Source organism: Harpia harpyja, chromosome 21 (assembly GCF_026419915.1).
Source record: "Harpia harpyja isolate bHarHar1 chromosome 21, bHarHar1 primary haplotype, whole genome shotgun sequence".
Classification (NCBI taxonomy): Eukaryota; Metazoa; Chordata; class Aves; order Accipitriformes; family Accipitridae; genus Harpia; species Harpia harpyja.
The window spans coordinates 8,868,258-9,009,110 of record NC_068960.1 but is presented as its reverse complement, the minus strand read 5'-3'; the positions used below and the strand labels follow the sequence as shown (position 1 = coordinate 9,009,110).

The 140,853-nt window shown below is 40.9% G+C and overlaps 7 protein-coding genes and 2 non-coding genes across 17 annotated transcripts in view; 6 read left to right on the top strand and 3 right to left on the bottom strand.

Moving 5' to 3' along the window:
• Nucleotides 1-3,680, top strand: part of LOC128134796 (putative short-chain dehydrogenase/reductase family 42E member 2) — a 13,319-nt gene extending 9,639 nt beyond the window's left edge. The window contains exons 9-12 of the mRNA XM_052772938.1: nucleotides 420-485; nucleotides 1,159-1,222; nucleotides 1,933-2,006; nucleotides 2,632-3,680. Coding sequence (XP_052628898.1) covers nucleotides 420-485; nucleotides 1,159-1,222; nucleotides 1,933-2,006; nucleotides 2,632-2,880 — 453 coding nt within the window. The 3' untranslated portion in view covers nucleotides 2,881-3,680. The remainder of the gene's footprint in view (nucleotides 1-419; nucleotides 486-1,158; nucleotides 1,223-1,932; nucleotides 2,007-2,631) is intronic.
• A 758-nt stretch (nucleotides 3,681-4,438) lies between these two features.
• On the bottom strand, nucleotides 4,439-4,520 carry TRNAL-UAG (transfer RNA leucine (anticodon UAG)). Its single transcript has one exon. It is a non-coding gene; the product is annotated as a tRNA-Leu (tRNA).
• Nucleotides 4,521-5,576: 1,056 nt separating this feature from the next.
• EEF2K (eukaryotic elongation factor 2 kinase) lies at nucleotides 5,577-42,164 on the top strand. Of its 5 annotated transcripts, XM_052772777.1 has the most exons (20): nucleotides 8,503-8,571; nucleotides 13,343-13,415; nucleotides 16,357-16,681; nucleotides 18,527-18,577; nucleotides 20,391-20,491; nucleotides 22,089-22,149; nucleotides 23,021-23,058; nucleotides 25,798-25,969; nucleotides 27,822-27,971; nucleotides 29,496-29,628; nucleotides 30,335-30,462; nucleotides 31,070-31,271; nucleotides 31,551-31,618; nucleotides 32,380-32,457; nucleotides 33,270-33,332; nucleotides 34,648-34,782; nucleotides 36,012-36,200; nucleotides 36,604-36,728; nucleotides 38,207-38,385; nucleotides 39,048-42,164. In XM_052772777.1, the coding sequence occupies exons 3-20, from the start codon at nucleotides 16,436-16,438 to the stop codon at nucleotides 39,155-39,157; spliced, it is 2,229 nt and encodes a 742-aa protein (XP_052628737.1). In that variant the 5' UTR covers nucleotides 8,503-8,571; nucleotides 13,343-13,415; nucleotides 16,357-16,435; the 3' UTR covers nucleotides 39,158-42,164. The 5 variants fall into 5 exon arrangements, with proteins under 5 accessions (XP_052628740.1, XP_052628738.1, XP_052628742.1 ...); XM_052772780.1 differs by lacking the exons at nucleotides 8,503-8,571; nucleotides 13,343-13,415 and adding an exon at nucleotides 5,577-5,687; XM_052772778.1 differs by lacking the exon at nucleotides 13,343-13,415 and having other exon boundaries at nucleotides 8,465-8,571.
• A 3,027-nt stretch (nucleotides 42,165-45,191) lies between these two features.
• TRNAL-AAG (transfer RNA leucine (anticodon AAG)) lies at nucleotides 45,192-45,273 on the top strand. Its single transcript has one exon. It is a non-coding gene; the product is annotated as a tRNA-Leu (tRNA).
• A 102-nt stretch (nucleotides 45,274-45,375) lies between these two features.
• Nucleotides 45,376-77,752, top strand: POLR3E (RNA polymerase III subunit E). Of its 2 annotated transcripts, none has more exons than XM_052772381.1 (21): nucleotides 45,376-45,485; nucleotides 50,012-50,092; nucleotides 51,254-51,304; nucleotides 52,623-52,700; nucleotides 54,837-54,952; nucleotides 55,275-55,357; nucleotides 56,078-56,185; nucleotides 56,668-56,717; nucleotides 57,014-57,133; nucleotides 57,706-57,791; nucleotides 58,840-58,884; nucleotides 58,969-59,060; nucleotides 59,839-59,959; nucleotides 61,532-61,613; nucleotides 64,075-64,134; nucleotides 65,160-65,317; nucleotides 65,605-65,669; nucleotides 67,265-67,761; nucleotides 73,587-73,664; nucleotides 74,594-74,719; nucleotides 76,877-77,752. In XM_052772381.1, exons 2-21 carry the CDS (start codon nucleotides 50,057-50,059, stop codon nucleotides 76,931-76,933), a joined length of 2,109 nt encoding a protein of 702 aa, XP_052628341.1. In that variant the 5' UTR covers nucleotides 45,376-45,485; nucleotides 50,012-50,056; the 3' UTR covers nucleotides 76,934-77,752. The 2 variants fall into 2 exon arrangements, with proteins under 2 accessions (XP_052628341.1, XP_052628342.1); XM_052772382.1 differs by having other exon boundaries at nucleotides 45,376-45,582.
• Nucleotides 77,261-93,991, bottom strand: CDR2 (cerebellar degeneration related protein 2). 2 transcript variants are annotated; one of them, XM_052772385.1, is made up of 6 exons: nucleotides 93,721-93,824; nucleotides 91,104-91,135; nucleotides 88,114-88,226; nucleotides 83,274-83,422; nucleotides 82,837-83,001; nucleotides 77,261-81,611 (listed from the first exon to the last, which is right to left on the bottom strand). In XM_052772385.1, the coding sequence occupies exons 3-6, from the start codon at nucleotides 88,150-88,152 to the stop codon at nucleotides 80,744-80,746; spliced, it is 1,221 nt and encodes a 406-aa protein (XP_052628345.1). In that variant the 5' UTR covers nucleotides 88,153-88,226; nucleotides 91,104-91,135; nucleotides 93,721-93,824; the 3' UTR covers nucleotides 77,261-80,743. The 2 variants fall into 2 exon arrangements, with proteins under 2 accessions (XP_052628345.1, XP_052628344.1); XM_052772384.1 differs by lacking the exon at nucleotides 91,104-91,135 and having other exon boundaries at nucleotides 93,721-93,991.
• A 117-nt stretch (nucleotides 93,992-94,108) lies between these two features.
• LOC128134556 (transmembrane protein 180-like) lies at nucleotides 94,109-114,161 on the top strand. The gene is made up of 7 exons (XM_052772383.1): nucleotides 94,109-94,239; nucleotides 97,858-98,036; nucleotides 98,799-99,533; nucleotides 102,474-102,628; nucleotides 104,142-104,225; nucleotides 105,229-105,372; nucleotides 112,993-114,161. The coding sequence occupies exons 1-7, from the start codon at nucleotides 94,161-94,163 to the stop codon at nucleotides 113,120-113,122; spliced, it is 1,506 nt and encodes a 501-aa protein (XP_052628343.1). The 5' UTR covers nucleotides 94,109-94,160; the 3' UTR covers nucleotides 113,123-114,161.
• A 5,445-nt stretch (nucleotides 114,162-119,606) lies between these two features.
• On the top strand, nucleotides 119,607-139,976 carry METTL9 (methyltransferase like 9). Of its 2 annotated transcripts, none has more exons than XM_052773008.1 (5): nucleotides 119,607-119,933; nucleotides 124,518-124,708; nucleotides 126,980-127,189; nucleotides 128,279-128,463; nucleotides 139,247-139,976. In XM_052773008.1, the coding sequence occupies exons 1-5, from the start codon at nucleotides 119,760-119,762 to the stop codon at nucleotides 139,450-139,452; spliced, it is 966 nt and encodes a 321-aa protein (XP_052628968.1). In that variant the 5' UTR covers nucleotides 119,607-119,759; the 3' UTR covers nucleotides 139,453-139,976. The 2 variants fall into 2 exon arrangements, with proteins under 2 accessions (XP_052628968.1, XP_052628969.1); XM_052773009.1 differs by lacking the exon at nucleotides 119,607-119,933 and adding an exon at nucleotides 123,106-124,011.
• On the bottom strand, nucleotides 132,184-138,468 carry IGSF6 (immunoglobulin superfamily member 6). Of its 2 annotated transcripts, XM_052773011.1 has the most exons (6): nucleotides 138,340-138,468; nucleotides 136,358-136,705; nucleotides 135,366-135,472; nucleotides 134,210-134,266; nucleotides 133,476-133,559; nucleotides 132,184-132,315 (listed from the first exon to the last, which is right to left on the bottom strand). In XM_052773011.1, exons 1-6 carry the CDS (start codon nucleotides 138,404-138,406, stop codon nucleotides 132,277-132,279), a joined length of 702 nt encoding a protein of 233 aa, XP_052628971.1. In that variant the 5' UTR covers nucleotides 138,407-138,468; the 3' UTR covers nucleotides 132,184-132,276. The 2 variants fall into 2 exon arrangements, with proteins under 2 accessions (XP_052628971.1, XP_052628972.1); XM_052773012.1 differs by lacking the exon at nucleotides 134,210-134,266.
• Nucleotides 139,977-140,853: the final 877 nt, after the last annotated feature.

The window sequence follows — 140,853 nt, the reverse complement described above, 5'->3', positions numbered from 1 at the left end:
GGAGTCTTATGGATTTCAATGAGTCTTCACTAGACCGAGAGCAAAACATGTCCCACCATTTGGTGAATATGTGTTAACAGCACAAGTTAGAAATGGCACCACTTTCAGTGCATTTGGTATGCATTTGGTAATCTCTGTATAGTCAGTGTAGCCATCCTGTATAGACACATCTATTAGAAATAATTTATACCAAGGCATGTTAATCACATAAACCACTTGTCCACCAATTTCATTGCACATGTTAGTGCAAATGATTGAAACACATGTAGACAGTTCGTTGACTTGTATGTACATCCATGCATATTTTATATTGCTGTATTATTTTTAAGCTATTCATAAGGAGTGAGATAAAGAAAATGAAGTCAATATATATGCAGTATTATTTTTACTAACTTGCCTCTTCTCTACCTCTTTAACAGAGTGGCCAGGTGTATTTCATTAACGATGGCGAAAAATTCAACCTTTTTGAATGGTTAACTCCACTTGTACGTGCAATATATACTTTATCTCCAGATACATTCATTTCTTTGACTGTATACAACTCCAGCTTTTGTGTGCATGTTACATTTAGTATGTTTGCTTTGGGTGCAAGAGTTCCGTTCTGAATGTGGGTTTAATTCCTGCTTGAAGTTCAGCGTGATTAGCGCTGTAACAAAGCCTACCTAAAATACTACATTAAAGCAACTGTCTTCACCAAGCCAAAGGACCATCTAAACCAGTATCCTCTTTCAAGTTGCCATTACCTTAATTTCTTGGGCGCGCATCTGTTAACGGTGGCTATTTTGGGTGGACAAAAAATATAAATCCTAATTATTAATCTGTAATATACTTTCTTTTCAAAAGATCATTTTATTGTTAATGCTGGGCTCAAAACCGTAAATATGTCACAATGTTAAATTAGGTATCAGCACACCATGACATTTTGATCAATTGTTATAAACTTTTTTTTCCCTTTTTTTAAGACTGCCACTTGAAAATTACATAGTGTCTGCATGTGACATTTAACTGGAATCCCCTGGAAAATGAAAACTTGAATAGTAACAGCAATGATGAATTTTTCTGTTTTATCAGTAAATATTTCCACAAATATCTTCTGTATTGAAACTTTAAAACTTGTTTGAGGTTTCTGTTTTTTTCACTGTTTCTTAAATCTTTCAGTTTGAAAGATTAGGTTGCAGTAAACCACGGATACGTATTCCTACTTCCTTAGTTTATGCTTCAGGTAAAAATATTTTATCAACACTTCTCTTTCCTGTCCACATTACCCTCATTCCTGATTGTAATATAATATTGGTTGTTTTTAATTTGCCCACAATTTTCATTTTCATGTATAAAAATAATACACTATGGGCTCATCTAGTGAGCAGCAGTTAGGGGTGAGGTTCAGCTCTATGCAGTGTGTTGAAACCAGAATTATCTCTTATTTAATTCCCACAAAAACAGGTTTTATGTAGGACTTAACAGATGTATAACTTTGTGGAGTTAATGGTATAAATATAAAAAGATAAATGTAAAAATCCATGACTTCATGAAATACGCTGAAGAGTATCTGCTTTGCTGCATGGGTAAATTTCTTGTTCCCCTGTATCCCATGCTTTCTCCAGAATGAACCCCGATGTGCAGCTAAGACAGAATCCAACTTGGAGTATTTTGTTACCTTTTTTTTTATGAAGCCTCACGATCTTTTCACTAGACCTGTCACCAACCCCCCAAACCCTTTTCACACAAGCACCCTAATTCAGGCTGCCTGAAGTATTAACATTAAATCCAACCCCTTGTGAGCAAGTAGTCCTGTTGATGTTAGTAATAGTGCCCTGAGCTCTTAGGTACGTGATTATCTTTCATTATCATACATAGTGTGAGATACACCAAAATCATAATAGCATAGCAATTTACTATTCTTACCTCAAGTAGAAATCTTTTGTTATGCAGCCATGATAATGGAATATCTTCATCTGATGCTGAAGCCATTTGTTGAACTGTCCCCACTGCTGACCAGAAATGAGGTAAAAAGTCTTTGTTTGTAAACTCCCCTTAATTCTCACAGGATGCATGCATACATGTTAATACTGAGGTACAATTTAAAATTAAGTCAGTAGAAAGTAAAATCCACCCAGTACTACCTCAGCCTCCAGTTTCCAGGGCAAATGTATGCATCATGTACATTTTAGGCAATATATTATGCTCGTTACCATGATCTTTGAAAAGATAAGAGCTTATGCTTGTAATCTGGGAGAGGCTGATTCAGCTCCTTCCCTCCAAGGCTCAGTATCCTGTATGGCTTTGGCTGGTCAGTTGTGCCCTAATTTCTGAAGATACTTAGGCACCCAAGAGATGGCTTTTATCTGCCTTCTTAGGTACATAAACGAGAGTGCAGAACATTTTTTGTGGATGTTTTCAAGACTAGAAGATTCTGCTTTGCAGCTTTTACTGCCTCTTTGGGCTTTCGAGGTTCTCCTTTTGAGTGAACAATTTTAAAAATAATTTGACTGTGAATAGGACACTGATGTAATGTTGTGTTGGGTTTTTTTTATTTTACATTTCCTTTAACTGTGTCTTTGCTACCATTTACAGACTTTGTTCCGATTTCCTATGTATTCATATCTTTATATGTTAACTCTTGCCCTATAGGTACAGAACATTTCTATAACTCATACATTTCGAATAGACAAGGCACGGAGTCAGCTGGGGTACAGCCCAGAGAAGTTTGCATTTGCTGATTCCGTGGACCATTACATTAAAACAAGACCAGAAGCCCAGAATCATCACATCTTCCTGAAAGTGTTGCTTTCTTTAATTGTTAGTTTAAGTTTGATCTTTCTTTCTTTGAGTTTTGATGGCCTCTCAGTTTTGCATTTTTTTAAAGAAGCACAACATTGACTTATATAAACTGCACGTATTCAGTCACAGTACTGCTACCTGGATCATTCTAATCTCCACAATAGTTACTGGCCCCAATGCAATAAACAGGCAGTTATTTTTAGATTTAAAAAACAATATCGTAACATATCAGCAGCTGTACTTGAGAAATACAGTAAACAAGTACAGCCAAATCACTGAAACACATTGGAGTCGAGATTGTTGCATCTGTTTATTTCACACCGAAAAAACAACTTTCCAAACTGATTGCTGAAGTAAAAGAGAACCTGCAGAAGAACAAGAGCTACAATCAGCCTGCAGTGCTTCACTGGTGAAGAAAAAAGGCTAAAATAAGAAGGATTGACCACAGCTGCTGCCATGGCTCACTACCTTGGGGAACTGAGGAACAAGCAAAGGGAGGGACAGAACCAATTACTGTAAATAACATATACCAGCCCTACAGAGAGAGTTCACACCATGTGAACTTCTTTTGTGAATTAGCTGTATCACTGCATATGGGGGAAAATAAAAGCATCCTTGAAACTTCGCTGCAGTCAGTCCTGTGTCTCTGTGCACACTGTTCCAGAACCGCTCCCTGCTCTACCCCTGGGGTGCAGAGCCATCTGTATCAGCAAGCACCTAGCACCAGTTTGGAGGCCTACGGGGTACATGCAGGTATGGTTTTTCATGAGTCAAACCTGTGTATTTTAGTTAAATTGGAAGATACTAAGTTACATTAAAGTGCATTTATGTCACAGTAGAGGAATCTGCCACTATGGGTTGCACTGATCTTTGTACTGCTTCGTTTACCTCCTGTAGTCATTAAGGACAAAAACTAACAATAAAGTTTAGTTGCCTATCAGCTGAACTTTAGGTACAACTATGTTTTTGCACATCATTTCTTAAGTATAGCAGCTGTACTGAGCAAATTCCTGCAGTAGCTAAAGTGAACAATGTGCTTTTGAATTACTGTTCAGCTAAAACGGGCTGGCCTGGAAGGCCCCACTCCCTCCCATCCACCACTCACACTGGCGATTTATCACAGAAATCTCCTCTCTGCACCTTTTCCAGCCTGTAACATGGGGAGGGAACAACCAAGAGCACTATGCGAGCATAAAGAGAGAGGTTGGGAAAGGAGACAGGAGATCTAGAGGAATCAAGGTGGTGGTGTGGGGGGGTGTAATCATGGATGGATTTGAGAACTCTTGAGAAGGTGAGGGCTCTTAGACCTCACCTCAGTTGCCTCAGTCTGGGGCAAGCAGCAAAGGCCAGGTGCAGGGCCTGCGGGTTGAGGGTGCAGTAACCCAGATACAGTACGGGAAGGCACAACTACCAAAATTTCTTTCTGATTTTTTTTTACGCCAAAAGACAGGCCACTTTCCTCAGTACATACCACAACTTTCTCTACTTCAATTTTAAGGAGCGTGACTGGCAACCCGCCCCGCCATCCCGAGCGGCGCCGTGCCCGGCCCGGCCGATGAAGGCCGTATCGTCTCCGGGCGACCCCGCTCGCCGCCAACGCGGCCTCGCCGATCGGGCGGCGAAAAGGAGCCGCCGCGGCGGCGGGGACAAAACAACTTGGCAGCGGTGGGATTCGAACCCACGCCATCGAAATGACTGGAGCCTAAATCCAGCGCCTTAGACCACTCGGCCACGCTACCGCCTGGCTGCTCAGCCGCCCGCCAGGCCTCTTTCAGCGGGGCAGCGCCGTCGCTCTCCCCACCCGCCCCCACATGTTGCCCACCTGCGTCTGCGCTACCACAACGCCCTCCGGCGCGGCCGGCCGGCGCCCTCCCTCCCCGGGAAACGCGACTACTGCAGCGGGCGGGCCCCCCCTCGCTCTCCGGCGGAGGGGCTCCACGGCCGGGGCCGCCGGGGGCGCCGCCGGGGCCCGTCCCCCGCCCCAGGCCCCGCGGGCTCCCGCGGCCGGCGCGCGCCCGACAGGTGGCGCCGCTACCGCGCGCCCGGCGCCGGCTGCACACGTGGCCTGGGCGCCGCCCGCGCTGACCCCTGACCCGCCGCCGCCCGGGAGGCCGAAGTGCGGCCCTCTCTCCCTCCCCCGGGGCCCGGCCAAACCACTGGTCTCACACACGCTCCCCCTCCCCGGGGCACCGGCCGTCGGGCCGCGCCTCGGGGCACTTTGCCCTCGGCAGGTACGGGCCGGCGCCTCGGCGAGGCGCTGCCCGGGCGCCTGTTCTCCACTGCGGCAGCGGTGGAACGTCAGCCTGCCATCAGGAGCGCTTTGCCCGGCGGCGCGGATCCGCCGCCCCAGGGGTGTCCTTGCCGTGGCCGGGCGGGGACCAGGGCAGCCCTTCGCTGGTGCCTTTGCAGCCGCCGGAGCAGGTCTGCTCACACCTCCCTGCCGGGAAGAGGGTTTGCTCTGCCCCCTGCCCCACAAGAGGGAACCCCCCTGCCTTCTCTTCCGGCTTCTCTCGGGGGGGACTGCAGCCTCCCGGCCCACCGCAGGGCGAGCGCTGCCCGCAGAGCTGCGCAGCCCAGAGCGCCAGCACGCTGCCGGGCTAGCGACCTTCCCAGCCAGCTGCTGACTTGGCATCGCAGCGTGTCTTCAGCTGAACCATTCCCACCCGAAATGGGAGGCCCCGGGCTGCCTTTATCTCTGTGCTGCTCAACATGGAGCTGCAGAGGCTGGCACAAAGTGCAGCTGGTGGCCAGGGCTGTCCGTACACGGCTCGCTGTCCTGCCCCGTTGGTGCCTCGCTTACCTGCTGCCGCTGCTGAGCTCGGGCATGGTGTAAGCAGGTGCTTCTCCTGTCCACCTCAATGAGGGAGCTGGGTTTGGCAACCAGAGCCAGATTCAAGCTGTCACTGGTGAGTAGAAAGACGAAGTCTCTCACTCTGGGAGGCCTGCAGGAATTTGTATACTTACTTTGTGGACAGAGCTAAAAACATGAGCACTTAATGCTGTGCAATTAAAACAATACAGAGAAATGATGTCTACCATTGCTCTTCCCATAGGAAGTCATGCGCTAGTGCTCCAGGAAGTTTTATGCATGGATGTGATATGCACCTACCATATGGCTGAAGTGAGGTTTATGACCAACTGGATTTACCTAATAAGAAGGGACTGTCATAGGAGTATGTAGGCACAAATTGTTCATAGGATTAATTGATTTACGGGCAATTTTTCATCTGGATTTTCAAATGAATGCAGAACAAAGTTGCTCTGAAAGTTAGTATCGTCTGGGGTATGCTTTCCTTTTTCCTTTCAAAAACTGCAGTTCCCTAGAACAGCAATTTCTAAATAGAATCTCATTTAACACAAGCATACTGGAACTTTGCAAGCTTCGGTGCTCTTGTATAAAATATATATGCATTGCTGAGCATACTAAATGAAAGAATAACATACTAGACTTGCAGGTCACCAATTTCCTAGCTTGCCATTTTAAATTTAAATTTTAATATTTTCAAACAAAAAAGTGAATCAAACTCCTCATGTGTTAAGGATATAATAGGTGACATCTAAATGGAAAACTAAAACTAGCAGATGCAGCATGTTTGGGCTAATATCTAATTTCAATATACATCTTTAGTATTTCATCAAACACTTTTTCATCATCACTGATTGTTCTTTTAAGAAAATGTTATAGAGAAGAGAAGCCCCAGACTTAAACCTGAAAATAAGTACACCCTTGCACCAGGGTACCAGAGCTGGCTTATTTAAAAGCATGAGAAATGTGTAGCTTGAGATGGTATAACCTAACTATGTTCCTAATATAGCAGAACACTCTCCATGAGGATATATAGCATAATACAGCCATATGCCACTGGGTCCCCTTTAGTCCAAAATGATGCTGTGTATTTACGAGAGTTTAAAGCCAGTTACTCCTGTGACTTGTTCAGTTGTGCTCATGTATCACACCGGTAACAGTATTCCACTGTTATCTGTACCCTACGATAGCAGGTGGTGATTTTTTTTAACCATTATCAACACATTTTCATGCAGTGGGAACCACACATCTGGCTTTCACCAGGCCTTCAGAATTAATTTGATGAGTCTGCCCTCTTCCCAGGCCCTGCTGTGAGGCATCCCGATGGCGGCCCTGCTGGGTGCTGCTCTCCCCATGGTGCTCAGCTGGGCTGCCCGCAGAATGAGAAATGGGGAGACACACATTCCGGTGCTGATGCGGCAAAAGCGGTCAGTTTTTGATAGCTGTTAATATTTACAGCAGTGATTTGCAGCTGGACCTCAGGTTTTCTGCACAATCCACAAACGTAAATGTGTTTAATTTGAGCTTAAACTCTGCAGGAATTTGAGGCTATCCAGAAATGTGCCTGTAGGAAGCAGCAGTAAACAGGGGCTCAGTCAAGTCTCCGCTTTACATTATCAAACAAGGGCTGCACCTTCAGCATAGTGCTGGAAGTTGCTGCCAAAATTACAGGTACCCTCAAATTGCAGGCAGTGCTCCTGCATGCACGTGCTGCTCCCTCCAATCCCCAAGCTAAAGCTACAGTTTAATTTATGTAAGTAATGGTGGTGGTAGGCTGGTGTTCCTGGCAGGGAGTCAGAACATCTGCTCTCTGTGTTTTTAATTAAATATTAGTAATCTTCCTCCTGAAGATTATCTCAGCACTAGTGTTGCAGCAGTGTTTCTCTGTGTTGCCTCCCTCTTTGGAGAGAGCAGGGATTAGGCATTCTTCTGTGATGCCCCAGCAAACCATCTGTCTGTCACAAAGGACGTACTCGCATCCGTCTTGGTTTTGTAACCCCTACTTACAGTAAAAAGCACTAATGAGGATTATTTACATGAATACAAGATTCAATGACAGTAAAAGGGACAGACTCTTTGCAGGCTGCCAAGTAATACAATTAAGCCAGAACCCATTTACATTAATTTTCATGTAACCCATGAAAGGATAAGGAGTTTTGTTTAAATTTGCCACAAATTCTAGCTTGAGGAAAAGCTTAAACATGGGTGTTTTCAACCCAGAAAGCCAGTGTTTTAGGAAGAAAGCAAATGTGGGTGATTTGAGGGAATGTGAAGCCTTTGGAACTTGACATCTGGTGCATACTTCTGCCATTTCTCATGGGGAAACGGAGCGCTGTGCAATTTAATTTGGCTGAAAAGGCCAACCTGAAGTGCACGGAGTCCCCACAGGCCCCACAGTCACTGCCTATGTCTGCTCCCTGTCTTCCCCCAGGGCTGGGGTCCTTGGGGGGCTGCCATGCCGTGGGCCCTTCCCATGGGAGCACCTGCCCCGGGAAACCCACCTTTCGGCTCCAAACCCAAAGGAAGCAGAAATGAAAGGAAACTGGGATGCCGCTCCTATGAGCGCCGCTCAGGAGACATGGCTTCATGCGGGTTTCCAGCACAGCCGCTTCTGCTCTCTCTCGCCGGGGATTCCCGCGTCTCCAACACCTAACGGTGCTAATCGGGGGTTTCCTCCTCAAATTTTCAACGTTTTTCTCACAGGAATAAAGTGTCGGGGAGGCTCCCCCCCGTCAGCTTGGTGTGAGGCTACTAGCGGGCGCGCCGCCGCTGAGGCGAGCGTCAGGCGCCGACCGCCCGCGCCGTGGGCGGGAAGGCGGCGCCCGGCGGCAGCGCGGGAGGTGGGGGGCGGCTCCGCTGCCCGCCTCCCCTCAGCAGGGCGGCTGCGCGCCCGCCCGCCCATTTGCCGTGGTCCGGGCGGCGGCGGTGGCAGCGGGATCGGTCTGCACCGGCCGTGGGCGAGGGGACTGGGCTGCAGTAACCCGGTAGGTGCAATTCGTGGTGCGGGGACCGACACCGGCGGGGGGTCGGGCCCGCGAGAGCTGTGGCCACGTTGCTCGCGGGGTGAAGCGTGAAGGGCGGAACGGGCGTTTTTGATTACAGAAAATGGTGAACGGCTTGGCGGTTAGAGCCTGTGGAACGCCGGTGGCCAAGCCGTGAGCTTCTGCGGTGACCTAAAAATAACCTGATGTTTTTGTACTGGGCAGCACTCCTGCGCTTACACCATAGTTTCATCCATATATGTTTCCAGGACAGTGCAGTTAATTTTAGGGCACACCCAGTTTATAAGTCCTGAAATCCTGTTTCTAACTGGACAGCCCAGGCAGAGAGCGGTTCTGGTGTGTGTGGAGCGGATGGCGGGGTAGAAGCCGCCCACCTGTGGGAGACAGGAGAAGGGCTAGCTGAGTACTCGGCGACAGCCTGTAATGGCCTTTAGGGCTCTTCATACTTGGATAATTTTTCAAATGCCTCAATAAGCATGAAGCATGGGGTTGGTTAACAATGTAGAGTACTTAGCAAACGCTTACAAAAAGTCAGCGATAATTAATTGTTTGATGTATTTAAAGCCAGTTGAAATTACAGAGCTATTAATGGCAATGGAAGGACATTTTAAAGTTATCTTGAAAGTTCCTTTTCTGTCCTTTTATACCCTCGTGTTTTGGCTACCGCTGACTTAGTGTTTGTTTGCGTGTTTGGCAGAACAGTGGACTTCTTGGCAGAAGGGTTTGACTCAGAAGGGTCGTTTCTGTGCTTTACTGCTTGCTACTCTAAAAGCCATTTGTGTGTTTGAAGCCCCAATGTGTTTCCTTGCACAAGGTTTCGAGTCTCAAATGCTTCATGCTCCGAGCTGGTGCACATGAACTCTCCCATCCGCTTCATGAATTTTGCATCATTGCTGTCTAACACTCTCTGGCTAATGCAATGTATTATCCCAGCTGTGCTTGCAGACAAACTGGATGTGATTTGTGCTATGGTGTTTGCAGTAGTGATGCACTGGAAGAGACCTGAAGTAAAGGCTTCCTATTAGAAAATCTGTACTTGTTAAGACCAGGTTTGTCAAAGGTAGCCAGGTTGTTGAGACACTTCTGTTTGTTTTAATCTTGTTTTTTATCAGAGCTGTTACCTTGACTCACTGGACCTGTTTACTTGCCAGTGCATGGTGCAGATGAGAATAGACATTTGCTTCAGAAGGGTTGGTTGGGCATTCGGAAAACGCAATAGTTCTGTAACGTGCTACAGGACATTAACATAGCAGTGGGGTTGTTCTGGACTGTGGTATATAGCTTTGTGTCTGCAGTTCATGAAGACAATGACAGTACATTGTAAGGTGCACAGCCTGCATAGTTGCTTAGATTAAATTTCAAATCTGTATTTTAAAAGAATATTAACCTGAAAAAAGTGATTTCTCTCTTAAAAGAAAAAATTGCTTGTTACTGTTACAGGTATCCTGCTAGATGGCTTTAGCTGACATAGTATTAAACCAAAAGGGATTTAGTATTACACCAGGGAGAGGGGGGGCATTCTTGCTTTAATGCTTCTCTACAAGAGAAGGTGGGACTTCCTCTGTTCTAGGGCAGTTCCCGTTCCCCTGTCCTGTGCTAAAGTGATGCAGGGGGCTGTGTCTGAGCTAAAACAGCCACTAAGAAGTAGCTGGAGATGCTCCAGCTGTCCCTTCTTTTGCTGACTAGACAAGGGCGTATTCCTATCGCTCAGCTCTTTGGGATGAATTAAGGCAGGTTTTAGTGCTGAGGCATCTGTGGGGTCATGCTCAAGGGTCCTGCCAAACCAGGAGTGTTTCATAACAACAGACACCCTACAAGAAACAAGCCATGTGATGTGAATTTTCCCCTCTGTTTATCTGTGTTTACGTATGCATTGTGTTCTGCAATACAGTGGATTGTCCTTGCAACTCCCCTGCCCCTCCTGGTGGTGTGGATCTTGGATATAAAGGCAAGAGAAAGAAAAATACTTCAGACAGGCATTGGAAAAGCCCAGAAAATAATAGAGACTTGAGCAGATTTAATAACTGACTGTATTTTAGATTATCTTCATTATGAGTCAAATATTACAAAGTTGATTAAAAAAATTGAATAAATTTTCAAAGTAGATTTGAGTGGGTAGTTTAAATTACAGGTTGTGTGTGATAATGCAGGCTTGCAGGCTAGGTTCCGTGCACTCTGACTTTCTTTGCTGCTTAGCCCTGGGAAGGCTTCTGTGATGGGTATTAAAGACTAAATGATGAGTACGTAGCAGCAATAGAAATGAGGGTTCCTAGATAGTACAGCTTTATGCTATGATGCAAAAGCACAGAATATAAGCATTGGGATGAAGCTCAGGCTTTTTTATAGGGGTTTTGGTCAAATAAACTGTGAGGTTTAGAGCAGTGTTTGTGGAGTTTAAAGTTTGGTTATTGAATTCTGTTGTAAAGAGCATGTTATGTGAGGACGGTTTTTAGTAAATACACTTCCAAAGTAAACACCGCAAGTCCTTTACAAGAAATACGGTTTCAAGAAAAACTGACAGTTTTATAAACACCATTAGCTTTAAATACAAACTGATTTGTGTGATGATGTTCCATTTACACAGCAAGTCACAGAAATCATGAATGTTTGCAATCACTGCTGCATAAACCTGCATTCCTGTTCCTGCTGCGTCTTGGACTGTTTCAGACCTGATGGATCTGCTGATGTGTATTTGACTGCAGTAGTAGGAATGAGTGCAGGACAGCAGTTGTGGGTAATGAGGCTAGTCCAGTGCTACAGTATATCCTGGAGTTAGTCCTGTACTTGAAGCATCATTTTACATCTGTTTGTGTGTGCTGACAAGCAGTAGAGGTTAATGTTCTTAAATACTTGTTAGATTCTAGTAGGACAATTGCAGTAAAAATGGTAGTGGCAACTGAGGATACCTTCCCCTTCCAGTTATGCGCTACTTCTTCTTTCCAGAAATGACAGCTCTCGCTTGGTCTTTGCTAGAAGAGCAGATTCTGTGAATGCTCCAAAGCTGCTTCAGTGCAAAGTCACATGCGTTGGCTAAGACCTTCTTCAGCAGTGTTTTACTGTAGCTGATGCTGCCTCATGCAGGTGGGAGTTCTGGTGTTACCTGTGTTGTTACTTGAGCTGTGGGACTGCTACCTCCATCAGAAGGCAGTAACCAACAAGATAATGTTGCTGGTGAAAGCTGCCATACGTTAATGCACTGTTTCTGTGGTGACCATCTTCTCAGTAGCTGTGGTCTAAGGTCTGCAGCTATGAATACTGCTGTAGGAGTGTATTTATCTGGTACTATTTCATGGAGAAAGAAGGTTGAATATGCACAGAGCTGAAGAATAACAGTGAAGCAAAGCTGAAAACCTTGTTTTATAGTTGTCTTTTTAGGCTAGCTGTGTGAAAATCCCTGATTTAGCTGGGTGGATGAGGTTGCTCTAGAACTAAGCAATTGATGGGACACTTAGAAGTGTCTGCTTTAAGTTGCATGCTGTTGCATAGGCAGTGCAAGGGCCAAATCTTGAAAATTCTAACTAATCCTCTATTTTGTAGGTGCGGGTATTTTCAAAGTATTTGTCTAGACTTCCACCTCTTCCACGGGCTTTGATCATTCCTACATTTCTTTTTTCTTCTTTGTAAAACAGATGATACTTCCGTTAGATGGATGTTGGAAGGAATGGTGATACTGTCCTTGTTTCGGCTGTGATAGAGTTAATTGTCTTCCTGGTAGCTGGTATAGTGCTATGTTTTGGGTTCAGTATGAGAATAAAGTTGATAACACGCTAATGTTCTCAGTTGTTGCCAAGTAGTGTTTATACTAAGTCAAGGATTTTTCAGCTTCTGATGCCCAGCCAGCCAGAAGGCTGAAGGGGGCACAAGAAGTTGGGAGGGGACATAGCCAGGACAGCTGACCCAAACTGGCCAAAGGGATATTCCATGCCATGTGACGTCACATCTAGTATATAAACTGGGGGGAGTGGGGGTGGGGGGATCACCACTCGGGGACTAACTGGGCATCAGTTGGCGGGTGGTGAGCAATTGCATTGTGCATAACTTGTATGTTCCAATCCTTTTATTATTACTATTGTTATTTTATTATAATTATTAGTTTCTTCTGTTCTATTAAACTGTTCTTATGTCAACCCACGAGTTTTAATTATTTTTTTTTTTTGATTCTCTTCCCCATCCCACTGGGTGTGTGGGGAGTGAGTGAGTGGCTGCATGGTGCTTAGTTGCTAGCTGGGGTTAAACCATGACAGATACTTATATAATATCGAGAACAAATTAAGTGCAATGTTCTGTAAGCTCAAATCGTTGTTTTCAGGGCTCCAGGACCAAAAGGATTTTAAGCTATATGTTGTGTGAAACAAATCAAGATATGCTGCTTTGTGTAGTCTACTTCTGCCCTCTAATGAAGAATAAAACAGGCAGACCTGACTGTAAGACACTCACAGTACCCATCTGAATAGCCAGGAAAATTCACTGTGGCAGACTTGCCAGCAAATATTTGTTTAAACTCCGCTAAATCTGTGTGAAGATTTGGATGATTATTTTGCATTCATCTAACCCCTTCCCGTTTTTCATGCAGCACAGCAATGTGAATAATCAAAGCTAAAATGAGGAGGTGATATTGCCATTAATTTGAGCGTGCCTCAAAGTTTGTGCTTGTGCTACTGGTTTCCACTTGCTTCAAAGAAAATACCCTTAAGCACTGATAGTGGTTTAAAAGCCATGGTGTGGTTTGTAAATCTGGTTTATTATTTTTTAGGAGAAAAATGTGCAGTAAAATCAAGCAGTAGCGCAGTTCCTTGTGTGTCTGTCTTTTTCCAGCCTTCCCCTGGGTAAGCCTATGCTGACTTTTTGTTCTGATCAGAGAAGTGCTTCTAAAGCAACTCTCCTGATCATCTCAGCTCATTGCACTTTGATTTGTGTTGAAATGCAGTCTCAGAGCTTGCAAACTAAACTCCTTGTGCATGAAAAACTTAACTGGAGAACACAGCACAGGCACTGGGGCTATCTACTCCCGGAGACCAGACTAGAGTTAGTCTGAAGTAAATCCCTGAGAGGTGGACGGTGAGGATGTCAGATCCTCAACACAACCGTGCTGCTCTACAGACCTGCCCCCAGTTCACTGCAGTACCTGTGGTGTGGAAGAAGCTGTGCTGTGTTGATGTCTGCTGGGTTCTTGCCCAGGTGTATGATTGTCCTGGTGAGTTTTAATGAGTTAGGTTGTTCTTTGCTGTCATCTTGGTTGTGATCAGATTTGCTGATTGACCTCGGCATCAAATAAAAATGTAACAGGAAACAGTGGAGAGATCTGGAGAGCTCCAAGCAGGATACAGTCGTAAGGGAATCAGTTTCATGTTGTACTTGCAGTAGAAGAAACAATTATCAAAAGTGTATGGCAGAAAGGTGATTTCACTTCAGTCTATGTGTTTTCTTCAGTGCAGTCTGAGCGTTTGATGATAGCGGGTGTTAAAGTCATTACAGAAAGTCATTAAATTTGCCAAAGGCTGGTGTTATCCACAAGAGACTTCAGGACATTACTCTAAAACCTAGAGTTAGTGCAATTAATGACAACAGAGTTTCAGAGGATGTGAAGAACTTAAGGGTGTAAAATCTTCCCTATCAGCAATGAGAAAAGCATATGAATTGGGATGGATTATTGTTCTGTGAAGGTTTCTTTGCTCTTTGAAGCAGCTGATATTAGATGAATCATGGACCTGCTCCACTCTGGCTGTTCATATCGTCCTTGGTAGCTGGAAACCTCTATAGACATGTACTTTATCGTGTGAGTGGGCTCAGCAGGAAAAGGACAAGAGTTCAGCGCCAAAAAAAGGGCTTTAAGTGCAAGAGTATCCAGGAAATAGCCTGGCAGTGTGGAGAGGGAGCCTGAGCTCTGAGCAGACACCACACTGAATGGGAGGCAGGGGTGCTGACAGGTAGCACCAGTTTCCTACTCGGGCGTATATCCCTAGCCTTCTGATTGGCAGCATATGTTATATATGATGGACTAAAATGAGCCATTGCACAGAAGGAGCAATGTTACTCTACTCCAGGGGTGTCACGGCCATCTGCCCCCTTGTGTTTCAGAGGACTCCTTGCTGCAGCTGTGTTGAGGGGTGGAAGGGACAGACTTTATAGGTCTAGAAACTGGCAGACTCTTCTCTCTGAAAGTCAGCATTGGTGTCTTGCTGCCAGTGGCTCTGGACTGTGAAATGTGGAAGAATCGAAACTGTTTGCATCTGTATGGCTGGTAATGTGTGAAAGACACAATACTCACCTTCTGTAGCTTGGGCCTGTAGGAGTTTATTTATATTTGAGTTCTGCTGAATCATCACAAACTGTTTCTTGGGTGGAGGCTGCTGGGCACATCCGTGTCATAAGATCTCCAGGACGGGAACCCGAGCTTCAGGAAAAATACTTCCATGATTCACCTATCTTTTTTTTATAACACGTCTGTTGCAACAGTACAGTGTCTGTGCTCTGTCTCCCTGAAACTGGTGTCACTAATTTGGAAAAGCTACAGTAAGACAGGAGACTTTGCAGAGGTGCAGTTTTGATGCCCATATGGAACTCCCCATATTGTTTACACTAACATTGTTTAATGTGTCAGAAGGACTCAGTGAAATATTTGCCTGGAATGTCACCTTCTGGGCTTAGAAATGGTTGAGCAGATTTTAATAAAAACCCATGACCTGTCTGCCTCACACTGTTGCTTTTACTTTCAATTTGCTTTGTTTACTTTGGACCCAGGAGAAGCCAAACTCTACCTATTCTGTTCTTTTAGGATCCAGGAAGCTACTAAAAAGTTGAAATATCCAGTGACAAAATCAAACTTTCTAACCTCTTTGGAAAAGAACTATTAACCAGGGAGGAGATTTTTTCTTTTAAGCTCTATGCTTAAAAGAAAAAGCAAACACAGCTGAGAGGCTTGATGCTGTTGAGCAGACTGCCATATACGCTGTCTTTGGAGTTGGAGGAGGATTGTTTAGCTCACGCAAGACTAGTCCAAAGTGAAATCCCTCCACAGAGTATAAAAGACAGAAGGGTTGAGGTACCCCTTACACACACCTCCTCTTGTCTCTCTAGTCTACTAGTGAGTGCACTTGGGCAGCAGCAGTGGAATGGCAGGCCTCCTTTCTTGGCCTCTTTTGTACTTTGTCCTTCTGAGGACGTCCTGGGTAGCCCGGGCAACGTGCTTTGCACTTTCAGCAGCATGCTTTGCACTATGTACCATTGGCTGTGTGTGTGCTAAAAGCCAACTTAAATCTTGGCAGTGGTGGGACAATTTTCTATGTTGTCCCAGTAATACTCTCTAACTTATTTGGCTATTAATTTGTATGCAATATCCTTGAGAAGACTTGTCCTGAAAAAAATTGAAAACCTGACTGTAGTGTTCAAGGTGAAACTCCTTTGAGTTTCTAAGACCAGTGTTGTGAAACTCAGCATTTCAGATAAGGAAGAATAAAAATATTTGGGGGAGGTAGGAGCATTAACAAATGTCAGCCTTAGGCAGCAGGTGGTGTTTGCAGTCCCTCAGATTTTATAGTGTTATTCTATACTTGGTTACCTTCTTTTCTCAGTCTTGTAGCCATTTAAAAACTGAGTACCTTCTGAAAACCCAGATCTAGCACTGAGGTGTTCAAAACCACATGAGGTACTGGAGGATCATTTTTATAGAGCCATATGCAAATGATTTTTTTCTGCCAGTGTGCTGACATCAGTTACATGCACCATTTGTTCTTTTAATAACAACCCTTTTTTTTTTTTCTCCCACAGCTTCTTCCCTCCATTTGCATGTGCGTTGGAAGAGTGGCTGTTTTAATCATTGCAGGAGTTAGACTGATCTCCCACAAAAATGGCAGACGAGGACCTTATTTTTCGTATGGAAGGGATTGATAATGCTAGATTGACTACAGCGAACTCTGGAAATTATCTTGATGCTGATAGTGATGATGAAGACAATTATTTTATCTGTCCAATAACTGATGATCCAGTTTCCAGCAAGTCTGCCAGTATCAAAGTTGACAATTATTACAGCAACTTAGCAAAAACTGAACAGTACAGTTCAAGCTCCTCTCCTAGAAACTCTTTTAGCTTTAAGGTAAGTATTGGCTCCAGCCTTCAGTAAGGTTTTGGTTTTACTTAGTTGGCATGAGAGATTCTCTAACTGCTTCATTTCTTGTAACTAACACTTTTCAATAAAAAAACCACATCTGTTTTTTCCAGACCTGCAGTTAATTCCATTAAGCCAATAGTGTGACACTGCCATTGAATTGCTTACTGTCCCCTTTAGTTCAGTGGGAGATCTTCATCTACAAAGGCAGCACATTCCAGGCAAACAATTCGCTGCCATTATCGCCAAAGCATTAAGCAAGCAATACATTGGCTGGGAGATTTAAGAGATGATACTTGTTGTAAGCTAAACTGGGGCCTAGCAGAAGATATTTTATTATGGATTTTGCTAAGGAGAGTTAACAATCCATAATATTTTTATTTGGACAAATAAAATTGTAAATTATAAAATTGTAATGATAGGTTTTCAGGTTATAGTTCCTTCTTAGGGACCTTTTAAGATGTTGACTCTTGTGCTTGGGCATGAAGTGTCACACTGGCAGTAGTTCCTGACAGTGTACTTGAGCAGTGTCTGACCTTTTTAAAATGAACAGCAATCACAGCATTGCAGAGAGGTCAAAGGGGCCATAGTTGGTGCTTCCTTGGCAGTGTGTCCTGTTCCACTCGGCTCCCTTTGCACAGATCAGGCCAGGCAAAGGGAGATGAACCCACAGGCAGTGGAGCCTCGAGAACCCAAGTGACATTCACTCTATAGGTTAGATATTCCAAATGTGTGCAATTTGTGGTAAACTGGCATGTCTCTTAGATTTTGTCTGGTCTAGGATTTAATGTGTTTTATTAACACATTTCTTGTTATAAATATTAACATATTACTTCTTTAATAGATACTTTAAAATCTTGGTTATGCCTAATGCATGCTTTATTCCTGGAGAGATATCAGATGGTTTATTTCAGTCAGCTAACATATGAAGTAACACATTAAAAGTGAAACTGTCTTGTCTGCAGCAAGATTTTTACCAAGACTAGCTAATAGAAACATTAAAAGGTATACATTCCTAAGGAAGGTGAAGAGTAAAAGTTTAATATAGATAAGGGGACAGATTTTAGTGTATGCTGTGCTTAGCAAGTTGAGACCTAATAGGGAGCTTAGTCTTCATTTGTGTGTACATTTTAGAAGGTACTAAACACCTGCCTTGGAGTTTGCAGTGTGAGTTCTGAGTCATGTGGCCCAAGATAAAACTGATAAGGACTTAAGAAATTGCAGTTATTTCCTCCTTCCTAAGCTATCATGTTGCTTCTGCAGAATCTATGTGTCCATGCTTTGGGCTCCACAATGTCTAGATTGGCATTTTAGCTCCTGTCACAGATAAAATGCATTGGGTTGAGATGTGGAGCAATCAAGTCTCAATCTGCTGCTTAAACTGCAGAAATGGTGACTTCCAACACAGAGTGAAGCAGCCAGCCAGGACTGATAACATCTTAAACCACCACAGCCTGGTCTGATCAGTCTCCACCTCTGGGACCCCAAAGCTAATGGCAGCGTGGGCCATTGATAATGAAATGCAGAGGCAGATAGAAGTGTTACTACTAACTCTGCCTTTAAACAGGACTCAGCAATGTTTAATTAGCTAGTTAATTGGCAAGACCCTTTTAATGCATGTTTTCCAATAAAAAAATTGCCAACTTACCTTCATACGTTTGTTCACAGACATTCTGAGAATGATCTTAAATTAGGAATATAAATTGAAGAGTGGCTTTTAACTGGAAATTTTTTTTTTTTTTTTAAATTAACAAAGAGAACAGAGACTCTTTGTCAGTCATTTGTCTTATCACATGTATTTTCCTACTTTTATGTTTCTCATGCATCCTTTAGAATGACACACAGCATCGTTCTAAGCACGGCTCTGTGGTTGACCATAGTCGGGTAGGTTAAAAAGAAAATGTGAACACCATATCTAATAGATGTATTAAGATTTTTTTTTTTGTAATGGTTTTTTTCCTTTTATGGCCTCTTTTTGTTCATTATTTTATTATCTGGGAGAACTGCTTGCCTCAGCCCATAAAAGTCATCAAGTGAAAACTAAAAAAGATATCTGTTAAAGGAAATAATACCCATCATTTCTTCTCTACCCTGAAATATCACTTCTTTTAAAGCACATATCTGTAGTTGTTTCTTCACAGTATTTCCTACTGTGGACAAGAATAGAATGGATGCAAGACTTCTTCTTAGTCTGTGTGGCAGCCATATGCCTACAGCAGGAGAAAAATTGCACTGTTAGCACCATATCCATGAAGTCCAATTTCTGTTTGTTTGAAGATTAGAATACAGCTTTTGTACAAAGCACCTCACGAGATCAAGTACAAGTAATTAATTTATTTAAATCATTACCTAGCATGGACACAGATCACCTTTTGGAGAGGGACTCTGCTCAAGAATGATTTGACATAGATAATTGACCAAGCAATTCTACTTGTTTCTGTCTCTCCCTATTTCTTTCATATATATTTACGTATGGAAGTTTGCAGGTCCATATGAAATGTGTATCATCGCATGATCTGAGACAACTTCATTTTCTTATGAAACCTGTAGGAAATCTTTCTCAGCATGTCTTTTAAACTTGTTTTATTTGTTGTAGTATTGTGTTTATTTTGTGGTTTTATTGTCAGAAAGGGGAGCATTTAAATTGTTTGCAAGGTATGCAGATTTACAGGTGAAATAAAAATAAACATGAGCAATTTAAAAGCTGAGCTGCTTCAAAAACTTCCTTGATGGCATTGCTGACACCAATTTATACTGTATTTTTTTTTAAAGTTTTGAATGAGATTTAAATTCCAAAGGAAAAAAAAGAACCCCACAATATTTTAAAAGTTACTGTTTCTGCATACTTGAAATACAGTCAGAGAAGCAGCAATGAAATCTCAGACCTCAGTATTTCTTTACTGGTGGGGGTGCAGAGTGGCCTTTTCTCCTGCTCACTATGCAGAAGGCCTTTGGCACATCACAGGGTCATATCTCCAGTTCTCCTGGAACAGTACAGTGTAAAAAGAGGGAGGTCAAAATGTTAAAGAGAAAAGTATCCAAATTGGCTGGTAGAGAAAGACTGCTTATATTCCAGAAAACTCCTTTGATTTTTTTTTACTGTTGACTTGGTGGAGATTGGAATAGTTACTTGTCTGGAATTGTTATAATAATCCATTTTTACAACGTTCTGATTTCTTCTTTCTTATGCTGAGCACAATTTGGGGGCCTTGGGGTTTACAGAACTTCTTTTCTTTGTCCATATTGCTCTATTGCTAATGGATTTTTTTATGCTTACACTGCCAGCATGTGCTGTTAGTTACAAAAAGTTAAAAATCAAAACAGTAAAAGCGAATTAATATCATCTAGGTGCGCCATCACTATTTGCAGTGTATGTTAGAGATATTTGCAAATTACAACAGGTTTTGCAAATTATATTTGCTATATACTAGACCAGAGTCTGTTCTCAGTAACTTTATGGCAGTGCAAATTGAACTGAAACATGATGCTTTATTTTTCTGAACTGTTTCATTATACTTGAAGCTGTAAAATGTCAGAGTGGTCTTCTGTACTGCATGGTGCCTGCTCTGAATAGTGCTTTGAGGGGTTGTGTAGTTGCACATCTTCGTAGCACTGGGATCCTGATGTGCTCTGGAAAATGCCATTGTTGTGAGTTGCTGCTGATTATAAATAACCTGCCAGTTTGTAACTTCTTCAGGAAACCTGGAAACATGCTATTCAGAAAGCTAAGCACATGCCTGATCCATGGGCAGAATTTCATCTTGAGGACATTGAGACGGAACAAGCCACTCGTTACAGGTCTGTGGGTTTTTCTGCTTTTAATGCTGATGTTAAACAGAATGTGCTGGTTTATGCAAGGGCTGTGTTTGTATAGTGCAGAATGTGTGTAGTTATATGGCTGAAGAACTTTCAGTAATGCCCAAAGTGAGTGTGTCTTAACTGAACCTCCCAGGAATACTTAAATACTGCACATCATCAAAAAAGAAACCTTTCAGCAAACCAGTGTCACACTCTTTCTCTCTCTCACACCTAAGTAGTATCTATGAGTTTCACCATGTAAACAGGAAACAAGGCTGAAAAGCATTTTCTAGTTGATTTATTAATGCTGTAAACTTAATCTAATAAGGAAATGAATCCAAGTAAAGAGGCAGCATACTTAGTTTAAACAATTTAGGAAAAAAAAGCAACGTAACACTCTGTGCCTTTCCCAAAATAGCAGTTTCACTGTTGCCTGTCCATGCAGTATTGCTGCCTGTGGCTGGAATTTAAATCCTTATAAAGCCCAGAATAGCTCAGCATGGTGTACGTGCTGAAACTGAGTTTGGCCCTTAAACTATTCTCAGTGCTTTAGCACAGGCTTTGCCAAAACATTTACCCTACTGACAGAGGTTTCTGGGTGGAAGGGGTAGGAGTTAGAGGCCAGTTAATTACCACTTAGCATCAGTGTTTGGGGAGGCCTCCCTTCCAATCATATAACGCTGTCACGCAGTGCTCTTCTTCCCCATAGACTGCATCTGTCCCTGGTCAGCCACACAGTCCTGAAATAGTTTGCATATTTTAAAATACAAATAAGTGATAATATTGGTTTAGGGCTACTCGGATACCGTATTAAAAAGAGATGGCTCTGATATTCCTATTTCCACCTCTTTTGTCTGCTGCAAACTGGGGTGATGCAGAATATATAAGGGGGTATATAGGGTGTCTGCATGCATGAAGTACTTGGTGCATGTCGGGGGAATCAGGCTGGAAACAATCATGTGTTGGTGACTCAACCGCTGTGGTTCTCAATTTGGCTTTTACTTGTGTTGGGAGTTAAGGGGGTGGGGAGAAACCGCAGTCATACTATTTGTATTATGATAGGGTTGTGCAGAGACTTGCTCTTCCCTTGGTGCAGTGTTAGGCAGTTCTTGGCCCTGCTGCTTTTCACAGCCGCAGCTGGTGCTGTGTTCTGCTGACATCCTCCACAGCCCTGCGGTAGATCCCCAGCTAGAACCAGGTTTTTGCAAGCTCAGGGTTGCGGGAGACCACCTGTCCAGTGTGTAGGGCTTGGTAAGGCCCTTTCTGCCCCCACTGTACTGCCTAGGCATGACAGGGGAGATCTAACATCAAAGCAGATAAAGCCTAATTTGTACTGTTGCAAAAACTCAGCTTCTGTAGTGGAATCTGTTTGTTGTCAACAGGATTCAGTGTCTCTTCAAAGAGCTATACATGTTTATTCTTTCCCACCTCAAGTAAGGATGGCAGGAGTGTGGTGGGAAGGCTAGAAGTTTTTTTGTTGGAGTGGCAGCAGCGCTTTTTAGCAGTCACTTAGAGATACGGAAGGATAGGCGCTGGGGATGGGAGAATTTGGGTTGCTTCTGTGTTTTTCTGAGAGGCACATCTCCTGATTTTGCAGGTACAATGCAGTTACTGGGGACTGGGTTGAAGATGAAGTCCTCATCAAGATGGCTTCACAAGTAAGATCACACTGTCCTTCATGTTAGCAGCCAAATTTGTCATTTCCTTCCTGTTAACTGAACAGTAGCAGCAAGATGTTTTCCTCATGTAGAAGTTTTGAAGTCTCAATGTCATTCTTTTCTCCTGCCTTTATTTTTTCTCAGCTCATCCATTATGTCTTGGTGTCCGAACAGCCTTTTCTCCCCAGAGTAGAGTAGAACATGGAGTCAGCCCTTCCCCATTAGCCACATGAGGCATTTGTTCCTTTTCCAGTGATCTCCCTCCCATTTCCTGCTGGCCTCATCTTCCTGCCTGGCAATAGTTCTACTATTTTGTGTGTTTCCAAACAATTTTTGCTCTTAGGATGAAAATGGACTGAATTTTCGGTATGTGAGGGTACAAGCTACTGTTGCTTCCCAGTTAAATCACGGGATTTGTGGTGCATTGGAGTCACCTTGCTCTGTGCTGCTGATGTAGTATCTGGCATCTGGGGAGGTGATGCTCTGTTTGGCACATCCTGTATGGAAGCCTAAACGTGGAGAGCATGAGGTCTCCAAAGCCAGCTTCTCTAGGCAGTCACAACAGAGCTGACTCCAAACTGGAGAGATAATTTAAATAGCTTCTTTAAAAGACACATCATGTCTGCTCCATGGGATATTGGGGGGGGGGGGGGGTGGCCTTATTCCCTCTGTCTTTTCCCCAGATTCCAACTTACACTGCCAGTGGGTTTTCACTTTTCTTTGAGGAGATAGATATTGTATAGAGCCTGCTTGAGAACTGCTTTCTGCAGGATATAAAGGGGGAACACATGGTTGTGTCTCTTACTGGTTAGAAATTAACTTTGTGGAAATGGCAATGCTGGGTTTTTCTTTTTTCTTTTCTTTTCCCTAGCCTTTTGGCCGTGGAGCAATGCGAGAGTGTTTCAGAACGTAAGTATCTGCTGGCTTTATCTTTGTTGGCCTCCATGCAGTATTTTCTTCTGTGGTGACTGGAATTTCACTTAGGTGTGGTGGAAATTGTGTAAAGTGCGGCTCCCCGTTAGCTCCCTGCTGTACCTTTCTAAAAGGCATAGCTGAGGGATTTATTCCTGTTTGTGTGACTCTAGCTGTAGCACAGTGAGTGAGCTTCATTGAGAAAGCAGAACATTCGCTTAAGGGAAGGACAAGCAAACGTGATGCAGGTATCCAGGGAGCTTGCTTTGGAAAGTCAAGCCATTGCTTGTACTGGAACTGCAGTGGCATGGATAGCGTGCAATCATGTCCAGTTCCAGGAAGTGTAATCAGCCTGTCAATTAGCAATTCATAAATTTATGCTATTTCCACCATCTCTTGGAGGCAAAATACTCATAAAAGTACAGAAGCAGCTGCTTTGTTTCTGTGTTCCTGGTGTGCTAAAATATCTTTGAATTTGATATGAGGCTATAGGTGTGTGCAGCCTGAAGGCCAACTTGAGGCCTATAGTTAGGCAGAGAAGAGGAGAAAGAATAGTTATATGGTGCAGTCTTAACTCTGAAAGCCTCCCTCAGTGAAGAAGGTTGTAGTCCCAGAGTTTACTTTGGATCACGTGTACCAGAGTAATCCTGTTCAGAGTAAGGAGAGCTTGAACACTAACAGTTACTCTTTCCAGAGGGGTAAAATGTGGGGGAAGACAGAGGAGGAACTTGTCTTTCCTCGGAGAGTGTTAGCAAATATGGTTGCGGACATCAGCATCTAGCTATAAATCAGTTCATGCTAGGAAAGTACCCCACCCTTTCCAGGCTCTGGAAATGAATGTTTCCTGGAAAATGTACATGTGTGTGTTTAAGGTTGTTGCGCCTTCTTTCCAGCTGTGGAATCCAAAGAAATTGCATTTCATCTCTCGTTTCACTTCTGGCAAGAGAGAAACTCCTGATGATAGAAACGCGATGTTTTGAACTTCAGCAAAAAAGAGGAGAAGTAGCCCCTCAGTCCTCCAGTTTGGCATTGTTTCAGTATTAGTTGGTGCTGGTGGCTCTGTTCTTGCAAAGCCAGATAGATATAGCAGTGAATGAAGCCTAGGAAGTAACGAATCTTAGCCTGCTGACATTGCTTTTAGCTCTTGTTATTTACCAAATTCCCCTTTACACAATATCTTGAGTAGTGCCATAAACAGAAATTTATGTTTGCAGCTTTGTCTTAACCTCTTGTACAAAGAAAGCATAACTTGTATGTCAGCTTCCTGCTGCTGGATTTTCCATAACTCTCAGTGGTGCACTGGTATTTCCCATCTGGAGTACTCTCTTCTAGATTTTTTGCAACTCTGCAAGTCTTTAGTCATGACAGTGTGACAGCATTAGCTGCGCTTGGCTCGATGAACTTCAGAGAGTATTGGCTTTAGAAGAGCACATGAGCTGGCTTGTTTTATGCAGAGAGATGGGTTTCTTCAGAGAACTGGAAAGGTTTCAAATCCTGGCTGAAATTCTTACCTCACTTGCTTGTTCCTTCTTTCCAAGGCCTCTGTTGTAGCGACTGTCTGCCCATCCCTGCAGGACGGCAGACAATCTGAAGTTACTTTGCCTTTAGAGTGTCCCCTGTACCAAGACTCCTGCACCAAGGTCTTGGGAGGGAGAGAGGAAAGGAAGGAGGGGGAGGGGTTGAGAGTTTGAGTGCTGCTACTAGCTTCTCAAAATGTACAATTTGCCATGGCACCAAGAAAGGCTCAGAGAACCATTTTTTGTTACTGAGCAGAGTACAAGAAGTGGATGCCATGCCTTACTCTAGATACTCTTCTTCATACTCTTCATCCCCCTTCAGACTGGCTTGGCATTGCTGGGGTCTCCAGCAATACCACTGCTGCCACAGCAGAGGGGTTTTATACCTTGTTGCTATCTTCTCTGTTGAATTAAGTTCTCAGGAGGGGGAGGGAGGAGGGAAGAAGTGCTTTCCCCCTTGTGTCCCAATAAATGGATGAGGCTGCTCTAGGAAAGAAGACTGTGTCTGCTTTGGAATTCTTGATAACAATGTGGGTTTTTTTCCCATTTGACTTGAATGTTGGCATCTTCTGCAACCACTGGGTACCTGCTTAATCCATTTGTTGGCAGCCAGCAGATCCTCTGTTGTCAAGGTCCTTTTTTTCTTTTTTTCCCCACTTTTGAGAGGGATCTGTGGATTAAAGATTTGCACATCAACAAAAGCTAAAAGCTACATCATAAGAACTGTCAGGTGCAGTTTTCCTTCTGGGAACATGGAGGATACTGAGTAGTCACCCCTGTGTGTTGAGAAGGCATTCGTTTGCTCCTATCATAGGAGAGGGTTTCCTTCTCATGTCATGTTTGAAAAGCCACTCACTGTTAATTTCTGCAGAAAATAATTGTTGACATTAAAACAGGGCATTGAAGTGGCACCAACCCTTCATACTCTGGGTTTGAGGGGAGCAAGGAGGGAAAGGAAGTGAGAAAAGGAGGAAGTTCAGAGTAGAAGTAGCTGCAGTCAAACCAAACAGGCACTTCAGCACATCCCAGCGATTCATATGGGATGTTGCTTTTTCCCTTGCCCCCTACCTATGCTTCACTTTCCAGCTAGAATATCTGGTAAATGACTGAGGGTAATGCTGATCTCGGGGCCTGGCTCTGTCTATGCAGGCAAAGAAATGGGAAAGATTGAACTAAAATTCTTGGTTTTCCTTTCACCAGCAATTGATTTGTCTTTCAGGAAAAAGCTGTCCAACTTCTTACACACACAGAACTGGAAAGGTGCCTATAACTATGTTGCCAAGCAATACATAGAGAGTGTGGGCAGGGATGTGTATTTTGAGGATGTCCGACTTCAGATGGAAGCAAAACTCTGGGGAGAAGAGTACAACCGGCACAAGCCACCTAAACAGGTACATTCAAAGATCTTGTTAAGCAAAAAATGCGGTCTTGCTCTCCTGTTAGATTAGTTTTCAAATTAATTTAGAGGGAATTACTTGTTCACATTTCATTTAATTTAATTGCTTAGATAGGTTGTCCTGCCCTACTGTGTTTTCCATTAAATGATAGCTGATTTTTAATGAAGTAAATGCAGAAATTGCTTTATATTTCCAGAATTAGGGCCTGTGTGTTTGTGACTGTTCTCAGCTGTTGATTGAAGACCAAAATAAAATGGTGTTTGTATTGCTCTTGTTGATATTTGCCCAGCTGCTTTTGAGATAACCAGAGATGTAACAGAATTTATTGCCAGCAATAGTCTTAGCAAGCACTTAACTGTTAGTGTTCCAGGAAAGTAGATGCTTCAGTCTTGTAAACCTATCTAAACACCTAACTAGCACTCATTTTTAAGAAGAGCTGGAAACCTGAATAACTTTATGAAGCTATTCAAATACAGATTTCTGAGGAGGGGTTGAGAATTTTCCAAAACATGAAGGAACTGCGGCTTTGTTTCCTTTAGGTGTCTCAGTGATGATACTAGCATATTCTGTTAAGTGCAAAGTGTTAAGACGTATGAAACTCCCGGGTGGGTGGAATATCAGACTAGGCTCAGGGTATCAAGAGAAGTTCCCATCCTCTGCACTAGGGATGTGCATAAACAGGTAAGATTCAGGAAGAGGTGGTTCTACTGCTTTGCTGGCTGTATTTCTGGTTCTGGGGTCCATCCTAAACATTTTGTACAGCCAGCATAGCTTTGTGCTTTTCCATGCTGGTAAGTTGGATAGCTGCTGGTCAAAGCTGGCCATTGCATCCTGGACAAAAACACCTCCTGCAGCAGCTTGTTAAAAGACAAGAAACTGAAGTGCAGGGATGAAGGGCTGCAACTGTCATTCACTCCCAGCTACTGTCATTCAATCCCAGCTAGTAGCTCCTCTTTGTTGAGTGTTTCCACAGTATGTATCAATGAAACTGTCATGTCCCTTTAATCTGCAGCTGGTACTGAATGCCTGCGTGTTAACTATGACTTCAAATGAGTGGAAAAGGCGGCTTGTAGGAAGAGTGCTGTACATGCACTGTGGTATCTTGGTTCCTGCTCTTGGTTCTACCACAGACTGTGTGTGACGTGACAAGATGCTTGGGTCAAGTCGTATGCCTCAGTGTGGGGGCCTTAACAATTTAATAGCCAAAATGAGTGCTTTTGAATATGTGGACAATGTGCATTGCCTCCCATATGAGGATTAGTTAATAACTACCTGTCTCACAACAGCAAGGTGAAGTATAAAGTGAAGTGCACAGAGAGGAATCTAGAAATCTAGAAGTTTTAAATGCCATGTGAGGGAAAAGATGTAAGCAAAGTGAGAGTTGTGATGGTTTCTCCTTCAGGAATGTGTCTGGGACAGAGGGAGGAGGTGATGCAGGATGCAGAAGTACCTGAATGGTAGATGTCTTCAGTCCTTCTCTGAAAAGGCATTTCTTCAAGTTCTGCAGTTGTTAACTGTATGTTTTGCTCTCTGGGTATAGGTTCTTTGCAGTGTACTGTTAAGGTACCCACAAAAATAAAATAGAAAGCCAACACTTACTAAGAATTTTTCAGAGGGATTTGTTGCAGAAGTGAGCTGTTTTGAAGTGACTGTTTTTAATTTATGGAATTCCTCCAATAACCTAAGAAGCACGTGGTTCTTCCCACACCCCCTTGCTAAACAAACAGATCTTTGCAATTGTTCAGCTTCTTTCATTGAGGAAATTTTCACAGCTGGCAGATTCACACACACTTTGATCTGAAGACAGTATTCTGTTAGTCATTGTTTATCTTCTTTCACTCCCCAGGTGGATATAGTACAGACCTGTATTATTGAAATGAAGAACAGACCTGGAAAGCCTCTCTTTCATCTGGAACATTATATTGAGGGCAAATACATCAAATACAACTCAAATTCTGGATTTGTGCGAGATGATAACATTCGTCTTACTCCGCAGGTGAGGCTTTATTTAATGCTTTCCATAGAGTCTGCTGCAGGGAATTTCTTGGCTCTATCCAGAGGTCTTGCATTACTGCCAAGAAGGGAAACTGCAGGCCTTCCAGTACAATGCCAAATTAATTTCTCTTTTTGCAGTATGTCTGCCCCTTATTTGGGGCCTGCTCTTTCAAGCGCTGAGTGCTTCTTTATTGCATTTCAGTGTCTGTTGATTTTAGTTGAGTTGAACATGGTTAATACTCTTTGGAAACTTAAGCCCTTTGACTAATTAAAATTGCAGGCATTGACATATTTCAAACTCTCTTCAAATTAAGGCGGGGAGAGACACCTCTCGTACTATGTGCTAAATAGTCTTCTAGTGCCTCATGTAATATACAAAAGGAGGTGGCAGATATCCAATTCATGTAAATAAAAAATCTAGTCTGTTTGCATATAATAATCTGGGGTTTTTTTCAGCTACAACCTCTGAATAGGGGAATCTGAGATTGCATATAGAAATACAAGTAGAGATATCAAGTGATTCCTGGATCTCGTAAAAGAACTTTAAATACTGGCAAAAAATGCAAAGTGATCAGTGTAGCAAAGGAATGTTTTACTGGGGCTTGAGGGTTTTCTTCTTTTCATTCCCCCCCCCCCCCCCCCCTATTTTTAAGGTATTTGTCTTGATGCTTAATGTAAGCAGAGGGTTTATGTTCTAGGCTGTCTTTTGTACACTGAATCAGTGCTGTGCTTTCACAGGTTAGGAACAAAATGTTCTGAGATTTGCTGCAGTTAAAATGTTTGTCTATCACCACCAGTCACCTCCCCCAGGCCTGGCAGTGTTTTTTTGGAGACCTTCCCAGAAGATTCCTCATGTCTGAGCTGTATGCCAAAGAGAAGGGCTTTTTATACCCGATTCTTGAAATGTTGCATATAAAGAGCACAAATGTACATTTCATTATCTGATATATGAATGTAGAGCCAGATCAGCTGTTCAGGGGCACCTCCCAGAAGGCATAGTAGGGGAAGGAGAATTTTTGGGAATGCCTACTTCCCCTCCCCCACCCCCAAAATGTGGCAGAGCTTTGCCTGTTGGCAGAAGGAAGCAGTGTCCCAGGGCTGCAGAGCTTGGAGATCCACAGGCACAGCCAGGATGTTTATGCAGAAGTTATTCTGCACTGGCTTCAGAGCTGACTGTTGTTCCTTCTGCGGGGCATCTCCCCACTTCTTAAGGTGAAGACTGTAGTGGAAAGCAGAATCTCCACTACAGGAAGGAAGAATAAAGCAATCTCCTGTCTCCTGCATGTTCCCACTGCTGCTTTTCACCCTACCTCTTTTAGCCCATCTCTGAGTGGGGGCAGGTTGGAGGAGCAATCTGCTGCATGCTTTTAGTCTCTCATTGCTTTCATCATGATGTTTATACCAGTTATTTTTGACCGACAGGGTTATCAGGCTTCTTTGTGCATTTATAAGGGGTGAATATGTGTTGCTGTTTTCAGTAGATCAAGGAAGAGTCTTCTCAGATATCTTCTATGGTTCTTCCCAGGCCTTTAGTCACTTCACCTTTGAGCGCTCAGGACACCAACTCATTATTGTTGATATCCAGGGAGTTGGAGATCTTTACACGGACCCTCAGATCCACACAGAGAACGGCACAGATTTTGGAGATGGCAACCTGGGTAAAATCAATGATCCTGTTTCACATGCTAATGGATGCTTATTTTCTCTTCCCAGCTGATTGGCCACTACACTGAGTGAGCAGGCACATTTCTGAGGGTCTTGCAAACAGCTGGGGAAGTTGTGTTGTAAGGAGTCCCTGAACAGGGCAACTGTCAAGCAAGGGCAGATTTAAAATGAGAGCTGATCTTGGCTTGTGTCTTGTGGCCTACTCTTAAACCAAACAAGTCATGAAATTAAGTAGCTTCCTACAATGTGAGAGCAATAATCATGGCCTTTAATTTCCTTGCCACATTACAGGAATGGATACAGCTGAATGTGGAGAGATAAGCCTTGCATATTTTTAAAGCTCCAAGTGTCCAGACATGAAGTTGTTCATAGGACACATCAAGTTTTGTAAGCAGGATCAAATTTAGGCATGTTTCTCAATGATGCAAATTAATTTATTATTATTATCCTGTGCATACATAGCTTTTGAAGATTTTTGCAGACTTTCTTTCCCTCTCTCTGCAAGAGAGTGAAAAGCCCTTACAGGTGTTAAAATGAAATGGAAGTGGGTTGAGCTGTGTGTGCTACAAAGCACTTTCTCTCTTTCTTTCTCTTTTGACTTTTTAGAAAATGCTTTGGGACTTCTAGTTTTAATAAGTAAACCGTCATATAAACTTTGAGTAAACCCTTTCTTCACTTTTTTTTTTTTTATTGCTGTAGGTGTTCGAGGCATGGCCTTGTTCTTTCATTCTCATTTCTGCAATAAGATTTGCAAAAGCATGGGGCTTGCACCATTTGATCTTTCATCCAAAGAGAAGGATGCCTTGGACTGTAATAAAAAATTGCTTGTAAGTGCTTCATGAAAAAAGTGTAACTAAGCAGTATAGCTGGTTTATTCTAACTTTAAAAGCCCTGTAAATAAAACTGAAGTATGCTGTTTACATGGCAAATAGAACCACCTTAATCACTAATGTTGCAGTTTAAAATACAGCAGTTTAAAGCTGACTTATCCATACTTGTCTCTGAATTAATGCTGTAGCTTTAATTAATAGAGAACCTTGTAACACATGTATATTTAGGACCAAGTATATCTTTGAATGCTGAAATCATTAGTAAGTATCATATCTCACAAAGCTAATTTGGGGAGAAAAAAATAATAGAATCGCTCGTCTTTAACTGATCTCAGTTTCAACTGATATTAGTGGGAATGGGACTTGATGAAACACTTTGAATGAAATTCAGTCATAAACAGAACTCTCTCTGACTTTAATAATGCCAGGACTTGATATTTTGTTGGGGTGTAGAACTTTTCAAAGCAAATAGTTATGTATGCATGTGTGTATTTATACCCCCTGTTTTGTAGAGGAGTCCTAATAAACATTCATGTTGGCTTATGTAGCATGCTTAGAATACAGAGAAGCATTATTCATGGGACTTACTTGTTAATTTGCCAAGGAATCTGCTCAAACAATTCTCCGTGGCACAGAGGAAAAATGTGGCAGCAGCCGGGTGAGAACAGTCTCTGGTAGTCGGCCGCCTCTGCTCTTCCGCCTGTCTGAAAACTCTGGGGATGAAAGCATGAGCGATGTAGCATTTGACTCTCTACCCTGCTCCCCGTCCTCAGCAACTCCTCACAGCCAAAAGATGGACATGCTTAGTGAGTGAGCCTCATACATAACTTCCCTGGGGGTTCCTGAACATTTGACAGTGACTTGTTTTATTTTGTTGGTTTTAAACACAATAGCATGTTGTATTTAGTCCAGGATACTTGTCTCTAGCATTCCTCTTTGAGCAGAAATAAAACTAAAAGTACTTCTGTGTAGATAATTAATGCACAGATGCTTCTGTGAAAAAACTGCGGTAAAATGATGGTATGTTGAGCTTTTTCCTCAAGCATGTTATCCTTACAATAAGAAGCAAATATTTTTCTTCCTAGATTGGCCTGTGTTCAATGAAGTAGATAACTTCGTTCACAAAGACTATGATGAGCTTGATAACCAAAGGGTGAGTGTCTTTCCAACAGAAAATGAGATTGCAGTTCCTTAATGAATGTGTTTTTAAAGGACTGCCTGCCTGAAGGCAGTCAGTGAAAGCTCATAAAGGTGCTCTGCCTGCTTTCATTGCTGCAGGTCACATTACCTAATAAAGGAAGAACATTTTATTTTAAAATAGTATTCTCCCTGCCCCCCCCCCCCTTCAGAAATTTATTTGCATCTGGTGTATTTTAACAGATAGATAATTTAAGTGTGTGTCTGTTCCCCTGCCTGCATGTTCTGTCTTTGGCACTTGTGCCAACTGCTGTGGTATGAAAGCTAAACAGAATACCCATTGATTAGGTCTCTGCAAATACTGGTACTGTGGGATGTTAGAGAACCTCACTTGAGGAGACTGCAATAAGTTTGCAATGGGAATTTTCCAACACTAGGGCCTTAGTACCAGGGGCTGTCAGTTACTGTTCTATCTTTTAACTGGCTACCACTGAAAACTGTATTAAGTGGACTCTTGGTTTGATAAAGTATGTGAGTCCTTGATTTTTGGTTGTTTTTTTTTTTTTTTTTGTAATAGAGAACACAGACTTGGACAGTACCTTCTGGGTCATTAAGTCCTGTTCTGTTTGTCAGAGGTAGCACAACATACAATCATTCTCATGTATCCATCCAACATATCTCACTGAACCAGCAGAAGGTTTTCTCTGGGAAATGTCAAGCTGAGATCTTACAAAGGGTAGTGCCAATGCTGTGATGTTTTGTTCTTATCTTCTGTAGGATTTTGAAAATGGTGGAGACAGTGGATATCCCAGTGAAAAGAGAAGTGAGCTAGAAGATCTGGATCATAGAGAGAGGGTAAGAATCTGACTCTGTTTAGCAGAGTTGGGCCTGTTCATACTTGAACTGTTTCCATAGAAGAATCTTATTTTTTTATCCATCTTGATCTAGACTTTTCAAACAGAGGAAACAGTTGGAAAGAAATTCCCACATGTTGCAAAATTACTTACTCATCTTGGGAATGTTAGTGATACTTTTACAGGAAAAAGACTATTTGTAAGAGGAGCTTAATTTCAAACATTATATTTGATTGCATATTATTGTGGAGTTTTTTTAAGTATTCTGTATTGCATTTCAGAAATGCAGCCAGCTTCTTATCATATGGAATCTATGAATATGATCTACTTTCAGACTCTTTTACCCTCTGTACTTTCTATGACTATATGGCTTGAGATATCACAGAACTTAATGTTGTTGTCAGTTAATAATATGCAACTTTAGAATTCCTGTGGCTTAGTTGGTTACTCCTTTAAAATACAAACTTTTAAATAAATGCTTTTTGACCTGAAGATCTTAACTAGATATTTAATTAGAAGATAGGAAAGAGAATACTGCTTCTAAAGATACCACTCTTTTTGTCACCTTTGAAGCGGCAAGGTATTTATCATGGGATATCCAGTTTACAGGATTAAAGCCTGGGTGTGCCATATTCTTTACCCTTTCAGTATGTTTCTTTTTATATTGTGATATCACTGAGAGAAAAGGATCCAGTGGAAAACTATTTTGGTCATTGACACTATTAATTTTGCTGGAAAGGAATTGTCTAGAGGTATAACTGGCACACATCAGTTGCTGCAAATTAAATGATGCAAATCTTTACATTAACGTAGGGCCATTCAAACAACAACCGAAGACATGAATCTGATGAAGACAGTTTGGGAAGCTCTGCAAGGGTAAATAAAGCAGAAATGTTCATAGACGATGAGTTTGCAAATCTGCTTGTCCTTTGTTCTATTCATCTGCCATCTAACTTCACATCACTAAATCAGATGTCAGTTTTCCTTCCTTTTGAGCTACAGAATATGTTTATTAATATTAACTTACCACTCTCTGTTGTTTCCTTTTTTGGTTTGTCTTTATTTTCCAGTTAAAGAAGTACCGTTACAAACTAATTGTCACCTCTGTAACTGATGCCTGATATAAATTAGTAATTATGCATGGGTTTCTCACTTAAAAAAAAAAAAAAATGTAGTTCTATGGATTTTTTTTTTTTTTCCTGCCTAACTAGATTATATTTCCTTCCTGCACTTCATTTTTAGAACTGTGTCCCGTACATGGTTGGGTGATTTTTTTTTTTTTTTTTTTTAAACCATGCCATGTTTGAAATATGTGACAGTAGCTCGCTCCACTATGTATCTAACTGAGCTAGGGAAGACCAGACCTTCTATGCTTTTACAAAATATAGCTTCTGTGATAACTAGTTTTTGTGGCTATAAACTTAAACAAATAACTCTATTCTGCAAGGAAAGAAAAAACAGCTTTGACAACAATGAATAATTTAATTAGATACGCTTTTCAGAATTGTAATGATTATATATTGCCGTTTCAGGAAACTGAAACAGCTTTAACAGACTGAAGTTCTGTGCCAGTAACCTTCCCTGTTGTGTTTCCCCTGTGTACCTCAAAAGGCTTTCATTTTGATAGGATTGTTGTCAGCTACTGTTTCCCATCCACTCATTATGTTGAAAAGCTATTTGTTCTCATTTATGTTGCACATCCTGAGGAACACCAATGCATGTATCTGCCTATCATCTTCTGCATAGTTACTTTCCATTTTTCTACAGTCTTAGAATGCAAACAGCATTTAAAATGTTTTGAACTGAAATTCTGACCAGAAAAGTATGGGTTTAATTTTTTTGTGCGTGGATAACCTCAGTGCTTGCAGTGTGACTATTCATGTGCTTATTTTTATAAGTACTTTTTTTCTGATTCAGAACTTAAAGATAATGCTTTGCTTTGCTGCTGTCATTTATGGAAGATATCTGATGTTGGGATTAGAAATAGAAGGCTTTACTCTGTTTCTTTAATGAAGAATAATAACCATTTATTCAGCTACTAACATTACTTTTGAAAGCTGTGTCTTAATTTACAGTATTTACTAATAAGTAATAATATTAACGGACGTTTTGATTTCTGGATGGTAATCCATATGAATAATATGGAAATTTTAATTTTTGGATAGAAATAACAGTATATTCCATATTTCAGATCAGTGTGGAGAAATGGAATCTCTACAACTCTTCCAGAGTCCATATCCATAGACCGTCCTGTGTTGCCCAAGAAATTCAGAGGCTCAATGCACTAGAACTTGAAAAGAAAATTGGGAAGTCGGTCCTTGGGAAGGTAGGATGGGTCTAGTAATGCTGTTCTTTCCAACTGGAAAGAAACATCTTGTATTTATTACTTACTTAGAGGTGTTGCCCTGCATGAGTTATTTGTGCAGGTGAAAATACATAATGTCTATAGCTTTCTGTAACCTAATCATATTTTATAAGGGACATCTAAGCTCAGGAACCCATGAATTCCATCTGGTTTTGGACTTGCAATATCTGGTCTCCTTTGGGAAGGACCCTGCTGTTGGTTTGTCTGCCCTTCCAGAGGCATCACACAACAAAGATAGAGTGGGATAGATATGGTGTGCCTGACCCACATATACCTTGGAAATCAGCAAGGTTGGGGTCCTGAAAAATGGTAGGATGGACCAACTCTTTTTACTCTAGACTGTCCCACACAATATAAATGTGAATTAAATTTGGGTTTATGTATGTGCTTAAGCCTACACTCAAAACACATGGTGTAGATCTTCCTGAACATCCTGAGAGCCTCAGATGTTCTCAAACCTTTCGGTTTGAGAAGAAACCTGCCTTTCCCTTGGGGAGGGGAGGAAAAAACACCCTCAAAATCCCATGGCATGTTTGGAATGAAATCCTAGCCCCACTGACAATAAAGGCTTCAGTGGTATGAGGATTTTACCCTGGTTAACCTTGATTTTCTGTGCCTCAGGTTAACTCCTTTCCTGTGAGGGCCCTTGCTGTACATGAAAATCTGTGACCTGTGGTCACTGCCGTTTGCCCTGCTGGCTGCCATGTTAGGCAGTTGCAGGCTGGGTGCCTTTAACTACGACTCCCTCCTAAAGGTCTCCAAGGCCCCAGCAGATATGCTGGGACATGCCCTTAAGGACCTGGTGCTCTGGTGTGGCAACCTCCTGGGATACTGCTTAGGGCACATGGATGTGGGAAGATGTTGTGGCAGCTACTGTCTTGCTGAATTAGGTCTTTTATCTCTAGTAGTCAAGTTCATAAAGCTGTATGTGTCTAAGCTTACAGAACTGGAGAGGCAGCTGCACTGCGTATAATCATCACTTTTTGCCTGTTTAATCTGTTCAGGCACAAGTCAGGCTCCAGATCTGTGTGTTATCAAACTAGTCCTCTGCTTAGTCACAGAGGTACACAATTAGCTTTAAGTAGTCACCTCAGAGAGCTATTTTTGTGCCTAAGTATGGGCACAGAGCTTTTAGGGAATCAGATCTATACTTAATGCTTGTGTCTCTTTCCTGTACAACTGTGTTCTAGGTTCATTTGGCCATGGTTCGCTATCATGAAGCTGGGCGTTTCTGTGAGAAAGACAAGGAATGGGATCAGGAGTCAGCCCTGTTTCACCTGGAGCATGCTGCAGACTGTGGGGAGCTGGAAGCCATTGTTGGGTTAGGACTCATGTGCTCTCAGCTGCCACATCATATTCTTTCTGAGGTCACTCTGGAGGTAAACAGAAAGATGAAAGAAAATGCAAAAATGCAGAATTGTGGTCCACTGTAGAAATAACATAAGAATAGCAGGAAATGGAGACAAAACAGTAACCATGGTTAGGTGTTCTGTAGCCTCTTCAGAGAGAATAGATGATTTTGTAATTAAGGACTTGGACAAAGCAGAAAAAAATGCTGCTTGTTCCTGGTTTTGTGAGCAGATTACTGCATAGCTTTGGGAAGTTTTTGAAGTGATCTTTACTCTTCAGCTTCTTAGTTTCTTGTGGCTGGGCCTATTTCTCAGACATTACTAAACACTTGCAGCCATTACTGACTTGGAGAAACTGCATTTAGTGTTAGAGGAAGGAAGGGATGGTTTTACTTAGAAACATGCATTTTAAAGGTTTTGTTTGTTTTACTAGGACACCAAGGAGAACAGAAATAAAGGATTTGATTACTTGCTGAGAGCAGCAGAAGCTGGAGACCGGCCTTCCATGATTTTGGTAGCAAGAGCATATGATACAGGTGTAAATCTTGGTTCAGACAGGTACTGTGCATGACTGAGTAACTTAACTTGGTGGTACTCCACTGGGAGGGGGGGGAGCAGGGGGAGAAGCAATTGCTGCATGTCTTTCATTCACATAAAGAGCTGTTATGTCATAAGTAATGCTATGAAGTAATGGAGTTACTTCAAACTTATCCAGGTGTGAATGAAAGCAGGGTTTAGGCCATGATATATCAGCACAGAAAGAAAGTCAGAGATCACTTCTGCTGTTGGACACCTGCATGTGTGTTGAATCCACCTGCATGTTTGAGTTTAGCCATCATGCTGAGGTTGCCCTATGATAGCCAGGTTGTTTTTTGCTCTGAAGTTGGTGACAAAACTCCCCTTGACTTCACAGGGAGTTGCATACTTGAAAATCCTGGGATCAGTGGGGAAAAAATGAACACAAGAGTTCTTTCGGAGGCGTAGTACCCTAAAAATAAGTGAAAAGTATTTACAACTGCCATGTCTCCTCCTTAGTGATTTTTTGAAAGCACATTTTTTTTTAAAAGTGGTGGTGTTTTTCTAATAAAGCTGTGAAAGAAGCTGTAGAACAGGAGAAAGAGGTGAAGTCCCAAATCAATGTAGACAAGATGCAGTCAGATGAGTGAAGTATTTGTCACAGTTGTAGTCTTTCACTGCTCATAATAAAAATAGGAATGGACATTTCACAGGAACATAGTCTTAATGCTGAGGATGTTACTTGTAATTAAGGATGATTTTAAGTTTTAAGAAGTTTAAAAATGCTTTTACCTCAGTAAGTCTCTCTTAATTTGGCCAGCACTCCTATCTTGATAGGAGGGATAGGAGCAACATTGTGACTAAGAACTAGATTTTGATTTGCCAAAAGGCTACGCAGTATATTGGTTTGATTTTTTTTTTTTTTAGCATTTTAGATGAGTTTTTAAAAGTGGATAAATACTAATTTCCTTAAGTACCAAATATAACAGGTGGTGATAGTGATTTTTCTGCTTTTGTATTGTAGTATGTCTTTGTTATTTACATGAGTTTTCTGTTTTGCACAACAGTGAAACTCTTGGCAATGGTGAAATTTAAAATAACATTAAACTTCTCATTGAAGTGCACTGAGCATTCTCAATATGAAAATCAATGGTTTTAAAATATTTATGAAACAAGACTCTCGGCAACTTCAGATTGTTTCTATATCAGTTATCTTCACAAATAAAAATGCCAGACCAAACCCATACAACTGGTAATGAAGCTCAGACTCTGGAGTTCAGCAAGACACTTCAGTCTGATATTTTCTCCTCTGTCATTACTGCATAAAGTGACCCCAGCCTCCTTTTGATATAGTGACCTGATGCTGCAGTGCAGAGTTAGTGAGCCTTCATGAGAACATTTGCTTTCTTGGAGAGCATCAAGGCTCTGAAAACCTAGTGCAAAAGTGAATTCTGAATCCCTGATGCAAAGTACATTTGTTTCCTAAGGTAACCATCTTCAAAAATTATTTTTAACTTCAGAGTACAGGATTGGAAGGAGGCGCTGTACTGGTACAATGCTGCACTGAACATGACCGACTATGATGAGGGAGGTGAATATGATGGCACTCAGGACGAGCCCCGATACCTGCTCCTGGCCAGGGAAGCAGAGATGTTAATGATGGGAGGGTTCCGCCTGAAGAAGGATCCACAGAGATCAGGTGAGGCCTCATTTTATTTCTGTAATCAGTAATCCTGCTTTTCCTTCCCTTTTCCCCCAGCATGTAGCCCAAAAATACATTTCCTGCTTCAGCTGTTATAAAGCATACAGAGGGTCAATACCCTCAGATTTGTGGATGAAGCTGTAATGATGCTGGGTGATATAAGGCTGGAAACAGTGAAATAAGAGATCTTGCCAATGACAGGGGTAGTGGGTGGTGCCAGGTCCAGTCCTGTGACACACTTCAGTCACTAGCAAGCAACCTTCACTCCTCGTGAGGCCACTGAAGTGCAGGTTGCTGCTTGTATTTTGAGTTACACCCATGACTCCCAGGCCCTACACAACATTGTTTTAGTTGTTGTGTAATCTACATGTCACGCGTCTAAGTCTTAGAGTCGTCTTGGGGGATCCTACAGGCTGGTCATGCTTCCAATCCTTCTAAATACATTGAAGAGTCATCAGCAGCCTGTCATAACTTCCAACTTGAAGAGTAAAAGCCAGATTCCCAGCTGATGTAACTCTCCTGACACTATCAAAATACACCCATATATCTGGCCCTGTAGTTTGACCTCAATTTCTCTTTTTTGACCTTTAATTGCTTTAGGAAAAAGAGGTATTTTTTCTTCATGCTGTCAACGTAACTGATATTATTTCCTGCTCTAGGTGAGCTGTACACAGAAGCAGCAGAAGCAGCAATGGAAGCCATGAAAGGCAGACTGGCAAATCAGTACTACCAAAAAGCAGAAGAGGCTTGGGCGATGATGGAAGAATGACACCACAATTAAGCAGTTCTTGTATATAATTTTTTTTATAGACTTGCTGCATTTGCAGCTAAAAAGATATATTTTTATGTGGCGTTACCAGTTTCTTTTTTTGTATTTTAGTTTTCTAATTTTTTTTTGAGGGGAGAAATCCAGATGTAAGTGGTATGTAGGGTGCCATAGCGTATTTCTGCTAGTGTTTTAAAGCTGTAATACAGACACACTTGACCTTTTGTATTTTTTTTAACTGTTAGAACGGAGGGTCCTAGGGTTTTTTTGATGAAAAATGAAGCTGATGTTTGCTTAGGTTTCATATGTCCTGTTTTTACACAGAAAACGATCAGCATGTTTACATTTTTCTTCTCCTCCCCACATACAGAAAAACATTTTCCTAAATTCTCAGCATTTCTTCATTATTTTTGGTGTATCTCACCAAATTTGCATGTGAATGTAAATTTTCAATTTAAGCATGCAGCTACTCGTCTTAATAAGTAGTCCCATTCTATTATGCTGGTGTTGTTGGGCACTTCGGTTATTCTTCTCAAACAAATTCCAGATAGAATCCTTACAGTTTGGGGAGGTGCAGGGAAGATGCTTCACATTGGCATTGAGGATATTCGGGGTGGAAGATGTTTTATTCATTACCAACATTGCATATTTTATCATCAGAAAAATCACTGATGTCCCTGATGAGCTGAGGCATCCAGCTACCTCTCTCGTTTTCAGATTTTGCACCATATCATAACCTAGTTGTATAAAATTCTACTGATCTTATATGATATTTGTCCAATGATGTATAGTAGCAAGGTCTGTAATATATGGGTAACTTGAAGTTATTTTTACAGTGACATCTCAATTCTCAGTGAAGCTAGATCATATCACTTAAAATGAGAGTACGCTTTCCACCATTTCCAGAGGGATGTTTGAAAAGGTTAGAGGAGGTTGATTTACTTGTTTCTATGTACAGAAAATAATTTATCTGGTTTAAATAGCTTTTAAAATAGTGTTTTATCTGCGAATGGTTTCAAACGCCAGTTAGAGAAAACTGCTGGTTAAAAAGAAAAGACAATATTATCCCAAACACTTGAATGTCTGTGTCCCATTTGCATAATCCTGACCAGTAACGGGAGGACGAATACATAATGGTGGTTGAATTATCATTGCATAAAGTTTCTTCCAAATCCAGTATTTTATTCCAAAGCTGCTGTGACATCTATACAGATAGTACAGAAGCTGTTCCTATTTCTTGGTCATGGTTAACAGTCATTTTGCAGGAGATTAAGATGGAAGCTTTTGCCTTCTTGGCTTTACAGTCTCCTGAGGGTGTAAATTGATATGGGTAAGGGGCAGCCCCTGTGAAGTGCTGAATGACCTATAATGCTCACCAGCCTCACTTCAACCAAGCTTTTAAAAGCATGCTTAAAACTAAGCAGGCTGCTAGATTATGCAGTTGATTTCATTGGGACTTCTTGCATGTGTAGCCAAATAATGTTAATTTCTTGTAAAATGTAGAAACCACTCAAGGAACAGAAATCAGTTCTTCCTTTCTTGTGTGAGTGCCTGTCACTGGGCTCCAAAGCTGTGCTCCCCATTAACTCTCTTTCTGACAAGTGGATCTTGAATTACTGTTTAAACAGTATCCAAGCGTGATGTTAGTTAACAACTGCCACTGTCTGAAAGAGGCGATATCCTGGTAGTTAAGGAAGTGAGATGGGAAGATTTGAATCCTTTCTAGGAGAGAAGGAAGAGGTATCCTCGGATGTTGTACTTCTGAGTGGGTGCTGTAACCACCAGGCAGTTGTAGCTGTGAGTAACCTTGCAATACATAGCCACATCTTCTTCCTGTATAATGCAGAGGGTGTGGGAAAGTAGTGCTCATGGCCTTTTTGTTTTATTTTGAGAGTTAAGGTGAAGCTTTTCACCCATTAATGGAGGAATGTCTAATTTCTAGATCTCAGTTGGGCTTAGGCAGATACAAAGCTAGGTACTGAAATAACCAAATTTTTGGACCTAATATTTTTTGGACCTAATATGGTGAAATAGAACCGGAGTTTGTAGGATAGCAAGTTGGTTTTTTTAAGTGCCTATCCAAAGTTCTGTTTTACGTGCCTAAAGCCTCTTTTGGATGTGGCCTTTTTGCTCATTCAGTTCATAGCATTAAAATATCAGCTCTCAATGAAAGGGGAATGTGCCTTTCACCTCTGAAGACAGCTGAATAGTCAGAGAGGTTTGTGCAGAACCGATATAGTGTAGGCACTAAATCAAATTCAGGCAAAAGGATTTGTTTTCCTCAGAAGGTGTTGATGCCAAGTCTTTGAGATTTTCCTTGAGAAGGAAGCATGTGTAACACCACCAACAACCGTATAGAGAGGAGAGGAGATTGAATGTGCCTGTCCAAAATGTGTACGTAAAGGACGTAGAGTGTAATTATTGACACTTTTTGGTGTAGTTTGATTTGCTAAATTCAGGAGTTGCTGAAGTTGCTGACAGTTCTCGTAGATCTGGTATGTAAATGTGCACACAGCTGAGTGAAACAATTATGATTAATTCTTTGTTTGCAAATGCTACTTTTTTTAGTGGTGTAGACTACCTTCTGTCCTAAGGTGGTGGTATATTATTTTGCTATACAATAAATAGGAGTGTCAATAATTTGAAAATGGAAATTGTTTACAGAAATATGCACAACTTATTCTATGACATTCTTTTGAATAGAAAACTATATATTTGACAGACTTTTGGAATGATATTGCTATATGCTGTATTTTTAATCAGTTCACAATGAATAAATAAAAATCTGTATTTTTTAAAAATGTGAAAATAAATCTGAGGATCAGTCCGCCAGAACTTACCCAGGTTCAGTGTTTCCCACTGTCAGTGGGAATATTGCTTGGATAAGGACAGCGTGATGGAAGCCTTTGTTTGTATGTCAGACATGCAAATACTGATTGTCTGCATCACTTAGTCCTCTCATTCACTTTGGTTTCATTCTGGCTGGTCAATAAAGTTGTTCTTTTTGTCACTTTTCTCAGTAGAGTTTCGGTCATTGCATGTGGGGGTTTGCTTTTGGTTTTTTCTTTATAATTTGCCAAAGTTCAATCCTACTATTGCAAGCTTCCAGAAATCCTCTGTGGTGTTTTTATTATTCCATCCCTGATTTCATTCACTTTCAGTAACTAACTGGGAGGAAATAACTAGATATGTATCAATCAAATCTGTTTTCCTCAAGAAAACTAAATGTGCTATTTTATTTGCATTCAATTGCACACGCAGTGTCTGTAACTAATATGGGATAAGATGTAAGGACTGAAGTGCTCATTTGCAGGACTACTACAGAGGCATCTTTATGCCTTCAGTCCTTGCTTAGTCCAGAGAAAAGCATGGAAATACTTGGCCTCTATGATTTGAGGTGGGAGAGGTTTCTGTAATGGCTACAAGTATCTAATGATACACTGTCATCTTCAGTATGACTTATTCCCCTTCCTGTTAAAGAATAAACTGTCTGATACTAGCCCTTTTAAACTGTTAAAAATTGAGCTCTTACTGTTGCTTTTTCATTGCTTTATTTAGACAGGTATAATTTATTATACCTGTATAGTTTAAATGATATAAAATTGTTCTCTAGCAAAGGCACTGTGAAATAGCAGAATCTCATAACAAAAAAGCCCCAGCAGGGCCTCTTCGCTCTGCTGTAGCGTCACTAAGATGAAAAATGGTGAGATTTGGCACTGCAAGTCTTTAGCTGCTGTCACTGAGAGCTGGAGTGTTTGGCAAGTGTAACAAAGGAAGTGGGGATAGCATCCATCAGAAAGCATGGAGACAGCCAATACTTAGAGCTTATAAAGTATAAATAGTATTGCCTGTTTCTTAATTACTGGTCTGTGCGACTGATTTGAATCTCACTTTCTTCCCCACAGGTATAATTTAACTTCTGAGAGTAGAGTGGCTGCTGACAGACACAGGTGTAGTTTAGGTGGGCCAAATCAGGACTTCTCATCTGAATTTTGAAAGGGAGGATTTCTCTTGAACCTCAGGTTGGATTCAGGGCCAGTGCTTCTGGTGGTGAGTCAGGCTGTTTTCAGGTTTAAGTTCAGGGGCATCGCTCACATGCCTGACACTGCTGGGGACCTGAACACTTCATGGGGACAGCTCACACGTTTGTAACCATCAGGCCTGGTCCTTAGTCTAGACATAATCGATGCAAGTGTTGGGCGCTTGCTCTTCTCTGGCTAACTCCTGTGCCAGGAAAGCAATATGCGGAAGCTGGTAGCTTGTTTTATATTTTGAGTTCTCCTGTAAGTTCATTTTAATTTGGAAAAAGTCCCATAATCATCATCTTACCTTGCACTGGTAAAATGAGAAATCTGGTGACTCAACTGCTAGTCCCGAGGGGTGACCTATGCTCTTATCCCCTGTAAGTGTGACACACGGCTGATGCGAATAATCTTGGGCACACAGGCTTCCTTCAGCGTTCCGAAGTGTCCCTGTGGCCATTTCAGGGACAGAGGCTGAGCTCACCCACAGCAGGGCAGAAAAGCACTTCTCTGGGAGGGTGTTGGTACCTCTCACTGCCTGGCCAAAAGGACCTGTGGTGCCAGGCAGCCCTTGCAGTAAGAAAACCACTTTTAAGATGTGGTCGGTGCAGCCTTTTGCACACCGCATCTTCCCCCTGACACACCAAATATGCAGTGCTGTGGATGGTACCCTATGTCCACTGCTGCATGGACAAGTGCTTGGAGACTGCTAAATTGGACTCTTTCCCTAAACTTTTCTGCCTGAACAGATTACAGGTGATTTGCTGTGTGAAGCCAATTCAGGTCTGCCTACCTTCTCTCCCCCTTGAACCTCTCCCGCTTTTCTGCAAAGCCAGGGCTGTGGGATGAGTGTTAACTCCCTCTGTTCCCCAAAAAACCCACATCTTTCTGAAAAGGCACTGAACAGAGGGTGTGGAACTACAGCAGTGCTGAAGGAGGATCCCATTCACGCTTATATGTGTGTGCTGTTATTCCTCAGTACTTGTAGGCAGTGAATGAAATTTTTAGCAAGACACTGCAAACCTGCAGCCTTTTGGCAGAATCATGTCCAGCAGCACCCTGGGAAGAGAGCTGGTACCGCAGGGTGCTGCAGGGACAGGTGGGCTGTGGGAGGTGCCGGGAGAGATGGGTGAACTGAGGCTGTCAGTAGGGTTCCGGCAGGTTTATTTTCTCTATCCTGTTTAAATGGACTGCCACAACTACAGAATTAAATCAAGCTGCATTAAGACTTTGTGGCCTTACCCTTAAGAAGCCGGAATTTTTCTCCAGACGCAACCATCCAGCTCTAATTAAGGGGTGAGAATAACATTAACTCCCCAAGAAAACTTACCAGAATTTCAGGCAAAATGTGGACAGAGACTCCCAAGGGCACCTTCATGGGGCACCGGGCAGCTAAAGTGTGCTACTACCCCTTTTCACGAGAGTTGTGCTGACTACTACTGCTGCTGCTACTGCAGCCTGGCATGCTGATCCCTGTGCTGCAAGCAAAAAACCCAAATCCCCCAACCATCAAGTCTGCTGACTTTTCACTTTGCAAATTCAGTGAGTTGTAGCTTTGCAGCAGGAAATTAAAATGCATAATTTTTAGATTTTTTTTTTTTTGACTTTCAGAGGGGGTGCACAGGCGATGCCCCCACGTACCGCAAAGGCGGGTGTGTTCTGCCACGGCATCCACGTGGCAGCGGGGCGGCGCGGAGGGCTCGGCCCCAGCCCCCGCCCGGCCCTGCCCTCTGCCGCGCTGTCCCCCGCGGCGTGGGGACGCGCAGGGCGCTGCCCCCTCCCACTGTGTCCCTGATTGCATTGCACCTGCTTGGAGACAGGGATTAAAAAAACCCACAGTATTTTGAGGGTGGAAGGGGTGCATAGTGAGAGCGGTTGCTGGGACCCGGGCTTGGAGATGGGGGCATGGGGGCTGCTGAAGGAGAAAAAAAAAGGAAGGAAAAAAGGGAAGGGGTGGGGGGTGGGGGGTGTCTGGTCTGGGGTAAAAGTGGCGGCGAAGAAACTGTTTTCAGGGCGGTAGCGTGGCCGAGCGGTCTAAGGCGCTGGATTAAGGCTCCAGTCTCTTCGGGGGCGTGGGTTCGAATCCCACCGCTGCCAGCGGATCTTTTTCTGCTTCGGGCCGCCACCGCTGTAGCGCCCCCTGGCGGCCGCGGCGCCAGCCGCCCGCGAGAGCATTGTGGGTAGGAGGAGGGCCGCGTCCCCACGTGCCGGCCGGAGTGACACCAACATGGCCGCTGCCTGAGAGCCGCCCGCCGCGCACCGCCACCGGGGAGCCGGCGGCCCCGCTGCCCGCGCCGGCCCTCCGCCAGGTAGGCGGTTGCGGCGCCGCTTTTGCTCCTCCCGGGGCCGCGTGGGCGGCGGGGACCCTGCGGGCGGTGGAGGGGGAGGAGCGCGGCCTGGGCTGAGGTGGGTTTTGCCTGTGCGGGGAGGGCGGCGGAGGCGAGACCGTCTGAGGACTTGACACCGCGGGGCGCACCGGGGGCGCGGGGCCGCGGCCGTCCGGGCGGGGCACTGACAGGAGCCCACGCGGGTCGGGGTCGCCGTGGCGGGCCTTTGAAGGGAACGGGCGGGGGGTCCGGTGTCAGGCCGCGGCCCCTCGGCTCCCCTCACCGGCGGGCCGGCGGGTGCTGGCCGGTCCTCCCGGGGCTGTAAGGCGGCGGCGCCGGCCGGCCCGGGGCCCTTCCCCCCCCAGGGCTGGCAGCTCTGCGCCTCCCGCCTTGGAAGGGCGCAGCTCACAGGCCAAAGAACGTTGCCGGCTGCCCCTGCCTGAGCATCGGCTCCGCAGGGAGTGTAGCACAGCCCTACCGGCGCCGGGGGTCGAGGCGCCCGGTCCCTCCTGCTCCGGCGTGGATTTGCTTCATCCCCGGGTTACATGCGGGTTTGGGCGGCTGGCCGTGGCCTCCCTCCTCAGGTCCTCCTTCCCTGTGCTCCCCCTCTGCTGCCAGGCTGCTGTGTCAGGAGAAAGTAGGCTCGGAAGTTGCCAGAAATGAAGACGCCGTTGCCAGCTGGGAGCGTTGGGGTGAGCAGGGCCTGCGGCTGAGCCTCTGCGAGGTGGAGCGCTGCCTGTGTGGAAGATGGGGCTTGGCACCATGACCTGCCACGGTCCGGGGCTGCCCCTGTGAGAATTACCACACAGCAGCGAGCAGCTTGATCCCTGTGCCTGGCACAACAGGCCTAGCACTTGGCTATGTAAACGTTGAGGTGTTAAAGAAAGGTTCATGCTTAATGCATAATCTCTTAAATCCTGAAGATGTGCCTCAGCGACATCACCTCCAAAGAGGGGTCCTGGTGCAGAGGAGCCTTCTTTGGGTTCACTACCAGAAGATGACTGTGCAAAGCTGCTTGCAGATGAGCAAAGCAAGGAGAAAATTAAGCAAATAATTGGGTCAAAATTGTAATTATCATAAATGTTTGGAAGGTGCTTCAGCTTTTTTTGCGGCTTCCATTTTACTGTATGCCATGGGCCACCCTAAGCTAGAGGATTGCTGCTAGGGCTGGACTGAGAGACCCCCTACAGAAGCAAGTCCAGGTGCCAGAGGAAATTATGGTAGTGATTCAGGAGATGGCACTTTTCCCACTTCACTGGTTCATGATCTATACTTTAAGGCACTGGTGTGGCAGGAGTGCCTTTCCTGCACTGCATAATTATATGTGAAGAATATTTCAAGTTTCAGTGTTGGCAGTGTGGGGGTCCATTATTACTGACAAATTTAGGTATTGGTAAAATGCTGGAGCATTTCTTGCAGGCCTGGCTAAAAGTCTGCGTGTGTCAGATGACATGCAGATTTGCAGTTTTTCTTCTTACAGTTATATTAAAAGTCTTTGGTAACAAAAATTAAAAAAAGATAGCTCTGGTACCCAAATGCCCTTCTAAGCTCAAACTTAGAGGTAGGATTCAGTTGCTTCATCACTGATTTTTACAGTTCTTTAACCACAATATTTTTCTTCATTGGTTCTAAATTGATGATGTTATAGGCAGCTAATGAGCGCTTTCATTGGTCCTACTGTTGGTCACATTGCAGGAGAAATGAGAAGATTTATATCTTTTGCCCTCCTGCAAGGTGTTCTAATGTTCAATGATTCATACCAATAACTTGCATTATATTTTGATTTGCACCTTAAAGGAAAGTCGTTTTTAAAAGAAAACAATTTTGCCTAAAGGAAATTTGAAACTGTTGACCATGTTTGCTATCTCCTAGTGTTTAATTCCATTCTATAACTCTTGTGGTGTCATATGTATATGACGAATATAGAAATGTACACCACCATGTATATACTGTAAACGTAGAATTGCATCTGCATGCCTTCAGTGAAAGCTTCATTCTGATTCAGAAGATTCCTTCGAGTTGCATGAGTATTATAAATTGTGCTGGGACACACTGCTTCCTATTTATAGACCTGTCATTCTGGTACTCCAATAAAAGGAACTGTAGTCATTCTTTATCCTTAAATGAATAAGAAAAAAATGTAATCTCTGTAATACAACATTTTCCTTGAGTACTGACAGCTGGATTCACAAAGAGATTTCGTGTATCGTTGCGTAAGCAGTGTTAGATGAGGGATCAGAGGCCCGGTCCTTCAGGCTAAGTTTCTCTTTCTCTCCTTAGCCCAGGGAATCTTAATTTGTCTTCTGGAAAGTGGAATAACTTTTTCAGGAGAGAGAGAGCAAGCTAGCACATACTTGGCACTCAGGCTGTGAAGAAGGGAAGGGTGGTTCCCAGTCCTCTCAGGGGGGGTGAGGAAGGAGGGTATGGACCCAAGTCTTCTACCTGCTGGGTGTTATCACATGTTCTCACACATCTTGACCATCCTCCCGTCATCAGCTCTGTTCTGAATGAAAATTGCAGTTGTTTCATTTCGTGCAGAGCTACCAGGCTGGCTTTACATGAGCCTGCTGTGTCAGGCCACCCAGGGGACATGAGCGGAGAAAGCAATATTGGAACTGACAAATCTCTTTTCTTTAAAACAACATATTCATGCATGTATTTCTGTGAGGAACTGAGTGCCTGATTGTAGAAACGGCTCTGATGTCAATCAGATATCACATACTGACGGTTGTGCAGTAACAGCCCCAGCCTGTGGTTAAGATACTGGCTTTTTGCCATGAAGATTTTTGCCTTTCTACAAAATTGTTTCAAATATGAATCTGAAATATTATTAAGTGGTAAATTTTGAAATACAGAGGCATGGTGGGAAGAGCCAGGGATATGCTGCTGCATAAAGAAATGGAAAATTCCAGTTCAGTACTGGGAGGAGCACTTTTTTGGTAGTGGAGAACCTGTAAGTGAAAAATATGGAATCATACTTCTAGGTGGAATGGCAGAAACAGTGTAAATAAACCAGAGGTGTTGCCTGAATGGAAATTTGCCTGCGTAGTGATGTTAATAACACTCACATCCAGAATGCCTATCCAGCCTCTCTGAAAGGTTTCTTGGATAGCTGCATCTATATTAATGTGATGTTTTGAGAAGCCTGCACATCTGTTGAAATATACTGAGCTGCTTAAATTGTGTGGTGGCTTGTGTATTTAAAAAAAAAAAATGCCACCATCTTGGATGTAACATGGATGCTGGCTTCTTTCTTTTACAACCTCTCTATTGCCAGCTGATCCTGGATGCTGCCTCTTTCTCTTCCTCCATAAGAGGTCCAGCAAAGAAGCAAGCTGGCATTGAGGAGTAGAAGACAGTGAGGGAGAGTTCCTGAACGTAGATCTTATTTGTTTGCCTGATCATCTTTGTTGTTAAAACTTTCCTTGGTCAGTTTGGGAGAGGTCTTATTTTTTTATGCCTATTTTGACCAGTACTGGCTTATTAACAGTGTCTTAAAGGATCTGGACTAATTAACATTGTTGCAATGGCATCCCAAATAATTTGTAAATCCTTTTGTTTGATTTCAGCAGGGAAAAACTATTGTTGCTTTAGCTGAGGGATCATTTTTTATTCAAAGGTCTGAACCAGGCATGACACTGACTCCAGCACTGTATTGAACATGATGACACTTTGTTCTAGAGCACCCAGTCCCCAGTTAATATCAGAGTCTTACTTTCTTTGGAGTTGGTGTAGTTACAAAGTAAAATACGTTGTTCTGATGATTTTAAAGGACTCCAAGAAAGGTGAAGGAGCTCTCATATTTTGGAGCTCTCATTTAGCAATACAGTCTGAAGAGTGGTAGGTCAGCAGACAAGGCTGCAACATATTAGGTAGATGAAATCAAAGTCAGCACATTCACATATAGGAATACTGACTGGCCCCAAGCACAGCGTTTACACAGGCTTTTTTCTTCTCTGAGTTTGTTAGCTGGGAGCTTACTCCATTATCTGCTTTCAAGGAATTTTTCTGAGAAGGGAAGCTAGTGAACCATGTGGCCCTGTCACTGACAGTGACGACTGCAGTCGCAGTTTCAGAGATCACACATGCTGACTGACCAGCCAGTGCACTGTAGATGTGCTGGCTGGAAAACCAGCTGCTACCTGTGTGTTATAGTTATGCAGCATGTAAAAGATACACTTTATGCAAGTACAAAAGGCTTGTCTTTCCCTCTGTAAAGCACTGATTTAGTGCTCTCTTTCTTACATAACTGCTGGCTTTCAGAAAAGTTACAAGAACTTACCTATTTTTGAGACATTTGCTTGTCTCTTAAATTTGGTGGCAGTCAGTCAAGATTGTGGAGTACTGGGGACCTGATCATGCAAACACATACATTCCTTTGAAAAACAGACTAAACAGATTATCACTGAAAGGAACCAAGTTAACTTGGAACAAATACTCTAGGCTACATGTGGTATGCAGCGCAGATGTAATGACTCATGACGTTTCTGATTTCTGTTTTCTTTCAGGTTGTGCCAAGGAATAAGCCAAGAAAAAGCTTTTTGTATCCTAGCATGGCAAATGAAGAAGATGATCCAATTATACAAGAGGTAAGAGTGCATTGTGGCAGCAGTGATTGTACATAAGGCTTTTTTTATTATTATTATTATTATTATTATTATTGTAGTTCCTAGTGTTCTTACATTGCTGAAATAATGTGTCATCAGCATCAGTGGTCGTCTTACAATCAATGACTTGCTCTATGCAAGGAAACATGTTCTGTGGGCCAAGTATGTGGTTCATGGTATCTATTTTGCTAAAATAGTGGTGCCCATGTTGGCAGATTCAGCTCAGGTTTTTAACCCTTTGTAGTCTTCCATGTCAGAAGAGGAACAGAGGTGGGAAACTTGCTTCTACCACTGTGTGTTTCCAGTGATTCTATTGCACGTCTCTGAGAGCTGTAAAAAACTGGAATGACTTTGATGAGTTCAAATATCTGTTAAGCATGAAGCTAAAATGTTTCATGCTTTCTGCTAAAACAAGCAGTTGTGTTCTGATTCTGGGCTTCTTTAAAGGACTGCTACGTCCCAAAGAGCAGCCACAGTGTCCTGTTCACTTTATGTCTGAATTTACACACCAGAAGTACAAGGAAGGGCAAGTTCGTAAGAAGGAGAAAAGCCATGAGAAAAGGAGTGGGAATTGTTAGGAGTCTATCTAAAGGTATCTAAACCAGCAGCTTCTGTATCTGATATTCATGAAATATCTGTGGATTTTCCGTGCTGTTGGCAAAATGCTAATATTGAATAGGATTTAGGATGTCGGTGTCTCTTGTCTAATTTAGAAAGATTTTATGACAAAATACTAGTAATGAAGTTACCTTTCAGTCATACTGCCAAAGAAAGAACTTCCTCCTCTTTCTATAATTGCGATAACAGATTCACTTCAGCCCCTTGGAAAAAAATTTTCCTCTTGCATTTTGTATTTGTTTGCCAAGTTTCCTTAGAAGAAACACAGCTAGAGCCAGTGTCTGCTGCCTAGGCATAGTGGGGTTTTTTGTTTGTTTTTTTAAAAAGGCCGACTGCAGAATTTCATGTCAAAATCAGCAGAGAGGAGACCTACCTTTGACAAGAGAGTCGTGAAGGTGTTTTATGTTAGAATTTGTAATGAAAAGCTAAAATTGTCAGTATTTGAGCTCTAGGGATTGTACTTTTATCTGAAGCTCCTTCAATTACAGCTGGCATCTGATGAAAGTTGTTTGTTTTGCTTTTTAGATTGACGTGTTCCTGGCCAGAAGTCTACTGGAGAAGCTGTATCTGTTTCAGGTATTTCAGTTAACTTTTATGCAGTGATAGTTTGTTTAAAATAAATTCAAAGAGCAGTAACTTTCCTTACTGCTTCAGCCTGCCAAGATCTTGGATATAGGCAAGCCTGTTTGGGTCTGAGTCAGTTGAAATATTTAGTATTAAATCATTGCCAAGAGAGGAGTGGTCATTTATGACACAGACTTGTCATTAAATCACTCCCTTTAACCACCCTAAGGGAATGCTTTTAGTAGATTATGTCTTTTTATCATGGTTTGAATAAATCGGCACTCTCTTAGCCATTTTCTGTCATCACTGATTTCTGCCATCTTTACTAAACAAACATTTCTTTAGGACTGGCCCTATTTAAAATGTCATCAGTATTCATAATTTAGTGCAAGTGATCAGAAGAGCTCCCTTGTGTTGTGGAGATAAAACTAACTAGTGATTGAAGGTGGAAATACCTTAGGAAGGTAGAGGTCTATTTTCCATTCTACCACTGAATTTCTCTAATCATTTTATCCTTGTGATTCACTTTTCCCATCTGCAAAATGGGAAGTCTTGAGGCTGTTGGATGAAATGTTCATTATAAACCAGTGATGCCCACTGCCTCTTGTACAGATCCTCTGCATGGCACGTGCCAGCAGAGCACGGCTGGAGACAGCCAGACACGCTGGACCCGTCTATGCAGCCTTGCCTCTGGGATATCCACAGTTGCTCCATGTCAGGAGTGAGCATTGGTTAGTGCCAGGGCCTGTGGGTGTTCTGGAGAAATGGCAGCTCGGAGCAGGATACTGCTACGGCTGGAAGATTTCATTTGGATACCACACTGTCCTCTCAGCATTCCCAAATGGTTCAGAAGAGAGACCCATGTGGCTAAACCTGGGTCTGGTGTCCTGACTAGCTACGTGTGGCCCATGTCCTGTAAGCTAACGCTACTTGTGTAAACCAACAAATACTTTACTTTTAGGTAATAACTCTCCAGAGAGTTAATGCTGAGGGATGGGTTTTTAATTGCTTCTAACACTTCCTTTTTCTGCTGGACTAATATGTGGTACCATTTTCCTGCATTACAGTTTATTGTGGTGTGTAGGGGGCAGGAAGGGGTTTGTGTAGTGACAAAGGCAGAGGACTGGGGGGAAAGCAACAGACTTTCTAGGTCATACTCCCAAATCCCCTGATGACTCACAAATCAATCAAGTAATTTCTTTTCTTGATGTCTTGTATCCATCTGGCAAATGGATCTACATGTGAGGAGACAGGGAAGATTGAGTTAATTTCTGTGAAGTTCTTTGATCTTGAAATGAAGAGGGTTTTATGAAATGGATTTGTTTTCCAGTATCCTATTCGTCCAGCTTCCATGACGTATGATGATGTTACACATTTATCAGCGAAGATAAAACCAAAGCAGCAGAAGGTTGGTCATCATTTGAGTCCCGTCTGTAAAAGTTGTTTTACGTTGTGCAGAATGTACTTAAGAAAAGCACGTTGTGCTATTAAGCTGTTATAACTACGCAACTACTTGCAGGACCAGATCTCTGTGCTTGGAGGTATGGGGGAGTCTTTCACTCTGTCTGTAAAGTAGAGTTTAGAGTAAGAGTAGTTTATAAAGAGAGGAATTAAAGTCATGATGGAAAAGCCACTCTTTTAATGTAAAATAGAGTCACTCAGGGAAACATAGTTACTAATGCTCATTCAGTCTCTAGGTGCTTGTGCTAATACAGCTTGATTTAAAAGGTCTTTACAATGTTCAGAAAAGGGTTGAGCTTTGGAGGCATGCTCTGTCTTTCATTGTCAGTGCAGGTCTTGATTTCTCTCTTGGCTGGCTGTGAATCAGCAGCAGCCCTTTTGAAATCAGTGGGGTTGTATAGGTAGTGAAAATATAGCCAAAGCCAGAATGATTGCACTTGCTTGCAAATGTATCCCAAAACCGCGGCTGTGATTTTAAAATGCCTGTCCTGGTTTCGGCTGGGATAGAGTTGATTGTCTTCCTAGTAGCTGGTGCAGTGCTATGTTTTGAGTTCAGTATGAGAAGAATGCTGATAACACCGATGTTTTCAGTTGTTGCTAAGTAGCGTTTAGTCTCAAGTCAAGGATTTTTCAGCTTCTCATGTGCAGCCAGCGAGAAAGCTGGAGGGACACAAGAAGTTGGGAGGGGACAGAGCCAGGGCACCTGACCCAAACTGGCCAAAGGGGTATTCCATACCATGTGACGTCACATCTAGTATATAAACTGGTGGGGGGTGGGGGCGGGAGATTGCCGCTCGGGGATTAACTGGGCGTCGATCGGCAGGTGGTGAGCAATCGCACTGTGCATCATTTATATCTTCCAATCCTTTTATTATTACTGCTGTCATTTTATTAGTGTTATCATTATCATTATTACTTTCTTCTTTTCTGTTCTATTAAACCGTTCTTATCTCAACCTACAAGTTTTACTTCTTTTCCTGATTTTTTCCCCCATCCCACTGGGGGGGGGGGGGGGCGGGGAGTGAGTGAGCAGCTGTGTGGTGCTTAGTTGCTGGCTGGGGTTAAACAACAACAATGCCTTATCTAAAAAACGCAGAAATAGATGTCTGTGATACTAGGATTTTGTTCTGGGAAGTGGTTAAGGAGAGTGCTTGTGTGAACTTTGGAGTTAGGATGCATGTTGTGTTCAGGAAGTCTTCTATTAAAATTAGCAAACATTTGCATTTTAAGCCCTGTGCAGACTTGTAAATCTGCCGTCTCATCCAGGGACTTGTAACTAGTTCAGTTTATGAGTAATGTAAAGGGGAAGAAAAAATGAGGCAGTAGCTGTCATACACAAATTTATATCGAATAAATATATGTATATATGTGGCTCATCCTGAGGAAGAATATATACTGTATTATTATAGTATATAAAGGGAAATGCTATGCAGGAAAATTTTTATTTTTGAACACTTGTCTGAAGTTTAAAGTTTGAGGGGGGGAATAGTTCTCCTTGTGACTAAAAGCTTGGAGCTTGTTTCTGTGCTTTGACCACTGTAAATCAGGAATAACTATGAAGTCAGTGGTAAGTGCTGCAGTCTCCAACTTAGCAGAATCGAGCCCTTTGCCTCTGAAGAGGACATAGTTTATACTGCTTTGTACCCAAACTGGAAGGAAACATACCTTAAGTTTGAGAGATTCTGAGTTGGACCCTCAGTGATGGGGAGGCTTGAAGGATATTGCTTGTGCACTTGATCTGTACTGGTAAGTAAACTAGACTGATAATGTAGTGGAAGGTATCCAACAAAGTGAAGGTGTTTTTCAAGGCTGCCTGAAGAACTCTTGTTTCTCTGCTCTCATTCATTTACATGGGAGTTTATGTATCTCTAGCTTATTGTTAAAATGTCGCCATCCTACAAAAATCCATGTATATGCTCAGCTTTATGCATGAGAATTGCCCTGTGAATTTGAATGATGCTGCTTATGTATTTAAATTTGCTGTAAACCTATGGAAATGTTAGCAAATGTGGGATTGAATTTTAATTTATATGTTTAGGGTTCTGCCATGGTAATTAGCTGTCTTTCCTTTCATATTATTTAGGTTGAACTTGAAATGGCCATTGATACTTTGAATCCTAACTACTGTCGCAGCAAGGGAGAACAGATTGCTCTTAATGTAGATGGCACGTGTACAGATGAAACAAGTACCTATTCCTCGTAGGTGTCCTCTTTGCCTTCATTTCCTTTTTGTGGTGAGCACAGATATATGTATGTCCACCAGGGCTTCAGGGAAAGGTGAGAACAAGTGGCTGTACAGTCTCAGGGGTTCTTTGGACACTGTTATATAGCAAGTATTCTTGGAAGTAAGCTACGTTCTTTGGTGTGCTCCACGAATTCTGAATTGCAAACAGAAAGATGGGTATGTATATTTGCTGCAGTTGTTGATATTCTGTTTTTAGAATTGGTGATTTCAGACCTTTAACGTCTCTGTGCCACATTGCCTGTAGAATACAATCTCACAGCATTCATCTGTCTGCAGGAAGCTGATGGACAAGCAAACTTTCTGCTCATCGCAAGCTGCAAGTAATGTTTCCCGCTATGCAGCTGCTGTTTATAAAAAAGGTAAGTTTCTTCTGCTTACTGCTCACATCAGTGAAACATGCTCATTTCAGGGTTAAAATACGACCTATTTGTTCTTTTTTTCTCAGCCTAGGTTTTAATTGACTGACATGTCTTTAAAGCAAGGAAAATTTTTCCTTGTCAATGTCCCTGGAGTCCTTGAGAAGGTCTAGCAAAATTGTAAATATTATATAAGAACACTGTGGGTTTGTAGATGGCTCCAGGATCTTAACAGTGCATGGTAGCCTGAAATAATATACATTTGCAGCATAAATTTATCATCGTTATTTATATTACTATCTACATCTAATTGCGTCTGTCTCATTTTCCACTTCAACACTTTTTGCCCCTCTCTTGTCTCCTAATGCCATCACAGAGTTTTGATCTGATCATCATTTGAGATGAAAATATGTAGATTGTCTTCAGTGATGACTATCAGGAGTCTCCTGAACTATAGGTCAGGTCTGAGACAGAATGTAGCTCTCTACAAGATCTGGTTTCAGCACAGAAAGGAAAGTAACATAAATAGGTCTTCATCTTTCATACTCCTTTGAAATCCTGAGCACTGGATTTTTTCACTTCAATCCCTTTTTACATTTTACTGTACTAAATTTTTATGTTTAATTGAAGCTGTGCCTTTACAGAGATAGGGAGATAATGAAAAGTGCTGTCCTTGTGCAGTGGAAAAAAACAATTTAAATCAATGTTACTTCTTTTTTTCAGGTGAACTTCACCTGACTCCACTACATGGGATTCTTCAGCTGAGGCCAAGCTTCACCTACTTGGACAAGGCTGATGCAAAACACCGAGAAAGAGAAGCTGCGAATGAAGGTAAATGCTCCATGAGTTGTGTTTTCTTTTGGGAGGTGAGATAGAAGTTATCTCTATAATTTTACTGATACGAGTCATTATATTCTGAAGGTGTTTCTTATTATAAACATACTGATTATAAGTTCTCAGATTATTACACTGATCTTATTTTCAGTGTAGCTGCATAAATGCTTTTGTGGGCACAGCATGGGGGATTGGCAGAGGGATAGGAGATGGTGGGTCGTGTCACAGGGCAGCAGTAGGGAGTGTGTCACCACTGCCACTGAAAAGTTGCACACTACAAAGCTCATGGGAGCAGGATCTCCTATCATAGGAGCAGTGTGGTGCTGTCATACATTGCATAGCTTGGCAAGCTGGGATTGAACCCATGGTTATGTAGTTCCTAGTACCACTTTCTTCCTGCATGGGTCCCTGAACAGTAACAGATTGGCTTTGGCTCTTCTTTTGCAGTGGTGTGTTTATTCTGTTGTATTTTTTGGCAGGTGGTGATTCATCCCAGGATGAAGCTGAAGATGATGTTAAGCAAATTACTGTATGTTTAAATTTCCTTTTTATGATAGTTCAGGCAACAGTTCACAAGAAAGCATGACAATTCACACCCAAATAAAAGGACAGGAAACCTCAGCTAGTCCTGGTGACCCTGGGCTTTGGAGGGGGGGAAGCAAGATGGACTTGCCCTTGTTGCACAAGCATAAAGATGGCACTGACAGCAAGGCATGATTCATTTGAGCTAGGGCCCCTAGCTTCTGTTACTTATGTGCCAAATTAATGCAGGTGTTTTGTTTTGAGGGTTTCGGGGCTGTATTTAATGATGCCCAAATCTTCTAGGTACGATTCTCCCGCCCTGAGACCGAACAAGCTCGTCAACGACGTGTTCAGTCCTATGAGTTCCTGCAGAAGAGACAAGCAGAAGAGCACTGGGTTCATCTACATTATTATGGCTTGAAGGTAGGTGTGTGCTCCTCCTGAGGAGGCCACCTGAGGCTGAAGGCTCAGCCAAGTCTAGAACTGTTTTTAAATCTGGACCCATGGGAATTAGGGAATCATCAAAAGATAATGAAGAAAAGTAGGTCTGTAGGCTTTAACAGACCCTACAGTGCCTGCAGTACCTCCTCTGCTGGATAATGCTTTGGGATCTGCATGGTAGAAAAGGTTTAAAACTGAGAGTTGGACAAACATGAACGGGGGGTCTGAGTAGGAGAGTCACTCAGGTCTTGGATTATGAACTGGGTTTTGTGAAAGACTTGTGTAACCCAGTCAGTTGAGTGTCAGAAATCCTGTTTGTCTGACCTGCATGCATGTCTGTTGGCAGATTTCAAAGTCATAGCAACAGAAATGTTCCCACATCACGTGAGCATTGTTCAAGAAAGTGAAAGTAGAACATTAGTTAGTGAGGTGGAACGCTTGAGTGGTGCAGTAATGACAGGGTGGTCACAGTTTGGAGTGAGCAATCCAGCTCTCTGGCATTTTGTACATTTTCCATATGTGGTAGCAACTCTTGGTTTTTTCTATATCTCCAGGATAGCCGTTCTGAACACGAGCGCCAGTATTTATTTAGTCAAGGTCATGGCCTTGCTGAAAACACGGAATTAATTAAATCTCCCAGGTAATGGTTTTGATGGTTCCCTACAGAAATTGCAGTAATTTGTTGGGATTGTTTTCAGGGTAATAAGCAGGTATATTCTTTAAAAGTCTGCTGTTTGATAATTGTATCCGTGATAAAAATTGAATAGTTTAAAAAATACAGAAACAAACTTCAACTTATTCAGGTTGCTTTCTTTGTTTCCCTGTTTACTCTGAGAGTAAAACTAGTTGTATTCACTTGGGATTGTAGCCTCTTGTACGTTATCACAACCCTGCATTATTGGGACTGCAAATACTGTAAAGGAAAAGTAAAAGAAAAGCTCCTTCTGGTTAAAATAAATTAAAACACTGAAGCCAGTAACTTCCATTGTTAGCAAATCTTATAAAACTTGTTTTTGTGATTTGTGAGACACACTGGAAACTACTTGAAACTTGTTCAGTTTTGTTGCTTGGTGACTGCAGCTATACAGGAATCTTCCCATGATGCAGTCAATACTAATGCTTTGCTGTAATCTGATACAACCATGGCCAAGTAATAGGAAAGTGGCACTCTCTCTCTGTTTAGTGGTGTGGATGCGTTTTTCTTAACATTTAACGTCTTAGTGGAACAGTGCTAGGTGTTCTGAGAAGTCTTTTGGATCTGATTCTTTCCTCACAGACACTGGTAGTTACATGGGTGGAGAAGACTTCTTGCTTGTCGCTGGCCTGATTCTTTCTGTCTACAGGACTTCACATTACCCCTCTTACTGCCGTGTCAGAGCACCTGTGTTTAATGTATTTACTCTTGCAGTTCCTCTGTTTGGACACCTCTTCTGTACAGAAGAGCTGGGATTCTGACTCCCATTTATTTCGTACCTTCTCTTTGGGCAGATGAATGTCAGTAGCTTTTACTAGTACTGGATTTACAGAGGAAGATGGGAGAGGAAAGGGGAGAGCTCTCTTTTCAGGCTAATATTTGTTTTGTAGATACACACAATTAGGGTTGCTCTAAGCAAGAAATAACTTTAATGTACTTAAACCTGGGAAGTCCCATGACAAGCATTTTAAGGATGTGTTTTCTTTTCTTCTAGTGAATATTTAATGATGTTGATGCCTCCAAGCGTAGAGGAAGAGAAGTAAGTGTTTGTACAGAATGTTCAAAGTCCGTATTGGCTGGATGCTCTTTTTCATGGGCTGCAAATCTTCTTGTTTACCTGCAGTGACAAACCAATGGCTCCAAGCAATGTGCTTTCTATGGCCCAGCTGAGAACTTTACCCCTTGCTGATCAGATTAAGATCCTGATGAAGAATGGTTTGTAGTTTTTGTAATACATTTGCACTTTACTTTGTGACTTCTAATTGCCTTAGATGAGGTACCTTTCCTAGTAGTACCAGTTCTGTCACCCCACCAGACAGTCTGTCTGGCTCTCTCGTTCTGTGAAGAATCCAAATCCCGAGCCTTTCCTTAAGAAGACCTGCTGTGCAAGGATGAGCAGTTGGCAGCAGATCTGACTGTTGATTTGTATGTTTGCAGTCAAGTTACTCTTAGAATAATTTCTAATCTGATGATAGCTTTCTGGATACATCTATTTCAGCAGGTATCTCCTGGAATGTGGGGTCTGAACATGAATCATAAGTCGAAGGTTAATGCAACAAGCTGCACTTTGGCATTTTCTGGGAGGTTTTCAGTAATAAGCACTTCATGAGTGTCATCTAGGAATTGTATTTTGTTTCTTCAGAGTTACTATCTGATGAGAGCAAATCCTGAGGACTTTGCCTCAGGAGCTTCCTGTCTTGTCAGGTATCTTTGTTTCCAAATATTGTCAAAGGCATAGATTTATTTTATTGATGCATTAATTTGGGACCAGTTAAGCTAATCAACTGTGATGCAACACTAGCAGGTATTTTTAGAACAGAGGATGACTGTAGTGCAGGGGGGGACTTAGTAGAACTTAGGTTTTGGGTTTTTTCTAAGGTATAGATTTGACCATGAACTTCAACATAAATCATAGTATCCTAGATTTAGAAATCTATGTCTGTATCATGCACACTGAAGAAACCCTTAATCTGGTGTGTATTTTGCCTTTCAGTGAAGGTCATGCCATTTGCAAATCTGATGAGTTTGCTAGGCTCTGGGACTGACTCTACGGCAGTTCTCCGCTGTATACAGCAGGTGGCAATGCTGGTCCAGGGAAACTGGGTGGTGAAGAGGTATGGCTGGTCTTTGTTACTGGGACATGGTTTTTTGCTTTAAGGAGAGGATCAGAACAATGGATTTTATATACTCATCTTCCTTGTGTCCCAAAGTAGCCATGTTCTTAATTCACAGTACTGTAAAATCTTGATTTAGTGTTTGGTCCTTTTTAGTGCAGTCAGATAAAACTCAAAGGGTTGATGTTAAAGGTTAATACCGTAGTACCTACACCAGCTAAAATTATGGCTGAGCAGTGATGTAATCTGTATTTGCATTTGAGTTATGTTAGGTTTTTGATGTTGTCTTCACTCATGTTCTTTTGTGGGAGGACTGCCCTGAATTCTTCCAGAGATTAGTATCAAATATAAACACAGAAAATGAAACCAATGTCAGCTATAGTATTTCTTAGCTAAATTCAGTCAAAGAAAGATCTTTGTGCAGTCACCTTGCTGTTCATCAGTGGATGCTGCTCTTGTCAGCTGAAAGCTACCCTCTAGAAGGCATTACCCGCTTAATAAATCAAGCGTGGTGTGCTGAGTGTACCACATGAAATGGATTCTGTATCATCCTCCTGTTTATTAGGATAAAACATCCCACTGGGAATTGAAGTCTAAAGTGCAGTATGATTTTTTTTACCTGGGTGGAGCACTGCATGTGGAGAATTAATAGTCTCTGAAATAGCTCTCTGTGTTAAGATGAGTGGCACCAGCTACTAGTCCAAGTCTGTTAGCAGGATGTGTTTCAGCTATTGTGATACAGGCCTGTGTTAACAATGTGAACAGTTTTTACAGCAACCCTTGCTGTCCCTCCAGCCATTCCAGAAGGAAGCTGGAAGCAAGTTAAAAGACAGTATATTAGCATTCAGATTGTTTTTATGTTGTAGCTGATTCTTTGCTACTAGTCCGAGAAGGATGCGTGTATCTCTAGGAGATGTGGCGTATTTGGGATGGTTGGGCACAGAGCAGCGCATGCATGCATCAGAGCTTTAAATGTAGAAGGGACCCATTTCTTTGGCCTGGGTAGGATCAAGATCATGAACCTGGGCTGCCTTGAGGCCTTGGAGAGCACGCTAACAAATGTCATCCAGTTGGTCTTGCAAGCAGACGAGGACACAGGGTAGTGTTGGTCTCAGGGCTGTTTGGTTCGAGCATGACGTTTTGTAGTATTGTTCTCTAAGCCCTTGATTGCTGGGAACGAAATAAAAAAACCTTATGCCCATACATCAGCATTTTGGCTAAATGCTGCCTTCAAGGCTGCATACCAGGTTAGCCTAAGCATTTCTTAGGATCATTCTGGTCTTGTTTACACTGATCCAAGGGAGGATAGGCTTTGCAAGAACAAAGCAGAGCTTGTACCTGTGTTGCACACATCTGCTAGCCACAAGGCTATGCTTTGCTGGTGTAAGCCTTTTTGCACTAGTGTAATTGCAGTGGTGTAATTACACCAATATTAATTCCTTTAATGAAAACCATGCTTTGGATAAAGGTATAATTTAACTGCAGAACAGGGAGGACATGTTTGTTAATTTTCACCAATGCCATTTTTCTGGAGTACCTAGTAACTAATCTGTCTTCCTTTTTAATTAACAGTGATGTCCTCTACCCGAAAGATACTTCTAGTCCACATAGTGGAGTCCCTGCAGAAGTGCTCTGTAGAGGAAGAGACTTTGTTGTAAGTATAAAAATATTTGTTGTTTTTAAAGGAAAATGCAGGTGAAGTTTGCCTGGGAGGCCATGGCATTGCAAAACTCTGCTGCTCTGCTGCAATAAGATGTTTCCTCCAACAAAATTATTTGTACTTTAATCCTGAAGGTGTTGTTACTAGTCTGTCATGGGAGTGTTGGCGTAGATTGACATTGTGGCTGTCTGGCAGGTTCAAATCATCTGTCATTAACAGTATTCATCCCTTTCTAATACGTGCGGTAGAGCCACTATCACATAGCCCCCACAATGCAGGGCTTACAGAAAAGCCAGGACTGGATAATAAAGTGCTTGTTTCTCCAGATATATTTCCATGGGGTCAGGACTATGAGGTCTCAGGAGGGCAGTGTGGGTAAGCCTTATGCTCCCTGAGCATGTACTGTTGATCTTTAAAGAGGACTTTATTCCCCAGAGCTGCTAATCAGTGAAGGGACTCTGTTCCCAGGCACCTTTTGTGAGCAGTAGCTGCACATGGAAGTTGAAATGAATACAGGTCTTGTAAACACACACGTAACCACAGCAAAAGGGAACAACCTCTGCATTGTGTTTATTTTCACTAACCATGGAAAGAATTAAGTTCCTAAGTGGTTCCTAAGTTCATATTCAGTTTATGGCTTCCGCCCCATCAAAGAGAAGTTGACGAGTGCATTGCTCTCATTTTTTTCAGTTAGACCTGACTGTTCCCCTTGTTTGCAAAGTTTGTTTATGAGATTTAGCTCTGAATAGGAGCATGCGGTGCAAGAGACTTTAAGGGTATTACAGTACTAGTAGAAGATAAAACTGATGGTGATTGAAACTGACTTTTTATTGTGACTTGATGTCAGCCCAAGACACTGCCATATGGAGACCTGGATTCAGGTGTGACCCAGTGACATAAGTCTTTAGGACACAGCAGATTAGGTGACATGTCATGTGTAAAGTTCTAGGGACCAGAAATTATTATGTTCAGTTAAGTAAGCGGTAGTGTTTTAGCGATTAAGATGTAAAGATACATTACTTTCATTTGAATTATGTTAAATATACCTTGCATGAGAAATGGATTCGTGTCAATCTTAAAGACAAGTAATTTGCTGATTAGCTCTACAACAGGGAAAAAGTTAAAATGTTAGAAAATAGAAAGCATTGGTGTTTCTGGCGCTCAGACAAAGTGAAATGTCTGGTCATAAGGCTCAGAAATAGTATGTAATGCTGTATTGCATCTGTGGAGAAAATGTGTTCTAGCTTAAAAAGTGAACTTTATTTCCTTGTATATATTTGTGTAAAGTAATTAATAAGGATAAAAAATATTTATGGCCACCATATTTTAGAGTCCACCTGTTCCATGCCGTACTTTGGGGAGAAGGAAAAGTAGTTTTTGTCTTTTCTGAAAGCTTCTGGTTTTTCCCCAGATTCTCACATAATAAATTCAGAGGACGTGAGTACCATTGGCTCTAGCTGAGGGTAAAGGGCCTAATGAGAAATGGCTGCCTCAGAGTTGTGTGCAAGGAGAGCTGATAGATCTACTTCCTTAGGACAGCAGCTTCCTGTGCTTTAAAACAGAAATGCCTTGTGCCCTAAAGTGAGCGTGGTGGTTTTGTGTGTTTGTGGGCAGAGAGAAGCTGAATCAGAGAGAAGGATGCATAGATGACGTCATAGGGCAGGAAGAAATTGGCAGTAATGAGATTTTGAATTCTTCACGACATTATTAATACACACAGACTAAAAGAGGTTGTAGTCTATTTAAATGGAGACAGGAAGAAATCAAAGGGGTGTTCAGACATTTTTCTGCCCAAGTCCTCATGTATCCTGTTAGCCTGCTCTCAGCAGCCGCCTCTCAGGATGTTAAACCTTAGGAGCTGCTCTGCAGAGCACCTAGCTTTTCCATTAACTGGGGACAAGTATGTGAGTGACAGGCCATCTTGGCATAACTATAAGTGACCGTGATGTGCATTGAAGAAGGGCACGGGAGCTTTCTAGGGGGCTGTGTGCTACAGAAAAGCAACAGTCATCAGCCTTTACAGCCCCCTGCGTTAACAGAAGTGGATGAAGAGTTTATTTAGGTTGATGATTAGGTATGTGAGAAGCAGAGCCTCAAGTGTGACTTCTGGAGTACCAGCATCACTGCAGTGGATTTTTTTTTTTTTTTTTTTTTTTTGGAAGCTAAATGGAGTTTGAGTTCAAGAGATTCTTCATAGCTTTTGCAGTCACAGGTTCATCAAGGCAAACCATGGACTCTCGAAGCTTTTGATACTGTGTTCATGGCCATTTGAGGCCAGAAGACGCCAGAAAGTGTTTTCCCACTACCTGGCTGAGAATCACCTGCTTCCACATTCTTGAAAGGAATGGGGTTTCCATTTTTCTGGTAACATCATTGAACAGGGTCATTACTACAACTTCAGTAAAGCAACTGCTAAATACAGTTACTAGGTTTTTCTCTTTTGTTCCTTTCTTAGATGTGGAAGTTCACACAGGACCGCTGGGTTGTGAGAAAGGAAGTGGCAGCAGTTACAAAAGTGAGTGATTTTTTTTCTTTTTTCTTTTTTTTATAATTCCCAAATCAGAAGTTGGTGATACGTGTTGCACATTGTCCGTAGGTTGGTAGTGGGTGCTGCTGCAAGCCTTTTCTAAAGTTCACAGTGTCTGCATTACTGCTGACTTGCAGTGTTGCTCACCAGGCATCCCTTCACTTTGGAACAGGTAGGTATAGATACATAATCTTTTTACAAACATTTTGAGCAGCTCCCACAGTTACCATGACTCCAAAGGATATGACTGGCCTTGTCGCTGAGCCACTGGAATGCATCTTGTCCTCTCATCTGTTTCAGTGGAAAGCCAGACACAGTTTGAATTAAACTGACTGATTGTGCACCAAAGCAGATGAGTGCTTGTGCAGTCCACACTAGCTGCTCTGCTTTGGGTATGTTAGAAAAGAGCAACTCTTCATCTCAGCATTTGCCAGTTGTCAATATTGAATAAAAGCTTTAAAGCAACTCAGGCACCTGAATATTCTGTTAAAACTGGCAAATGAATGAGAAACATTAAGTAAAGAGGACAAAAAATAATTTCCTTAAAATGCTGTAAAACGATAAAACATGAGTCAATTTATGCACAGACCATCTATTTTTGTAATGTAAGATCCAGTGCCGCTTAAAAGCTGTGCATGTGTAGGTGCAGCATGTTTGACCTGCAGCTCTAAAATAAGATTGACATTGTAGAATATGCTTCTCTTCACAACAGAGTCTTTTCATCTCAGTTTGGAAACTCCCTTTTCTTCACAAAACATGCCATGAGCTATTTGACTCTCAGGTGATTAATTACCACTGCTCTCTGAAGTCCTGTGCTTTTAACATTGTGTGAAAGTGTTGGTGCTGCAGAGAAGGATGAGTATCTCTGACTTAGCTGGGTGTGTATTCATGGAGGTGTCCCATACGTACCAAATCAGTCCAACTCCTCTTGTCTCATGGAACAATGCCCATTGCTGCATATGTCCTATGTAAATTGACTTCCATATTATTTATGCTTTTGCTTTTTCTTTTAGCTTTGTCCAGAAGATGTGAAAGACTTCCTAGAGCACATGTCCGTGGCAAGAATAAACAAAGGTTGGGAGTTCATGCTGCCTTATGATGAAGACTTTGTTAAGAAGCATCCAGATATAGTTCAGAGGCAACATATGCTGTGGATGGGCATTCAGGCCAAGTAAATGACTTGTTTTATTTTGGGGAATAAGCTAAAAACAGGGAACTATCTAGTACAAAGTTTCTGTAGACATTGATAGATAATTTGATCTGTATTGCCTCGAAGGTTTCCCCCTCACAGTCACCAGGCAGTGGTGTGGTGGGGGGTGTCACTGCATCATTCAAGTCATTCCTGTTCCTTGGCTCCCTGGAGAAATTGAGTGTTCTAGTTAGTGGCCAAAGCTGGCATGGCTGCACGCAGGCATAACAACTGAAACTGTCTTGGTATATTTTATCTTTGTCTTTCAGATTAGAAAAGGTCTATAATCTCTTGAAGGAGCACTTGACGCCAAAGAAACAAGAGGCACAGTCAGGTAAATGGAATTGTGCTTGGATCATCTTGAAGCACATGCATCTCTCCATATTCCTGGGTGATGTTTTGGAGTTCCTCTTTGGTTTTGAACGTGGTGGGGACTGGCCTTGTTTTGTTTAATATTTTCCCATTCTTGCGATTTCCTTTGGATTATTTGAGACAGATCTTGGTCTGTTCTAACAACACTGATGTTGGGGTGACACAAGCTTGCTGTAGCATCCTCATAGCAGAGCACAGAGGATTCCTTGGCACTGGGGACTTGCTATTTGATTGTGTAAAATCAGCTGGTTCTCTTATCAACTTCTTCATTTAAGGCAGCTTGTCTGGTGTAAGGGTGTAAGCAGCTCCTGAAGAGAGGACAGGGCCAGTGCACAAGTAATTCTCACCTCTCAGTTTGCGAGTTAATGTGCAGGAGGTGATTTTTTTTTGTTTGTTTCACCTGATTTGCACTGGTGTCTCTGTCCTGTGGTTGAGGGGTGAGCAATTAATGAAGAACGTGTTTGGCAGGCGGCTGTAAGGAGGTGTGAAGCTGTCTGTTTTTGATGTCCTTCTCCACCATGGATGCCAGTGAGAATATTAAAGTAGCTGCTCCAGAGTTTTAAAAGATTGTGAAAACTTGAGATTCCAGAGTTTTAACTAGGTATTTGGCTCATTGCCAAACACTGGAGCCAATGAAGAGTATAAGCAGAACTGACAAATGAGCATATGAATCCATTTCAATACCCTGTGTCTGATCTGCTTGGAAGGATTATGTGTTGGGTTATTTGGAGAGGATTAGTAAGCCTAACAGCAGAGAAGATAACAGCATGTGTGCTGTGCATGATTTTGCCTTAAACACAGCACTCCTTCCTTTGGCATTGAGACTGGATTCCTCTGCTGCCAACACGCCCCTTCCTGTCACCTTTGGATAGCTGGCGTGTAGAGGACCCAGGGGAAAAGGCACAGGATTGCATGGGAAAAGAACTCCCTCCTGTCCCTTTCTCCCCATCACTGGGTAATAATACTAAGAAGAGGGTCTCAGACTTTCACACTGTGTGCCTCATGCTAGAAGGGTATTCAAGTTCACTGTTAACCCCTTCACTCTCCTCACTGTACCTATAGGACATCCTTGTGCTGGCTCTGGCATTTCCTGAAGCAGGCCCCACTGGCCACTAGATACTCTAAAAAAAAAAAAAAAAAAGTTGTTAGGCAAAGCAGCATTTGGGTCATGAGTAGAGATGTATAAGCAGTCTATATCCTGGTTTCCTGACTTACAGAAAAGGCCCTAGTGATTGAACAAGTGCACTTTGTCTTTGCTTCAGGTTCCTCAACTGGAACACCCTTCCCCAAGCATCTGGCTTACAATTTGTCAACATGTTTATCTTTAAAAAAACCAACCCCCCTCCCCCCACCCCCATCACCCCCACCCCAAAAAAACCCCACCAAAAAAACCCCAAACTAAAGTAAAATCTTATCAACAAACTGGGTTTATGCCTTAGATTTCACAAGCAGAGGACGTTTCCTGCTTTCATTTCACTATGACCCCTTCAAGAACCATTCTGTAAGACTGGAGCCCTGGTTATGGTGAGATTTATGGTATCTTTTGTTTCTTACTAGCTCATCCGTTGCTGGTTTCTGGGGAGCAAAGGGTCAACATGGCTAAAGCAAAAGTCAAGCAGAACTATGGGCAGCTGGAGAAGGAGTTCCAGAAGCAAAAGGCAGAGATGAAATCCAATGATGCCTCAGCGAAGATAGATGTTTCCAATATCCGCATTAAAGAGGAGCCTGTGAGTGACGAGGAGCCAATGGATACCTCGGCTTATGAGGGCATGAACAATGGCATTGTCAACGGCCTCCATGCAGAGGAGGACTCCACGGACTCTTTAAACGGCCACTTGCCTGGAGGCTGCATTGACCGGGTAGCCCAAGAACTGAAGGCATTTGTGTCGTCAACATTTAAGAAACAATTTGTACTCACCCTGAGTGAGCTTAAACGGTTATTTAACCTTCACTTAGCCAGTCTGCCTCCAGGACATACGTTGTTCAGTGGCATTTCAGACAAAATGTTACAGGACATGGTGTTGGACACTGGCTGCAAACAGATTTTGGTGCCTGTAAGTATGTTTTTCCCTGGGTGTACTTTGGGGAGGAGGGATTGGGGGGCAGTTAAACATCTGAGCTGTGAAATGTTTGTGTCCTGTGCTGGTAGACCAGAAGAACGGATGTGCGCTGAGTAACTGTCCAGTACTGGATGTGTTGAAGCTGCTGGAGGTTTGTCTGCCGTCCTGCTTCTGGCAGGCCCTGCACTCTGCTTTCTTTGCTCAGTGGTATGCTGCCTAGTTTAGTTGTCTTTGGGGCTCTGTTTCCACATCCAAGCTGTTGGGCTGCAGTGACTCGCTGTCCCAACTTGCTTCTGTTAACATGATCTAAGGCAGTACCCATCAGCTCTCCTGGAGTTGCACAAGCTCCTTCTCTCAGGGACAGGGATACAGTTGGGGGAGGAAAGGTGGCATTGACTGCCTGGGAGCGGCAAGGCACGCCCAGCAGAGCCCTCTGGGAAGTAGCAAACCATATCTGCAGCAGGTTTCTTTGGTCAGTCCTTTTCCTTCTAGACTGTGCAGAGGTGTCTTTGTTTCTTTGTCTTTATGGAAATGACATGTGTGATTGCGTGAGACAGAGCAGGTTTGTGTGACAGTAGATCGCTTAGGAAAGGAAAAGGAATTTGGCATCATGGGAAACAGCCTAAAAGGAAATTAATTTTATAAGACATCTGGCAGTGCTGATTGGGTTGCAACCAGAAAGAGCTTGGGAGTCAGCTGCCTTTGGGGAGAGGGGAAGAGAGACGTGTGAACTGCTTGAAAGAGCAGGCAAGGCGGAAAGAGCAGGAAGCAGGCAGGCTGATGAGAGAGAGCCTGGAGCATGGGAGTTGAAACTCAGCTAAGGAGTAAGGGTTGCTGCGGGGGGGACGGGACAAATAACATGTTCAGTCATGTGCAAAGTACATGTTGTGGCACCCGGGAACTGAGTAACAGACTCAAAACGCCACTAGGGAGACCACCGATTTTGGTACTTTCTGCTTTCTCTCCTGACAGCTTCCAAGTCCTGGAGTAATGTTTGCCTGGAACTGCCTCTTAGTGCTGGCTAGGCTCTCCTTTGTATGCAGTGTAATATGTGCATTTGCCATGCTGATGGTAAATAGCTGAGGTCATTGCTGCTCTGTTACTCAGGACTGGGACTTGTCTGCTTTGGAAATTTTGGGATTTTGGAAAGGATTCCATCCACTCTCTGCTTAAAAGCTGTGAGGAGTGAAAGTGGGATAGTTTCTTTTTTCAAAAAACAACCAAAATCCTCCTGAAGAGAGGTGGTTGGGAACTTCCTTCTGTCTGGAAAACCCTGTCACAGGAGACCTGCAGAGGTGCAGAAGTGGTCACTGGAAAGTCTCTTGCTGGAGGTCTGCTGTAAGTTTTAGTTCTGCTGACCCAGAGTTTACTGCAAAACTTGAGATCTTCTATAGGAGCCTGTATAAGCCTGTACTGTTATCAGCAATGTAAATCGTTACCCCCAAGCCTCCCCCTGATGCTGTGTGCAGATGGCAAATGTGCTGGGGCTGGTTTTACTCTTTGCATGGGCTCATACACTTTGGTATTTCTTGATTGTTCCCCTGGACAATTTTGTCAGAACCCAACGAGGGCGCCTGAGCTCAGGGAAAGCCTGGAGGGTTGTTTAGCGTGGGATTTCATAGTTGCTCATTAGTTTTCTGTAATTGAAAGTGCTTTGGTGATAAAAATCAATGATCTGAGGTAATTAAAATGATGTTCTGTGGGGGGTGAAGACACTCTTGGCTTGCATGCTGCCCTATTATGGAAAACATGTTGCTGAAAACGGCAATTGAAACCTTACCAAGGGAATGCAGGATTTATTATAAAGCTGACCGACTGCACCCAGGCTATGAGATAAATAGTATTTGTGGGGAGCCAGAAGAGGTGCCACTCCAGCTGCAAAGGAGGCTCTGGGGATGCCTGCAGAGTGGTGTGCTTGCCTGTGCTTTGTAGCATCCTCAAGTGGGAGGGAAAAGCACGCGTACAGAAATACCGGATCCTGGGCAGGTGCACCCAAGTGCAGTGGGCTGCTGCTGCCATCAGAGAGAGGGTGAGTAGAGGCATCATCAGCAGACGCTGGCACTGTGCGTGTGTCCGGGGCTTGTGCAGGCTGAGCTTGTGTCCAGCTCCACAGGAAACGTTTGCACAGGAATCTGGCTCCTGAGTATCTGCACCCATTTCCTGCAGACTGATGGGGGTGCTTGGGGGTGGCTGGCTCCTGACAGCTCCCTTCCCATGGTCCCTGCAGTGGCAAGGTTCTGCCCAAATCTTGAGGATATTTTCGAGGTATCAGGAAATGATGTAACCATTGCTGGCGTCCTGCCTGGCTAGGGTAACAGGAGAGGAATGCAGCCCTGTGCTTATGGTGAGCCTTTTGGGCTAGTGCTGATGCCAGGCTCCTGGAGAGGTAAGCTCAATAGTTTACCTCTAGGATTATTCCAGCTGATAAGTTTTTTCTGGCAGACTCAGCCCCTTTCAGTCTGGTTTAGCTATAATGAGAGGCTGCCTGGCAGTGGCTATTTTTAGGGTGTGCTCAGTTCTTGAGTGAGACACATCCCAAAGCCAAGGGCTCCTCCCTGAGAGCTTCCGTTTTAATGTGGCAGCCCTGGGGACCTGGGCCAGCGGTTCATCTCCTAAAAGCCCTGCACTAGCTCTGGGGGCTTAGAGCAGGAAGGGGCATAGGGCAAATACTGTAAATGATATTGTGGCAGTGGAGAGCTGTTTCAAGGTGAGGCTGGAGAGATTAAGATAAGGAACATGAAATGGCAAAGGGACAGCAATGGCAAGACAGTAAAGCTGTTTGGACAGAGCAGCATGCGTCTCAGTCACTGATGGCATTTCCCGCTCCTGTGGACAAGCTGTATGACAGCAGCAAGCAAGCAGGGTGCTGTTGGCAGCAGTGTTTGCAACAGTTTGCAGAGAAAATCTGGACGGGAGGAGGAGATCCTGTGGGTTTTTCTTCCCAAATAAGTATTGTGTTGGTTTGGAAGCCGTTTCCTCACAGAAGGGCCGGGTAAACACAGCTGCATTTCAGACCTGTGGCTGAGGCAGGAGGAGTTTGCACTCTGGGTCTGTGTTGAGTGACTTTCTCAGAGTGAGGCAGCTTGTGGCTGCATGCTCCTGGTGCCCTGCATTTTGCCTTTCCTGCTGCAGCTGTTTTCTGGAGGGAAGCTGAAGTGTTTGATTTTATCTGCGCTGAAAGCATACAAGAGATATTATTCCTCAAAAGCAAATGTCCTTAGGAGAAGAGAATTGTGTCAGGTGTTGCGAGCCTAATAAACCTGAATCCTGGCTCTAAATCAAGTGTAAAACCTTGTTATAGTCCAGCCAGTTGGACCAACGTGAGAGCCAAAGCTGCTAATCCCACCAGGCAGCTCCTGCTGCACAAAACTCTTCCTCTTTGCAACAAGATCAGAGGCAAAGGGTGAAAGGAAAGGCTGATCTTTCACTCTGCAGTGCACAAGTCTTTTGGCATGGTGTGAGGGAGGCTGGGAAGAAAGGTTTGGTTTGTACCAGCAGCTAGGATTGAGGGATGCTGAAACAATCAGGACTGGCTTGTTAGCTTTTCATAGATGATTGATTTAGGTTGTCTGGGCGGTTACAAGGAATAAGTTGTTAGTAACAGTCAGGAAGAGACATGTCAGGAGTGAAGGCATATGCCAGCATTGCTCGTTAGTCCCTGCTCCAAGGGGAAATGTTAAGGCAAATCTATGGTATTTTATTTTTTTAGGAGTTTGGGGCGTGGAGGGGAGGCAGTTGTGTTCCTTCCTGTGTGCAGGGGTGTGAGGCCTCTGCCTCAGAAAAAACAGATGTATTTCTCTAGCTTGGCACATGGAAAAAAAACCCAAACAAAACCCCTTCATTTTTGGAGCCTGAAATGAGCAAGTGTCTGGTTCAGTGTCCAGTCTTCTAGAGTCCTGTAGTCTGCCCGAAAACAGAGATGACAAATACACCAGAAGCACAGTGTTTGTCAGTAACGCTGACTTGGGATTAGTGAAGCAGATAAATACAGAATAAAGTCTGAAACTCTAAAACCTGCCACTGTAAATGTAAAAACCTCCAGAAAGACCCTACAATGTACTTGGTGCTCTCAGTTGAATACTGCTTTGGATGGTCTGGAAGCAAATGCTGCTGACAGGAAAAATCTAGACATCTTGCCATGAGATACTGGCTAAGGTCCAGGCCCTGGGATTGCTCTGGTGTGTGGTGATTGACCTTCCACCAGCAGGAAACTGTCCCCATGCAAAATTCACGGGATTCCAGTATGCCCAACAGTTCCCTTTTAAAGCTCTGAAATGGTTGGTGGTGTGCCAGACATGGGATCAGGGCCCATGGCACTGGTGTGGGTTACCCCACCGTCACCAGAAGCATCATTCTCTTCGCTGGGTGAAAAACTGGCTGGATGGACGAGCCCAGAGGGTCGTGGTGAATGGGGTGAAATCCAGTTGGCGGCGGGTCACAAGTGGTGTTCCCCAGCGTTCAGTATTGGGGCCAGTTCTCTTTAATGTCTTTATCAATGATTTGGACGAGGGGATCGAGTGCACCCTCAGCAAGTTTGCAGACAACACCAAGTTGGGAGGGAGGGTTGATCTGCTTGAGGGTAGGAAGGCTCTACAGAGAGATCTGGACAGGCTGGATCAATGGGCTGAGGCCAATTGTATGAAGTTTAACAAGGCCAAGTGCCGGGTCCTGCACTTCGGTCACAACAACCCCATGCAGCGCTACAGGCTTGGGGAAGAGTGGCTGGAAAGCTGCCCGGCAGAGAAAGACCTGGGGGTGCTGGTTGACAGCCGGCTGAATATGAGCCAGCAGTGTGCCCGGGTGGCCAAGAAGGCCAACGGCATCCTGGCCTGTATCAGAAATAGCGTGGCCAGCAGGAGCAGGGAGGTGATCGTCCCCCTGTACTGGGCACTGGTGAGGCCGCACCTCGAGTCCTGTGTTCAGTTTTGGGCCCCTCGCTGCAGGAAAGACATTGAGGTGCTGGAGCGTGTCCAGAGAAGGGCAACCGAGTTGGTGAGGGGCCTGGAGCACAAGTCTTATGAGGAGCGGCTGAGGGAGCTGGGGCTGTTCAGTCTAGAAAAGAGGAGGCTGAGGGGAGACCTTATCACTCTACAACTATGTGAAAGGGGGTTGTAGTGAGGTGGGTGCTGGTCTCTTCTGTCAGGTGGCTGGAGATAAGATGAGAGAAAATGGCCTCAAGTTGCGGCAAGGGAGATTTAGGTTAGATATTAGGAAAAATTTTTTTACTGAGAGGGTTGTCAGACATTGGAACAGGCTGCCAAGGGAAGTGGTTGAGTCACCATCCCTGGAGGTATTCAAAAAGCGAGTAGACGGGATACTTCAGGACATGGTTTAGTGGGCATGGTTGATGGTTGGACTCGATGATCTTGAAGGTCTTTTCCAACCTAAATGATTCTATGATTCTATGATCAGTCAAACATGGCTTGGGCATATCAAGGCACACATCGGGGTGCCATGGTGCTCATCCCATTCCCTAGGCCGTAGTTAGCCCCTTACTAATTTGGGGTCTGTGTGCTGCAGGATCACCCAGCAGGACAGGTTTGATACAGATCATGTTTCTGTTGAAGTCATCGGGCCTGCGAGAAGGTGTCTGCCCCATGGCTGCAGGATGGGCCATGCCTGAGCAGGCACGGGCTGCCAGAGCAAAGTTACCCCTTCGAGTGTGGAATGGGAGAGGAGCTTATGTTGTTTCAGCAGTTCTGATTACATAGCAATGACATTTTTGATTCAGTAATAGGTGTCCAGGGATACTGTGTCATAGAATCATTAAGCAGAACTCATTAAATAGATGGTTATTTTTACCAGCCTCTTGTTCTCAGTTTCCTCCACAGACTGCTGCTTCACCAGATGAACTAAAGGTCTATGCGCTTTGGGAAGCTGGTGACACTTATGATCAGGTAAAGATAAAAATAAGTGACATTCCCAAATATATGTTTATTGAGCATTTGGCATTGTTTGAATTTGTGTTTCTGGCACTGGTACAGCAGGCAGTTTTCCTCTTTCCCTGTTGAAGTGTACAGTTTTCAATACCAACCTATTTCCAGCTGAGAGGAAGCTCTTAGCTCACAGGGTGATCATTGCTGTGTCAAGAGAAAGCAGTGTGGGCAGAAAGAACGTAGTATGTTGGTAATACATGTCAGTAACTAGCTCAGTGGAATACAAATAATTTTGAACCTGCAAGGAGAAATGATTCTCCAGTGCAGGGCTCACATCCGAATCCAGTCCAATTTTTTTAATTTTTTTTTTCCTTTTGGTGGTAATGCAACGTTAACCAGAGATTAAATGATGTTGTTACCTGATGTATCTGTTTATACTTCGAATAGGAAGTGATTATAGCATATGTGAGCATCTCCTGAGTTTTAATTGCTATCAGAGTAAATTAAGTGAAAGGGAAGGTGCCTAACAAAATGTGGATGGAGAATGTAACTCCTGTGTCCATGATCTAAATAAATTTTTATAGGAAAGAGTCAAGCAGTATCCAGCCTCCTGGCTGGAGTGGACCATGTGAACTCCTGTGGAAGCATTTGAGAGGAATATCTTGCAGCCCCTTCTTCAGCACGTTCTTGTACCTTTGGAGGTGCCCCAGGTCACAGGACGGGTACAGGTCTGGCCACAGGGTAGAGAGAGATCCCTGTAAGGCGCTCAGAGGCTAGGGCACTGCTGGAGAGCAGATGTGTATGGGACGGTTTCAGGATTACAAAGCAAGAATCCTCTAATGTAGTTCAGTAAATATTTTGTACAGACTAAGACACATGCAGTTTTGATATATAGAAAGATAGGAATAATTGTTCTTCTCTTTGTATTTATGACACGTTTTCTTTTAAAGCATCGCCAAGTTTTGCTTGAAATCTTTTCGAAAAATTATCGAGTGCGCAGGAATGTCATCCAGAATCAGTTGAGTCAAGAATGTGGAGAAGATCTAAACAAGCAGGAGGTGGATAGAGTGCTAAAGGTATGTTTCTATTCCATTGTGGGTTTGATCCAATTAATCCATGAATTTTTAATGCTTGGTTTAGCAAAGGATCATATTTTACCTTGAATTGACAAATTATAAAGATGATAGAACAGTTGTTGTTGGAATGTGGACAAAGCCTGTTTTTCAGCTTGTTTTCTTAAAAATAACGCTTGTCTCATTCTGCCTTCTTTCCCTCCGATGAGTAGTGATTTTGACTCACGTTATTTTGTATTATTGCAACAAATCTTTATTTGTCATCTTGGACCAGCAGAGAATAAAGTGTAGTAAATGTGATACTTCAGAGTTATTTTTAAATAATGTGGAGTTAACATTAAGGAGGTGGGAGGGTTCTGCACAGTGTTCTGAGTTAACCAGCTGACTGCTGTTGGTTAATGCTGAAGAGCACAAGTGCCGCATATTCAGAAGGAAGTGCATTTCATTCTACAGTAGGACGTGCAGCAGTGTACGGAGCAAAACCCTAGCCAAAACAAGCAGGCAAAGTAGTAGTTAACACATTTCATTGTGAATGTTTATTTGAATCCTTTCATCTCTGTCTTTGAAGGTGCACCATTTACTTGCTAAAGAAGTTTAACATATAAAGTAGGGACCACACAGGCCATGATTGACAAGCTTTAAAAGTGATGCAGGATGGTTTAAGTAGAAAGTTGCCAACTAATGTAATACTTAAATCATTGTTGCTAGGCCTTTGCTCACTGTCACCCACTTCAATAAGACAAGTGCTTAAGTACTTTATTACATTGGGATCTGAAAACAGAATAATAGTATATTTGAAAAATTACAGATCTGTTGCTGTGATAATAAGCCAACTGGTCTTGCTTGAAAGAACCTGGTTGTCTTAGCATTAAAATAAGCTCAGACATTTCTGCCTGCTAGACAGTATTTCATGTGGCTTGCCTGTGCTGGGAGATTTGTCAAGCGACTAGATGAGCTCAAATATCAGCTCTCCTGGAACATCTAGACAATGTACTGGCATTAGTTTTTCATGATGCTGTTGCTATTTAACAGATAACCTATTTGTAGAAAAAATACCTTCCCCTAAAAAACTGGGTACTGTTTTTATGTAGGTCACTAAGTCATCGTGCGACCAGCCTTGTGTAGTGTCAGGCTTCTTTGCCTTCAATACATTGGTCACGGAAGTATGTGAAATTAGCTTTGTTTCTGAAATGAAATTTAGAAGTATGATTTAATGAAATAGGGCAATTCTCTGGCTTCTTTAAGCCACGAGAGAGAGGATTCCTCTTTGAATGAAATTGGATTCGTTGACTCCTGTTTCCCCATCTGCCTGTGCTCCTTTTTTATACACAGAGGAACAGACTGCCAGGGTTTGTATTTTTGCATCAGCAGATCAAGTCCGCAAACCCTCTTTCTAGCCCCCACACTTAATTTCTTATTTGGTTTTGTGCTGTGCAGGTCCCAAGACTTCAGAAAAAGAGATAGTTTTTTCCCTTTAAGCCACACAGGATCAGTTTTGTAGCAGTACTTAAGCCCGTGTTGAATTACCTAAATGGAAGGGTGGGAGCAAAAGAAAGAGAAGCCATTAGCTTAGAACTCGAGAGACTTGGTGCTCATCTAATAGGAATAAGAAAATGAGCCACAAGAAAACCCGCTTACTGAACTCCTTTGCTGTGGTGCTTACTCGCTGTAAGCTTAGCAGACGTGTGGTCGGAATACCAAAGCACGGTTCTGAGGTTTGACAGTTCATTATCATAGAATGTTGTTTCTTAAAAGGCTTCAGATCTGGCGACCGCTTTCACGCTCCAGCCTGTTCCTGCTGCTCCCTTCAGTCTCTCCACCTGAGCTTCAGCCTGTGTGTGCCCCAGTTCCCTTGTCCTCACCCCTCCCCACCACCTTTCCTGAGCTGGCTGCTGCATGATCCCCATCTTCTCCCCACAGAAGCCCCGTTTCTTGCTGCCATTGCATTGTTTGTCCTCCTTGTGGCCTCTCAACCTTCCCCCTCTTGTGTTTGTCATCTTCATTTAGGCTGTATGGTCTTCAGGGTGGAGATAACCTGCTGCTCTGGATTCGTGCTCTCTCTTGTGCTCTGGAGAGGGGACTTGGGTTATTGATCACATTTATTGCCCCAAAGCCAGACAATGGTTCCCAAGACCATACGGACTTTCCCTTTCTCCCCAGGACTGCTGTGTGAGCTACGGCGGAATGTGGTATCTTAAGGGGACGGTGCAGTCTTGACAGCGGTGGCAGCGGTTTCAAGTGATCTCCAGGACGAAAGAGGAAACCTGCAGTGGGCGGCACAGACAGAGTAATGCCGTGGCCTCGGGAGTGTGGGGCAGGATCTGACCCACTTTGGGGCACGTGGGCATTGCAGACAGACAGTCATGGATACCCCAACACACACACACACACACACACATCTGCATGGCCGCCTAGGCGTGTAAGCAACTAGGAAGACAACATGGGACCCTGTCTGCAGCTTGATTAATCTGGGATTTCTAATGTATTTCAACTCTCGTTCTGTTTTGTTATAAAAAAAATAAAACCACATACTGACAACAGACATGATGGAAAATCAGAGTCTAATACTTTATTTTGTAAGTAATGCCAATAAATTAAATTTGTTTACAAACATCCCAGTTTTTGTTAAATACCTAGATGCTCATACTTTAGTCTGAGCGTTGTAATAGCCCTTGCAGCCCTCTTTATAAAAAAGAAGATAGTCATGTTCATGGAAACGTCAGGCCTGGGAGGGGGGAACAAAATCATTGTCTTTGAACTCTGTACAACATAGCAATTGTTCTCACCTGTTGTCTGTGAAATGAGTTATTTGGGAAAGTACCTAGATTTGAAACAGATGTGGAACTACTACTGGATTTCTTTTATTGGTGTGGGTTTTGTTTGAGGGATTTTTTTGTCATTACTGTATGCAAATACAGTGAGGTAAGTAAGTGAGTGCACCCTCTGGAAGGCATCCAGCTGTAGCTATCACACAGCAACAATGTAAAACCTCTATTTTGTGTAATTTTTTTAATAAAATTTTATCTTGAAGGTCAATTCTACCCTGCCTTGTATTTGTCCAAAGAAAGGGAAGCTGCACCCACTCCTTTTATAGCCTGAAGGCTTATGGAGGAAGGAAAGGTCAGGAATGTTTAGTAGAGGCTGGAGGTAGATAGTAAACCACTTTACATCGTTCTGCTTGCATCATATTCTTCAGGGGGTAGCTGCCAAGCAAAGGGCCTGTTGCACAAGGCGCAGTAACCAATCTTTTTGTTACAGGTTTATCATTGAAGCCTAACTGCAGTAAGATAAGGAATATCATGCTGTAAGCACTGTAGAACATGGTTACTTTACTGGTCATGTTCTTTGCTATAATTTCCATCACATGAGAAGCTCAAGGAGATTCTATTAATTTCATCTACTTATGCTCAGAAAAGGCTGAGTTGTTGACTAAAATAAGCAGATTAAGGTAGTTAATCCAGATAAGATTGGCTAAGAATATTGTTACCACACTTATGGCTTTTCACATTTCTGTGGAAAATACCTACTGTTAAACTGCGAAAACTCTACCTTAATTAATACACTAGTGTGGTTCATTAACTGCATCAATATAACTGGGAGGTGGTTTAAGTTCAGGCAGCCTTTGCAGCCTTTGTCTTGGTCTGCTGCACGCACCCATGGCTGGCGCTGCCCTAGTGCAGCCCTGCTGCCATAGCATTACCTATGGCTGCACCTGTACGGCTTCTCTCAGGGAAGGCTAGAGCCTGAGAGAAGTTACAAAAGAAGAACCCAGCCTTGGAGTTTTTTATTGCACAATATGCACGGGTAAGTGTTAAAGTACAGTACAGCCAGAGCTTAGCAATGGCACAGGTAGCCAAGGGGAAGTCAGATTACAGAAGAATCAAGTAGTTCCATGGAAATCATTTTTAAAGCATAAAAACTGTATGTATGAAAGTGCTCTAAATTAGCCAGCAGTAATAAACCACTGATCATCTATTTAACCAAAAATTCTGTATTGCTTTTACATGTCTTCTGGTCCAGCAGGTGTGAATCCCCCTTCTCCAAAAGTGGTGAGGAATATTAGTAGTAAATCACTGGTGACTAACAGTGTCATGCCTTTCTCATTTAAGGTTACTGCTTTCCAGTATCTGAATTGGGCAGACCTCCAGGTGATAAGGATCCAAGTGTTAGAGAAACAGCGACAACAGAGTTAACCTGATGGCAGAACAGCAGCTTTTCTGCCTCCCCCCCCATTTTGAACAGCACTGCCAAACACAATGAGGAGAAACTACATACTTCCCTCTAGATTTCTATCCTAGATAGGCCTATCCTTTTCCATATAGCATAACCTTTTTAAAATACAAACTTAATGGGAACTCCATCCTAGCTATGTAGATGTAGGAAAGAGGGCAAGACTAGATAATGCAGGTGCCATCTGCACCTAGTTTACTGTTCCCTGATTGGCACAGATGGGCATAGTTACTAGTTACACATGTAGCTTGACTGGATTGTTTATTTGCTTAGAAAAATACAAGAGCCAGATTCTTATTTTTAAATAATTTTCAGAATGCAATACATGTTTTGGGGAAAATCCCACAATATGACATCTTAATACTGCAACTGAAGGAGAGCTATACACAAGCATAACAGGATACAACATAAGGCAGACAGAACTGCAGCAGCAGCAGCTGAACTAAAGCTGAGAAACTGTCAACGTTCTGTGTCAACTGTTTGGTATATCGCAGCAACTCAGGCAGTAAGTTGATTCCAAGAACAGCTGCCCAAATTATGCTATGAGACCCTTTATAAGGAAAAGGATGTCACTTTTCATTGGGCCCTTCCTCCTCCCCTTAATCTCTTAGCCTTTCTTTTCCTCACACTTTGAAGCAGTTTTAAAGAACGTACTTCTCCATGTTCTTTGTTTTTCACAGAATTTGAATATGTATGAATTACTATTAGGGAGTGGAGAAGGGGAGGAACAAGAGCATGGTCCCCTGTTTTCAGTAGGGTGTGTTCTGGCAGTGTTGTGTCCATCCTCCCACCCCCGAGACAGCATGGAATAAATAGGTCCACAGAAGCTGATGCTGGAAGCAATAGACAGAACAGCATGAGAAGGTTTTACCTGGCCCATCTCCTTCAAGCACTTGGAGTTTGTGATATGTAAGAAGAAAAGCTATTCCACTATGTCAGTGCTACTACTAAAGTTAAATAGCTAAATTGCAACTTTCTATCTTACCAAATACACATAAAGATGTGCAGACATTCCACCAAAGAACAGTAGGTCCCAAATAACATACATAATCAATTCACAGTATCTTGCCTTAAGACAAAGTGCCCTACATAAGAAACCATACCTAAAAAGCCACGCAAACTTCACATCAAATCCTGTCTTAGTAGGAAGACATTTACACCAAACTGTGGGAGAGCTTAGTGCATGTGGAAATATGGTATTAGCTTCAAGCAAGCACAGTGCAGGCTGCTGTGCCAGCTCTCTGCCTCCCTGCCAAAGCAAGTTCAGCTAGACTGCTAACTTCATTCTCGAGAACCAAGGAGAGGCTGCCCATGAACTGGTCAGGGGCTTTGTTTTTGTTCATTTTCTACACAGATGTAGTTACAGGGCTAGATCATCGCTGCAAACTAAAGGAAAGCTTTAGTCTGGTTCCTTGTGAGAAATACAGTACAGCTTTCTTAGCTCTGTTATTTTTGACGTGGACTAAGGAAATAGTGTCAGTTACTGCTCTGGCCAGAGATTAAGTGTAGGATGAAGTAGTAGTGTAGTATTAAGCTATGATGTTTGTTTGCTTTACAACCACTAGTTTGTGTGACAGTGCTAAACAACATTAAATCTATTGCTACATAGCTACAGGGAGACTAGCTGTTAACTAACTAGCTTGTTAACTACAGGTCTACAAGCTAATTTAAAACATTCATTTTGAGTGCTCAAGAAATACATCAGTATAAGGGGTCTTCTGACACTTGTATAAAGTTCTTCCCCTTCTTGACTAACATTAGTCATCAACAGAAAATGGGTCATCAGCACGTCCAATGTTATGGCTGAGAGGAGAGGGACTTGTACTTAGCTCTGTGTTCATCTATTTCTTCTTTTGTTTTTCTGATACAGCTAAAAATTTCCTTGAAGAGTGCTTTATATTCAGGAAGAGCATTTGCGGGAGAGTCACTTAGCTCCACATTTGTGAATTCTTGATTGCTAGCTGAAAGATCATACTGGGTGTTCCCCACATTTAGGTCTTTGGAGTACTGCTTCAGCGTTTGTACAGCCTTGTGTTTCAAAGAATCTTCATCCATTTGACACTTCTTCAAAAGTTCCTCATACTTCACTTTCAGAGCATTATACTGAGCATCAACTTCATTAAGAACAGAGATTCCTCGCTGCTTCACAGCTTCAGCTCTCCTAATACATGTTTCTTCGTGGCCCCTTAGAATGTCTCCCCCTGCAGCACTGCTTAGGAAAGTTTCACTGCTGCTCCGTTTCAGTGCCTTCTTCTCAAGCTCCGATACAGTCAGAAGTCCATCATCTGCCGGGCTCTGACCAAGCTCCCTTTCTAAAGATTCCTTGAATGAAATGAAAAAGGATTCTGGCACCAATTTCTCTGCATTATGGAATGTGTTTTCAGACTGAAGTATTTGTCGCATTTCAGCTACTTCCACTTCCAGCTCCTCTGCACGAGCCCGATATAAGTCTATATCGACAAGCCTCTGTTCAAGGTCACAGTTCTCTTTTACCATAAGACTATATTCCTCTTCCATTGTTACCCTCTTCTCTTTTTCTAGGTTAAGTTGGGCTTGCAAAACTGTAACTGCCTTTTTTAAGTTCTCATTTTCTTCTTCTAGAGGACTTAGCTGACTATCCATCGAAGTAATCTTTTCTGCAAACACATGATCATAAACAAAATACCTGCAAAAACAAAATAAGTGTTGTCAAATTTAGGAAATACAGCTGAGCACAACTCCTGAAGTTTTCCTGTCCTGGGTAACTAATGACAGATTTAACCCATGTGCTAACACACCTCAAAGTATACATAGCAGTCATTTTACTAACTTATTGGTCCATTTAATAATCTGAACAGAGTTTGTTACCTAATTCTGTCAAATCAAGCCTCCCCAGCTTAAGCAGAATGGCAGCTCGTTAACAGTTTCAAGTTACCAACAAGCTTATTGAATAACAAGACCTATAATTTAAGTTTAAATAAACATTGCCCCCGTATATCATGCAATACCTTCTGACACTTGGATTATTTTTCTGCAGCACTCCACTCTTGTAACTTTTGTCACTATTGATTGTGGGAACAAGCTTCAAAATTGACAAGGCAATTCTGTAGGCTGGTATCTCCACAAGCCTTTAGCAGTTTGAAAGAATCCACTTATCTTTTGAATTGTCAAGAAATAACTTTTTTGGATGTACGGATTTATTCTACAGTCCTACCTCCGTGTAGTGCTGAAGCCCAGACACAAAAGCCTGTTCTGCCTGTCTGTGGAGGTGCTTCACTTAAGAAATTACCTTCTAGGATTGAAGCTAGTCTGAGCTTTTACCCCAGGTGATTGTCCTGATGGGCATACTAATGTAGTTCAGCTGGGTAAAACTGCTCTAAATTAAAAAAGCCGCCCAGATCTCCTAGCACCATATTACCAGCTTAAGCATCATTTTAACCAGCTTAAGTTCAGGAAAGCTATAGCACAAATCCTGCCTTCCTTCAAAAAAAAAAAAAAAATATACGGACATCCAAGGAAAGGGTAAGTTACAGAAAATATTTTGCATTTAGGATATTTGTTTTTCAGAATATCTGTGTGTATGCTCTTATCTGACTGAAAATAGTGGGGTGCAAATTGCTGTAAGCTTTCTAGGCTACGTTTTGATATGGTTGGAGACTCTGGGAGAGAATCTTTCAGGACAGAAAGTGGAACCTGCAGTTCCTCTTACACAAAGACCAGTGCAGTCTAGAAGTATGCCAGAAGCAGTGGCAACACCACACAGTGCAGGACTCTACAGATATTTTGCTAGTTGTGAATGTCAGATGTTTTTCTGCTAGCTTGTTTGACATCTGTGCTTATGTCTTAGTTTTTAAAGCTTTGCTTAAAATAATTTCAGTATTCTCTTTGCTATGCAAGGTAAAAAGTCTTACTGGCGAAGGTCATACAGCTCCTTCAAACATGAGAAACTATGCACTGATCTTGGCTGGTCAGATCTCTCATGGTTCATCCGGCCTCGTCCAGTCTTTTTCAATTCTTCTACTTGTCGTTGCAGGTCATCTATGTGTGTTTGCAGATTTTCAATAGTCTCTGTCAAGCTAAAAGGTGAAGGACTGCTGTTAAAAACATTTGAATGCTTAGTCAAGGAGATGGGAATTTCCCATCCCCTCATATTGTAGGTTCTTCTCTGAATGCTGCTCTTTGGCCCCAAAAGACCTTTAAATAAAACCATCCTTTCAATTTAACAGTATTGTAGAACACCACTAGACAGAGACAGCCACCCAATAACTACACAAATACACTTGGACTGCTCTTTGTCATATTATCAACTGGGCCGGGGAGGGGGGGAACCCTAGTGTAAGTTTGTTACCTTAGTATCTTTTGTTGTGAAGCTCTACTCTCTGCAACTAGCTTTTGATTAGTGTCTTCCAGTTCTCTTGCTGTCACATCCAGCTGTTCATAGACTTTTGCATGCTGATCATTCATCTGACGCAAGAGCTCCACTTGCTTTGTGAGGTACTGCAAGACAGTATTGCTGTTACTAGTTTACACTTGAAACACAAAGACAGGACTATCATTCTGCATTTTTTCTTCACATTCACAGAGAAACTACTAAGTTTCAGAAATGTAGATTCCAGTGGTTGCTTTGGTAAGTGTTCAGTTGAAACGGCACCATCAGTAACTCAGCTAGGCAGCTTGCCTTTGTCATGGAGGTCAACCCAGGCTGATCAACCAGCCTTTTATCCAGAGGAGTTGGCTTTGGTCATGCAAGCTGTGTTTATCTAGCCTTGCTGCAGCTAGGCTTTTGCCAGAACCTGAGCATTCTGGATTGGGTTTGTCTGTACTGCAGTCGTCACTGATGCAGCCTTGAATCCAGACTTCAACATAGCCCTTAACTATCCACTGAGTCCTTCTAAAAGTTGCAGTGGGCTCCAACAGAAATTTTCCAACAGTGTTGACCCAACAATTTTCTTAGCATTAAAACTGAAATATTGGGTAGTACCATCCATAATTGAATTTCTTTTCTGCTGACCTAAGTTCTTCCAGTCTGAAGCAGCGCTAGGTTCAGCAGAACAGAATTTAGGATGTAGTCACACTTAAAGTATATGGGCTACTATGTGACAGGAAGCATACTCAAATTATTGAATTTAATCTTTAATTACTCACAGGGAACTATTCCAGTTACTATAATCCCAAACAAAGGTCTCCCGCCTTTTTTAAAAATAAAACTCCACATGAAGTATTCTAATTCTCTTTAGTTTTACAATTAACGACATAGGCTGTTGAGTTTCTTGAATAATGTCAGAAAGCTTAGAATTCTCAGTCTAAGAGCAGTTAACAATCACCTAAGGCTCTTAATACAAGTGTCTTATATTGTCCCACCCAGGATAGGGCTGATCCAATTCCAAAAATCTACAAGAGAATTTGCAGACTGACTTGAACAAAAAAACCCTAACCCTTTAAATCTGAAATACTTTGTTCTTGCATAGAATTTATTTCTTGCAATATATTCTGTATTACTACATGCTACTTACTGAAAAGTAAATTTCAAGTAGGAACATCCAGCAGAGTTCTAGGCAGAATTACTTCTCTTTACATAGGCCTGCTACATACTCGAAACTTCTAATATTCTACTTAACCTTTTACCTCATTAAAAGATTGGTGGATTTACATTTTAGGCAATTTAAGAACAGATAATAAGTTAATCTAGGACTAGTAACTGCTACATACAGACTTCTAGAAGATCAACATGATAGCAGTTGGCTAGATCCTTTCATAGCCTGTGCACACATGACTGAGGATTTATACAAAAATAGTACATGGATTAGCAGCAGAATGTCAATGTGACCCATTTCAGATTAACTTTCCCTATTGGTTATTCTCAGAAGGAGCTGGAAATCTTCAGACTTTCTTCAGCAATAGGAGCGTGGCTAAGCACAGAAGCCAAACCTTTGGTGCCAGAATTAGATGTTACTACTTATTACAATGGGCTTTTGCAGAAGTTTTAGATGAATGGAAGAGGTGAAGCACCATTTTCTTCACCTTGCATCTCCAGTATCTTCAGTGCTGGTGTCAAGTTGGCCTGCTATAACCAGGCCACCAAAACAAAGTACAGATGTGGTAATAAATAATTTAGAAGTTCACATTTATTCCACCTCCCCTGCAACTGAGCACCTAACATGAAGCAGCATTTGAGACTTCTTGCATTCTACCACATGATAAAAGGAAAGTGTCAGTATTTCTGAAGTCTGAGTGCTGAGAACAGATTCAGACAGGAATAAAGTTGCCCTTTCAATCCAGCGTTTATTACATCTACAGTGATTAGTTAGTGGCACACGTGTCAGCACAGAGGTCAGATATAATGAGCCAAGGCTGTAAAACGCTTAATATGTTAGCGTTTAATATATTAGATGTAATCTTAAGCATCCCAAAGCCTTTGACCCTTCCTTTTTAGTGCAGACAAGGTAGTACCATATTTCAGAATGATTTCTTGGCCAGTTCTAGACTTTGCTACCCATAAGATGTGAATTAATAGGGGAAAAAAAAAAAAGAGATTTACACTGATATACTGCACTGAAAAGGCTACACAGCAGAGTAGCTACAGGAACAGCTGAAAGATCACATTTAGGTTAGAGACAAGTACTTGAAAATTAGGAAAAATCAAGCATAGAGACTGGATACGCCACTTGCACATGTATCCTGCGCAGTGGGGTTTCCTGCGCAGTGGGGTTTCCTGCACTCCCAAAGACAGAAATATAGGTATGAAAATAACTGACTGAACTGCTTTTACCAGCTAAAAAGTACTGCACCTTGCATATGCTAACTTTTATTCCCATTTGTTTCAGTGAATTCCTGTAACAATCCCTTGTGCCAGTAAGCTAATATATTCAGTTCCTCCATCTTGAGGTTCTCTGGGTATTTGAAGAAGGGGAGCATTTGTTTTTCCCTTTTCTACCAGAAATCCAGATGCAAGAGAGACTTCTTTGGAGAAAGAAATGTTTTGAGTTGCTATTACACTTTTAAACTGCACTGGGAAAAGACAGAAGATTAAGACAGGTGGTGGAACAGAGAAGACAGCATGTTTTTATGGTAGATACAATTACAGTCTACAGGTTCTTTGACTCAACACAGTGAGTTGGGCAAATAAAGGTGCAGGCACTACTTAGATGTTGGAAGCATCACAAAAACTGTTCTCCCTTCTCTCTTCCCCCTCCTTTTGGGGGGAGACTAATAGGACAACCCAATATACACTCCTGCCCATGTTGGGGGAGAAGAGGAAAGAGAAGAAAGAGGTATCAGATAAAGCCTTCAAAAAGTAGCATTGCACAAGTCTTGATTTGGTTTTTTTGGTTGGCTAAACAAAGCAAGATATTGAGAGAATGAATTAGTCTGTCACTGTTTGAGGTTGTCTGAACATACAAGTACTTGACCCTACAACACACCAACAACTATAGGTCACTACTGGAAGGACACCTTAGACCACTTCCTGGTGCTGAAGCCCTCTTACATTGTCAATAAACACTAACCCACAAAAAAAGCTTAAGCAAATAAACTAGATTAAACCAACAGGATATTACATCCTTAATCACACTAGACTATTTCTATAAATGAATGCAGCTTAGCAATAATGTATTTTCCATATTTCAAGATAGTGTTAAAATACAGCTGCTTATTAGGTAGCTACACCCAATGAGCCAGGTTAGTTATCTATCGCAAAGTTATACTGTGTTATTTCGAAAGGTGTGTTGTAACTGTATTAAACGCTTCCTTAAACACAGTTGTTCATACAGGTGTTGAACCTCAAGTAGAATAGTATTTGTATAGCACCTTGAAGTGTGTGTCCTCTCTAGATCTTAAGAATTAATCTTTTTATAAAAACCATTCATGGCAATGAGTTATTTTAAGTTTCTACATAAGTAAATACATTTTTTGTAATGCTGTGGCACTAATATAAGCATCAGCCATTCCAACCATTGCATCACAGAATAAATAAGACAACAAAGATGATGTTTAGCATGTAATAAAGAGACAAAGTATGAGGTACAAAACAGAAGTATCTTATAAAAAAAAGAAAACAAAACACTAACAACCCTGCACTCAGAAATTGTGCAGCACCTAATAAAAACGCTGCGTTTGTGTTAACATGACTACTTTAAAGACACCTATATATTTTTAAGTATTAAGCTTAGGATTAAGTTACCTGTTACCACTACAATAAGTGTTTTAAGTTGCAGCTGTACAAAATCCACACACTGTCCATAACTGTGTAAGTACTGCCTGCACAAAGGAACTGAGATTCTGTAAAAATCTAGTGTATACCAGTCACAGCCTGTTCCCTGTGATTCGTACCAGAACCAAACTGAAATGCTGACTACATTTCCAATATGTTGTCAGTCAGCAAAGTACTGAATATTTAATAATTTCATTATTAGAGACCATGCATTGCCCTCTAATAGCTGAAAAAAATCCATTATGCTGACAAATGCTGGGTCTGCAAGAACACAGGCAATATGAAAAAAAAAAAATAAATTGCCAAAGTGGCCAGGTTTTTCCACCACATAACACAAAGATGAGTGGTTTTGAAAGGTGATGATTTTTTTTTTTCCCTGAAAAATACATAACAATATTATCTACTACATCCTGTATTTAGATACTATTTAAGTGTTTGGGTTTGCTGGGGTGGTTTGTTTGTTTGGTTTTTAATTAAAATAGACTTTAGCTCCCTTTACCACAGCTCAGTTTAGTGGAAGTACATATCCTCAGATTTTATTTCAATCTCTCCTACACTTATCAGCATTTAAATTTCAGTGCTGTAACCACTAACATTTTCATATAATGATTTAAATTATTAATTTATTATCATCATATAATTTAATGTCATTTTACCTGGAAAGATCAGCAAAATTTAGCAATAAAATAACTGAAGTAACTTTTCTGTACAAAAAGAAAAATACCAGTCATTTGTCACTAAACAAGCCAAATGCAACGTGAAGTTTATGGCACAAAGCTTCCAGTAATCAGACAAACAGTTCTAACTATGATCAAGCCTATACAGGTTCTCAAATTCTCAAAGTAGCACACGTGGTTAAAGGTTGTTCAGTATTTTTCTTTAAAGTGTCCATCAGATATCAAGAAATTCAGATCTCAACTTATGTGCTGTTATGTTGCGGCTGTAGATGCTATAACACTTGGATCCCTTAATTATTTACCTCTATCTCCTGCAGTTGCTCTTGATTTGTTGCATACATTTGCTGTAAAGATTCTTCTAGTTCAGTGTTACGGTCCAGTAGTGTTTTCCCAAGCTCAGCAGCAAGGTGAAGATCTAACCAAAGAAATCACGTTTGCATGTAAGTTGTAGAGCCAATAATACAATCTAATTTTAAAGCATTTTACTTGACATGGGTTTTTATTGCTGTTATAACTGCTCTAAGTTATTTCCAGTACCCAAAATGAAAGTTAGCTTATACTTAAGTATAACATTCATATACCATTTATAATGCAAGTCTAAGTCAATCCTGAAACCTAGAAGATACTCTTTATTTCATGAAGCTTCCTTAGTTCCTTCCTTTGGCCCCTCGGCCACAGGTCAGACACGTCCAGCCATCTTCTCTTCACTTGCTACAATCTGCCTAGTACTGCACCAGCATCTCCACCCCAGGTGTCCATTAGTGACACTTCACTATGTTTACAGCACTCATATTTTAGAAGAGTAAGCATAAAAGACCCTGTAAATGTTCATCAGGGTAGACCCAGGCCAAAGCTGACTGCACTGTTACTTACTTTGTTGTTCTTCCCCATTACCCCTTCACCAAGGAGCTCAGGTCATACAGGATCAGTGTGCTAAACAAAAGTTTCAGATGCTCTTTATGGTGAAACAATAATATAAAAAAACCATAAAACTGATAAAGAAGTGTAGCTATTCTGCTTTTCAAGCTCTTAAACCTAGGAGACAAGAATTGTTTTATGTGCTCCAAAACATAATTTTAAATGTCATTTGTTCTCAGGCACTTAATCTCAATTTCACTTCAGTCATCTTCAATCACCTGCAGGGTGCAGTGACTGTAGTTGCTTCAAATTAAGAAATAAGTCATCTGAACACTCAGTTCCTTTCTAGAGGAAAGCTTGATATTTGTTCAACAGCATGAGTAGTGCTAGATATTCTATATTATTATGTTTAAAGACGTGTAATTTAAAAGCTAACATAATGCAACAAAGAAATAAATCTTGGTGTTATTGCTAAAACTGTAATTACTCTGTGCAGGGTATTACACATTAAGAATCCAACAGATTTCTAAAAATCTCTAGTTTTCCAGCTCCTTCCCATCACCTGGACCATGACCAGCTTGTCTCCTGCATGCATGCAATACAATCTTGTTAGTTTTCACATAGAACTAGCATCACTATGGGAAAGAGACTGAAGAAAAAGTCAAGAAAAGCTTAGACTGACTTCAAGAAGACCTAAATTAAAATACAAGAGACATGTATTGCATCATCAGTAGTTGTAGCTAGACGAGAAAACACATTCCATTTTCATTTGATTAAGATGCCCTTGTTTTAACATGTTATCTTACCTCTTTCCTGCCCTTTCCCAATTATCTTATCAGCTAGTCGTTGTAATAGATACAACACTGTTCCAAGATTGCTTTGTGCTAACCTTCAGTTTGGCAGCCTGTCCAAAATGATTACTCCATCTACATACATAAGCCAAAGACCAAATTCAGACTTACAAGGACAAGTGAGTAGGAACATTTGTCTATTAAGTTGTTTTGCCAGAACTGGACGTCTACAACAACTCTGGTATTCTTTACACATTCTTTACAGCTACAGTGCATTGTTTCCTACCTTAAGATCAGATTCTTAGAATAAATGCCACAAAAATTATTTAAAACAAATCACACTGCATGGGAGTTCTTCACAGTTTCAAAAGATGTATGACTAGGAGCCACATGGCATGCTGATCTATACTTAGGAGTTTATCCTCACATAGCTTTTTCATTGTATCACCACTTGTTAAGAAACACAGCCTATTCTAGAGCTGGGGTTTAAAGTATTTGGATAAGGAAACCTTAAGGCATCCTGCTTAAGTTTTTCCCATTTTTAAACAGAGATTGTACATTGTTTACCCATGGACAGAGTAACTCCCAGTCAAACACCAAGCTGTTTGTTCCATCACATTACAGAATACTGTAGTCTTCAAATCCAGTGAATCTGTCATCCTACATAAAATGGAGTCCCGATTCACAAGTTCTCATACTACGCAAATCTTTACTAGGACCCACAGTCTTTAAAGCTAGTCAACAATATTGGCATCATTCAAGGCAAAGACTAAATAGTTCATTCTTTTATTTTAATAGAGTAGAATAAGAACTTTAGAGAGGATTTAGGATTATGTTAAAGACGTAATGCATAATGGAATTACTTGCTGCCATTTCCCTTCCCAAAGTGAAAGTTTGTTCTGATGTTTAAGTACATTTAGGAGTTGATAGTTTCATTCTTAAATGCCCTCTCATCTACTAAATCAAGTAGCATATACCACACAGTACTTTGAATACAATGTGAATAATAGAATTCATGTCATTATACTTACACACTCATTCTGTTCATTAGAATGGCAGAAGCACAGATGAGTTACTATGTGAGAAGCATGCTATTTTGTAATTAAGGCAATTTGTTTCTGAGGGGGAGAAGACAAGTGCAAGAGCTCAGGAACATGCAATAAAACCCTAACTCCTACCCCTGGAGAAAGCAAGGGCTGAAACAATTTCACCTCTCCTAAAATTAAGAATTTGTTTTGAGTCCATTTTTCTACATTGTTAAGTACCTATAAGCCCTATAAAGAGCAAATTTTAAGAGCGAGATGTGCAATATATATGTTCCCAGATACAGAAGGAAAACAGTTAATTTACATTTCTCTTAGAGAGTTACTGTACAATACTAGAAGCACACTGCATTTTCTGTTGTAAATTTATGTAAAGTAACAGCTAAGTTCTGCCACAGACATGCATTTTTTCCTTTTCACCCTGAAGATGTAAGCAGAGAGGTTTTTAATAATGCAAACTGCATACGTGCAGATCTTAAGATCTTCATTTTAGTAAATCTGATCAGTTGTACTGGTGTTTAACATCTCCATCAGAAATCTCTAAACCAAAACAAGACTTCAAGGATAAGTCTTCTGTGATGTTAAACAGCCCTCACTTACCAGCACTTCTCCAACCTCTTCTGACAGCGTTACTACAATTGAGAAAAAGATAAAAACAGTACAAAATCCTTCTCTTCTACTTTTCCATAACCCACCTAACAAAAATGATTCAGAGAATTTTCAATCTAAAAATAAGCCTGTTCTTTTCAACAGTAAAAGGCATTAGTAGTGCAAGGTAAGTAAGCAAGCCTGGTTGAAGTTTACTTAACTGTAAAATAAAACCCTTAACTTTTTTTACTTAGCTTCATATTTCCTACTCCATGTTCAGATTACCCTCTGTTCTGTTAAAGCAAGTAACAGCAAGATGTAAAAAGAGCAGTCATGTAAAAATTCTTTTTCAAAGGTCAGCATACTGCAGCAAAACATGGATGTTGCAGAAGGAAGGATAGCTGTTCCCATCCTTAAAAGAATTCCATGAGCATTCTCTTTTCATGAGCAGCATGCCCGAAAAGCCCACCTCCATTGTCAAGGCAAAAGCTTTTGGTGCATACAAAGACCGTCAAAGCTTTTCCAAAACCCTACCCTAGTTTTAAGTTTCAAAGCCTGGCTGACAAGGACTACAAGCTTGTTTCAGGGTGCTTCCTGGTGTTTTACAACCTAGGTTCTCTCATAAACTTACTCCTCAGTTTTTAAATGTGCACTGATTGTTTGGGTTGTAAAAAGTTTCAAGAGACCTTGATAAGCAATCTTACTACTCTGTTTACATACATTGGTATTGCTTAGTCTTTGGAGGAGTATCTTGATTCCAGAAATAAAGTACAACAGAACACTTAAAAAAACATCCCTGTAAGGAATTTCTTCTTTGCATTTCAACTTGCCCATCAGTTTATTTTCCTCCTTTCCCTTTTGGCAAGGCTACTAGTCACTTGTATTTAGGCTTGTAAAGAGATAATCCCCAGAAAAAGATTGTGCAAATGTTGAGAGAGCACTAACCAACCCTCAGAATGCACTAACCTCTAGAATGGAATACTGTTTCTTAAAAGCTCACAGTAGAGAGCCAAATGGTGATTATTTCACTCATTTGAATTAAAAGATTAAATTAAAGAAACATCAATAAGGCCAGAAGTCAGTTGCTATACATTTTGAAGTCTCTTTGTAGGTCTTCTACCCCATAAATGCTGACATAGTAAAAACATTGCTAAATCATGTCTTCAAATTTTCAATTCTCTTCCCTTTGACAGCAAACTATGGTTTTGGGATCTTATTTAAATTTATTGGTTTGTATCCTAGAGCCATGAAAACATCTATTTTGAGCAAAGAGTACCTAAATACAGCTCTCAAATAGTTAGCTATTTTATAGTCAAAGCATACAATTAGAGACACCTATGCCCGTCTCAAAAAAAGTTTCTGCTGTCGGATGCCCTATCTCAGCGTGAAAACTGCTTAGCTAGGAAAGGCTTTCAAAAGTATCTTTCTTTATGGTTTATAGTACAGTAGCACCTACCAATCCCAAGAATTAATGTACTTCAATGTAAAAGCCAAAAGCATAAGGCTGGAGCAGGTTTGCTGGAAGCCAATTCACAGCTTTGAGCTGGCCTTTTAAAACAAACTCAGGATTAATAACAAAAAGTAGAACTAAGTAAATACCAGTCATAAACACCACTAAGCTCGTAAGAAAATTGCACATGCTTTCTGTATCATGTCTGTAGAAGATTTTTAGTGCAATTATACTTGGTATATTCCTGTGACTCCTTCCTCCTGTGTGAAATCAAGGATAGCATTTAACTCCTGCAGGTAGTGTTTTAAGACCTATTGACACAATGACATGCAAGAGCTAGATACGTGTAATTCTGATGGATAGTGGAGTTATTCATATATTTTAAGAAGAAAACTTTGGAAGTTTTTAATAATGAACCTGCAACTAATCGAGCACAGCGACATTCACAACTCCATCGACTGGAAGCCCTTACGAAAAGGCTCAACAGGGTGCAACACAGCAACCCGCCCCCACGCTTCCAGCGCCCGCTATTTCCAGCGCCTACCCTGCATAGCTGCTTTACGTCCTGTCAAGGTGCAACTTTTCGGAGAGCCGCTTCCCCCTCTCCCTCCCTCCTGGGCGGAGAGGAACCCGGGCACAATTCAACTCGGCTGCAGCAACCCCTTCCGTCAAACAAAGACGGCTGCAATCTTTTATCGGTAACAGCGATCCTCTCTCTGCCTACGCGCCCAAGGCGGCGGGAAGCACGGCCGTGAGGGGAGCCCGGGCTCCCGGCTGCGACACTCGCGGGGCGGCACCAGTCCCGCTCCCACCGCCGCCCCGCGACCCTCGCCGGCGCCTTCGGCCCCCTCACGCCCTTCCCGCCGCCCCTCCCGAGCGCCCGGCGTCCCTCCGGTCTCCGCACCGCCGCTGTGGCGGTGCCCTGCGCCCGCCCGCCGCTCCCTTCCCTCCCACGCCCTCCTCGCCGCCCCCCGCGGCGGCGGCTCACTGCAGCCCCTTCCCTCCTCACACGCCCTCCTCGCCGCAGCCCCTGCCCTCCCACGCCCCCCGCGGCGACGGCTCCCCGAGACCCCTTCCCTCCCAACGCCCTCCTCGCCACAGCCCCTTCCCTCACACGCCCCCCGCGGCGACGGCTCCCCCGCCGCCCGCCGCCGCTCCCTCTCCCCCGCCCCGGCTCACCTTGCTGCAGGTCCTGCTGGTCGTACCAGGGCTCATCCTCGCGGATCTCGAACTCCTCCACCAGGCTGTCGGCCAGCATCGCGCCCCTTCCCCTCACGGCGCGGCGGGAGGACAGGCGGCAGCGCTCAGGCGAACGAGTCCCCTCGCGCCGAGCGACGGCGGGGCAGGGCAGGGCAAGCCGGCAGCCGCTCCTCTCCTTAAAAGCCGCCTCCGGCCATTGCCGAGCGTTTCCGGACTTTGCCGAACCTCTCCCCCTCCTGGTCGGGCTGCGCGAAGCTGCCGGCGGCAACGTGGCAAGCTACAGCCACCCGCCCACCGTCTCCCCGCGATTCAAACACAACACCCTCACCTCCCCGGCGGGGAGCCAATGGGAAGCCGCCCGCCGGACAGATCGAAAGGAGCCTACGCCAGTCATAAAGCGAACCCGTATCAAGCCGCCAATGAGAACGAAGAGAAGGTTGGCCCGGGCTAATTACGCCCCGCCCCAGCAGCCAGCTGCGCAGCCTCCAGTCAGAGGAGGTGGGTTGGTGCCCGTGGAAGGGGGCGGTGGTTGCTGGGGCTCTGAAGGGTTAATGGCGGGGAGCGGTTGCTGTGGGGTATTCCGGTGGGTCTGCGGCGGAGCAGAGCCGGCACAGCCCGGGGTGGGGCAGCGCAGCGCGACTAGGCGTAGGGAGAGCTGCGGCTCCCAGTCGCCCCGTCTTGGGAGCGCTGAGGGAACAGCCTGTGAGGAGGGGCTCGGCCCCCGAGCCGCCGCTGCTCACCGGCGTCGCGCCCAGGTGTGGGCCGCCTCCCGAGCCAGCCTTGGGGCCCGAGTGCGGAAGAGGAGGGGAGAGCGTAGCCCCGCTGGAGCGTGCAGCCGTGGCAGCTGCTGTCGCGTGTGAAAGCGGCCGCCTCCGTCCCCGCGTGTCGCTCGGGCGGTCACCGCTGGCTCTCGCCTCTTTCCTGTACAAGGAAGAGGGAGCCGCGTCCCGTATCTGGGGAGCTGCTGAGGAGAAACTAGCTTGATTTGCCCAGTTTTAACAGACGAGCACCTCCAAACTTCCAGTGCTGCAAGTTTCCAGAGCCCGCTGCCTTCCTCGAGTCACAGCGTTACAGCGCTTGGGCAGCCATAGCAGGGCGGGCTGGGAAGAGTGGCGGTACTCCACCAGTTCCACTTGCCCTCCCTCTCCAAGTGCTTTCCGTTTGCATCTCCCCTCTGCTTCAGCAGCATTCCCTCTTAGTATTACCCCTCAGGACTAGGAAAGTGTTTATTCTTAGTTCTGTCTTAATGTGGTTCAAGTCATGGAAGAAAGATGAGGAAGAGACTGGTGTCCAACCAGTTTGTCAGGATGGTGAGCATTACGCTGCAGTTTGGGACCCAGTACAGCAGAGCATGATGTCAGCTGGCGTGCTTCAGTCAAAATTTATTACTGCTCAGGAATCCACTTTTCTTCTTTAGACGCATGCTCTAGTTTCTTTTAGTGATTGTCATCCAGCTCTGGGAGAAGTGCAAGTAATGTCATACTGCGTCTCACTGGTTTAAACAGTCTCTTCTTTTGGCTCACCTGTATTAACACAGTTGTAACCACTAGAAATTTCTGAAACTGTGACTTGCCTTCTGTGAGTCACAAAGTGTCAACACCTGTGCTTTAACCTACTCAATGTAAAGGCTGACTATTAAGAAGAGGGAGGGGATACTCATCCATGATTTCATTGTAGTACAATTAAAGAGCACATCTTCTGGGAAAGGAAGTGTGGTACCTAAGCTTCTAATTGAACCTATTTCATAAACAAGGTACAGGGTCAGATGTACCAATTAGTGTAAAGAGTTGTGTCAGATCCTGCATATTATACTTAGTCATGGCACTAGAGGCCTGTTTGCACATTGTTAGAAGGTTTTTGCTGAAGAAATTTCAAATTTCTTACTTTCAAATTTTCTGAAGCTGAGGGGACCTTTTTTTTTTTTTTCTTTGTGTGTGGGAAGGAATTGATTCAAACATGATTTGAGAAATGACTGTTAGTTTGCTGGTGCTGTTAGTGTGAAGCACACTTATTCTTGCTGCTCATGGAATTTAAGGGAAAGGAGAGTCTCCCAATTCTCTATTCGAAAACCTGTGCAGGGGACTCCAGAAAGAAATAGTCACGAAATATCTACCTTTTCCAAAAGGCCTAATATCTACTACATAAATCACTTAAGTATATTTGTGAAGGCTTGAACATGCACTTTAAAAAAAAAAAGTTACACTTGTCAATAACATACAGTAATGACTTTCACAGTTAGTAATATCAAACTGATTTTTAAAAATAAACATTTCAAATGGGCATCTTTTCAATAACCTTATTCTTCATTTCAGGTTTCTCAGTATAAGTTTGTGAAACCAAACTTGTTACAAAAATGCAAAATTTCATCACCTGAAAATGGAATTGTCTCTATAGCTGTAGCTCTGTGAAAAGTGAACTTGAAAATATACATCACAATCATCCTCAAGTATCTAAAAATTCAGTCATATTCTTACAAATAAATTGGCTTTAGAAAAAAAAAACTTGGTTCAAGTTGTTTGTCAGCTTCATTATTTTTCTCACCTGTAAAGTGAAGTTACCTGCTCTTTGCATTTTGTTTCATGTTAGAGCATCTTAAACGTATACGCAAAAATGCATCCGCATTTTATTTGCTCTTCAAGAGTTCATTTCCTGTGTTGGGGCGTGGAAAAACTGCTGTTCCATCATCTGCCTTAGCCAGAACAGACACTTCTCCAGTCCTGACCTGATGTGTGGCTTTTGCCTGGCCCTCGCCTGGCAGTTAGGAAGTTACCATCTTCCCTCACAGGAGCCTGTTTTCAGCCACTTTGTAAAACCACAGGAAGGTTGGAAACAGCCTTGGGTTTCATTTCCTGTCTCTTTCATGGTCATTTTTATGAGGAGTTCAGGGAGCCGCTTATAGATCTGCTTATCAAGCTGAACAAGCAGATATTCAAACTAAGTATTTTGATGGATTTTTGAAAATTGCATATAGGATAAAATTGTTAATATGCAGAAGAGCAAAGTGCGGAGTATTGACAAAAAGCAGGTTGTAAAGCTCTGGAGTTAGTGTGCCATAGTAAGTCTGAAATTTGAACCTGAAGTATCTCCAAATTAATGGCAGACAGCTTCCTTCAAGTAGATGTAAAGATGAATAAAGTCTCAGTTAAAAACAGATACTAGGGAGAAGTATTTTTGTATTGGGCTTATAGAATCAAACGTGGTCGAAGACTACCTTTACGTAGTCATTACTCTGCTTTAAAAGGTAGAGGTTCCCTGGAGCTAGCTGTTTTCATGGGATAGTTGATACCAAACATGCTTAAGTTAATTGCTAGATAGATGGAAAAAGTCAGCATATTAAAAAATTGTTGGCTGAAGATCTGTTTGATACATTAAAGAACTCTATATTCTTGGGCTGAATCTCTTGTTATTTGGACATACTTGAAGTGCTGTACATGTGTTACTTGCTAGATTTTATTTACATGCAGTCTTTTATACAATGAAAATGTTTAAACTATTAAAAGGTGTTTTGATTGTTTTATGGTTTCTATTCATATCTCATTAGTTTATTAGGTGAAAGTATTGCTTCCATGGCTTGTTAACAATTAACATTTAAAAATACAAGGACAAAACTTGGTATTTGTTTGAAAGAAATATTCGTCTAAGTGCATGCTGTATTTGACATTCATAGCAATGGAATACATAAGGTTACGAATTGAGTCACTTCAATCCTATACAGTCCATAATTTTAATGTAGCTACCAAGAAAGATGTAAAATGCATGCAGTTACTTTGAACTCTACACCAAGAATTGTTTGCAATAGCAGACTTTTATATTGAGTCTGTGCACTGATTAAGAAGGGATTCTTTTAAATTTTTGTCTACCTGTTGCATTGATTTTTAAGCACTGATTATATTTAGATGTCATTGACTTCTTAATATTTTGCATCTATTCAGTTTTGTGCTCAGTGTCTTATAACTCAGTAAAATGTGTTTCTCATTTTAAAAAAAGGAAGTAAGAATGGGGAAATTTTCCACTAAGAATCCATTTCTACACCTCTGAAACAAGCAAATCTCTGATGTCATTTTAATTTGGAAAATGATTGTACCATGATTCTGTAATTCTTTTTTGTAACTTGAGGAAGAAGAGAGTTGTACTTGTGGAAGATGAAGTTTGTTTTGGGAATTCATCCTAATGCACTGGCATATTCCATGACTACGTTAGGTGCTGGAATGATGAACAGTATCTTTAATTTCTACTACGTTAAGCTTTTCTTAAACCGATACAAAATTTCAGAAGTAGCATTTCATCAAGCACAGGTATTGTACAATGGAATATTTTGATTACCATGTTGTGCTATGTGTCTGTGTTATCATAGCAAAGTCATTTTTTTACTTACAAATTAATTTTGGATGCATTGCAAATAGTTATACAGTAAATTAATTTTAAATGTAGTTAATACATAAGCAATTGAAAGTACACATAAAGCACATTGTTTACAGTCTTTAGACTAAAAATCTCCAGAATTTAATTGCTGGAAAAGATTGTTACCTTTGGTAGCTTGAAGCAATGTTCTGAACTAGTCTTGCACCTCAGCTCCATAGGTATGTTTGACATTAGTGCTTTCCTACAGACTGTTTAAGTACTTAACTACTGCATTTATTCTGTAAGTTGTTATCCATGTGAGCAACTCTTGTCATAAATGGTCTCCTGAAAGTAATGGGCCAGCTCATGTTTTGAATTACTTGCTGTGAGAGTAGTATCTGGGCTTTGCAAGATGAAAGCCCAGATATATAAGCTTTTGAAAGAGTGAAGTCTTAGAGACGGGTTTTTTTCACATGTAGTTGGGCACCTGCCTACTTATTCATCTTGTTTTTCAAAATTACTATAATCTTCTAAATACCTTTAAGGATTTTGTCCGGAGTCTGTTTTGACCTGAGAAGCTTTCATCTTTCTTTATTCTTTGAATAGAGATTTATTTTAAATAAATATGATGTGTATTACTTCTGTGTTTGTATAACATCTGTAGAAAAATCACACTAATGATAAATTCTGCTGTGTTTTTTACTTCTTTGTCACAGGTTGTATTTATGATATGGAATGCCATTAATGATCCTCTTTTTGGGTATATTCAAGATAACTCCGAATTCGCGTGCTGCTCAAGACGCCAGTTTTCAATTTTATATGGAGCTCCTTTATATGCGTTAGCCTTTTTGCTTCCTTGGTTTCCTTGGAAACATTATGAAGAAGGTGACTGGCTAAGTGGACTTCATCTCATTGTTGCTTTATGTGCTTTTGACGGTTTGCTTACATTTGTGCTTCTAGCACAGTGTGCACTCTTTGCAGAAATTTCAACAAGACATGAAAGTAGGCTTCAGCTTATTAAATATAACCAAGTAGCAACATTAATTGGATCAACAAGCATTCTCTTTTGTGGTCTCATATCAGATAATATGGAAAATTTTGCCTATTTTCAGGCTTTCGCTGTTTTGGTCGCAGCATTAGCAACAGCTTGTATGTGCTACACAGGCAAATATAGTACTAGTCAATATGAGCAGAGAGAAATTTATACGGAGAATGCTAATCGGGAAAATGGTGATGGAGCTCTCTCCTGGTCCTCGGTAATTTCATTGACCAAACAGATTATGACAGAGAAAAACTTTTTATTTTTTGTAACGATGAACTTCTTCCAAGTCTTCCATCTAGCCTTCTGCAACAATTTTATGATGATCTTTGCGGATAATCTTATTCCTAAGGATGTCCTTTCTTCCTCAATAAGAAGTATCATGTATGGAGCAGGCTTTATTTGTCCTCAGGTAGGCAGTTATACTTTTTTATTTCAAAATATGAACACATGGTGTTTTACTAGTTTTCATTAGTTTAAGGTATACATTTATGTTGTTTGTTGAAAAAACGCTGTATCTGGCATAAGCTGTTGGCCATACTGAGAAACAAATCTAGCTCACCAGTGCTCTAAAAGAAAAAAGTACCTCTCTGTACAGGCTAACCAAATGTAAGGGTGGGGTAGCGAGAACGGACAAGCAGGAAGGCTGGTAGAATATCTGTTTACAAGAATGTGAGATGTGAGTATGCAAGGAGTGAATGTTTTGTATCCTACAGGGTTTGTAATACCTAAGTATAAAGGAATGAAAAACATGGTCAAGATAAAAAGTTTCTAAAAGCAAAATCTACAGAATTCTGAATTCTTTTCTCCTTGCTTTTGATTTGTAATACATGATGAAAGAATAATCTCCTCTTCAGGAAGTTTCTGAGATAAACTGCACAAAACACCAGAAAAATTATTAGGTATTAAAAGCATTGCTAAAATATGTGGTATCTCAGTCATGGGAACCAAATGAAACTCTAAACAGCTGCTTTTGGAAAATAATACGTTCCCATTTATTTTTTTGTTCACTGTCTTGGTCAGCTACATTTACTGGGTAGAGAGAGACATACTTTCAAGACCCCAATCAGGAATGGGGGGAGGAGTAATGAACTGGAAAAGAAAAGAGAAAGAGAAGCCAAAGGAGTGATGTGTGTGAACAAGAAAAGCAGCAAAAATGTCCCACAGAATGTAAACGTACTTGTCTGCAGTGAATAAAAAAATTCTCCTGTTCATTCCCTTCTAACTTCTTTCACTAGGTCTTCTAAAACTTTCACTATGTTTACTTGTTGGGTGATCAAAGTCAGGATACTCAAAATCTGAGTGCTGAGGTGCTGATGGTGTTCAGCATTTCTGAAAATCAGACTGTTCTGTTCATTAAATTGTAATGGTTTTCAGTAAGTAATATGTAAAAGAAGATACATGAAAGTGCAACTGGAATTCACAGCTCAACAGTTACCATTTTGGCTTTTGCATATATAACATACAAACCCTAAACATACCTTCTCTATTCCATAACTTCTAAATATCTATCATTTCAACTTTTATCTTTACCACAGGTTTAATGGGTTTTTTTCTTTCACTCAAACAGTTAGCTGATGAACTTTGGAAAGAAATCAGAAACTACAGAAGTTAGGAAAGCTTAAATAATTTTACACTCAATATATAGCAATCACTTTTGTTGATAAAATCAGCGTGACAGTGTGAAACGGACAATCTTTCAGAAAATGCATCTCTCTCTGCTCCCCAGAGACTCTTTGTCTAGAAGGTCACTGAACCATAGAGAGTTTGCTGTGACCTTATTTTTCTCAGGTTTTGTCCCTTTGAGCTCAAGATATAATAAGAGAATTTTCTGGTGGCAATGTCCTGAACTTCACTAACTGGAAAAGCACCCAACCCATGTAAAATAAAGTCGCTTCTTATGAACTGTGCTTCAGTGGCCTCTACTAAACTAGAATTCAGCTTCTGTCTTAGGTTCCTTTTAGTAGTGAGTGTGAAGAATAAAACCTGCCTACAAGGAAAACCTTGTTGCTGAAACATAGACAAACAAATTTAAATCTCCATCATTAAGTTAGTATTTTTCTTAGAAATATGCAGTCTTAGAAACATGCAGGTAATAAGGAATTTTCTAAATCATAAGTACTTCCTGAGACAGCATTATTTCTCAATTAGAGGGAGACAAGGTCATGGTTTTTACAATAAGAGGCATTACATAATCCCCTACCATTTCTAATGTAAGCACTTTTCTGCAAAATGCCTGAAAACAGCCAGGGGGATGTTAAGTTTCTTACAACCAGATTTTTTTCTTATGCCAACTTTCCAGATTTGTTTCACCTCCCTGAGCATTGGTTTAAGTAGAAAACTCGAGCTTCTTTAAAATAGCATTTGCCACAGTAATCTTTGTCTGACTGTAGCATCCTGGTTTTATTCATTATGTTAAAGCATTTAAATGTGGGAACAAATGTACAAGAATTCTTTCCTGCTTGTCATCTGAATGTTACACTGGTCATCTTTGTAACACAGAATGAAGGAGAAAATGTGTATCTTTATAAAGTTTGTGAGTATTTTTTGTGGCAGTGATGAGGACCACATACATGTAGACAGTGACATAGGCTCATATAATAAAAAACACAATGCATTAGAAAATGTCCTGTTTAAAGTGGAAAGTGAGGAACAATATAGCAGAGCTTACACTTTGTTCATACTATCATCAGCACTTAATACCATTTTCGTGAGTTTGCCTGCCACTAGCTTCTCATGTGGATTGCTGCTAAGATTGGTGGAATTAAAATGCAGCCATACACGTTATCCACTGGCATCTGCCTTTCTCTGCTTGCTGGTAAAGCCTCTAACTTGCTTAGATCAGCTGTCTTGGTGAGCTTGCTTTATCAACTTAAGTGTCATGCTTAATTTCTATAAATGTCAGTGAAAATAGTATATTAATGAAAAAAATTGAAAATATTTTTGATCAGCAGTTAAAATTCAAATGGCAAGATGCTTGGTTTACAATTAACATACTGCAAAGTTAATTATTTAAGGGATATCAAACATAAAGATCATGAGCATTAAATAATAGTTAGGCAATGTGCGAAACAGTATTTTCCTCAGGATATAGTAGTTCTGAGCTGGCTAGTTTTGACTGAAAGGAGACCATTCTTACCAGGTAGAGGTAGCATAGAATGAGCCAATAGACAGTTCTTTGTTCAATTTGTATTTTTTTTTATTTGGATTGCACTTTTTAGAAAGGGTTGGGGTTTTTATTTTCTTTAATGGATAGTAATAATTTATGTCTGGTTTGTGCTTTATAGCTCTCCTAATGCTGAGATATTGTACTATATCTTTCATTGTATTTGTGTATATATTATCTTTTCAGTGCCTTGTTCTTCTCAGTCATGCTTCGTTGAAGAAGTTTGGTTATTACAGAATCATCTTGTTTTCCTTTTACTTTGAAGGAGTAGCTGCTGCTGTCATGTTTGTTCTAGGGCCAGAACACTATTATCTGTTGGCATTTTATCTCACAACAAACATGTAAGTAAATACACTTCACTATTCATAGATAATGGCTTAAATAATTCTAACAGAGTGGACGCTTGCTTTTAATAGCATGAAGACTTTGCCACTGCTTTTATGGTTTTCTTTCTGTTCTGTTTCACTCGTCAGAAAAGTTAAAATTCCAGTTACAACTTTTCTCAGCTTTCATTTTATTCAGCTTCAGCTTTTAATTTCTGCTTAAAAAAAAAAAAAAAAGAAAAAAAGCACCTTAAATATGAACAGTAATTAAGTTTTGCAGCCACATGCCTCCAGCCACTTATCTGCTCTAACATGAGATTCCACAGAAGCAGAATCTCTTCTCATCCACATAGACACAAAAGATCTCAGTAGTGGAACTTTTCAGAGACTGTTTGCTAGGAAAGCTCAGACCTCATTTTGTATTGTGTGAACACTTGTTATGTTGCACTGCAAAACAAATATTGGTAAGTCAGGTATCTGTTAGGTAACCAATACTGAGTCACATTTTCACTGGTACTGGGTAAGTACGATGCCAAGAAGCAGTATTTTCACAGAAGAAGTATATTATGATACATGGAAAACCTTATTTAAAAGTAAAGACCTGTTTGTATCAGAATATTGTTACAGCAGTTCATTTTTATTTCTTCATTTTCTATTTCATTGCTTGCTTTCTACATGATCTTTCCTACCCTCCTTTTCTTCATATCCCCCCACCCCTCCCCTGTTTTCATTCTTATTTTCAGTATTTCAGTCATTGGCTACTGTAAGACTGAACTGTGTGAACAATAAATTGAATTTCATGACCTGCATACTTTAAATGATGAAGATATATTTTGATTTCCCCAGGAAAAAATTCTAAGGTACCTAAAAACTGTATGTTTAAAGTGCTAATTGTTTAAAGCCTCTTGTAAGTAAAAGCTAATCACACCCAAAATTTAATAAGACATAGAAATCATAATATTTGAGTTTATGGTTTTACTTAGCAGTTTGTTAAGAGTCGGCTTTGTCTGTGTGTGTGTTTAAATGCACATATATATATATAAAAAATGTAAATACCTATCTGGGAATGCATATAAAATCTTTTTACTATTCGAATTCTCCCACTCTGAAGTTTGTCTTCCATGTAGTCTTTCCAGTAATGCTCATGTCCTTTTCAGATTTCAAGAGGAAATTCTCAGTTTCTCTTTATTCTAAGGTGTTTCTTTTCTCCATGTCATTTTAAATGACATTTACTGATAATCCCAAGCAAGTATTTATGACCTTTTGTACCAGTGTCCAGGAGAAAAAGCAAAAACCCCCCACCTTTTAGGTTTGCATATCAATTTTGAATTCTCAATTAAGAACAGATCTAGTAATGCTTTCAGAACTGCTTTTTAAACAGATAAATCACTGTGTTTTAAAGAATGTCTCAGCTTTGTGTGTTTGTGGAAATGTCAGTGTTGGGGTGTATGTGTTAGAATGTCAGTTATGATTTCATTATGAAAGTGTATATAAGAACTATGAACATCTTAAATATTTTGTCTTTCTTTAGGGTAATTGTACAAGCTTCATTTAGTTTGTTCAATTTGCCTTTGGCAGATATTGTTGATGCAGATTTAATAAAGCACAAGCGGAGGTATGTCAGTTGTAACTGTTTTTCTTTAAATATGCTTTCTATTTGCCATGCTACTCTTTCGTAAATTAGATTATGTCAAAGTAAAGACAGTAAATTATCTTGGATCCTTGACACAGAAGCATTTTTTGTAAGAGCAACTTAGCATAAGTGAAGATAAAAACTTGAATGAAGTTTCCTGTGGTTACTTCAGTAGAGTAATTTAAACAGATTGTTAGGTCATTTCTAGTTTTAATTATACTATAGTATAAGCCAAGTCCTTCAGTTTTTTTGTGGTTTTATTTTTGTTATCTTCAATTGAATTATTTGGTAACCATATACATCTATTGTCATTTATGGAATTTTCTGAATAAGGCCTTTCTAACATGGAAAAGGCATTCAGAAAGCTTTGCCTATGCTACTTAAAGTCCAAATTTCAAAGTCTAACTGGTTGTTGTTATCTCACTGAAATAAAAATTGATAAAACCTGCTGTGATGTAGCATATTACAACTCATGGATCTTTTGGATTTTTATCAAAGTGCAGTTAACTTCCTGTTGGTTCCATCAATGTTTATATAAGTGCAGATTCAATTCTGGTCAGTGTCTTAAAGGACTTGCCCTCAAAGGTGAGAGCTATTGCTTTCATGAAGAAAAAAAATGCCTCCTTTTCTGGCCTCATGCATGTAAAGCCTTAAGTTGTAATTAATTCTCCATGCACTGTTCAGTCTAACTTAACTTCAGTAATTACTCAATGTGCACAAAGTTGAACTTGAGTGTAAGTAATTTCAGAATTGGGGCCAAGCTGTATATATACCCCAGAGGTTTATTATGTTTCATTTCCAAAGAAGTTTAAATTTCATTAGGGTAGCTGATCTGTTTGCTATAATGTGTGAACTATATAAAGCTAAAGATCATGATAGTTAGTATTTGCATATTAACAGGATTTTTAAAATCACTATTGTAATTAATATACTAATAAGTTTTTGTGGTGCATTCGTTTGGTTTTTTTTCCCCTAAATATTTTAGATCACCGCTTTCCTCTATGGTTTTTGGTACTAATGCTTTATTTACCAAGCCTGCCCAATCTTTGGCTCCAATGCTTGTGGTTACAATACTAAATCAATTTGGATATGAGAACCTGAATAATGAAGTTGCTCAACCTGATCCAAGGTGAGTTCAAAAACGATACTTTAAATCATAGGAATTAACATGGAATAATCCTGTAATCTAAAAAGCAAATGAATCTGCAATTAGTTTGCATCAACTGCACTTCAAAAATATGAGTGCTTTAAAAATATTTTCCGGTTGTTTTTTATCTGTGTAGAAATAGAAATATTTTTAAAGAATAAATCATTTATTAAACAATACACATGAGGATATCTACTTAATTCTGAAAAACAAAGGATACATTTCAGTAGTTGACCATCTCCTGTTCTATTGCAAAAAAAGAAAAAAATGTTTTTTAGATCACCTAATACCTCTTCTTAAGATACCTGTTGTCCTGGCTTTTGTGTTTTGTTTATCTCGTAAACCTACTTCCTGAAATATATAATCCTAATAGGGTTGCATTTAAGATACATTTTTGTTTGAGAAAAAGCAGTATAATCACTGGAGGGAGGGTATTTGCCTCAAGTAGGAGTATAATTTTGGCTTCAATACTACTTACCATTCTAATGCTAATGATTTCATTGCAGTCCCTGGAGACCTTAATACACAGCATAAAGCTGTGGTTGTTAGTTAGCACATTGGAAATGCATGGGTTTTTATAAAAGCAAATTAACAGGGAGTCAGTACACTGAAAGGGTCATAGGCTGTTTAATTATGACCAAGAAGAGGAAGTGGCAACATAAGGAATAACTGAAGTCAGGACTAAAAGGCAAAAATCAGTCCTGATTAGGATTTGCTTGCGAGAACAACATGAATATCCTGAGAACTACATAGCTCTCCTAAATTTTGAGTAGAAACCTTAAAAAATACATAGAAGACAATTGTATATGAACTTTTGTGGAGATAGCTCTTGAAGGAGAAAGGACTGGTTATGTGTCACCTAAGGCCGGGAGAATGTTTTGTATTTGAGGAATTTTCTAAAAAAATGTATGAGGAAAAGCATGACATAAAAGGACAACAGGTGGTCGTCAGAAAAGCATCCTGACACAAACAAAGGCGGCTTAAGTTTGAGGCTATGTGTGAGAACAGTTAATTTTATTTTAATGCATTCTGTAGATAGCCAGCCAGTAAGATGATGTGAAGAGGACATGAATCTCATTATAATGTCAAATAAGATGAACGATTTTTGCAGAAGAGTGGTAGGTTGAACTGGATGTGGATATGAGAGGGCTGAATATATTCATCTTGATGATTCAGAGAAATTCAGATTTGAAACATAAAAACTAGAGTTCTGATCCCTTTCAATCAGAGAAATGATCCCTTTGTGGATGGATGTTAAATCAGAGTAGTTATAAATCTTTTCTTCCCCAATAAGTAGCCTCTGGACTATAGCAACAATAAATTTATTGTATATAGAGTTGAAATACTTTGAATGCTTAATCGCTAAAACCTATATTTTCACTTGAGCCATGCTGAAATTTGATTTATTTCACTAGGGCAAGGAACAGCATAAAGGTACAAAGCTGAGATCAGTTAATCAAAGAGCACCTGAAATATACTATGTATTTCTTTTGCCCATGCCTTAAAAAATATTTTTTTTAAATATGAAGCAGTCTACATGTCTTTTCTGTATATGTATGTGTGAACACGCATGTCCTTCGCTTTGCAAATGGACTACAGTATGGACATACAGTCCACAAAGACCAGACTACTCAAGATTGTTTCTAAGGAGTCAGTTTTCCCATGCCAATATACTCAGACCACTGACTGAGCTAAAATTACTTATACATATTAAAACCCTATCAGCTGATCTCAGATTTCAGCAATAGGCAGACAGCTAAAATACACTTGCCTCAGGACAAGTTGTTTGGGGACAAACAGAAACTAATACAGGGGATTGCTTAAAATATGCTCAAACTGTCTTGAAAAAAAAAAGAATTTCACACATGTGAATTATATGTAATGAAGTGTTATGACCCATGCCAATACAATCTCAGCTGTGTCCATCCTTCCTCTCCAAAGCTGGCAATATCTGTTAAGTGTTCTGGAAAGCATTTACTTGATTAGCTGTAGTGGTAGTGAATTGTGAAGATAGCACAGAGGACCCTTATTCTGCATTAACAAAATGTTTGGGCCCTGACTAAGTATGTCCTAAGAGTTTCCAGCAATGTTGTTTACTGGGAGAAGAGAGAATATGCAGTCCAAAATCATAAACTATTTGCTGAATTCTAAATTATTTATTATTTCTTGAACTGAATGTTAAACCATAGCAACAATGATGGAGCAGCTAATCCTGGAAACCATTTCCAGGCACATTAAGCACAATAAAATCATCAGTAGTAGTAAGCACGGCTTCACCAAGGGGACGTCATGCTTCACCAACTTGATAAACATCTACAAAGAAATGACTAGCCTGGTAGTCAAGGGAAGAGCAGTGGATATTGTCTACCTGGGCTTCAGTAAGGCCTTTGACACTGTCTCCTATAAGATCCTCACAGACAAGCCTTTGGTACACGGGCTGGAGGAGCAGACAGTGAGATGCTTTGAAAACTGGCTGAACGGGCAGGCCCAGAGGGTGGTGATCAGTTGCATGAAGTCTAGTTGGAGGCCAGTAACTAGTAGTGTACCCTAGGGGTCTATACTGGGTTCAGTCCTGTTTAACATCTTCATTAATGATCTGGATGATGGGGCAGGATGTACCCTCAGGAAGTTTGGTGATGACACAAAACTGGGAGGTGTGGCTGATATATCAGAGGGTCATGCTGCCATCCAGAGGGATCTTACCAGGCTGGAGAAATGGGCTGACAGGAATCTCATGGTTCAACAAGGAGGAGTGTAAAGCCCTGCACGTGGGGAGGGACAGCTTCATCCACCAGGATATGCTGGGGGCCACCCAGCTGGAAAGCAGCTTGGCAGAAAAGGACCTGGGGGTCCTGGACACCAAACTGAACATGAGCCAGCAATGTGCTCTTGTGGCAAAGAAGGCAATGGTATCTTGGGCTGCATTAGACAAAAGTATTGCCAGCCAGTCAAAGGAGGCGATCCTTCCCCTCTGCTCAGCGCTGGTGAGGCCACACCTGGAGTACTGTGTCCAGTTCTGGTCTCCTCAGTATAAGAGAAATGTGGACATACTGGAGAGAACCCAACAAAGGACCACAAAGGTTATTAAGGGACTGGACCATCTCTCCTATGAGGAAAGGCTGAGAGAATTGGGACTGTTCAGCCTGGCAAAGAGAAGGCTCATGGGGTGATCTTAATATATGAAAATACCTTAAGGAAGGGTGCAAAGAGGATGGATTCAGGCTCTTTTCAGTGGTGCCCAGTGACAGGACCAGAGGCTAGGCACATAAACTGAAACACAAGTTCCCTCTGAACATCAGGAAACATTTTTTTACTGTGAGGGTGACTGAGCATTGGAACAGGTTGCTCAGGGAGGTTGTGGACTCTCCATCCTTAGAATACTCGAAAGCCATCTAGACACAGTCCTGGGCAGCTGGCTCTATGTGGCCCTGCTTGAGGAGGGGTTTGGAACAGATGACCTCCAGAGGTCCTTTCCAACCTCAGCCATTCCATTATTCTGATTCTGTGAACAAAGTTCCAGTATTTAACAATAGTGAAAAGATGGGTATGTTACAGTTATAGACAGGCAGTTGCTTTTTATATACAGATACCATCTGTTGCATTAGTTTTCTTATAGTTATTTCACAGATCCTCTTACAGGGGAAAAGAAACTTAATAAGATGTAACTTATTATCTGTGTTTCGTTTGGGGTTTTTTTTGTCTGTTTTGTAGGTTAATATTCTGTGGAGTGAATGGAGAAAAGTATTAGCAGACCATCAGTGGTCTTCTTCAGTAATGTCCAGATGTCTTTCTTATCTTTCCCTCCAGCATCAAAAGTTTGAACACTGATTTTTGTATTCTCAGCAACTTTCCAGGCTTCTGCTGTAGTAAAACACATTTTCCAGCAGTGAGTTTACAGTTGAAAATTATGGAAATAAGCTTTTCTTGTTCACACTGATTTTTGTGTAATATTGTCATTTCATTTCCTCATTCCTCATTTCTTGGTATATTGCTTACTCAAGACCACATGGAATGCTGGAGCTCACAAACTTTCTGGATGACTTCAACTTGCATATAAGAAAAAAAAAAAAGGTCGGAGCTTACAGGGGAAGGGTGTGTCTTTTTCTCCCCTATTTCATTTATCTTATACATTTGATAGCATTTTATTAATAGCATACTGCCCTCAGAATTGGGCTTCATAAATATTCTCTTTGGTGCTCATCTTACACTGTATTAAAAAAAATTCTATCCATCAAAAGCTATCTGCTGGGATAAATCATATATCTTCTGATTCTTATGCCTCCAGCAAAAAGCCTGTAAGATGACACTGCCTCACCTATACCTCCTTGTCATTCCAGTGATTACGTTTTGGTTCTTCAGCTATGTGATATTATGACTCCTTGACATCCTCCATGATCAGGATATTTCATTATTGCTCCATTAGAGTGCCAAAACTCTGTTAAGAGTACCAACCAACTATAAGTTGCTGGTTTTTAAGCTTCGCCTGTCTTTTGTTGCCATCATGTTGTTGAGCAATTCACATGTTGTTCTCTGCCTCAGTAAAGACCACATTCCCAAGCAGCTTATTAGGGCAACTGGCATGTTATGAGTGAAATTCTTATCCCAGAAGACCTTTTGAGACAATAGTTCATCATCGTCTTGGTGGTTTCTGTTACAGTTGTATTCTGCAGAGCACCCAAGCTCGTAAGACATTGAAGAGGTTTTATACAGATAATAAAATTCTAGAAGAAAGGAAAATTCGGTCCCCTTTTTCTTTCATCTGTGAGGTATCATCACACTCCGGGTGGACGGTTAAGATTCACGAGAAAATGCTTATCGCTGAACAGTCATCCCAGTAATGTATTAGACCAGGCATTCCAGAGACCTAGACTGTCTTTCTCTTCCGCTGTACTGAAGCCTTTGAATTGACCATTAACATCACCCAACTTCTTACTTACCAGTACCAGTATTTACTTCTGCCTCGATGTGACTTCTTGGTCACAGTGATGTCTTCTTCCTTAGGAGCAATCCCGTATCTCTTGGTACTTGGTATCATAACTCAGAAGTGTGACTTCTGCTATGAATAGCGTATCTCTCTTCCAGAAGTCGTCTTGCTTTTTGATGTAACCTTTTTCACACATGAGGTTGGCCTATATATTGTACACAGTTCCACATTTGTTACACATGATTCTATATACATTAATATACACATCATACCACATTCTTAGGGAATGTGGTCACTACATATCAGTTAAGCATTCTGTAGTGGAAGCTAGCTTAAGTATTTTTTTAATATCCTTAAAATTTGAGCAATAGCTTGCAGAATGGAGTGGTCCTGGTTTTTGTTTTTTTTTTTTCTTTTGGTCCATCATCATAGCAAAGCATTACCTGCCCCATATGGCTTGGGGGTTTTTTTGTTTGGTTTGGGGGTTTTTTTGTTTTGTTTTCGTTTGGGTTTAGTTTGGGGTTTTTTTCGCTATGGAAAAGATACTTAGTTTAAAAACTCCCTCTTCTGGAGCGCCACTGCAACTACAGCCAAGTTCTCTTGAAAGTGTGCTTTTCAAATTGGTTCTTCAGAATGAAGTTATTTGACAGCAACCCTTCATTATTTATTGGAGGCACTTTAAACTGTCAATGCTTTCATATTGAATTACTGGACTACATCACATTCTATTCAGAGTGATATTACGGCTGTTCAGTGGAAGATTGTATGTTTTATTCGTGCATGTGCAAAAAATGTAGACATGGAACTCTTGATTTATCCCAGTCCCTTAATGAAATATTTTCCCATTCCTTGTTCTGTGTACTATAGATATTTTTCATAATTCCTGCAGTAACTTAAGGTTTTACAGTACAATAGGTAATACTGGTTTTTTAAACTAATATTGTTCCGGTGAAACCAAATCAGGATTGCACCAGTGTGAGTGATTTGGCAGATGTTCTTTCTTTTTTTGTCCCTCCTGAAGTCTACGTATAAAGACAGAATAATTTTAGTACTGAAACCTGCAATCCTCTTTAGTGTGCAAACAGGCTAAGTACAAACCCCAACATTCTGTTAACTGTGTCTTAGTCCTCTTTTTATCTTTAGATAGGTAAGTAATTTGTCTGTGGCCTCCCTGCTGACACTGCTCATACAGTTAACTATTGGCAGTTGTGATGGTGATGTGCATGATGTGGGCCCTTGTTTACTTGTAGGTGGACTGAAAATGCAATTGAATAACAGGCCAGTAAACCACGTCCAAATGGTAAATTATTGTCACTGCCAATAAACATTGGCTATGGACCAGTGACCTGCTAGTGAACACTTCCAGTCTTAAATGCAATTGCCCAAGTGATTAAGTAATTCACTTGTAAGCCTGTGTTTTTTTGTTTTCTTATGTAGCATTAGCACGTACATTGAGATAAACTGTGGTTGTTGTATGAGTGTATGTATGTACTAAGGAATAAATCTGGGCAAGCATTTTTTCTGTTAAATGCAGTGAGACATGAGTTGATTCTTTTATGATTCAGAGAAACTCTTAAGTTTTATTCAAAAGCCTGCTCAAGTTTTTTTCACAGATTTCAGGGTTTTTTTGGATTATGTCCATAGCTGTTCTGTGACTCTCCTATCTCATCCCTGAATGCTAAGGAAAAAAAACAGAAAATAACATAAACTGCCTCATGGAGAGAAAGTTCATTTAGGGGCTGTTTCTCAGCTTGAGTTGACTTTCCTTATATTTAAGTAATTAGAATCCAATAATCAACAGAATGCCAGCAGATAATGATTGTAGCTACTAGATGAATGCCTAAATGTATGCTTTGAGCTGTCAGAATCTATGCTATTCATAAAAGAGAACTAATTTAACTCCTATATTTTCTTTTTTGATTCATATTTGTTGATGCTTTTATCTCTGATTCCTTGGAGAAGATTTAGATGAGGAAATACCAGGCATCCATGAGAATAAATAAGAATGAGTGTTACTTTCACATGTATTCTTTTTATATTTTATATTACCTTGTAATCACTTATTTAAAAACAAAACTAAATAAGGCTTGATATTTCAAACAGTCCTTTACACCATACATGAATTTTGTGCATTAATCATGACTTCCATCTAGCACTCAGCAATTATAACAACACACTATGTGGATAGCTAGTAGCACAGATTTTAACTTAAATAAAGTCATTTCATATTGAAATATTTGCTTCCATTTTCTGCTTTTCTTTCTCTTCCAGATTTTTCAGTCTTACTAAACATTTTCAGATGCTCCATTCTATAATTGGATTGTATTGCTTAAATTGATTTCTGTATTACATAATATAGATGTGTACTAAAGTAGTGAACAGGATTTCTTAGGTTGCCTATAGTGTATTAAAATTAACCCTTTGTGTGCTAATTATCTGATTTCCTCCCAGCTATTATGAAAGGTGCAAACAACACAAAATACATATTTGTATGTAGAATTAGAAAATATAATTGAAGTACATTTGATATCTGAGATATAAATATTTCTTTTATTTAGAATTGATTGTACACAGTAACGTGTATATAATGTGAATGGTTTAAAAATAATTTGTTGTGAATTGACCATGAAAGTTACTCTTCTTCATCTTGAAAGCTGTGTTTTCATCTTCTTCACCAGTTTGTTTTTAGGTCTTCATGATGCCATGTTCTATTTGATCTGTCTGGTTCCACTTTGCATTGCAGTCATACAGATCCTGACGTGGACTCCCTTTTCAATCCAGAATAGTCATATGATAGCTGTACGCTAAATATGGAACAGCTGGTCAGTAAATCTGCTGAACTGTACCACAAAAGAGGTAGTATGTTTTAAATGTGAAAAAGCAAAATTGCATTAAATGGACTATTAGACCAAACACAGTTTGAGCCGTTTCAATAAAGTTGCATTCTTCAGTCTATATAGACTATAACAAAGATCACATTCAGCCTTAATGCTGAGCCTACACATTTTTTTGTAGTTCAGTTGTTTGCATTTAATGGGCTTTATCCTTAATTACTAAATAAAGTCATTTCTGGTATATACTGGTCACTGTTAACTCCTTTGAAGAATGGATACAGCAGATCAGGTAAAGGAATCCCAACCCAGCACCTGAAATTCAAGGGAACTCTATTTTCTTAACCTTACTGAAAGATGGTGGATTAATTTTGCTATACTGACAAAATGGCAGATCTCTGAAGTTAATCTGGAAGACCCTGGTGGACATCCCTCATGGATGGCAGAGTGATGAAGAGAAAGATTTAGATGGTGTCTAGCTGACCAGTATCAAGACAAATCCAACAGCTACCACAGGAAGAGGCAAGAGTAATTAACTACCCTGTAAAAGTCTGTGTAAGGCTAAAGAAGAAAAAGATTAAAATGCTGTTCAGTAAAGTGTTGCTGGATATGGAAAAAGCTATATAGGTCCTCCCTGGCTTTCCAAATGTCTCTAGTTGGTGGTAGGTAGATGCAGTTTTCTGGCTTTAAATGGGAAAATTATTTGGAATGTAGCATATTGTTAGTACTTCATACGGAATGTCATTGTGGCAAGAAAAACATTAGCGTATGGATGTAGTAGTGTTCAGTTAGTTGGACAAATCTAAGCACACACATACTGAATCAAACTCTAGCTGCTTAGTACTGTTACATTGGTAAACTCATTTATGTGCTGACAGTTGAAGTTAATTTCTGATTAATCAAGTTGAAGTTAGTTAATTTCCAATTAATTCTTGCCAAAATCTTTTTGCTTAAGATTTTAAATGGATCCTGTGATTTTTATAAAATAAAGGGGTTTTGACAAAATTTCAGAAACATTGAATCCTCTCTTTATTTCACACGTTGTAATGATAAGATACATTAGCATGTTTACAACACTGCTGTTAAATAAATATTCTTTTTCCTCCAATATATCCAGCATGTAATTGTGTAATGGTAGATAGCTTAAGTATAATATAATCACTTCATTTTTGTTCTTTGTTTTGCCTGGACAAACATAATTTTAGAAGCACCTTTCTTACAGAGTGCCAGTCACTTGAAAGTACAAGAATATGCATTGTATGTATCCTGATTTTAAAGTGCTGAGTCAGCTCATTTCTAAGGCTCTACATTTATCATGATCGGTAACTTGGAAAAGAAAGGACTGTAAGAAGTTGCCCTGCATTTTGGTGGACACTAGCATAATTTAATGAAGAGGTTTGAGATTCTAAATACCAGTGTTGAAAAAAATAGTCTTTTGTGCCTCAGTTTCTACATTTGCAGAGTAGAAACAACGTTGTTTCCTTGGCTTTTTTGAAGTGCAAAGTGCTTTCAAAGCGCTTTCAAAGTGATGAGTGAAAAAGTGGGATAGCATTGTTAAATATTTAGAAATCCAAATGAACCCTTTGATAGGAATATGAAGATTTATGTTAAAATGTAAGAAGCCAGAAGTGTGATGAAGTTTTAAGTTGCGTTATCTGGTTTTTATCTCTGTCTTGTCAGAGATACCATTACTCATTTGCATTGTACATGCTAATAGCATTATGTACACATACTAGTGTCACTTTTATTTACATATCCAAAGAATATTTACACAAATACCAGAGCAGATATGGACTGTGTGTTTAGATTCTGAATTTTAAAAGATTTACTGCATTGTATGTATGAATTTTGTGCCTGAAAGGCAGAAGGAGCAAAAGCCGAAGGACAAAAATCTGCAGGAATTTAGGTTAATGTAATCTTTGATTCATTATATGAAACAGTCTTCTCCCTGGCAATTCCTTTAAAATGGTAATAAATAACTTAAAATAGTTTTTTCTTTACTGTTTCTATATTTCCTGAATTTCATATCTTCATCCTATCCTCATAGAATATATATTTTGGTAGGTGAAAATGTTACTGTTCTACAGACAGGGTTTCTTAGATGACTGTGTTCATTACTTAGTTCTAATATTAAGTTACTAGAACATAGTGTACAACTGGGAGAGTGCTGTGCTATACAACAGGAAAACTAGTAAGTGGTTTTAAGAGTCAAAATTATACCAAGAATTCTTTGAAATTATCAGAATTATTTTTTCTGGAAAATGTTTGGTAAAGCTACCATTTTATTTGCTGAAATAAGAAAGGAGTAAGGGGTGATACGACTGAAGGCACAGTTTGAATAGCCTCTATAAACTGCTGCACCTTTAGAATTAAGATAGGAAAAGTAAATAGTAAAAGATTTCTAAGCAAGACAGCCTTACAATATGAGAGATTAACTGTGTAGAATAAACTAGTTTAGAAAACAAATCTGAGAAATACAAATTATTTAATATGTAAAATATTAATAATTTTGCAAATTTCTTATTTATTCTCTCATTTGTCTGTCCTATTTCTCTTGCTATAAGGGCAGGAAAAAAGTGTCTTTCATCGCGCCAATAGTCAATCCAAAAGAGGACTGGAAAACTGCTTTAAATTCAGGTGGTAGTCTTATTACAAGAATAGAAGGTTGGTAGTGTGTTCTGACTGACATCGCTTATTCTCCATTTCTCTGTCACCCGCTAAACTTTGTTATCCTCTGCTAAACCCACATGATTGTTCCTGTCCATGAATCAAGTAATGGATGATCAAAGGCAAAGAGTTCTGTGTCTTGCAACAGCTGGTTTGTCTGCTTTCTCTCCTTATTAGCCAATAGTATCTGAGCTTGAAGTCCTGCTGCTGGAAAAATGCCCCAATTTAATCTTGATAATTTAAGAGTGTCTAAAATAGTCTCATAACTGATAAAGAGGATTTAAATGTATATAATATAAAATATGAAATGCTGTGGTAACTTCAGAGAATGAGAAATTTGGTGCTTGAATCCCTTTCTTAGAGGTTCTCTATAAATTCTGAGAATTTGGATCTTACTACACTGAATTAATTTTATTTATTGAAAATCAATAGGTAAAAGTGTCTACTAGATTTAAAAGGATGTTATCTAATAGACACTACAGAATGTTAGTCTAATATAGTAGTAATATAATATACGGTTAGTGATAAAGTGAAAACATTGAATAAATGACAACCAAGCATATTTAAAGTAGAAAAAAATTAGATTTATGTTTTGTGGAGCTTAGAGGCCTGCCCCTGTTCTTGTCTTGTACGAAATGACCTTCCCAGTCTCCTGCTGTGCTGATTTTGGAACTGCTCAGTAATTCACGAATATACTATGTTGACATGGCTAGTAGGATGTTTACATTTGAATAGGGTTGTACAGCTTAATGGGTGCTGTCAGGAAAGACAAGCAGGAAGGGGAAGGAACAGTTAAGATAAGCCACATCTTCACAAATACTTCTGAGCTCTTTCTTACAGAATTAAGCCAGCTCAGGAAAAAGCTCAGTAGTACATGCAATCAAAAGAATTCTAGCTGGTTTTGTAAAGGAACATACAACTGAGACTGGGGGGAGTTGTCTTAGAGAGTGGGACAAACCCCACAACTGGGCTTCCTGAGTTACCTTTGGGGGAGAGGATTTTAGATAGGTATCTGTGTATGTTTATCTTAAAGACCTCCTTCTGGTAATCACTTTCTTACTATTGTTTAAATAATAGAAGGGAAAGTTGTTTAATTGCTGTACTTGATCAGGAAAATGGCAGATTTACATCTTAGAATACCTGACGTTGTGCAGCCAGCCCTGTCACTGTGAGTCCTGCTCCAGAAGACCAGGCTCCTTGTGATCACCACAAAGCAAATGCAGGCTGTGTTAAAACCTTTGGGTATGTTTTGGACCTTTTGGACTCTAGGTATTCAATCGATTATAGAAATTTTCCATCAAGAGAAAGAAGAAACACTATCTAAATAGTTGAGGAGAAAGAAAAAAAAGTGATTCCTTTTTTCTGGAAATCCTCTCCCAGCACACTAATTGCTTTGAATGACGTATGCATACACTTATACAATAAATAGTTTTCTGAGACAGTCCAGCAATTGGTTACAATTCCACCAGTCTGTATGCAAATGACAATATATCAAAATTATTACCTAAATATGCATGAATAGTGTGTTCTTTATAGTCTGTCAAGAGAAAAATATGCTTAGTATACAACTACTGCAGCAGAATACTAATGACAAATGTAACATTGGGTAGGAACTTTGAAAAATCTCATTAAAACATACCCAGGTTGTATACTAACAATGCAAAGACAAGAGCTAGCATGTTTCTTAATTTATCTGGTATGCAATTCATTATCTGTATTTTACATGTGATAAAATTAAGCTATGTTTCCCTGTGAACAACATGTAACTAACCCGAAGCAATTTTATTTATTGGTTTACACATTGTGAGCAGATGTCTGTTTAAAAAGCAGCAAATTTAGCTTTTGTGATTTTGGATTTTGATTATAAAGTTGTTTTATATCTGGAGGGAAAAAATAAGCTAATCTGTCTTTACAAACAACACCACACATACAAAGGAGAGTCCTAATCCCAAACCAAATAAAAAGAAATAGACCAAAAAGGCATCTTAACCCATCTAGCTATTGGAGAAAAAAAAATCATCATGTGGAAAACTGTCTAAAGCTCTCATGTCAAAAACTTTCCTCAAGGAGGTTAAACATCAGTGAAAATGAACTGAACAGAAAAATCCTCTGGCAATATTCTGTTGTTGCTCTGGTTTTGCTGATTTCCCAGGATAAGCAAGGTTGGATGCGATTAGTGCTTGATCAGAGGATCTTCCAGGTAGAAGCCAGGATCCTGCGGTGGTCTGACTTCCAGTGTCATCCTTACCAGGAAATTAAGAGGCTAGACTCCAGCCTTTCAAATCTGATCAAAAGGAAAGATACTGATTGCTTGTGGTTGTTAAGAAACATCTTTCTGAGATTGGAGATGATAGCCCTGATGCCATACTCAGCTGGAATTTGATTAATGAGATAGGCTTTGTCTACATTTTCTTTCAGTTTCAGTTGTACACAGTATTCCTTACTTTCTATGCTATTACCACAAATAACCTATGTTTATTAGAGCGTAAGTGAGAAAAGTGGTGCCTAACCCAAACCCACTGTAACTACGGCTTTTGCTCTAGCAAAGGCATATGCTACTGTATGAAAAGCCAAAAGATGTTCATCCAGCTTGACCTGTGGCAGATTAAAATGCTCTGATAAGCACTGTCTGTTCTAGGCTAGCCTTCCTCTGTAGGGTATTAGTTGCATTAAGGATACATTTTTATCCACTACTCTCCACTACGCCCCACTGCATCCCCATGCACAGAAATAGGATGCAGGAGTCCGACTCTGAAGTTTTTGTTTTCCTGCCTACACAACGACCTCTCCTTCCTCTGCGTGCACATCCCACAGCTTGTAGGAAAAAACCTGGATCGAGGGCCTTAGATCCTCCCGTGTGGTGACCCATGCTCCTACCACAGAGCCCAGGCTGCAAGTTTTGTAAAGAAGGCTTTATAAAACAAAACGTTGCAGAAATTCCAGGTGAGCAATAAGGTTTACTCTGAGCCATCGCAACATAGTTATTTACAAGAAAAATTGCAGTATCTGAGGACCTGAAGCCAAACTTTGTATTTCAAACAGTTGTAGTCTTTCATCTGCAGATAGAAATCCCTTTGAAGAGCAAGCCCTGTAATGACCGAATTTATCTTTACATGCTTGTGGGTTTGCTTTTTTTAGGAATCTGGTCACCTCCATGCTTACTGACCTCAAATTTCTGCCTACAGGGAAAAACATGAAGATAATGGAAACCAAGCACAGCTTGATGTGAAGCACCACCTCCATCTTTCAGCATTTACTGTTGCAGCAGCCAAGAATTTCTCAAACGGATGAACTCCTCCCAAAATTTTGAACCTCAATTAAAGAAAGGATCTCATTCCAGGGAGGTCCTCTGGACCGACATGAACCTGAACTACCACGGCGGTGTGTGGACGACACCAGGGCGGATAACGGGCCGGGAGCGTGGCGGCCGCCCCTCGCCTCAGCCGCGCGCCCTCGGCGTCCCCTTCGCCACCGCGCCTCCCGCCCAGGGCGCTCTGCGCACGCGCGGCCCGGGTGAGAGGGCGGCGCCAAGCACGTGCGCGCCTGAGGGAACCGGCGCGAGCCCCTCTGAGGTGTGTGTGGGGGAAGCTGGCCGCCCGCCGCCGGTGACCGGAGCGGGGAGGAGGGAGCGGTACGGACCAGCCGCCGCCAACCTGCCCCGCTCCGGTTTGAAAGCGGCGGCCCGTGCCGCGCCACGGCCCCGCCCGCCCTGTGATTGGCGAGAGAAAGGGAGGGAGCGGGTGCGCGCCAGGCCCCGGCGTGTCGCAGCGAAGCCGTCCGGCCGGCCCCCGCTGCCGCGGCGCCACGCGTTCCGCACTGAGCGCGTGTGCGGGCCCCGGAGGGGAGCCGAGCCGAGCCGGGCGAGTTGCGTGCTGCCGGCGCCGCCGCTGCCATGGAGAGGGGAGGCGGCGGCAGCGGGAGGGGGTGACTCCGCGCCCCTTCCCCCGATGAGACTGTGGCTGTGCTGGCTGGGCTGCTACACCCTGTTCCTGTGGGTGCTGAGGAGGAGGATGTGGTCTGGCCCTGCCAGGTACCTGAGGAGCCCTTTATCCAGGTCCCTCTACGTGAATATGATGGGCAGCCACAGCCAGACAGCCCCGGGCGCCAGGGAGAACCACCAGGTACAGCCCCAGAGGCAGCCGCCCTTCCCGCCCCTCCCCTCCCCCACCCCGCCTTCCCTCCCCGTGCCCGGCGGGGCCGGGCTGGGCTGGGGGGGCTCCCCCCCCCCGCAGACACAGGGGCCTCCCTCCCGCCGCCCCCAGGGAAGCCGGGGAGCTCCGCTGGGGGCAGCGGGCGGGGGGGGTCCTCGGCCGCCGGGGCGCCCTGAGGTACCGGCCGCCGCGGGGTGGGGGGGGCAGAGGAGAGGGGGACCCTGGTGCGGGCTGCGGGGGGCACCGGGCCGGGCAGCGCCAGACAAAGAGAGGGAACTGCTCGGTCCTCCCGGTGAGAAAGTTGACGTGTGCCCTCCGTGCGAAATACGTGCGGGAGCCTGCTGGGGAGGTGAGGTGGGGTACCGGGGCTGAAGAGCCGCAGGGGGAAGGTAGTCGGGGCTGGATGCCGGCGAAGAGTGCCAGAGGCTTGGGTGTTCGCCGCGGGAGGGTCGTCGGAGCGAGTCCGGCGGTAACGGCGGGATGGGGAGCCAGCGCGGTGTCCCGAGACTGATAATGCAACGGGTTGGGTGTCAGAGCTGCTCCTGAGAGATGTAAACCTTCGTTTTGCGTTTTTCTTGGTGAGCTCTGTAGGTACGCTTGAATGGAGTTTGCAGGTGGTGTTGAATGGGGTAGGTTTGCAATCAAAGACGTTTTTAATTAATATTGATGTATCTAGAGGAAAATAGAAAAAGTAAGCAACTGGGAAACCGCGAAGCTCACAGAGGCCTTGGAACAGTAGTAGGTGGCAAACTAGAAATGAGTTTGCAATGTGATACGACTGTGATAAAAGGTTAGTGCTATATTTGGGCAGTATAGGCATGTGGATCAGTACTTTGTGGAAAAGTTAGGGACTATACCCTTGCAATGCAATGGTTATGTGATATGATTGTGTTTGGAATATGTTCAGATCTGCGCTATGTGTTACCAAAACGCTACTGAAAATCTGACAGGAGTTCAGAAGGGCTAACAAAAGCTCATAGTGCTGAAGGAAAATACCGACTTATTCTAAGTAAAATATACAGAGCCGAGCTAATGAAGAAGATGTAGCATAAATACATGAGGACTGCTGTACAAAGAAGAACACAATTATGCACTATAGTTCTTCAAGCTGATCCATTACTGGAGCTTTTTTAGTGCTCTGAGTGGGCACTGACACCCAGAATCTTGCTACTGAGTGAAGGTATTACTAGGGTTTAATGAATAATGGTCTGCTCTTTGGATCATTCAGTACATAAGTACAAGAGAAGCAGAATTCAGATTTACAGAAAGAACTTCCTTCTGGTGAACAAAGAAAATCTGAAAGTCTTTTTTGTTGTTAAAAACTACTAGAAAGACAAGTCAACCAAGGAAATGTGTTATGGAGATGATTATGTCATTCACAGGTAGATAGATGGTCTGCAGTGGATACTCTCCATTTCTAATTTGTAAGATCTAGATTTTAAACCTGAAGTATTGATTATTTAGAAAGTTCAGTAAGATTTGTGATTGCTGAGTTTGTGAGTTTACTCGTAAGTAAGGATTGCATGTTGAGCCCCCGGTACTTTTACTCTCTATAGTGTTACTGACTTCATTAGTTTTGCGTAAGTTAGCTAAAAGAACATTTTCTTCCTTTCACTAATACTAAGCAAGAGTTGTCAATAATTATAATTTTTATTATAAAAAAGGTCTTAACTTACCTTTTCAGATTTTTGTGCTGTAGTTTTTCTACTGTTGTGCTATAAGAGGTTGGTATGCTTTCTGTCGTGAAACTAGTGGCCTGAAAAGGGCATTTCGTATATTGTACATGGAGGAAAACAAGGGCAGTTTCTGTTCTGAGGAAGTAGTTCCAGAATTAAGCTGGTTTTCATCAGTTTTGTCATTTGAAATTTGGGTTGGTTTCATCCTGTGTGGCTTTTTTTTTTTCTTCTTCTTCGTGTAGTTTGCTATCATTTCTATTATTCACTAGTGTTATATAGGTAGTTGCCAATAACCTTATTGGCACGGTTAACCGTGAAGAAGAAATTAGAGGAGGTCTGTGAACAATGCCGAATTTCGGAAGCAAGCTTCTCTTCTCACATTTGTCACCATCATTGTTCTGCCAATGGTTATGTCAATATATATCAATACTTGGAAGTCTTAAAGACAAGAATTTTAGGACTGTTGGTTTCCATGGTCAGATCCTGGAACTACAGGTGACAGTTCAGTGCAGTACCAAGGTGTGTGAGCTCAGGTACAGCATATATGTAGCCATATTGCTTATGGAACAAAGCCTGTGTTTCCCAAAGCTTTGATAGTTGGATACATTTTCTTCTGGATTGAATAAGGCAACACATTGAAAATGGCAGATCATCTGAGCCACTCCAAACCTGTCCAGTGTAGCTAGGCAGCAGCCTCATGAATGAACCTGACACATATCCCAGCCTGCGCCTCAGCATCTTGGGATTGTTCGCTTCTGCCAGACTCGAAATTGGCCTCTGAAGATGGATGGACAAAGTACACAGGCTGCTGCTTTAGTGGTTTTTCACAACTCAGGATTCCTTTTGGGAATCACTGGACTATGCTGATTAATTTAACTAGCACTGTGCTGCAGTGAGAAAACACCTAAACTGGTAAATCAGCAGTCTCACGAATCCCTGTGCCAGGCTCCATCCTGTGGTACAGACTTGCTCAAAACCTGGTTTTTAGAGGAAGGGATCACTTACTTGTGCTACGTACCTACACGTGTGTTTAAAAATACAGTTGAGAGTCTGATTCTGCCAGAAATGTAGCCATTATGCAAGCGGTTTTCCAAGTAAACTTAAGCAGGCATATGTTTGCTCCTCGTCTGAAGGGTCTTGACATCCCTTGCTACTTTGGGTCAGTGTTTGACGGAGCCCCTGTTTATGAATCTAGCATAATGATCTTGGTGCAGCTGTCTACGCTCCTCTGCTTGCTGGCACTATAATTGTGAAGCAGCAGGGCACTGGAATAAGAACCCTGTCCCATTATTACTTGTATTACAGTAGTGACTGGAAGTCCCATTGTGCTGAACACTGTGTAAACATGCGTTAAGTGACTGTTCCTCTCCCAACAAGGTACAACAAATGTGAAGGAATCAGGATATAAGCGTACATATTGCATAGTATGGCTACACAGACTTGGGGAGTTATCCCAGCTGACCATTTGCTGTCCTTCTATATGCTTTTTTACAAGATTCTGTTAAAACTCTCCATTTCTCTTTAAGAAATGTATAACTCCCTATCTGCACAATAAATACATGCAGCCAGGTTAAGGAACGTTATTGCAAGATCTAAGGGGGAGATAAGAGAGTATTAGCTGTAGGGAATAATTCTTGATATTAGAAAACAGACACAATAGCATTAGAGATTCTGTGAGAAGGACTGACAATAACTCTGCATAAGCGTAGGAGAGTGAAAAATAAGAGACATTCTTAATTAAAATTACATTTAAAACTTTTTTTGTAACTTCTGCATATTGAGGTGGGGGGGTAGCTTGGCATTGCAACCTAGCAATGAACAACCTTTTGAATTTTATTATCAGTGCTGACATTCCAGAATGCTGTAGCATTAGAGGCATTTGCTGGAGGTGCAGAAGATGGCCATGAGGGTCCTAAAATTTCAGAATTTCCATAGGTTTGCCTTATTTTGCATGAATTTTTTGCATTTAAAATAATGTAAAGCAGGTGTTAAAGAAGGACTTTAGATATGCCTTACACCTGAGTAGTAAAATATTAGGATATTATATGGTTTATTACTTTTCCAGCTAGATTTGATATCAAAGAGTAGCATTCTTTTTCTTCACAATTAATTTAACAATAGCTTGCATATCAGTGTTAGTTTAGTTTGTATAGGAGTGGTTGTTACCAGGTAACATAAGGCGAATGGAATCATTGGCCCATTTTAGCTTGGGCTTTAGATTTTACCAATATAAAAGTATGTAACTGCCTTTCAGCTGATACTGATGACTTCCTAGATGTGGGAACCTGCTCCTTTGTTTAGTAGAGATGCTGGAAGGCAGCTTCATAGACATAATTGTTTTGAAAGACTTGTGGACCTGCTTCTTGGTACTGGTAAGTGAAGAAACATAGTCCAGCAATGCTGTAAGACAGACAAGCTGTGGTCTAAAGTATTGATTGGATTCTTTATCTCCTTTCCTGGAAAAATACTGCAAATGCACTTGCTGATTTCTTTTCAGAGGATGCCTAGGGAAAAGTTGAGAATGAGTTGGAAGATAGAAAACAACGTTACCCCACTTCATAGTATTTTATCAGTGTGGTGCTGTTCCATAAAGGACCTGTGTTTGCTTTCCAGTGAATTTGTAGAATTCTTCAAAGTACAGGGTAATGATTAAGACAAAAATTAAAAGCATTATTTCTTGGCAAGTAATTGGTCCTCACTTGATTACAATTCAAATCTAAGTTAAATTAATCCTGAAGGTTGTTGAAAAGTCTGTAGGAAAAACTAAGTTTTTATGTTTACGGAAATTGATAATATCCTTCCCTGTATTCAATTTGTTTTAACTACTTCTGGTTTTATATTGCTGAACTTCTTAATGACCCTTTATCTCTTTCTCTAGTGGTATGTCTGCAACACAGAACAGTTATCTGAATCCCTTCAGCCTGTTTTTGTCCAGAGTTACCTTGACCAAGGAACACAGATCTTCTTAAATAACAGCATTGAGAAATCAGGCTGGCTGTTTATCCAGCTCTATCACTCTTTTGTGTCCTCAATTTTTAGCCTCTTTATGTCTAGAACATCTATCAATGGGTAAGTGAAAAGTCAATCTTAGGTAAACTAAATACAGTTTGGATTTAGAGTTTTCAAATGTTCAGCCCTACCCCTTGATCTGTCAGCTTTTCTTAAATTTGTAGTTAGTTTTCCCTTTGTCAGTCTAAGAGATCTGAAATGCCTTACTGTGCTCTTCACGCCCAATCCTCTTAATTGAAGAACACCATTTCCAGTATGAGGGGACAAAGGATGTAATTGCAATTAATAAGAGACAGTCAGAGGACTCCAATTGTATTTTATAACCATTACTTGTATTAATTTCCTTCTGAATAAAAGAGTGTTCTCTTTCCATTAGATAATGTATCCCTCTTCCCTCTGCTTTCTTCCCCCCCAACCTTGCCCTTTATTTTGCCTACTACCATATCTATATCAGTTACTGTTGTGATTGTCCTTGTTGAAGATGTCTGTATCCAGTCAGTTCTGTATTGCATCTAAAACTCTTTTCTACTAGAGAGTGCATGCACACCCACTGCAAACCTAGGCAGCTTTCTAAACAGTGCAGAAGTTGGCCGAGTGTTGTGTCTGGTAACACTAACATGGAACAGAGAATTCTGTCCTTTCTCTTATTCTGTAAAACTTAAATTTGTGTGTAAGCTGTACATGGAACAGGTAACTTCTGATGTAGCATGTTTGACTGATGAAACGTCAGGAAAGCAGGAGAAGAGAAGTTCATAAAACAATATTCTCCTAGTCTTATTGCATCAGGCTCTTCTGTGGCTGCAGGGGAGTTTAGCTGTTTGTGAGTGCTTTAGTATTTTTTCCAAAAAAGTCAGTGCCTTTTTTTGCTCATGTCACCCCATTCAGACATATGTTTAACAGTTTTGACCTTGTGAATTTTGTTACATTTACCTGATTTCTCCACCATCACCACCTCTGCACCTACTACATGCTTCTGCACAGTCTGATATGAGGATAGTAGCTGTCCACTAAGGCTAGAAAAATAATCGTTTTCCTTATTTTCTAACCAGATGACTTTATGAGCTTCCCTGTGGTGTTCTTAGTTACTTGCAGCTTTATATAAATGTTCCTTTGGTTTCCTATTCTTCCTTTCTCTTCCGTTTTTTTTCAAAGGCTCTCCAGTGCTTTGAATAACACCTCATAGTGCTGTTAGGAATAATAGCTGTGAGCCAATTATACAGCGTGGACTGACACAAGTGTGCTGCAAGGGGGCTCTACTTAAATTGGCTGTACTCTGTTTATTTTTATACATTTCATATCCCACTTTAGTTTCTTCTATATGACTTTGTATGCTCTATCCTTTTTGTTTGTTTCTTTGGTTTTTAGTACAGTCAGTCTTTCCTAGGCTGCCTCTTTTTCACATTTTTTTATTCTTTGATTCTTTTTATCTTTGTTTACCTTTTTTCCCCTTGCACATAAAAGATTTCATTGTCTTTAAGTTTAGCCTGCTATCCAACATCAGTTTAAATAATAGTATTTAGCTACCTTCAGTGTATTACTGACCAGTTCTTTTTCCTCTGCTTGTTCTCCTAACTCTTTCATCTTCTGAATTCTGCTATGACAGCTGAAATCCGTCACTACGTAGTCTTCAAACAGTTATGGGCGGGTATGTCATTGACTTGATCTATAAGGAATCCAACTGTCACCTCTACCCAATTCCTTAATGAGTTACCTATTTTCTGTTCCACAGCTCTTCATCTTGAAAGCAGGATCTGCAGATAGCAGCAAAAGCCATTGTAACATACAACTAAAAAAAAAAAAAATCTCTTTTGCCGCTCCAGCAGTGTTACCCCCATCCTTTCTTTAAACCTGTTCCCTGGCTTCCCTCCTACTTCTACATCCTATTCCTCATTCATTGTGCATACTTCTGTGTCTGCAGCCATTTTATTTCCTTTGCTATTTTATCTTTTTTTTTAAGGTAGGTGGCAGAGATTCAAATCTGCAATGTGACAAATAAGGTTCAGCCTTTATTTTATCTTTCCCCCTCTTTCCCTCCCTGCTGCTTTTTTTTTTTTTTTTTAATGCGATCATTTTCTTGAGCTGCACCCCATGAGCTCTTCCTTACCTAATCAAATTCCTGCTGAAGTCTTAACCACTGTAACTGCATGTGGCTATGTGTTTGATCTCTGACAAGTGCAAGGCAAGTTGAACTGGATTTAAAATTTATCTGAGCAGTGACCTTGTCTACTGTTATGTGTGACTGGTTGCTGCCAAAGCACATTCTAAATGACTTCATTGTCCTTCCTGTTAAAGTTCGTACAAAATTGATCATTTCTCATTTTTACATTTCAGGCTGCTGGGAAGGGGCTCAATGTTTGTGTTTTCCCCAGAACAGTTTCAAAGACTGCTTAAAATAAATCCAGAATGGAAATCCCACAGACTTCTTGATTTAGGGGCTGGGGATGGAGAAGTCACTAAAGTCATGAGTCCTCACTTTGAAGAAATCTATGCCACTGAATTGTCTGAAACTATGATATGGCAGCTTCAGAAGAAGAAATACAGGTATTGGACTGAATGCTCCCTACATCCTTTATAGCAGACATTAGAGCAAAGTAATCTATTCGTAATATTTAATGAATGTTCAGTATGTTCAGTCAGTTTTTCTATTGTTTCTCTATTGTTATGGAAAAGGTTAACCTGTACAAAAGTAAGAAAAGAAACATGTCTGATGTTCCCTCTTACCAGTGCTTTTGCTATGCAGACGTTCCCTGTTATCAGTTAAGACAAAATAGGCAACAACCATTTTGAAGTCTCTTTATTCATAGCTTGCATAAATTGCTTTAATCAAGAGAGTCAGAAAGATGAGATTCAGATGAACAGCCTAAATAAACAGTCCAAAATCACAAGAGGAAAATACAGGTACTGCAGAGAAAGCAAACTGAATCCTGGCAATAGGGATACCTCAATAATCTGTGTCTATCTAATCCCACAGTATAGATGACTGTGTAAAGATTCTTTTATTCTTGCTACGCCTAGGTCCTGCTGTTGAGACTGAATAATATTTAGTAAAAAAACCCTCAGGACTTTCAGATCTTTGTTCATGCACTCGTCACAGCTCCTGGAGGTTCTTGCAAGCAGCAGATCCAGTCTTGTTGGGTAATGGTTAGTATTTCAGGCACTATATCCCTAGACTTCAACCCAAAGAATGAAGGAATTGTGGATTTCTTTTCTTCACCTGTCTTTGAGTGGAAACTTTGCAATCTGGGTTTGCACACTGGTAAATCAGAGTAGATAATAGAATGCAGCAAGCCATTAATTATATTTCAGCTTTGCTGTTTCTTGAGAAGTATCTTCAGTTTTATTCTAGGACAACAGATTTTTTTAATACCTGGGGTTTTGGTTTTTGTCTCCTTTATTGCCTGATGATTGTAAGGCAATATAAAGGTTCGTATGGCTGGATATATAGCCATGCCCATTGTTGATTTAGTTTTCTTTTGCAAAAGACCAGAAGGATCATGTCTGTCTTCTCATTGCCTAGGTGGCTGACCTTACCTGCACTATCAACACATCCGTAGGGAATTTTGTCTTCAGTGGTTCTCTCTGAACTCAGCTTGTGTTTGTTTAACAGACTGTATCTCTTTCCCATTGCAGGGTGCTTGGTATAAATGAATGGCAAAACACAGGATTTCAGTATGATGTTATCAGCTGTTTGAATTTGCTGGATCGCTGTGATCAACCACTGACTGTATTAAAAGATATTAGAAGTGTACTGGAGCCAACTAGAGGCAGAGTCATTCTAGCATTAGTTCTGCCATTTCACCCGTATGTGGAAAATGGTAAGTACACAGATTAATAGCTATTTAGGCAGGTAAAGAAAACATTTGTAGGTTATAGTATCCCAAATTAAATGTTTAATAAATAATTTGCATGTTTGTATTTGATTTTTGCAAATAACTTGTATGGTGCATGTTCAGAAGTATGAAATCATAGGTAAATAGGCCACATGATGTAAGCTGTTTTCTTAATTCCCCAACATACATTGTTGGCACCACCAAAAAGCTCAAATATTGAAGTCACATATCCTGTTCTGCAGGTTGCCACATTTGAGCTGTGTTGGAGCAACATGGGAAAACTGGTTTCTGATTAGGGCCCTCTGCTGCTGTCATATAGGTAACCCCAGTTGTCTCTAGCAACCAATTGAGCAAAACCATCAGAACTATCTGTAATACTGAATAGAGCAGTTCAGATCAAACTGTTTCAAGTGTTCCAGATGAACTGCACCTAAAAATTCATAAGGAGATAACATTCACTTTCCAACATGAGCTCTCAAAGTAAAATATAGACCCCTACTAATACAAAGTATCAACCACTATTTATATTGTATTAGTAACTGAAATAAAAAAGTAAAATTAAGTGCCAAAGCCCCATTATTTCCCCTAGTTGCATTTTAAAGGAGTACATGAGAGATTTTCAATGAACCTGTCCTTATGACTAAACTTCAAAAGAGACTAGAAACTTTTTTTTACCTGCCTATGATTGTGGATTCAGGTTGAGGCACCCTAAAGGTGGTTTGAATTCGAGAAGGCTGGTGTTCATCAGTCATCGTTTGGACACTGTCTCTCCTTGAGTATTAAGACTTGTCTGTGGAAAGGCATGTATGCCCAGAAAATACAGAACTAATAACCTTAAAAATCTGGCAATCACAAATGCATCAAACTGTATCTGTTTTCTGCTTTTTATATGCCAGTGGTATTTTGGCAGGAGGAGGGGGAGGGGTAAAAAGTTTTAAGTGTAAAAAATAATGCCATCAGATGAATTGCTTAAAATACAGTATTTGAGTGTATAATTTTGTAACTATTCTGAAAATTAGTGTGTCTTAAATGAGATGGGGGGGGTTGACTTACACATCTGTACAGGATTTCAAGCATATTTGGTTACAGCTTATTGTGGAACAATATGGCTTCCTCTTTTAAAAATTCTTTAAAATTCCAAATAACAGTAGTGTCTTTCTAGTCTTTCATTGGCATATTAGAAGCAGAAATTGAGAAATTATTTGGATGGCTTTTTTGTTTGTGTGCCTTCAAAACTGTGTGCCATTGTGTTTTGCAATCGCTATTGCACCCAGCAGCTACTTTTCTGCAAGTTGTTGGGTAACCATATGACAGGCCACATGCAACTTCCTGGCTCAGCAGGAGGTAGATAAGTTAAGGAAGAAACTATTCTAAGTCTGTTTATATTCTTCATCATTAATCCCCTACAGTATACTGGGAGGAGAAGAGAGTGTTAAACTTATAAATCCCAAGGGACTGGAAACTTGTTCTGTGATTGTTGAACTCAGTCATTCCTACTTGTTGAAAGTTGAAATCTGTTGTAAGATGTCTTGTAAACCAAAGTCATACTTTTGTTCGTGGTGGTGACTTGTAGGAGATTATTATTCACTTTGCTTAAGGCAGTTTTGTTTCCTTAATATGTTCTGAAACTTAAAAACATATTCAGTTTGTCTCTTTACCACTATTATGGATATGGGCCCATATAAACTTCTTTAGACAATACAAGTTAACACACAAAAGTTACTGTCATTCCACTGAAGCTTTCCAACTTAAGATCTATTTAACTGTAGTCTAAAGAAATAAACAATGAACTGCCAGACTGTCCTCAGGATGTACAAATGATTTTAGAATTTTGTTATTTTCATTCAGGTATTCTACAAGATGATGCATTTTAAAAAGTGTTAGATGTGTACATATGCTTTATATTTACAAAAAAATATATACTTGGAACATTCAAAGAGGAGAACGTTTCATGGCTCAAGTAACTTCTTGTAGCAGCTAATTAAAAACAGTTCAGGCCCGCCTAGGGAAATTTTTGAATTTTAGAGGGGGGAACAAATGGAGAAGACATGAGGCAGGTAAGGTGTTTGATCAGTGTATAGATCAGTTTCTAGAAATGGAGAAATTATTTTAATCAAAACAAGATTACATGTAATGGGAGGGTAATTGTGGAAACTGTCTATGTGAATAACATAAAACTTGCTTTAAGAGAACAAAGCAAGGTGGAGGAGGAGGTAAAATATATTTCAGTGCTTACTGTTTCTGGAATTACAGTGACACCTAGAGTCCAAAGTAGCTTAATCATAAATTCTTTCTGGGACTTCTCAGAGTTTTATTTTCAACATGCAGAACAAGTAATGCACTTACTGCACATGTCTAAATTTGGCAAGTAAGCTGGATGAATCATGAGGTATTAGACTAGTCACATAAGAACATGTATTATTATAACTTGATATTTTTTATAGGTATCCCATAGGGTCATAAAAAATCCTTTGTATTCCCTAATATAGACATCATATTTATATAAAGGCATTATTAGATAATATATGACTAGACTGGTTTAAGTTTCTCTAAATTAAAAACGTCAGAGACACCATACTTCAGAAGTAGTAAACACTAGCAGTCTGGGATTGTGAAATTTTCTTGTTGAACACCTTAATGTCCTTGTGATTGATTGACAGGGATAAGAAGACAAATGTGTGTTTCCATCTTCCTGAAATACTTGGTACTAAGTTGAGCTGGAAACACAGTACTGTGCTAGATGAACCCTTGCTTTGTCTCAGTTGTCAGTTCTCATCTCACTGAAGTGAGAAATGGTGTTTCATTTCTTAAACAAAGCTTTGCTTTATTTAAATGATGATAAAAGATGCAGCTGTTCTTTTGTAGAGAGAATGCGTGATACTAACAGATCTCTTGTAAAAGTGCTGATTTTGTAGACTGTCTAGGTAGTAACTGCTGGGAAAAAAAAAAGGTACTTTAAAAAAAAAAAGTATACTACCTTGACTAGGGAGTATACTTCTGTGTTCATGCTTGTATCCCATGTTGAACAGGCATGTAAAGGCAAAACTTGGTGCTCCAGGTAATCCTGACTTTGGATGGTAGGACTGGAAGATGGGGGTTGTCTGTCTAGCAAGTGAATTTTAATATTGCAGGAGCAACCTTCTCACTGTGACCACTACTTTCCTTTCCTAAACAGGCTAGGAATAAGCTCCCATCCAAATGAGCTTTACCATGATAGTACATGCATTTATATTGTCTGTTTTTTCTGCTTGCCTGTCTACAGAATACATAGCTTTTGCTCTGTTTAAGCTGTTGTTAAGACTCAGTAACTGTTGATCTGTATATCTGTTACGTCGATAACTATCACATTAACATGACTAAAACCAGAATTTCAGCTATGAAATGAGTTTATTTTCTGTTGGTGTCAAATATCATACATCTTTCACAAATGCTCAATTCATGTAAAAGCAATACATGTAAATTTATGTAAAATGAAGAAAAGAGAATTAAATAGAATTAAATCTCAACTAGAAAAAGGAAACTTTTATGAAGCATTAGCCGTTAACTTATAAAAGATGAAGAAGTCTTTTCCCATGGTTCTTATTCTTGCCAAATGGAAAATGGAAGTAATATATAACATAGATGTAATGTACAATGCACTTGGTTTTGGTGATCTGTTTAGAAAATACTCTTGAAGAACACTGCCCTGCAAGGTTTTCTCCTCTCAAAGCAAAGAATGTCTGTGAAGAAGCTTAACTTCTTCGTCTGCCCCTTTGCTTGCATGAGAAATATTGACAAAGTCTGAACTGCCACACATGCTCATCTGTTCTGATAAACAGTGTCATCTTCCAAAACATCCTAAGGGAAAAATGTAGAAGTATTTCGTTACTGATGTGAACTTTTTTTTTTTTTAATAAAGGCAGAATTTCCTTTTTGAGACAAACTCCATCCCTTTACTGTTTCAGTAAACTCCTTTATCCCCACTTATCCAGTTGCTTTTGTCCATGTGGCATCTACAGGATTTAAAACATATTGCTTTTCCTCTTGGCTTTTCCTAATCTTCAGGGAGCACAGAGGCAGTAAAACATACCCCTTTTTTTCACTGTGATCATATCTGATGCTCAAACGAAAGACCAGGTCATGTCAGCAGGGACTTGAAGTCTTTAAAGGTGTAATTACAGAGGGAAACAGTTGGGGCTGTATGGAAATAAATGAAGTAAAAATGTTTAGAGGAGAAGTGTTTGACTTTGTTCTGTGTTTCTTTTGGTTTCTCCTTGCATCTCTGAAGTGGTGCAGTCCACACTCAGAATAGGAAAGAATTTATACAGTTTCTCAAGAGAAGCAACATTTTTGAAGCAGGATTTTGAAGCCCTTTTCGTAGCTTGCAAATACATGTGACTTCTAAAGTTGTTTTTTTGTAACTTACATGGCATATGCAAAATTATTGTCATATGGTCATATAAGACTTATTGGCATAAATTTGGAATGATGAAATAAGTTGTGTGGCTTTACCCAGTGATGTTGAATATTTAGTTTAGGCTCTGTAAGTTGAAGGAGGGGGAAATATCTGTAAGAATGTTGTAGAACTTTTATTAGAGTTTTGTTACATTTCTGTCACCTAGCTACCCTGGGCTTAGGAAGCAAGAGGAACTATAATAGAAATATTTTTCAAAAATGAACTCTTAATAGCTCTATGCGTTCTACCAAACAGTCCAGAACCACTTGTTGAGACCTCTTCTTGGCAAAATACAAATTTATGGAAGCTTCATTTTTAAAAGTACATACATACATTCTATATGGTATATAGTATCATAAATATATAATTGTCTGTGTATGGTTATTTAGAATGCTTTATAATGTCTTTGACTGTTGTGCAGAACACTTTTTTTTTTATACCTCTATCAACTTTCAAAAAGAAAGTCTATTTCCAGAGGGAGGAAATAGAAATGGTATACTCTTAAAAACTGTCAGTTCCTCTTTTTCCCCATAAATTTCGGTATTGTTAGATAGATACTTACAGGCTGTTGGCAATGTTCAGCATACCTCTGCTTATGAAGTTCTTGGGCAATGGCTTGAAAAATTTTTCGTCCGCTACTGATTTTCTGCAAATTATTTAAAATATTTTAGGTCAGTGCTACATTTGAAGTTGGGGTAAACAACTTTTCTACCTTTTATAATTCTGATTTTTTCCCTGTATATGTCTTCGGGAATGTTACTAAATAATACTTTAAGAATATACGGTTTGGCAGGCAGAAGGGTTTTAAATTACATTAATATTACATCTCTTAACACATATACCTTCTTTAATGGATATTTAAATGTATGGCTTCTGATTTTTATTCAAGGATACATGGTGATAGAGGCTCTTAATAGACTTGTTTTAAATACTTTAGGGCTTACCTGAATGCACCATTTAAACAAAAAATTAATAGCAAAACCTGTTATTTTTCAGAAGAAGTTCGAACAAAATTTACTTAAAACATAAAGGAAGCTGTGTATTAGAGATGGCCTTTACATAGATTGACTATCCTGTATCCAATTTGTTTAAAAGAAATTATTTAGCTAATGAGTTAAAATTAGTTAAATGTAAAATCATTAACTAGTTTTGTACAAATCTGAAGTGAAGCCTTAACAGCTGTGAATGTCCCTAACTGAATTGTCAATTAATCACAAAATTGATGCCAAATATATTTGAAAAAGACAGGAAAAAAAGTTCTGAATCACAGACAAAGCAAACAAAGTGGTAACATACAGAGTCCTCTGTTCTTTGGTCTTCATTCCCACTTTTCTTTAGCAGCTTTGGTTTTAACTGGAGGGAGGGATAATAAAATAAAAAACTATTAAAACATAAGGTGAGAAGCCAACTGCTAAGGTAGAATAGTTAAAAGCGTTGCCCTTTTACAGTGTAAAACAGTTTGTAGATAAAAGTCTTTCATTAGATCAGCTTATACCATTGGAAAAATCAGAGTTTTCAAGTGTGTAAAGGCCTTTTTCAGCTTCTGGTAGTAGATGCTGCAGGTATTTTTGCTTTGAGTACAGTGGGACCTGCCTGAAGCACTACCCAATTCTCAAAAATAAACCAATGGCATCACAGATACTGGTTTTTCCCCTGAAGAAGTCTTGATTAATTTTTCCCACTATACTACTTCACCCAGTTTAAAGAAAAACAAAAATCGAAATGACTGTCCTGCCTTTATGCTTAGACAGTGATCACTACAGCAAAGAACCATTTTACCATATCATACCATTTAGGACTGTGAAGTCCTCTTTCTCATGTCAGTCTCATTATTATGTAAAGATTCCAGTTGCAGCTTTGGGTGTTTTTAACTAAACACAAGGGTTTTTTCTAGATTAAAAAAAATAAAATCCAGTAGTTACGTAATTTTTAACCAGGTGCATTCTAATGTGTTTGTTTCCTATAAGCATAAAACTTTTTCCAAGTCTCTGATATTGTTAAGTTTTACCAAGGTCTGTCTTCAGTCTGCAGTAACTTTACTGCAGCTCACAAATACTTTGACATTAAATTTAAATTATTTTACTTTTACTGGAAACTAATCCAGAGAGTTGATGACTTACAATGGTAATTTCTAGTTTTGCTTTTTGAGTGTGCCTTGATAGATAATCTCCAACTTGCTGATTAATACTCTCAGGATAATTTTAACTTCAGAATACCTTTTCTTTTAGACACTTTACTGAAAAAAGAAAATGTGGTTGCTATTAAGAGTACAGGTATGTGCCACACGAGTTTGCAGATGTGTGCAGCTTATGAACTTCAACCAGCCACCTCTTTAAAACTTAATCATAAAAGTTGTGGAATCTAGGAATGTCTTTTTATTCTCCTTATGGAGATGTTAAAACTGCTTAGATTTACAAAATTAACAAAATCAGAAAAATCACTTTGAGCCTACCTTGTAGACTACAAAGAATGTGAATACAGTAGTGCTGTATAGAAACAGTAAGGATGAGGCGATGATCATGAAGATGAGTTTTCCATTGCTGTGCTGCTTCTCTGCTCCTTTATTAGAAGTGAGTATTAGAATAAAGGACAGTTCTTCTGATTCACATAATTTTCTTAAGATTCATCATTTCAGCCCCCTTCCTCTGAGGAATTAAAAAAACTTCACACACATCAATATTTTCTCGTTAATTTTCAGTCTAAATTCCTTAGTGAGATCACTTTTCTTTTGTTTTGCTAAATATTTGCAATGGCAATGGAGACTTATTGTTGATTATTAACCCTTCCTTTAGGGGTAGACAATAGAATCCAGTTTTCTGCTCTCTTAAAGGAATATCTGAATAAAGCTTAGAGGCTTTTGTTCAGAAATGCAGTTAGAGGAAGGAAGGAATATAAGTAATAATCCAGCTAGGTTTTTTTTCCATTTTAGGCATGTAAAGCTGAAATGTAGTTAATGAAGTCTCATCGCTTTCTTAACTAGAAGGCAGATGATACAAAGGTTCAGAACTAAAACTTTTTTCTCAGGTCGGCACAGTGAATCCCCAGTTCTGAGACTCTGTTGCACCTATTTCCACTAAATGTCAGTTTCTCTACTTCTCATTTTTCTGTTGATACTTCCTTTCTGATAGCCATTAAAGTCTTTATGTAAGAGGATGTAGACTATGGTTAGAAAACACGAGTACAAAATTTCTTTCTTCTGTAGAATTCTGGTAATTTGCATCATATGACAGAACAGTCTAATTAGCAAACAAGGTTAAGATGCTTATTTGTAGAATCCCTCCATGGTTTTACTATTAATATTTTAATTTAGTCATACTACTCCCAATGGTTTTGTTGGTATTTCCATCTTAAATGCCATTCTTGGAAGTGTCAATAAAGACAGTATTTAGGTAAGATAATTTATTTCTTTTAAGATGCTTCATTAAGAAGGAATGATCAACTGACCTGTTTTCATTAGTACTGTTCCATCTCCTGTTTGTTTAGAACGGGGTGAACTTGAATCTGAAAATGCTATTCCACATATATAAACAGCATTGTCATCTACAGTCAGATCATTGATCTGAAGTGAAATGTTATTTTCTGATAAATGTACTTTGTACTTATCATCTGTGCACGTAGGAATACACAAATCCTCATGTTTATTAGTTAAAAAGCGAAACCATAGAACTTGAGGTGGAGACAAGGAGCATCCAGAGGCAGAAAAAGCACATGTTAGGAACACAGTGTGCACAGAGTAGTCAGCTTCCTGAAATCTGGGTTGTGTTACAGTGACTTGGCAGGTATCTGCAGCACCTGTTGAGAATAAAGAATTGGTAATGTGAGGGACAGTTAAAAAGCAAGCCACAGTCTAAAAAGAAAATAAGCTACTTCTGGTTCATTCAAGAAAAGGTGGGAGGAAAGGGAAAAAACAACCGTGTTTCAAACCTGAAATTTTTAAGGTTGTTTACAGCAAATTTTTCTTTTAGATAATTTCTACAGCTTGCCCATGTGTTCATTTAACAGTTTTACCTATGTGGTAATGTGCTTAGCTTTCTGTTTTTCTGAAAAAGTATAGAGAAGATTCATATATCTAAAATAATGTGAATGTCTCCTTTGGCCCTGGAGAAGACCAAAAGAATACTTTGTGTAGTTCCCTGCCTCAGACTTAGTGCTAAGTGTTTTGGGGATTGGGGGGAGTAATTGGGGGGGGGGGGGCTGGGTGTCATGTGACATGCTCAGTGGAGTAGTTCTGCAAGGGTTTCTCTCTCCTCCAATGTTCCTGATCTAAGTGAGACAGCATGATGGCAGGTAGTGGAAATGTCATAAATGGAGACATTTATAATTTAACAATTTCATAACATTGATTAGAATTCATAGTAGTTCCTAGACATTCTTCCACTTCATCACATATATTGACTCTGGGTTTCTAAGGATAATAATATTGCTTGTTAGTTCTGACATTTAAAAAACGTGTGCAGAGAAAACAGGAAGGTTAATCAGAGAAGAGAATTCTAATTAAGGAACTGAAATTTAAGGTTTAAAATGACTGGTCTGGGAGATTTTTTTTAAGTCTTTATAGAAATCCATAATTTAAATACTGCTTTAGTATATTTAATTTTATTCAAATAAATTGCTTAGTTATTTAAACAGTGGTGATAATGAGATTATTACAGTGAAAATGAAGGTAGTATCTTAACAGCATCCTTTTCTACTTCATAGAAAATAACAAATTAGAAGAAAAATAAACTGAAGTCTCTTAATCTGCTCCTGATACACAATTTATAAGCCTGTCCACAGTGGACAATCAGCATTGTCCCTTCATCACTTTTCTCACTGAGTGTTTTATAGACCAAATCCAAGCAGATTCAATGTCTGTGGCTTCTACAGGAATAAAATGAAACTCTACTTCTGCATCTCAACATCAGAGCCGTTCCATAGCAGCTACAGCAATCTGAAGATTGTAGTAATATAAATTGTCGGTGTACCTGCACCCTGTGTGGTGAAAGGCAGTAGCTTGTGCTTCTGCAGTTGATCCCCTTCTCTTTTTCACCTTACTCCAGGGCTCTGGATGGCCTTGCAGAGCAGAACTCCATGGATTCAGTTCATCCAGATACTGTCAGTTCAACTTCCCAAACCCTCCTCCCAAACAAGCACAGCTGCAGTGAAAACCATGCTGCTGTTGCTGGAGCATTCTTTGCAGCAAAATGCAGTATGATTTGACCCAGAAATCATAGATTACAGGAGTATGTCAGACTTTTGGAAGAAAAAGCATTTGCTAACAGTTGTTTAATTTGGAAGTCGTATGAAGATAGCAGAAATTAGCTTGATTCTCAGAAAAACTTTTTACTGCTCTTATTTTGTAGCTATGTTGCAAATCATAACCACAACATTTTCAATCTTGTTTAACTGCTATTACATGGGAAAATATAAGAAGCTTAAAGTCTTACCAGCACCATACAGAATCCAGTCAAATGCCAGCATTAGCACGTTTTTTAATTTGTTGAAAGATGCCATTTCTTGTATCTCTCTCGAAATGATTCTGCTTGAAGGAAGAGGAACTTAGGAGCTCTTTGGAGTTGCAGAACGCTCTGAATCACAAGATTTAGAACTTCCTGTTTAGAAGGGTGTTTACCGTTACATTTAGCAAACTGGTTAGAAGTACAGACCAAACCAGAAAACATTTGTTATTTGTGGATGACATTACTTGGATAATGAGTTAAGAGTTTTAAATTTTGAACTTCTGAGAGTTGTACCTATAATCCTTCAGATTATTTCATTGCATATAACAAATGACAACATGTTTTCCAACATGCTACAGTGTTTGGCTTCTTAATTTTATATGACCCTTAGCAGTCTTTACCATATCAGCTAGTAGGTGGCCACTGGAGGAACAAAGATTCTGTAGCCATCCATTATAAGGTGGTGGTCTACTGATGGAAGCTTCACAGCAAATCATAGTTTTCAACTTGCTGGCTCTATTTACTGTAATTACCTGAAGCCATCTTTGGCCAGACAGTGGGCATAAAGAAAGAATTTTATAATGCTGGAAAAGCTCTTCATTAAATAATCTGTCTGTCCATGTCTGCTGAACACCAGCCTCACTAAGGGAAGTTACTTTTCAGCCAGTCTTGGAACTGCTAGTTAAAAATGTAACAAAAGATAACCTTAAGAGGCGCTGCTTCTGAACAGTAGGCAAAAACTTGAACTGATCTTGCAACAGCTCTACAAATGGCTTGTCAACCTCCTGTTTGGAGTGGAATGGAATATAATCTGTGTAATATGCTTTCTGTAAGAAAATACATCACACAATAAAGTTTTCTTTATCATTTAAACAAAACTGTTTTGTTTTCTCAGTAGGTGGCAAGTGGGAAAAGCCCTCAGAAGTTTTGGAAATCAAAGGGCACACTTGGGAAGAACAGGTGAATAGCCTGCCAGAAGTTTTCAGTAAAGCTGGTTTTGCCATAGAGGCTTTCACCAGACTGCCATACCTATGTGAAGGTGATATGTATAATGACTACTATGTACTAGATGATGCTGTCTTCGTCCTCAAGCCAGTGTAAGCGTGTATGAAGTAAATCTCCAGAATCTAACCCCAGAAGCAGCCTCTGAAAGAGGAGTTTGATTTATGGTTACTTAAAGGGAGGGAATTTGGGGATTGCCATGCTAAATAAATACCATGTAAGAAATTTAAAGGCCAAAATACTAATGTATTTCTTTGTAGTGCGATTAGGAAAAAAAGGTTGTTTTTTAAACAGACTCTTCAGTTGAGAATTTCTTTTTTACCAGCTCTTAAACCAACAATACATTCTGCAGTCCAGCAGTAATGGGGGATATTTTTTTATACTTACCTGCAACAGGGATCAGATCCAAGCAAAAGCAATAGTCCTAATAACGATGAAACTGATACCATGTGAACTGTTGTTAAAGAAATCAAGTGAAATCTGGCAATAAAGTTATCCATTCAGTTCAAGCCTTGTTGAATATAAACTGTTGAAATGGATATTCTTCCATGCTAAGTTACTTTCTCTCTTACTGTCATTCTTCACATGTTTTTAATCATGCTAATAAACTTTTTTTGAGATGACTTTTTGCATTAACTTTTGTGTTCATTTTTGTAACCATAGCCACGCTTGTCTGCAGCAACTGCTCTTTGTGTTGAGAATCAAGCTCTCAGTAGCAGCAGAACCTTGCATTTATTTAAACAGCATTTAAGTATTGTTTAAAGGGATAACAGTCCACAAAAAATGTATCACTTTTGGTTGGGTTTCCTTCATGTTCCTCTCAAAGCCTCATAAATCCTCATTGCTTTTGCATATGCCATTTTCCAGCTAAAGGTGTTATGGTAGAACTTGCCAAAACTGCACTTTAAACTGATGGATTTAATAACAAGCTTTCTAAGCAAGTTGTTCCCAAAAGTTTTCATCTTAAAAAACTTGCAGGCAGTTTCTTGCAAATTTTGTGAGTCAAACTGCCTCTGAGGATCAGGCTATAGGGACCTGAATTTGAAGGTTTTGCTAGCCTGGGACATTTTCTTTTCTTCAGGAACACTAAATAAATGCTATTTATTTTAACGTGTCTTGTTTTAAAAACGCTGTTTAAAATGGAGAATTTCTGGCAGTTGGGATATAACCTTCCTTTAAAACAACAAGTGGCATCATAAGTAGTACAGAACTGGCAAGCGTATGTCTTGCATTGCTTGGGATGTAAGTGTTGTGAGAGAGCAGAGAAACCTCAGCTTGTATATCAGCTGGTAAGTAAAGTAAGAACTGACTTATCTTTTGCTTTTGAAGTCTAAAAAAGTTGCGCATTGTGTGTTTTGGGTTTTTTTTTAATGATTGGTGATCTTATGCCAGGTAGGATGCTTCAGCATGTCTTTTTAGGTTTACCTTGGACTTCCTTTGCCTAACGGTTAGTGATTTCTCTTGCTAATTTAATAGCCTTTTATTCTCAGTCATCTCTGT

Coding starts and splice junctions, on each gene's coding strand:
- LOC128134556 (XM_052772383.1), top strand. CDS start 94,161: ATGAGAACGAAGAGAAGGTTGGCCCGGGCTAATTACGCCCCGCCCCAG. Junction 99,534..102,473: donor CAGGCTTTATTTGTCCTCAG/GTAGGCAGTTAT, acceptor TTATCTTTTCAG/TGCCTTGTTCTTCTCAGTCA. Junction 105,373..112,992: donor GTTGCTCAACCTGATCCAAG/GTGAGTTCAAAA, acceptor CTTCTTCACCAG/TTTGTTTTTAGGTCTTCATG.
- EEF2K (XM_052772780.1), top strand. CDS start 16,436: ATGGCAGACGAGGACCTTATTTTTCGTATGGAAGGGATTGATAATGCT. Junction 20,492..22,088: donor GAACAAGCCACTCGTTACAG/GTCTGTGGGTTT, acceptor CTGATTTTGCAG/GTACAATGCAGTTACTGGGG. Junction 25,970..27,821: donor GGCACAAGCCACCTAAACAG/GTACATTCAAAG, acceptor TTCACTCCCCAG/GTGGATATAGTACAGACCTG.
- METTL9 (XM_052773008.1), top strand. CDS start 119,760: ATGAGACTGTGGCTGTGCTGGCTGGGCTGCTACACCCTGTTCCTGTGG. Junction 127,190..128,278: donor CTTCAGAAGAAGAAATACAG/GTATTGGACTGA, acceptor TTCCCATTGCAG/GGTGCTTGGTATAAATGAAT. Junction 128,464..139,246: donor TCACCCGTATGTGGAAAATG/GTAAGTACACAG, acceptor TTGTTTTCTCAG/TAGGTGGCAAGTGGGAAAAG.
- IGSF6 (XM_052773011.1), bottom strand. CDS start 138,406: ATGGCATCTTTCAACAAATTAAAAAACGTGCTAATGCTGGCATTTGAC. Junction 135,473..136,357: donor AACAGTACTAATGAAAACAG/GTCAGTTGATCA, acceptor CTTCTAATAAAG/GAGCAGAGAAGCAGCACAGC. Junction 133,560..134,209: donor ACCAAAGAACAGAGGACTCT/GTATGTTACCAC, acceptor AATAATTTGCAG/AAAATCAGTAGCGGACGAAA.
- CDR2 (XM_052772384.1), bottom strand. CDS start 93,799: ATGCTGGCCGACAGCCTGGTGGAGGAGTTCGAGATCCGCGAGGATGAG. Junction 83,423..88,113: donor AGCAACTGCAGGAGATAGAG/GTAAATAATTAA, acceptor ACTGTCTTGCAG/TACCTCACAAAGCAAGTGGA. Junction 83,002..83,273: donor TCACAACAAAAGATACTAAG/GTAACAAACTTA, acceptor TTCACCTTTTAG/CTTGACAGAGACTATTGAAA.
- POLR3E (XM_052772381.1), top strand. CDS start 50,057: ATGGCAAATGAAGAAGATGATCCAATTATACAAGAG. Junction 56,718..57,013: donor ATGATGTTAAGCAAATTACT/GTATGTTTAAAT, acceptor CAAATCTTCTAG/GTACGATTCTCCCGCCCTGA. Junction 65,318..65,604: donor TGGATGGGCATTCAGGCCAA/GTAAATGACTTG, acceptor TTTGTCTTTCAG/ATTAGAAAAGGTCTATAATC.